This window comes from Neoarius graeffei, chromosome 4, assembly GCF_027579695.1.
Source record: "Neoarius graeffei isolate fNeoGra1 chromosome 4, fNeoGra1.pri, whole genome shotgun sequence".
NCBI classification, from domain to species: Eukaryota; Metazoa; Chordata; class Actinopteri; order Siluriformes; family Ariidae; genus Neoarius; species Neoarius graeffei.
The window spans coordinates 7,356,331-7,462,233 of record NC_083572.1 but is presented as its reverse complement, the minus strand read 5'-3'; the positions used below and the strand labels follow the sequence as shown (position 1 = coordinate 7,462,233).

At 41.4% G+C, this 105,903-nt stretch overlaps 2 protein-coding genes across 4 annotated transcripts; both read left to right on the top strand.

Annotated features, from left to right (window-relative positions):
- Window positions 1-1,436: 1,436 nt before the first annotated feature.
- Window positions 1,437-30,111, top strand: htr2ab (5-hydroxytryptamine (serotonin) receptor 2A, genome duplicate b). 3 transcript variants are annotated; one of them, XM_060918740.1, is made up of 4 exons: window positions 1,437-1,600; window positions 5,382-5,928; window positions 27,785-27,985; window positions 28,724-30,111. In XM_060918740.1, the coding sequence occupies exons 2-4, from the start codon at window positions 5,571-5,573 to the stop codon at window positions 29,527-29,529; spliced, it is 1,365 nt and encodes a 454-aa protein (XP_060774723.1). In that variant the 5' UTR covers window positions 1,437-1,600; window positions 5,382-5,570; the 3' UTR covers window positions 29,530-30,111. The 3 variants fall into 3 exon arrangements, with proteins under 3 accessions (XP_060774723.1, XP_060774724.1, XP_060774725.1); XM_060918741.1 differs by lacking the exon at window positions 1,437-1,600 and having other exon boundaries at window positions 5,880-5,928; window positions 27,467-27,985; XM_060918742.1 differs by lacking the exons at window positions 1,437-1,600; window positions 5,382-5,928 and adding an exon at window positions 27,532-27,580 and having other exon boundaries at window positions 27,753-27,985.
- Window positions 30,112-45,993: 15,882 nt separating this feature from the next.
- Window positions 45,994-105,437, top strand: atp7b (ATPase copper transporting beta). The gene is made up of 21 exons (XM_060918739.1): window positions 45,994-46,164; window positions 49,316-50,435; window positions 58,412-58,648; window positions 58,779-58,942; window positions 70,279-70,440; window positions 74,568-74,650; window positions 76,252-76,435; window positions 78,310-78,543; window positions 82,994-83,085; window positions 86,695-86,822; window positions 92,492-92,646; window positions 92,869-93,003; window positions 93,147-93,341; window positions 94,600-94,782; window positions 95,415-95,634; window positions 95,723-95,860; window positions 97,607-97,749; window positions 99,850-100,053; window positions 100,177-100,294; window positions 104,079-104,181; window positions 104,472-105,437. The coding sequence occupies exons 1-21, from the start codon at window positions 45,994-45,996 to the stop codon at window positions 104,719-104,721; spliced, it is 4,419 nt and encodes a 1,472-aa protein (XP_060774722.1). The 3' UTR covers window positions 104,722-105,437.
- Window positions 105,438-105,903: the final 466 nt, after the last annotated feature.

Genomic DNA, 105,903 nt, shown 5'->3' with positions numbered 1-105,903 from the left:
AAACAGATGTTATTTTAAACTTTGTCTTGTCAACATTTTGGAAATTGTTTGTGTTCATTGAGATTGTTTAAAATGTTACTTTTCAAAGGGGGTGGACTCATTTACGCTGAGCACTGTACAGATTGTTTTGAACAAAACAAAGACCGAATTTTTTAAATTTACCAAAAGTAATTCTTCATTTGGGGGGAATGGAGAAATTTCTAAACGTAAAAAGGAAAAATGGAGGGGGGGGGCATTCAGCAGGACTCTGTGTCGAAAGGAGAGGTCAAAAACCCTGTGGTATGCTCACTTCATTTCCACGAAGATAAAAATAAAAAAAAGTAACTATTTCACAACTGCAGTGTGGTGCTCATTCTTATACAGTGAAGTGAACATGAGCCTCAACACAGCAGCTCTGCAGAGCCTAACCATCACCGGGACTTAAATTGCATTTACATTCGGGAATCCTTCAGACCGTGTTGTACATGCGCTTGGGACCCGGTCATTATGGGAAACACTTGATGAGGAGGATGATTTGAGTGCAGTCAACACACAGAGATTTTGTCCCATGTTCTGTCAGGTATGTGGCGGTAGATGGGTCTAAGTGCAGGAAGAATGTTTATTCGCAGGCATGATATTTACAAAAAGCAAACTGAAAGCAGAGTCGTAAACATGGCTAGAAATAAATATGACCGTGATTATAATACTTCAAAGCTTCTGTGTCCTTATATGCATGTGCTGACTGTGCATACTGATTAATAACAACTAACTCAGCTGAATGAAGCACTACAAGCATGCCCCCTGTCATGGCACCCTAGTTACTGTTGCTATGGGGTCACGTGATGGTGCAAACCCTCTATAGATTAGTGTTTGGAACTATCCGTAAGTCCCTGGAGTGATGCTAGAACCCCAGTCCCAGCTGAAGAAAAGCAGTCTCATAGCATGATTCTACCACCACCATGCTTCACTGTGGCTATAGAATCCTTGGGCTGATATGCCGTCCTGTTTTTATACTCATGTTTAATTGCCACATGTTTTGGAAAAATTGAGACAGGCTTAGATTTAAAAAAAAAAACATTTTTTGCCGTATATCAGCGTTCCTCAAATGACCAAGACGCCCAGGCGGATTTGATGGCAAGGCTTCAGAGGAAGAGATCAGAGCTCTGACAAGGCTGAAGGAATAAAAAAATGATCTTGGATGAAGAGAGAAATGTGGGTGTAAGTGTGCACGTGTTTTGGATGTTTTTGTCTCGCATGAAGGAGCAACGAGAGAAGAGGTTTTCTGGAGAGAGCTCAAACAAGCTGCCTTCAGTCATGGACTGGACTGTAGAGACTGGAGAGAGAGAGAGAGAGAGAGAGAGGAAGGTAGGTGGGTGGGTGGGAGGGAGGGAGTGTGTTAGTGAGCGAGCGATGGTGAGAGAAGGAGGGTAATAAGGGACTGGGAGATGGAATAGAGGCGGTGAGAAGGAGGTGTGGAGCGTCTGAGAGTCGGAGAATGGATTCCGCGATGAGTTTATCTCACTTGGATGCTGACTGCTCTGGAACCCTGAGGGGATTCCTGGATGGAAAAGGAGCAGAAAGGATTGTATTGCTTCGGAAATGCTTCTGAAGTCAACAGAAGGTAAACTTGAACATTTTGCTTGATATTTATTACAAATGTGAGGTTATAAACTTTCAAGGAAGTCTTCAAGATGTAAACATATTACTAAGCAGATGTATAGCTGTGTGTGTATAATATATTACACACCCTTAAAGGCTGCATTCAGGATTTAAAAAAAATCATTTAATTAATTATTTTTTTCAAGTATTTGAAATCTATAATGCTCTCCTGGCTTCATATCACAAAGCGCCCCCCAAGAGTCTTAGGTACATGTAAAGAAATGCTGTGGACCAAAAATACCTTAAAAATAATGAAATGAAATGTTTCAACATAAAAAAAACCCATTATGAAAAACAGTAAGCCATAATAAATGAAGCAAAGTCAATATTTGGTGTGAGACGACCCTTTGCTTTAAAAAAAAAAAATAGTAGTCTAAGGTCCAATGAGTGCAGTTTGATAAGGAAATGAGCTGTAGGTTTTACTGAGCATCTTGCAGAACCAGCCACGGTTCTTCTGGACATGTTGACTGTCACACTCGCTTCTTCATTCTGCACCAAAACCCGGTAGCCTTCATTACATTTTCTTTTTTTAATCTGAACAGTGCTCTCTTATGTAATATGCTGCTCAGACATCCCATCTCATCTCATTATCTCCAGCCGTTTTATCCTGTTCTACAGGGTCGCAGGCAGGCTGGAGCCTATCCCGGCTGACTACGGGCGAAAGGCGGGGTACACCCTGGACAAGTCGCCAGGTCATTACAGGGCTGACACATAGACACACAACCAGTCACACTCACATTCACACCTACGCTCAATTTAGAGTCACCAGTTAACCTAACCTGCATGTCTTTGGACTGTGGGGGAAACCGGAGCACCCGGAGGAAACCCACACGGACACGGGGAGAACATGCAAACTCCACACAGAAAGGCCCTCGCCGGCCACGGGGCTCGAACCCGGACCTTCTTGCTGTGAGGCAACAGCGCTAAGCACTACACCACCGTGCCGACCGCTGCTCAGACATGATTTACAAAAAAAAATCTGTAACATTTAATTTTGTGCGAGAAAACGAATGTTAAAATGGAACTCGAAAATGTTTATGCAAAGTTTTGACTTGATAATGAAGTCGTTATAAAATAAAATCTATAAAGTTTGTATGAGGGGCGGCACGGTGGTGTAGTGGTTAGCGCTGTCGCCTCACAGCAAGAAGGTCCGGGTTCGAGCCCCGTGGCCGGCGAGGGCCTTTCTGTGTGGAGTTTGCATGTTCTCCCCGTGTCCGCGTGGGTTTCCTCCGGGTGCTCCGGTTTCCCCCACAGTCCAAAGACATGCAGGTTAGCTTAACTGGTGACTCTAAATTGACCGTAGGTGTGAATGTGAGTGTGAATGGTTGTCTGTGTCTATGTGTCAGCCCTGTGATGACCTGGCGACTTGTCCAGGGTGTACCCCGCCTTTCGCCCGTAGTCAGCTGGGATAGGCTCCAGCTTGCCTGCGACCCTGTAGAAGGATAAAGCGGCTAGAGATAATGAGAGAGAGAGAGAGAGAAAGTTTGTATGAAAAGAAAAATCGGGTGCTAAAGACTTTTGTACAGTATACTGTAAATGGAGATGAAATCTAGTGGGTGTGTCAGTCTGTGTAATCACCTGTCACCACCGTCACTGATTAGCTGCATGAATCTACAGTCTGGGCTAGAAGGAAATCGGCTTCACTTTTCATGTCTTGCTTCTTCGTATAATTTTTATGAGCAATTTTCTCCCCGATTTGCCGTCTTGCCGATTCAAACCCGAACACATGATATCTACTGACCAGAGAGGGTGAAGGCTAACGCGTGCTTCCTCCAAATTCAACCAATAGCATATTTTCTAGCTGCTGCGTAACGCACTTAAATGAAAGTGCCATTTGCCTTCTTCTACATACAGACACACGGATGTCCCTGATTTGGTTAGTGTTGCTAGGATTGACAAGGGAGAGAGAATATGCCGTTCCACCCACTGACTAGACATCATAGCCAACTTTGCTCCAGGATTTGAATTTGTGATCTCTGTTGCACCACCCAAGAATCAAATCCACATCTTTTAACAGCAAATTTCCAAAAAAAAAAAATCGAACCTTGTACTACTGATGTCTCTCTTTATTTTTGAATGACAGCCAGGATTAGCCCTGCTAGCACATATACCGTAAATAGCACCCACAAACTGCATGTACGTATATTAGGGTGCATCAGTTGCCCTCACTTTCATAAAATCTGATGCATTTTTGTTTGGGTGTTCCTTTTCACCAATAAAGACATCCTGTAAAAATTTTTGACCATATTCAAAAGTCTAATGGTGGCACCATGAGGTTCATTTTTTGCCAAAAAAAAGCTTATTTTATTTTATGTTTTCGCGTAAGGTTTGAATCACAATGTTGGACTCCATTTATTGATTTCTTGTGACCCAGAGATCATGTTAAGAACCTTTGCAAGGGATTGAGAAGCATTAGGGCCCGTTTACACGAGGACGCTGTCGGGTAAAAACGACTAAATATTTTATCGGAAGTGCCTTTCGTCTACACGGGGACGGCGTTTCCGAGGCTGAAAAACGGAAAAAATTGAAAACGCCTTCCAGAGTGGATAAGTTAAAAACAGCCCCCGTTGCATATCCGTCTAAACTACCCAATACGCCAAACTCTGCTCGGATCTCCTCACGTCGGGTACGCGTTTACGTCATACATATGTCATATACTGTACATGCCAGCCCGGGAAGTAAGAAAGTAAGTAAAAAAGTAAGAGCATGTCTGATTACATCGATCCAACGGACCTTCAAGCTGCTCTGGCAGCTTTAATAAACGTCCAGGAGTCCTTCGAACATCTATACCGAATCTGCACATATACCGTTAATGAACAGAGGCGGGTATAGTATGCTCTTACTTTTTTACTTACTTACCATAGCCAGAGTAGTCAAAGTTTTCGCGGCGCAGATGTGCAGATCAGACAAGACGGAAGACGTTGCGCATGCGTGCAGACATAGCGGAGGTCTTTCACAGCACCACCTAGCCGCCTGGCATGCACATCCAATTGAATTCCACACATTTATGCGTCACCGTATAGACGCAGATTTCCTCCTTGAAAACGGTCGTGTAGACGCGGAAAAAAAGTGAGAACGAAAACGGACTTTTGCGTTTTTGTTTCAGACCGTCCCCGTGTAAAGTGGGCCTTAATGTGATTCATAATACATTTGTATTGTTTAAAAGTAGTTGAACAATGATTCAATGAACAGCTAAAACTCAAACTGTGCTTGATAATATATTTAGAATATGGACTAAAAATGTGTAGCTAAGATATTTGGTATACTCTATAAGGTGCCATAATGTTTCATGAAAAGTGATCGAAATTTTGTCATAAAAGTCATAAAATAGCAGCTTTTTCCATAACTTTGAGCTCCTGGTGCCACCATTTAAACTTTTTGAATTTTGTCAAAATATTTCACCCAGTGTGTTTTCTTACCAAAAGGAACATAAAAACAAAAATGCATCATGATCGGAGGAACTTTTCATTTTTAGGGGGCAACTGATGCACCCTAACGTATATTGATGTGTGTGTGGGTGGTTATGTGGACATAATATCCAGGATTTAACCCCTTAAACTCTCACGAGCCAACAAGGCAACAAATCTTGGCCTCTCTCATAAATCATGCATTTCCTATTAGTGTCAATTCACTGGATAATATGCTTTAAGATGGATAACCACATTAATATTCAAAGACTTTATGGGGTAAAGCAAACGCACATGAATCATATTTGGATTTTCCCTTTTTTTTTCTTCTCCCAGTCATTTATCCATCATCACAGCTGGCTGCTGTCAGAACCTGCCTCACCGTGCATCCATTCTGTATGTGGTTTTGAAGAACATCTGGTCTAAACTCTGCAGTAAAAGATTTACAGCTCCTCGATGACTCGGTCTACATATCTGGACTTGATCTCCTGTCTACACTGACTGCCCTCCCGCCACGTCACAACCATGTCCGACGAGGAACAAAGAGCGAACAGGAGCGCAAATGGGTTCCGACCAGGAACTGACCTCTGGCTCCCGGGGCTTCTGGGTAATGTTTCACCCAATGATTCTGCAAACTCCAGCGAGGACGTAAACGTGCTGGGGGAGCCACGTGCCCTCGAGACTGTGCAGAAGAACTGGCTGTCTCTGTTGATCCTGCTGGCCATTGTCATCACGGTGACTGGCAACATCCTGGTCATCATGGCCGTGAGTCTGGAAAGGAAGCTGCAGAATGCCACAAACTACTTCCTGATGTCGCTGGCTATCACGGACATGCTGCTGGGCCTGCTGGTGATGCCCGTCGCCATGGTCACCATACTCTACAGTGAGTCAAGGAAATTCAGATGAAAGCATTTACGTTAATTAGACAGGACTATGAATATTGTGTGTGAGAGACCAGGAGAACACAAACACTCGTATATTAATATATTTTGAAGGAATAATTAAGATTAAGGAAATTTGGGTAACATTTTACTCATAACTCATGTATTTATAGGCTATCGGTAACATCGCTCAGTTATTGCAGATATTGCGCCATATTTCAAGATGTGTCTTCCTTTTGATGCCAAGCTGGCATAATCCCAGAGTCATTTGACAGATTCTGGTTGACGTATGCATGGACTTGCATCAGAAGGTTATTACAGCTTGTAGTATGTCAGAGTCACATAATGGTGATGTGATAAAGCTTGCCAAGTGATTTTATTCCTTCCAAAACACATCTCTCAGATAAACACATACCATATTTAGGGTCCGATTTAGGCTCAGACAAATGACATATCATTTATAATAACAGTTTTATAGTGGTACTAGGCCTGGTCATAAGTATTTTATTTTTAAAAAATTCATTAATTTATCTTCGGTAAGCATTTTATCTTAATCAGGGTCAGAGTGGATCTGAAGTGGAGGCATGAAGCAGCCAGGATAGTATTTATTGCTTTATAACATGTCACAAATAGTAATATAGTAAACAATAGTCAACATATTTTACTTAAAGGTCCCATGGCATGAAATTTTCACTTTCTGAGGTTTTTTAACGTTAAAATGAGTTCCTCTGACCTTCTTAAGTCACCCCAGTGGGTAGAAATTTCATAATGTGTAAACCAAACTATGCCCAACATTTGAGAATGGCGCGTCAAAACGGCGCGTTGATAAACTCTTCCCTTTACTACGTCAGCAAGGGAGATGATCCCCACGCCCCCCCTCTGGATTCCCACCCACTGTATGGATTGCCTGCCCAGCTCAAAAGTTGCCACCAAACATGGAAGTTGCGCTGTACATGGATGTGACAACACAGAAAGGAGTCTGTTTTTACTGCCGACGGGAGAGCCTCTGAAGACGCAGTGGCTTAATTTTATTTACTCCAATAATACGCCGTCGAGTCTACCTAAGACGGTGTATGTTTGTCAGAAGCATTTTCCTGATGAATGTTTCCACAACTTGGGACAGTACAGGGCAGGTTTTGCACATCAACTGTCACTGAAGCCTGGGTCCGTACCAAGCATCCCTGTCGCATCAGCCACAAACACCGAACAAGTAAGTGTAGAACTGTTAAGTTGTTTTGCCGTGTTTTAAAATCGGTGCCACGTTAGCCTTGCAATGGCTACATTAGCTGTGCAGCTAACCACTTCCTGCAGTTAGCCAGGTACTCTGCGCTACAAAACCAAAAAGCATGCAGCATGCTCTGTTATAATAGCCAATCAAAACAGTTTTTACAAAGACACCCACATTCTTTTTTTTTTTAAGTCACTCGTTCATTTTATTTGTTTGTTTGTTCAGTAAAAACCCAAACATTTGTTGAATTTATTTTATTTCCTCGTGTCGCACCTTAATGACGTCAGCGCGCGGTATTTTTCCCTTCGCGGTTTGTTCCTTCTCTCTCGCCATAGTAAGACACCCACATCCGCTTGTTCTGACCCACTGGAGGTAGCGTCACAGTGCTGTTAGCCAATCAGAGGTAACACATTTACATGTCATGAATATTAATGATAAGACCCGCCCCCACCCTCTACCCTTCCCCGCCTCCTGCTTCTCATTAGCAAAACGACGCACTGGGAAAAGCGCTGAAATGGGGCTTTCTCCCAGGAGGCTATATCTACGTGCCGAGGGTTCATTTCGAGAAAGGCTGTGGATATAACATCCGGAAACCTCCACGAGCCCGTTTAAAGCATCAACAAACCACCATGCCATGGGCCCTTTAAGAACGGTCATGAACTTGTCACAATGTCCTAGATATTTTATAAAAGGCCTTATTATCTATTATAAATGTGTTATCTCGCTAAATAACCTCACTTGGGCGCTTATGTCATGTTATAGCAGTTATAAGATAATGTGTCAACATGTTCTAACATAACCTAACATAAAGGGCAATTCAAAATTCACAGAAACTTTATAAATCTTGAGATTGGCTGTCACCTGCTGGAATAAAAACTGATAAATGTTTATATAAGGTTTATTATGACGGGCTTATGAAGGGGTCACGTCACCCTATTAACCTAACAACTGCATTTAAGTAAAATGTCACCAAAGACTACATATAATTTTAATATAGGTATTCTATACTACAGTGGTGCTTGAAAGTTTGCGAACCCTTTAGAATTTTCCATATTTCTGCATAAATATGACCGAAAACAACATCAGATTTTCACACAAGTCCTAAAAGTAGATAAAGAGAACCCAGTTAAACAAATGAGACAAAAATATTATACTTGGTCATTTATTTATTGAGGAAAATGATCCAGTATTACATACCTGTGAGTGGCAAAAGTATGTGAACCTTTGCTTTCAGTATCTGGTGTGACCCCCTTGTGCAGCAATAACTGCAACTAAACGTTTGCGGTAACTGTTGATCAGTCCTGCACACCGGCTTGGAGGAATTTTAGCCCGTTCCTCCGTACAGAACAGCTTCAACTCTGGGATGTTGGTGGGTTTCCTCACATGAACTGCTCGCTTCAGGTCCTTCCACAACATTTCCATTGGATTAAGGTCAGGACTTTGACTTGGCCGTTCCAAAACATTAACTTTATTCTTCTTTAACCATTCTTTGGTAGAACGACTTGTGTGCTTAGGGTCGTTGTCTTGCTGCATGACCCACCTTCTCTTGAGATTCAGTTCATGGACAGATGTCCTGACATTTTAATTTAGAATTCTCTGGTATAATTCAGAATTCATTGTTCCATCAACAATGGCAAGCCGTCCTGGCCCAGATGCAGCAAAACCAGGCCCAAACCATGATACTACCACCACCATGTTTCACAGATAGGATAAGGTTCTTATGCTGGAATGCAGTGTTTTCCTTTCTCCAAACATAACGCTTCTCATTTCAACCAAAAAGTTTTAATTTGGTCTCGTCTGTCCAATAGCCTTCTGGCTTGTCCACGTGATCTTTAGTAAACTGTAGACGAGTAGCAATGTTCTTTTTGGAGAGCAGTGGCTTTCTACTTGCAACCCTGTCATGCACACCATTGTTGTTCAGTGTTCTCCTGACGGTGGACTCATGAACATTTAACATTAGCCAATGTGAGAGAGGCCTTCAGTTGCTTAGAAATTACCCTGGGGTCTTTTGTGACCTCGCTGACTATTACATACCTTGCTCTTGGAGTGATCTTTGTTGGTCGACCACTCCTGGGAAGGGTAACAATGGTCTTGAATTTCCTCCATTTGTACACAATCCGTCTGACTGTGGCTTGGTGGAGTCCAAACTCTTTAGAGATGGTTTTGTAACCTTTTCCAGCCTGATGAGCATCAACAACGCCTTTTCGGAGGTCCTCAGAAATCTCCTTTGTTTGTGCCATGATGCACTTCCACAAACATGTGTTGTGAAGATCAGACTTTGATAGATCCCTGTTCTTTAAATAAAACAGGGTGCCCACTCACACCTGATTGTCATCCCACTGATTGAAAACACCTGACTCTAATTTCACATTCACGTTAACTGCTAATCTTAGAGGTTCACATACTTTTGCCACTCGCAGATATGTAATACTGGATCATTTTCCTCAATAAATAAATGACCAAGTATAATATTTTTGTCTCATTTGTTTAACTGGGTTCTCTTTATCTACTTTTAGGGCTTGTGTGAAAACCTGATGATGTTTTAGGTCATATTTATGCAGAAATATAGAAAATTCTAAAGGGTTCACAAACTTTCAAGCACCACTGTAGAACACTGCCGAGTTCTCTAATCTGATTGGTCAGAATGTGTTGATTGATTGATTATCATTTCTATAGTAACAACTCATTCATATGGACTTGTATTGTGGACACTCCACATAATCAAAGGTGAATAAATGGGTAAAGAAGAAGAAGCCTTTATTTTTGTCACATGCACACTTGAGCACAGTGAAATTCCTTCTCTGCATTTAACTGATCTGAAGCTGTGAACACACAAGTGAGCAATGAGCGTGTGCACACATCCAGAGCAGTGGGCAGTGATGCTACAGCACCCGGGGAGCAGTTGGGGGTTACGTGCCTTGCTCAAGGGCACTTCAGCCATGATACCTACATACAGAGAGAGGGGAAAATGCTGTTCATTCACTTGATGTCCCTCACGTTTTTCCTGCTGGTCCTGGAAATCGAACCGGTGACCCTTGGGCTCAAGGCTGCTTCTCTAACCCAGTGTTTTTCAACCTTTTTTTGAGCCACAGCCCTTTTTTTTAACATTAAAAAAAAAAAATCCTGCGGCACACCGTCAACCAAAAAAGTTACAAAATGGCACAGCCTCATCTCATCTCTCATTATCTCTAGCCGCTTTATCCTGTCCTACAGGGTCGCAGGCAAGCTGGAGCCTATCCCAGCTGACTACGGGCGAAAGGCGGGGTACACCCTGGACAAGTCGCCAGGTCATCACAGGGCTGACACATAGACACAGACAACCATTCACACTCACATTCACACCTACGGTCAATTTAGAGCCACCAGTTAACCTAACCTGCATGTCTTTGGACTGTGGGGGAAACCGGAGCACCCGGAGGAAACCCACGCGGACACGGGGAGAACATGCAAACTCCACACAGAAAGGCCCTCGCCGGCCACGGGGCTCGAACCCGGACCTTCTTGCTGTGAGGCGACAGCGCTAACCACTACACCACCGTGCCGCCCCATAATGACAATTTAGTCTCTCAATTTGTTTATACTCACTCAGCGTGAAACCTGGGCCTGTTTAGATGAACACAGAGCTGATGTTCCGGCAGGAACTGAAGAAAGGCACACATGGAGCTCTTCCTCAACAGCTCTCGGCCTCTCTCTCCGTTTTTAGTTTTTATAGCAGTCACGCTTGAAAAGCTCAGCTCACATGGATATGTTGTGGAAAATGGGAGCAATGTCGAAATAGCTCTGTTTGCCAGAATAGGGAACTCCTTGGCAGCAGTCAACCAAAATTAGGTAGATCAGCAAAGCTTGGCTTGAAACGACGGTCTTGTCTCTGTTCAGTTAGTTCCTCCTGCTCCTGCAAAGTCATGTCCCTTGCAAAAAAAATCCAAAAAAACTGCTGCTCAGCTTCATGGGTACCTAACCCCATCGAGGCATTCAGTGAAGGTTGAGGGGAAATAAAATGACAACAACTTCTCCTCAAGAGTTTTCAAATATTTACCTATTATCTCCCACAGTGCAGCAGTGTTGACATCTCCTTGCCATTTCTGGGTGAGGGGGAACACGTCATGGCTGGCACTTTCCAGATGTTGTTGCCAGAGGTGCACCTTTTGAATGAAATCTGTTTATTTTCTGTGCTCGTGAGCAGGTTTTCATTTCGGCCTTGCGTTTGTGTTCTGTCCATTCGGAAATATATCTGCCATGTACGCCAGCCTTGCACACCGCTCATCAGTTGCAGGCAGCTTTGTGGTCAAGAACACTTTTAGCTCCTCCCACAACTCACATACGCAGGCCAGCACTTTGCCGCGCGACAACCACTGGACCTCCGTATGGAACAATAAGGCTTTATAACAAGCTCACTGTTTTTGCTTTCTTTCGACCACCACACATACTCGGCTCTTCATCTGGGTTAGAATTTTGTCCAGGGCCCAGTTCAGAGTCTGCGTTTTTTTTTCCTTTTCAAATATTTATCCGTCGCTGTTGTACATCTAGTCACCGCCACCTCTCGCACGCATCACTTAATTCCAGAGGTGGACAGTAACGAAGTACGTTTACTTGAGTACTGTACTTAAGTACACTTTTTGAGTATCTGTACTTAAAGGGGAACAGAGGGCAATATATAGAGTAAATAGAACAATAAAACACACATTAACGAACCTTATTCAAGACTTACAAAAGTTTTTTTTTTTGTTCTAAGGTTGGAAAGTTATAGTGTTTTGAAAGTAGCTCGAGCAAACTATTTCCGCGGTTTGAACAGCCCGCCATGATATTAATTTTATCCAATCAGAATGCACGTTCATTTTCTCTGCGTAACACTCATGACGTATGTATGTGCCCAGTTGTGTTGGCTCATTGAGGTTGGGAATAGCACGTGTGAAATACCTGTTTCTGCCTCTTGCGACGATTTCGCAAGTCCACGGGTGGCGCCTATCTCATTGCAGCAAATAAATTCTGCTGGACTCGTGAGCAACTCCACGTTGCATTTTCCGCACGAGCACCACGCCATGTCACCTGTACGCAGACGCTCTGCCCCATGCTCGCCATGCCCATGGTCAGCATCAGTCATCCTCGCCGTCATCCGAGCTTTCTTCTCTTATTTCATCACCGGAGTCGAGAGTACCTCTCCTAGGTTCAAACTGGTACCCTTCTAAGCCATACCCTGCTTGCAGTGTGTCTTGCGGGATCTCTTCGTATGATTCGACAGAGCTGTCGCTTTCACTTGATGCGCCCGACGCCATGATTACACGCTTATCTCCTCTATTTCGGAGAGTTCCGCTAGTGCAGTTGGTAGCACTGACGTCACGGTCTTTTAAAAATGGCGACTCTTGTGCGGTTTAGCGTATAAAGTATTATATTTACAATTACCAAGATATTTCGTTGTTTTCTAGTATATAAATTTGATAGAATACTTAAGAATACGTTACTTTGTCACATCAGCAACTGTATATATTATATTTGGTACCCCTTTAACTTAGTATTTATTTATTTATTTTTGGAAACTTATGACTTTTTAACATTACATTTGAAAGACAAAAATTGTACCTTTTACTCCACTACATTTCTGTCAAGGTCGACGTTACTAGTTACCATGAAGCAGCTTTGAAAGTGATGCTTTTTTTCTTTTCTTTTCTAAAATGTGATTATTATTTTTTCCACAGGTGACACTGAGACAGTCTGTTTGTAATCACTAGGATCACGTCACGTCCATAGACTGTATAAAATCAAGTTCAATGATTTCTCCACAGCATTATTTGAACACGATCAGTTGATGGAAGGAGGCGGTTCTTCTGGAGAATGCACGCACAATTGGCAATACCTAGAACCCATGTTTCAGTTTTCTGTAAATTTCGTTTTAAATGTTTGCTTTGTTTGCCGAAAACGAACCACATCACGGCCTACAAAAACTCGCCGTCCGACGTGCGGAAGTATATTGAGGTGTGTAAACGTTTTATTCCAAGAGAAAGCTTGCAATGAAGTTGTCTGTGCTTTTAGAGCTAGCGATAACTTTGCAATAGCTATGCAGTCTGGTTAGTCAAATGACTTTCTATGGATTTGCCCGCCAAGTTGCCATCGCCTTGTCCACGGCTAACGTTTACACATAGCTAGTTAACTTGGACACTGTTAGTTAGCATGTGAAAATGGAGTTACGCTAACATGAATAACGTTAACTTATCTGAAGTCCTTTCAGAAACATGTTTTAGCATAATCTTGCCAAATAAACAGAATGCAGAAATCTTTCTTTTCTAGTAGCGTTAGCTACCCAATATGATTTCGAGTTTGAAAAGAGTTTGCTAGCATGTCAGGTGGAGTTTCACTGACTAGCTAGCTTAACGTTAAACCACCATGATGGCACAGCATGCGTTCATTTTGTGAATTCGCATTTCTGTCTTTGGTAACGGCATTAGGTTTTGTAAGCGTTGTGGCAATAATACAACGATGCGTTGACAGAAAATGTACTTTTAATACTTAAAGTAAAATTCTTAACTTAAGTAAAAATTTGACTGTACAACTTTCATTTGTATCAGAGTAACATTTGAGCAGTGGGATCTGTACTTTGACTTAAGTTGGGTACTTTGTCGACGTCTGCGTAATTCTATTGTCTTAAATTAACGAGGCCATTATCACGCTACCTACTGACACGGAGGAGTATTTAATTACTTAGCCAGCCACTACATTGCAGGCACAGACGCTCAACAATGGCAAATTATTTGCAGCAACTAAATACATGTTTTTGGACCTACCGGTATTAAGAGAAACTGGACAATTTCCCTTGGCACATTTCGTATCAACACCAAAAACGCAAACGTATCATCACTGTTGAATCGATCGTTTCAGGTTTTCAGTGAGGAGACGTTTAGTTAATATTTCTAGATTTTTCTATTATAGGACATCCCTGAGAGTTTTATTCTTGACTTCATATTCTTGTTTTCCTCACAGACCAAATTAAGAAATATATTGACTGACGGCAGCTGTCTTGCCAAAATGTCAACGAAAGAAAGAAAGCAGAAGAGACGTGTTTATTCAAAACAAAATCAACAGTTTAGGAAGAAAGCGAAGGCTATTTTACCACAGACCGCCCAAGAACTCTTGACTGTATTTGTGTGTGTTTGCGCACGTGTCTGAGTGAGACCTGGCAGCATTGGGTTGATTTAGAAACACAATCCAGCTGTGCGTCAAACTTCTCAGCTCTTTTCTGCGTTCTGGACAGATATGCCATTTCCAGTAACATTTCAGCAAAATGAATAATGATGTGATGAGCGTGTGGAATTAGCTTTGCTTTGATATTGGATTAATTAAAATGCACTGATGCTGCTCCAATGATGCTCTGTGATCAAAAATATATTACCCCCCCCCTCTTTGATGAGCTGAATAATTTGGCTTGTGTACGCAAAAATAAGATTACTCAGAATTGCGTTCCTGGTATTGTGAGCCTTGCTGACAAATTTGCCTTAATGCCATGATAAATGATGTCTTCGCTGCCATTAGAGATCAAGGCAACATAAGTTCAACACAAACATCTGGATCGCAAAATACGGTCACAGGCGAAAAAGTGCAACCGAGCAAAATAAAATTGTTCAGGCCATCTTGATCATCACTGTTCTCCTTCCTGATGTCGACGCACTTATCTGTTCCAGAACGATGTCCATACAGTGTGCTTGTAAACCAGAAGTGAGTTATCACAATAACAATGATGTAATGCTATTAGATAGCAGCGTCCGTGTAATTGAATTCATCTTTGAAGTCTGCTGTCCAAGCAACGAGAACCAATGTCAAGTTATTGTTGCGTACTATTGAAATGCTGCACCTCGTTATAAAGAGAAGAGCGTCTTGTTAAAATAAGAAAATCTTTTCACTCTGAGGAAAAACATCACATTATAATGAGAAAAGCATCACGTTATAACAAGAAAAACATCATTTATTCTGTAATTTCTGTCAGCTGTGCTATTTGTCATATTTCGTAATCACATGACACTTTTCTCTCTATAAGACGATGTTTTTTCATAATGTTTTTCTTGTTATAATGTGATGCTTTTCTTAACATTGCGTAAAGCTTCTCCAGTTTCAGTCAGGAAGTTTTTCGCTGCAGGAGATCATGCTTTCTGGTTTTTCAGTAATATAACAAGCTGTTGTTGGGTTTTTTTTTAATTAACATCAATAGAGGCTGGTGAAAGAACAACTGTTTATAGCTGCTGTAACGCAAGTTGCTATCTTTTTTAGTTCTATTACAGCATTGAAATGTCTCATCTCATCTCATTATCTCTAGCCGCTTTATCCTGTTCTACAGGGTCGCAGGCAAGCTGGATCCTATCCCAGCTGACTACGGGCGAAAGGCGGGGTACACCCTGGACAAGTCGCCAGGTCATCACAGGGCTGACACATAGACACAGACAACCATTCACACTCACATTCACACCTACGCTCAATTTAGAGTCACCAGTTAACCTAACCTGCATGTCTTTGGACTGTGGGGGAAACCGGAGCACCCGGAGGAAACCCACGCGGACACGGGGAGAACATGCAAACTCCGCACAGAAAGGCCCTCGCCGGCCACGGGGCTCGAACCCGGACCTTCTTGCTGTGAGGCGACAGCGCTAACCACTACACCACCGTACCGCCCTGCATTGAAATGTTGCCAATGAAATATTTTCAATTCAGTCTGTAAATCTTCACAGTATTCACTCACTAGCAAGATGAATTTTTAGTGACGATCTTTTGATTAATTATAAAACTTGCACTAGCAAGAATATACAGTTGCAGTCAAAAGCTTGCATAAAGGGACATGAATGTTACAGCGATATTGGGTTTTTAAGTCAAGTTTACTTGTATAGCGCTTTTAACAACGGACATTGTCGCAAAGCAGCTTTCCAGAAAATTAAAGACTTGAACTAATTTTATCCCTGATGAGCAAACCTGTGGCAAGGAAAAACTCCCTGAGACGACATGAGGAAAAACCTCGAGAGGAACCAGACTCAAAAGGGAACCCATCCTCATCTGGGTGATGATAGATAGATAGATAGATAGATAGATAGATAGATAGATAGATAGATAGATAGATAGATAGATAGATAGCATGATTATAAATAACTCGCTTCTATAACCGTGTCCTATATACAGTCGTCACAAAGTATAACTGTGAAACCAGGAAATTCATTATAGTTTTAACATGAAGTCAGTTTCGTTGATGTTATAACTCTTCATTGATGGACATTTGAGTGCAAAACTGTTCATGACAACTGCAGTCCTAAAGTTATCATGTCAACTGTAGTCCTCAGCCATACAGTAAATGTATTACTGTACTGTAATGCCGCTTTTCCACTACAAACGCGGCTGAGCCGTGCCGTGCCGAGTCGAGCTGAGTCGAGCTGAGCGGGGCTGTTGGAGTTGCATTTCGACTACAACCGCGCTGAACCGTGCTGGCTGGAAGTGGGTGGACACATTGGGTGGAGTTAGCGAAAGTGGGTGGACGTCATGTGATGTCGTTAAGCAGCGCAAACAGTGACATCAGTGACAGTGGCGGAACAAGTCAGAGCCGGGCCGGGGGCGGGGCAAATGACCGGGCCCTTTATTAAAGCTTATCATAACATCATTTTAGGCTACAAAATGTCCGCAACTGCGGTGTTTACCAATTTCAACACTACCGGGTGCAACTATGTTATTTAGTACATCAAGTCCTTCAAACGAACATGTAACTCAGAAACAAAAAACATTAGGATACTGTACATGGCTCATAATAAAACATCAATAGCCTATACTGCGCACATTATTTGAAGGGCATACGAATGAGCACTCAGAGGTTGCAGCAGTGACAGGAAGAGTCAGAAATAAAAGGAGGGCGGTGCAAACCTCACTGAATGCACTGTGTTTACCAATTTCAACACTACGGGGTGCAACTATGTTATTTTGTACATTAAGTCCTTCAAACGAACATGTAACTCAGAAACAAAAAAACATTCGGCGACATACTGTACATGGCTCATAATAAAACATCAATAGCCTACTGCGCGCATTATTTGAAGGGCATACGACGAGCCTTGCGCTCCGCGAACTCGTCCACGATGCTCTGTATGTCACTGATTCAGTGAGCTTTTCAGCGGTAGTCTCACGACCCGAATAGTAAACAATAAACATGGAGGACATGGAGTCGTTAGTGTTGCTGGTCTTGGTGCTGTGGCTTGACAACGCCAACAGATACTGGCAAGAGCGTATAGATGAGGCGAGGCGCATAAGGCTTCAGAAATTCTCGTAATTCATAATTATTCTTCTTCCGGGTTTGCGGTGTTTACAGATCCCAGCGCGCTCGCGGGGCGTGTGTGGGCATGTGAGGACACGCCTCCTCACCAATCAGTGCACAGGGGAGTGTCTGCTCACGCCCCCAACCTCAGTCAGCACGGTTTGGCTCGCTTCAGCCCCACTCCAAAACCGTGCGAGTTTTAGGGGCTAAGCAGGGCTGAAACGAGCTGAGTCGTGCTGGTTTTTGGTAGTCGAAACGCGAGCCGTGTCGGGCTGAAGTGAGCTGAAGCGAGCTGAAGTGAGCTGAAAAAGGGTAGTGGAAAAGGGCCATAAGTGTCCAGAGTTGTCTTCCAAGTGCGACTTTTGACTGTCCATATGGGGCCGTCCTACACAGGAGCGATGTGATGAGACTCCAGCTAGAAGTAGGGCATCAGGATGGATCAAGCAGATCTGGAGAGGCAGACGAGGTCCACATCACTGGTGTCTCAAGATTGACATGTACAGTAATATGAGCGAGCGAGCGAGAGAGAGAGGCTTTCAGTAATTTCTTTGAACTGTTCTTTTTCTGAGGTGGAATGATTATACAACATATATCTTTAATAGACAAAAACAAGAATGTGGTGCACAAGTTTTAATTAATTTGCGCTAGCCGTGCTGGCACAAATTATTACCCTCACTCAGGATCTTTCTACTTTCTTCTTCTTCTTGGTATTATTATTCTCATAATGTCTTTTAGGACGCTATTTCTCCCTCAGTTTTCAACCAATCATCACCAAACTTCACATACTGAATTACGTTGCAATGACATGACTTTTGGTGGTGATCTGGATCACCAAACTGGAATGATCCATGAAAATTCGGGCTTTTTTTGAATCACTTATAACCATCAATTTTCATGATTATTTTTTTTCCTACCAGTTTTTTAAAATTTTGTTCAGGGTAGCAGGGCGGAACTTCTCCTTGACCATGAATTGACAAAAGGTCAGCTAGCGCAAGTTACTGTGACTTTTAGTCAGTCTCTCTCTGGTTTATTTGGGGTTTTCTGAAGTCAACACAGGATCAAAATTATGCATACAGCACCCCTAATATTTGGTTAAATTTCCCTTAGCAAGTCTCGCTAACCAGATGCTTTTGGTAGCCATCAACAAGCTTCTGGCAGAATTCTGGGTTGGATATTTGACCACTCTTCTTGACAGAATTGATAATGTTCAATTAAATTTGTGTGCTTCCTGGCATGGACCTGACCTTTAAGCATCGTCCATACCGTATATTTTTGATAGGGTTGAGCTCAGGACTCTGATGGTCTTGGATCATGCTGAAGAATTCTGAGGTATTAGTTCCAAAAAAAATGATCGAAAGCCCAGTATTGCCATGATATTCATGTCCATGTTTGTAAACGTCTGATCGCAAATACATCTGCACCGTACGCTTTTTCCAACATAACCCTTATCTGTACTCCATTTATTGTGGCTCAGCCTGTATTTCCCACACGATTTCCCCACATGGCTTACTTTGTTAGAGAATTCGAATAGGTCCTGCGTACAGCATCAGCGCTGCTGATGATATTTTGAGCACTGATAACTATGACCTGGCTTTTCTTCTCTCCAGCCACTATTCCATCCTGCAGCAGCTGCAAGTCAGAGGTAGTGAGAGACAGATTTATTATCGCACTTCCTGGCTTGGGCTTCAATTTCATGCCTGTCCTGAGCTCTAATTCACACACTGTGTCGAAGGTCGTGTATTTCTTCTTTTAATAGTGGGTGCCAAAATGGTGCCCAGGAAAAGGTTAGCAAGTCTAACAACACAATATCTGTCAAATAACAGAGGAAAAATGCACTATTCACTCCAGCAATTCCAGTGGCACAAATCTGGGCTGGACATCAGATTTGAGAAGCTGGCAGATTGGGAGAGGACATCCTGTTGTAGCTAAAGCATCAAAACACTGCTGATGTTTCTGTCTGACATTTTATGAGAAAAGAAAAGATGCTGCTCAGTCTTTTGATGCGGAAGGAATTAATTCGTAACTTTTTGATAGCTTGGCGTGTGGTCTCAATCATACAGTTGATTTAGCAGTGATGTTGCTCTATGATCAAAGACTTGATTAGAACCAAGTGTATTCATCTCATCTCGTTATCTGTAGCCGCTTTATCCTGTCCTACAGGGTCGCAGGCAAGCTGGAGCCTATCCCAGCTGACTACGGGCGAAAGGCGGGGTACACCCTGGACAAGTCGCCAGGTCATCACAGGGCTGACACATAGACACAGACAACCATTCACACTCTCATTCACACCTACGCTCAATTTAGAGTCACCAGGTAACCTAACCTGCATGTCTTTGGACTGTGGGGGAAACCGGAGCACCCGGAGGAAACCCACGCGGAGAACATGCAAACTCCGCACAGAAAGGCCCTCGTCAGCCACTGGGCTCGAACCCGGACCTTCTTGCTGTGAGGCGACAGCGCTAACCACTACACCACCGTGCCGCCTGTTTAACATGTATCTCAGGAACATGGTTAACATTTATGTCAATGACATGCAATTATTATCTCAGGAAATAATACACGGTGGTGTAGTGGTTAGCACGGTCGCCTCACAGCAAGAAGGTTCCAGGTTCGAACCCAGCGGCCGGCAAGGGCCTTTCTGTGTGGAGTTTGCGTGTTCTCCCAGTGTCTGCATGGGTTTCCTCCGGGTGCTCCGGTTTCCTCCACAATCCAAAGACATGCAGTTAGGTTGATGTGGGGTGGCCTTGGGCTGAGGTGCCCTAGAGCAAGGTACCAAACCCCTGACTGCTCCCTGGGCGCTCTGGTGTGGCTGCCCGCTGCTCTGAGTGTGTACGTGTGTTCACTGCTTCAGATGGGTTAAATGCAGAGGATGAATTTCACTGTGCTTGAAGTGTGCATTTGATGAATAAAGGTTTCTTCTTCTATAACCTTTACCTCAGGAATATGGTTAACTTTTGCCTGAAGATCATGTGTAACTTTTACTTCAGGAAAATACGTATGTAACTTTTACCACCATCGCTTGTTTCTCAGGAACACGTTTAACGTTTACTTTAAAAGTTCTTCCTGGGCCAGCATCTGGTATTCCCAGGCAGTACTAACCAGGCCTTTAAGATGCATCAGGCAGTGCCGATCTCCGTTTCTATAGCCCTTGGCCTCTTGCCCATTACATAGCTAGGGTTACAGTGGGGGGCTGGATCTCTGGTAACTGGAAGAGTGAGGGCTGTCAAACTCTTCCAGTTACCAGAGATCCAGTCCCCCCCCTCCAACCACCACTGTAACCCTCGCTGGGTGGTTCTCCACTATAGTTGCAAATTGGTGTCACCTCACTTAACAAGTATTCTGAGACCAGGCCTTTAAATAAAATCAGGATGTCTGTGTTCATATGCCTTCCTATTGATTATAAAAATTAATTGATATTAAATTTTATCCACTCAAATATAATAGTGTTGGTAGCATTTTTCATTGGAAGTACCCAAGGGGGTCCAAAATGCGTGTCTCATACATCCCAGAAGGAAAATAAACCCTTGCTGAAAACTATTTATTGGTGTTATTATTTTGTGTCACCCAGAGGCGATTCTAGAGTCTGTTGTGGCCCCAAGCAAAAATTTCCAGGGGGCCCTTCTGACCAGTGTTCATCACCAATATGTTATAAATAATCTGACACCAACGAAAAATGTATGAAACCAAAGTTTTTTTAAATTCCAAATGTGAAAATACAATGGTAAATAACAATAAAAAAACAAAATAAGCCCTCAGGCCCCGACTCTTGGGGGGGCCCCTGGGCCAGGGGGCCCCAAGCAGTTGCCTGCCTTGCCTGTTCACAAGCTGCGCGTCTGGTGTCACCCATTTAAATATGATCAATATTGTTCATGCAGCATGAAGAAAAGCACATTTTGAAAATATTTCCAATACTAGTCAGAAATTTTCCTGCCAAGAAATAGATTTTTGGTGTCCCAAGTAATTAAGTCAGTACACTAACAGTACTAACTAGAGACACTTGGGGAAAATGGACAGAACTATTCTAATGAGATGACTGCAGTACATTGTGGGAATCCCACAAGTTCAAGGGAGGGAAATATTGAATTTCATATTGTGGTAGTTTTCCAGCATTGTTCAGGTTTGTATGGCAATTTTTAACAGAATTTATAATAGCAGTCAATACACTTAACACTTCTAGAATGATGTAGGCCCAGCTTTGTCATGAAAACATGTTTGTGCCATGAATGTGAGTTAGAAGACCTTTCAACTAGACTACAATGCACAGGCATCATATACGCATCTGCACCCTGGTGACCAGATGATGAACTATTTGTCCATACACTAACAGCCATAACACTAACACCGGGGTCTGTTTGTGTACTGACTATTATGTTAGTGTATTGACCAATTTGATAGGATGACAGTTTGATGTCTCTCGATCCCTTTTGTCAACCTACTAGTATATAGGCCTATACCTAGTACATTTATCCTACCAGGATATCTTTAAAGGTTTTCTGATTAGGCCTAGTCAATTTCTGAGAGTGTCCCCGTCACCAGAAATTCCAAGAACTCTAAGCACATGATGATTCCTACATCTACATGGACCCAACTAGTAAAAAAAAATCACCCAGATTTGGTGTAGTGATTGGGACATTTATCCAGCACCTGGTGTAGTCATGAATTTGGACATTGGATTGACTAAAATGTCAAAAGCACGGGCAAATTTAGAAAAGTGAGGAAATGTTAATTAGGCTACTTTATAATTGGTGTCATGAAATGTTGCCTTCGGTTCTTATGTTTTGTTCCTAATTTTGTTAACACATGGTTAATGTTGTTGCCATTTTTGAGGTTCAAAAATTAAATCTATTACTGTTCTGCTCAAATAATCAACTTCGTTGTCTTATTTTTGAATATGTCAGTACACAAACATGCTGTCAGTACACAAACGCTGCACCCTTTTAATACATATATTTATTGTTCTATTGTGATAAATATACATTTTCAAATAGAATTATTTATAATAAGGCCCAGATTTGTAATTGGGGTCAGTTACATTTTGAGTTTGGTCAGAGATTATGGATTTATTAGGCATTTCAGAGACCTGTTTGTGTACTGACAGAGACAAGGGCAACCTTGACCTTGAAATGACCTTGACCTTTGACCTTGAATTTTGCCATATCGAGCAATAAGAAGATGCTTTGATAAAACTCCAAAATTGGCTACCAGAATTCTGCCTTATGAACTTATCAGTTTGCTCAAGGGCCATATCCCAATTTGCAACTATAGTGGAGAACCACCCAGCTATGTAATGGGCAAGAGGCCGAGGGCTATAGAAACGGAGATCGGCACCGCCTGATGTACCTTAAGGGCCTGGTTAGTACTTGGATGGGAGACTGCCTGGGAATACCAGGCGTTGGCACAGGAAGAACTTTTTGAAGTAAACGTTAAACATGTTCCTGAGAAACAAGCGAGGGTGGTAAAGTACCGTTTCTATAACCCTCGGCCTCTTGCCCATTACATAGCTAGGGTTACAGTGGGGGGCTGGATCTCTGGTAACTGGAAGAGTTTGATATCCTATTCACCTCTGTCTTGCGGCGTGTCTCACCAGATGGCAGTAGGTACCATTTTTATGATGGTCTTTGGTATGACCCAACCACGAGTAGAACTCACAATCTCCCTGTCAAGAGGAGGACATGCTAACCACTAGGCCAACTTGCAGTATCCTGCTTTTACTTCAGGAATATATGTCAGTTTTACCTCAATTACATGTAATTTTGACCTCAGGAACATGTGTCAAATTTTCCCTCAAGAGCATGTTTAACTTTTACATTCGGAACATGAATAACCTTTACCTCAGGAATGTGTGTAACTTCTATCTCCAGAACGTGTATAAATTTTTACCTCAGGACCAAGTGTAAATTTCTACCTCAGAAATGTGTGTTATTTTTTTTTTTTTTAACCTCAGGACCATATGTAAATTTTATCTCAGGAGCATGTGTAATGTTTACCTCAGGAACATGTAATTCTTACTTTCGGAAAATGTGTAGCTTTTACCTCAGGAGCATGTTTAACCTTTACTGAATTAATAATGAAATAGTATACGTAAGGAATAAAGACAACAGGATGTGGTGATGTATGAAAAATATTCAACATGTTGGTGTAATGAAGCATAGGTACTGTTTCCACCTTGAAATTGATTGATTTGATTATTTTCTAATAACACCACGCCACTATATGCGTTGTATTCGTCTTATACCAACTGGCAATTTGCAGATGACTGCAATTTTTCATTTATTAACTAACAATGTCATGCATTTTATCCATAGTTACATTTAATCTTGTGGAAAATCCATTCAACAAGTTAGTTTCTGTTATGAATTATGCTATAGTAGCGATAAACAGGACAAATCGGTGAGGTCGTGTTAAAAAGCGTATCGAAACAAGCCGCTTAAATTATATCAACAACGTTAACCGAAGTTAAAGGGCAAGATGGTGGTTTTATTGAAGAGATGTTTCTGACTGTAAGGATGACCTTCCTCTCCACCCCTTCAAATTCAAGCTCTTGTTGTTCCCAGACAACAAAAATGAACAAATTCTGTGCTTTTCTGATGGGAGTTTTTTGGGTGCATTTTGGGAATCCTCCCATAGTATAATATCTCTCCAGAGTGTGATGGAAGAACTGTAATGAGTTTCTGGAGCTGTGCTTTAAATTTGCCCCTCGCTCCAGTGCATTCGCGGCCAAATTCTCTTCACACGTAATCTCCAGAGTTCCTTCATCCGTCCCAGACATTTCCCTTTTTTTCTTTCTGTTCAGCACAATTGTGCAGTAATAGTCATTAAGCTTTGCCACTGTAAGCAGAATGAACCTTGTGCCAGGCGAATTCACATGGAGAGTTAGCTCAGGGGATGATGCTTAGCCCCAAAGAGAATAACTCTGGTATGATGTGCTGTCAGAAAACGAAAAGCAAACATGATAACCATTTTAGGTTATTAGCATCTGCTTCCAGAAGGTTTTGATGATTTTTACACCATGAGTTGCTCTCTGTTACATGAACGGCTAAGAACATGATGCATCTTAACCCTTTTGGGTCATTCCATGTCAATTCACACACCCTCCCCAGTGACACCTCTTCAATTTGCCTGATATTTATTTTATTAGTGCCTTATGATGTCAAAAGAAAGAATCCAAAATTTTAGCTTCCTAGCTGGAACGGTTTTTTGAATTTTGGCCCTTCAAAGTTTGGGTGCCACACCCACTTTTGGGGTCCGGGAATTGTACACTTAATTTGCAAGCATTTTTGGAGGCCCATATCTTTTGTTCTAAGGGGAATATAGACCTGTAAATTGCTATATCTATGTATTCTGGCGGGCGGCACGGTGGTGTAGTGGTTAGCGCTGTCACCTCACAGCAAGAAGGTCCTGGGTTCGAGCCCCGTGGCCGGCGAGGGCCTTTCTGTGTGGAGTTTGCATGTTCTCCCCGTGTCCGCGTGGGTTTCCTCCGGGTGCTCCGGTTTCCCCCACAGTCCAAAGACATGCAGGTCAGGTTAACTGGTGACTCTAAATTGACCGTAGGTGTGAATGTGAGTGTGAATGGTTGTCTGTGTCTATGTGTCAGCCCTGTGATGACCTGGCGACTTGTCCAGGGTGTACCCCGCCTTTCGCCCGTAGTCAGCTGGGATAGGCTCCAGCTTGCCTGCGACCCTGTAGAAGGATAAAGCGGCTAGAGATGATGAGATGAGATGTATTCTGGCCCTGTCTATCTGATTCTGCTCCTAAAAATAGCACAAGTTTACTAACTTTAGAGATATTAACCCCTTAAAAGTGGATTTTTTTTAATGACAATTTTTTTTTTTTGGACATTTCAGGGTTCCATATCTTGGAAAGTTTTTGTGTTGATGGGGTTTAAACTGATTTATCATCATATTTGGGAACTCTACTGTGTACTTAGAGTTTCAGGGCACTCAGAGGTTTGGTGGGGGTACAGGAGGGCCCCAAATATGGCTTCGGGACAAAATTACCGTTTGGCACGTCCTACTTCAGGCCATTAGTTGGTCATGTGGGCACATGATGACTGGAATGAGCCTTTAACCCTATCAACAGACACCTTTTATCAAACTTTTAAGCCAATAAAAACTTTGATTATCTAACTCTTTCAATATAAACTAAGCATTTGTATATGGTACTATTTTTGCATATTTTCTGAAAAATCCTAAGTCCGGAAAGTAGGTCAGCTATTGTTTTGACTGCCTGTTCATGTTTAAGGTAGTAAAAGCACACCCATATAGTGATTTTAATCTATGGGAAGATTATTTATACCCAATACCCCATTAGTTATATTGACAATTACAAGGGATAAACCCTTTCCCGGCTGTTTCACGATGCTGGTTTTTTTTTTTTTACATTTGACACCTTTCCCTGTATCCAACCAAACTCTGACCACTATACACTTAATAGTTAAATGCATCTTTCAAACAGGAAAGGGAAAGATGCAAACAAGGGGATGATCCCAAGAAAAACATCCTGGTTGCTTTACTACATTTGTTCTGACCTCCGATCTGGAAGTTAAACCTAGACTCATCAGGTTTTTTTTTTTTTCAAGAAAAGGGGAAGGGGCCCCTAGCCACTCATGTGGGGAAAATTAGCATATCAATTAGTAAAAAGGGGAAATTATTTTTTTTACACTGGGGCCCTCCTGTATCCCCACCAAAGCTCTGAGTGCCCTGAAACTTTCCAAGTACACAGTAGAGTTCCCAAATATGATGATAAATCAGTTGAAACCCCATCAACATAAAAACTTTCCAAGATATGGACCCCCAAAATGTCAAAAAAATTGTCATTAAAAAATCCACTTTTAAGGGGTTAATATCTATAAAGTTAGTAAACCTGTGCTATTTCTAGGTGCAGAATCTGATAGACAGGGCCAGAATACATAGATATAGCAATTTACAGGTCTATATCCCCCTTAGAACAAAAAATATGGGCCTCCAAAAATGCTTGCAAATTAAGTACGCAATTCCCAGACCCCAAAAGTGGGCATGGCACCCAAACTTTGAAGGGCCATAACTCAAAAAACGTTCGAGCTAGGAAGCTAAAATTTTGGATTCTTTCATTTGATATCATAAGGCACTAAGAAAATAAAAATAAGGCAAATTGAAGAGGTGTCACTGGGGAGGTTTTGGGCATTTGTGTGAATTGACATGGAATGACCCTTTTCTGACTCATTTTCACAAGTGATTTTGAAGTGTTTTGGAAAACCTCATTACAATTACATTAGATGATTATTTTTAAATACGTAAAGCAGATAAACATGTTAGTTTAATTCTAATGCTGAATCTCTAGTGCTGTCATTCATAAATGAGCTGGCTCTGTGAATTGACACTTTTAGGCGAACACTTTTTGTTGTTGTGTCGATGTTGGCAATGCCAGTGCTCTTGCCAATTAATTGAATGAATTTACTTCCATGGAAACCTCTTTACAGCATCTGAGCCTTTTGTTTGTGTGAATGATGAACCGAGTGTTTGCCTCTCAAGCTGTGTGTATGAGGGTTGCTTGTTAAAGATGCAATCAGTTATCAGGATAAATAGAAATATATCTTCTTAATGAAGCACAGACACAGCAGGCACAATACAAGGGTACTTGCACATTTGTAGTGCCTTGCTGATATTTATTTTTAAATAAAATGTGACAAATGACCTTCAATACTTTTATGAAACGATTTCAGCCAAAAATAAAAATAGTCACGGGCTGATATTTCGGAAACTTTTGTCCACTATAGAGAAAAAATGGAAATGAATCTTTTGGGAGTCAACTGTTATTGAGTCAACTCTTCATTGAGTTGAATTATCTGACTCACTGAAATGAGACAGAATTCCCATCACTATAAATTTCCCATTTCACAAACTCCATGGCTTTCTTCATCCAAGCTTCATGGAATTCATAGTTCTTATTTATTTTTAAAGACAAAACACTTTGCCACCTTACAACTCCAGATTCAATCCTAAGCTCGGATAACTGTCTGTGGAATGTCTGTGTGTGCTCGTCTCATGTCCACATGTGTGTCCTCCAGGTTCTCTGGATTCCTTCCACATCCCAAAAACCTGCCAGTACTTGGATTGGGTATGCTAGGTGTGAACGTGTGTGTGTGCATTGTGTCCTACGATGAAACGACACCCGATCCATGGTGTGTTCCCACCTTGCACCCAGTTTTCCTGGGATTTTTTTTTCCTAAGAGAAAAATCTCCCCCCAATTGATCTGAATTACACCACCCTCTGCTGGCCAAGACGTTTTGAGTCACCTTAAGACTAAACCTATGAGCAAATCTGTCCTTATTACTTCATTGTTTCCTCTCCAGGCCTGTTGTCTTGCAGTGTTTCTCGTTTTCAGATTACACCTGGCCCTTCCCGTCTGCTCTGTGTCCTATCTGGATCTACCTGGACGTCCTGTTCTCCACGGCCTCCATCATGCACCTGTGTGCCATCTCTCTGGACCGCTACGTCGCCATCCGCAATCCCATCCAGCACAGCCGCACCAACTCCCGAGCCCGAGCCCGGGTCAAGATCACAGCTGCGTGGACCATCTCTGTGGGTAAGAGCTTAGATCGTAGTATACGAGTAAAGAAGAACATAAGAGCTTATCACACAAGTACAGATGCCTTGCTTTACTTGTATTCGGAATTTCAACTCCTCTGCAGGACGACAAACATCTATACGTGTGTTCTACTGAATGAGGGGGATTCCATGACATTCCCTATCCATTTAAATCTGTTACATCTCTTTTTGTCTGATTCACACCTATGATTGTCATGAAACTCGTTGGTAGTCTAAAGAAGTGAAGCTGTATCATGTATCTTATACTTGGGTTTGTAGCCGTTCATTCAAGTGCCAATTGCTTTGAATAACTAAAGCTAACCTCTGTACCCTGTATCCAAAATCTTCCAGACCTCCATTACCGATGTTATGACGATGGCTTTGGGGCTATTCCCACTCGTAGCTGACCTGCTTAATGAGTTGCTTTGGATCAAAGCATCAGCCAAATGAATTAACACAAATGTACTTGGATGCTTTCTGGCATGTTTGAGTCATATCCAGCAAATTAGTGGAAATTGGATTTTCCTGAAGAACTGTGAGACTGATTTTCAACAGCTTTCATTCTTATTTGCATCAGTGTCAGAGCAGACTCGGAATCTTTTCATGAGTGGACTGTAGATGTTCGTGAGAATATCTTACGGAGTCAGCAGGGTCTTGTGCTTTTCCTGTGGATATGAGGTACTTTCAGGGGCCATACCATATTTTTCATATTCATCTTAACCTCTGTCTTTCTTAGGAATCTCCATGCCTGTTCCAGTTCTTGGCCTCCATGATCGCTCCAAAGTCTTCAGAGATGGAAGCTGTCAGCTGACAGATGACAGTTTTGTCCTGATCGGTTCCTTCGTGGCGTTCTTCATCCCCCTCGTCATCATGGTGGTGACGTACTTCCTGACCATCAGCGCCCTGCAGAGCCAGGCCACACTGTGTCTGGACCAGCTCATAGCACGTCCCAAGTGGCTGTCCATGCTGGATCTTCTCCCTCGAGGCTCTCTTTCCTCTGAGCGCTTAGTCTCTCGGACCTCGCTCTGCCCTGAAACTATTGTTCCGTCTGCCAGGCCGTTCATCCGCCGTACTGCACAGTCCATCAGCAACGAGCAGAAGGCCTCCAAAGTCCTTGGTGTGGTCTTCTTCCTGTTCGTGGTCATGTGGTGTCCATTCTTCATTACCAACGTCATGGCGGTGGCGTGTGCCTCTTCAGCGTGTGACCCAGCACTCATGACCGGCCTGCTTAACGTATTTGTCTGGGTGGGATACCTGTCTTCTGCAGTCAACCCGCTCGTCTACACGCTCTTCAACAAGACGTACCGTACAGCGTTCGCCCGCTACATGCACTGCCGATACCGTGAACAGAGCAGGTCGCTCCAGGTCATCCTGGTCAACACAATCCCGCCTTTGGCTTTCCACTCCTCCAAACTTCCACTTCAGGGAGAAGATTCGTTAAGACATTCGAAGGACGAAAGCAGATTTGGGACATCTTCCTACATGAATCAGGTAGAATCTCTGAACAAGCATGGGAGAGATGAGATGGTGAGTCACGTCTGAAATCAAAATGGTTCCATTTATTTTGTGGACATAAAGATTGCTCAGGCTTCAGGAAAATAGTGCTACAGATTCTCAAGGACTAATACAAAGAACATGCCATCAATATATCACACGATTAATAATGCAATTTTACGGTGGTGGTGGTGTTTTTGTTTAAAGTTGCTCCCAGTGGTGGGCTGCTCACTGCAGTGATTTTCCCTTTTAATGAAAAAAAAAAAAGTCTGGCTGGGAAACACATTTGGAAAATGAGACTTTTCCAGCTTATTTGTTTATTTATTTAAACCTGTGCACCGAAATTGTCTTTTGTGCATTGCAAATTTGATAGCCAGCTTTCTGAGTTATCCATCCAAATGATTTCATAATCTGATTTCTCAAGGGTTCATGTTGATTTTTTTTTTTTCCAGGAAGAACAGAAAGCTAATTAGAATAGTCCTTGTGTTGTGTGCTTTTACAATCATGGATTCACAATCCCAACAGAAATTTAACATTGGAAGATTTCAAGGATTTTACTGTACGGATTGCATTTTCCGTACCCTTGGAAACAATACTTAATGGTTTATGAACTTTGTGTCATAATAAATACCTGTGTATAAATTTGAAATGTATGTTGAATTGAAATAAATCGAATAAACTCGACGAGAGCACTATATAATATGGAATAAATCACTGGGGGGGGGGGTGCTGTTTATAAGAAAACTATTAGCGACAGGGTGGTGTGGAGAAGCGGCGTTACTGTTACAACATCAAGATTATTAATTTCCAAATACAGCACTTTCTGGAATGTTTTATTCATGAGTAGTAGTTCTAGAAACGATAACGCTGTCTGGGTTGGAGGGGCGTACTCTCGGCCTTGTGAATCATAGCGAATCAAGGATCCTACTCTAAATTATACTGAGTTGTTGGTTCATTAGTGACTACCTATTAAACTGGCAAGTATGACTTCGTGGGAAAAAATTATAGACAAGTAACCTGAACATGCAGTGTATATACTGAAACAGGATGTGGTGGTAGTTGCACCATAGCCTTATCTTATTGACAGTTCAGACATATAGCAACTGAAGTCAGCATATCATCGTAACTCTGGTTGGAATCTAGCTCAGTGCAGTCAGGTTAAAGTATATAAAAGGTCCAGATGGAATCCGTCTTAATCGGACCGTGTTCGACGACGGAGAATTAAACCATCCGATATGTACGGCTCTACATGGTTCACACAGTGGGTAAGTTGGCGTTGCTTTATATTTTATTTTTATATATATATTATATTATACACACACTCCGCAGACACCTTTATTCATTCATAGACCTATCCAGTCAACCAATCGCACAGGTCAAGAGCTTGAATTTGTGTTTACGTCAAATATCAGAACGGGGGAAAATGTGATCTCAGTGACTTTGACCATGGCATGGTTGTTGGTGCGAGGCGTGCTGGTTTGAGAGTTTCAGAAAATCTGGGATTTTCACACACAGCAGTTGCTAGAGATTACACAGAATGGTGTGAAAACCAAACAAAAAACATCCAGTGAGCAGCAGTTCTGTAGCTGGAAATGCCTTGATGATGAGAGAATAGCCAAACTGGTTCAAGCTGACAGGAAATGCTAGGTTAACACAAATCACCACTCTTTATAACTGTGGTGCGCAGAAAAGCATCTCAGAATGCACAATACGTTGAGGCTATAACAACAGAAGACCACATCGGGTTCCGTATATACTAGTGCATCTCAAAAAGTTAGAATATTGTGAAAAAGTTCAATATTTTCCATCAGTTATTAAAGAAAGTGAAAATGTTATATATTATAGACTCGTTACACATAAACTAAAATGTTTCAAGCATTTCTCTATTTTAATTTTAATCAGTATGGCATACAGTACAAAAACATAAAAAAACCCATCTCAAAATATTAGAATATTTCATTTCAAGTTTGAGTGAAACAGTATGAACACAGTGTATCTCTCGGTCTAGTTCAGTACACACAACCACAATCATGGGGAAGACTGCTGACTTGACTGTTGTCCAGAAGATGATCACTGATGCCCTCCACAAGGAGGGTAAGCCACAAAAGGTCATTGCTGAAAAGGGTGGCTGGAAAAGGTGCACAAGCAACAGGGATGGCCGCAGTCTTGAGAGGATTGTCAAGAAAAGTTGATTCAAGAACTTGGGAGAGCTTCACAAGGAGTGGACTGAGGCTGGTGTCAGTGTATCAAGACCCATCACGAACAGACATCTTCAAGAAAGGGGATACAACTTTCGCATTCCTAATATCAAGCTACTCCTGAGCCAGAGACAATGTCAGAAGTGTCTTATCTGGGCTAAGGAGAGAAAGAAATGGACTGTTGCTCAGGTGGTCCAAAGTCCTCTTTTCAGATGAAAGTACATTTTGCATTTAATTTGGAAATCACGGTTCTGGAGGAAGAGTGGAGAGGCACAGAATCCAAGGTGTTTGAAGCCCAGTGTGAAGTTTCCACGGTCTGTGATGCTTTGGAGTGCCATGTCATCTGCTGGTGTTGGTCCACTGTATTTTATCAAGTCCAAAGTCAACACAGCCATCTACCAGGAGATTTTAGAGCACTTCATGCTTCCATCTGTTGACGAGCTTTTTGGAGATGCTGATTTCCTTTTCCAGCAGGACTTAGCACCTACCCACAGTGCCAAAACTACTACCAAATGGTTTGGTGACCATGATATTACTGTGTTTGATTGGCCAGCCAACTTGCCTGACCTGAACCCCATCGAGAATCTCTGGGGTATTGTCAAGAGGAAGATGAGAAACACCCGACCCAAAAATACAGATACGCTGAAGGCCACTATCAAAGCAACCTGGGCTTCAGTAACACCTCAGCAGTGCCACAGACTGATCACCTCCATGCCACACCGCATTGATACAGGAATTCATGGTAAAGGAGCCCCAACCAAGTACTGAGTGTATAAATGAATATACTTTTGAGAAGTTGGACATTTCTATATTGTAAGTCCTTTTTTTGATTGATCTTAGGGAATATTCTAATAATTTGAGATACTGGATTTCTGACTTTCATGAGCTATAAGCCATAATCATCAAAATTAAAACAAAAAAGGCTTTAAATATTTCACTTTACATGTAATGAATATAGAATATATGAACGTTTACCTTTTTGGATTAAATTATGAAAAAAAGGAACTTTTTCATGGTATCCTAATTTTTTGAGATGCACTAGTAATATAATCACTGCACCTTCATATTTTTAGTCATTACTTTAAACCGAATGCTTTGAGTATTGAATAGTAATTTAGTGAAGTTGTAACATTTCAGTACATTTGTCCAGAACAGTACATTTTGCTATATTACACTGAGTATTTGTCCCAGGTCACATGTTGACTTTTGGCTGAAAGGAGGAACTTGTCTGCCCTAAATATTTCCAAGCTTCAATACATCATCCAAAACATTATATAACAAAAGAAAAACAGAAACAGTGTGGGAAAACTCGGCCAGCAAAGTACCATTCAGTGCTCAGATAACGTTAGACCTATTCAGAGTGGATTCATCATCACTTTGCTCTCTGCGTATCTCGTCGCAACAGGAAGGAGATGTAATGTACAGCTTAAATGACTGTGCTTAGTCAGTGTCATTAATTTAGGTGTCCAATCTGTTTTTAATGGCTACACTTTCCCAATTTTGCAGCTACACTCGTTAATGAAAAAGGGCCCCTTTCAGAATAATGCACACAAGCAAAGCCAGTTTTCTTCTGTGTTCCCCCCGCCTCTATAAAAACATGCTAATGGAGTCCATTAGGCTTACGGGGTCCGTGCACATTACAGTAATAGACTGCAAGAGCCATTTTAAAATAACCATTAAATAGATCTGATGGATTATTATGAAAGAGGTTGGATTGTTAGTTTATTTTCATTGGGTAGAGCAGATTTTAAAACGTGGGGCGGCACGGTGGTGTAGTGGTTAGCGCTGTCGCCTCACAGCAAGAAGGTCCGGGTTCAAGCCCTGCGGCCGGCGAGGGCCTTTCTGTGCGGAGTTTGCATGTTCTCCCCGTGTCCGCGTGGGTTTCCTCCGGGTGCTCCGGTTTCCCCCACAGTCCAAAGACATGCAGGTTAGGTTAACTGGTGACTCTAAATTGACCGTAGGTGTGAATGTGAGTGTGAATGGTTGTCTGTGTCTATGTGTCAGCCCTGTGATGACCTGGCGACTTGTCCAGGGTGTACCCCGCCTTTCGCCCGTAGTCAGCTGGGATAGGCTCCAGCTTGCCTGCGACCCTGTAGAACAGAATAAAGCGGCTAGAGATAATGAGAGAGAGAGAGGTTTTAAAACGGGGAGCTGGTTTTCTGCTGTTTGTGTGTTGGTGCGCCCCCTAGTGACATGCTATAATGGTGAATGACAAATCGAATCAAATAATTGTAATTTCGTTCTTGTGGTAGTTTTAAACATTTCTCTTTGTGTGGAGTGAAAAGTTGCACATTTTGTGTTTTGGTGCTTTGACCTCTGCACTGTTTTTAAAGTCATACGTACATTAAATGCATTTAAAAGGAGTCAACGATTCACTAAGATTTAGTTTTGATGAGGAACAATGTGATTCAGTATTGATAGAATGTAATCAATAGAAATGAAGTTTCAGAAATGGGAGCGCTCACCCCCTCCACTGGGACGGACATGTCTTGAGGTCACGCCCCCTCCATTGGGAATAACAAGGCAGAGATGTCACACCTTTATTGAGCTGATAGGCAGAAAGGCCACACCCCCTCCACTAGGACTGATGTATAGAGGTCACACCCCTTCCATTGGGACTAACAGGCAGAGATGCCACACCCCTCCACTGGAACTGACAGGTATAGATGCCACACCTCCTTTTTGAGCTGACAGCTAGAGAGGTCATGCCCCCTCCATTGGGACCAACAAGCAGAGATGCCACACCCCTCCACTGAGACTGACCAGTACAGATGCCATGCCTTGTTTATTGAGCTGACGGGCAGAGAGGCCACGCTCCCTCCTCTGGGACTGGCATGTATAGAGGTCACATCCCCTCCACTGGGACTGACAGGCAGAGATGCCACACCCCTCCAATGGGACTTGTAAGGACAGATGCCATGCCTCGTTTATTGAGCTGACAGGCAGAGAGGCCATGCCCCCTCCTCTGGGACTAACAGGTACTGATGCCACACCTCCTTTTCTGACATGACAGGTAAGTGAGTTTGCATGTTCTCCCGGTGCCTGTGGGTTTCCTCTGGGTGCTCTGGGTTTCCTCCCACAGTCTAAAGACATGCGGTTTTGGTCAAATGGCTGCTCTAATTTGCCCATAAGTGCAAGAAGAAATACAGAAATAAAGAGCATTACATTCAAAAATTTAATTTAATAGCTTAATTAAAACATTTACAAACAGGTGAATTATTTAATGCCTGTATTTCTATATGGACACAAATGTGTGATTTGTTTTCCCTGTTATTGCCCTCTTGCTCTGCACTTGACATCAGAGATTCAGGCTTGTACTCAATTAGCTTCAAGGTTTAGAGGAAAGTTAGATCACTGCTGAGGCCAACAGGAGGCAAATAATCACTTGAAGAGCGACAGTGGTGCTTGAAAGTTTGTGAACCCTTTAGAATTTTCTGTGTTTCTGCATAAATATGACCTAAAACATCATCAGATTTTCACACAAGTCCTAAAAGTAGATAAAGAGAACCCCGTTAAACAAATGAGACAAAAATATTATACTTGGTCATTTATTTATTGAGGAAAATAATCCAAGATTACATATCTGTGAGTGGCAAAAGGATGTGAACCTTTGCTTTCAGTATCTGGTGTGACCCCCTTGTGCAGCAATAACTGCAACTAAACGTTTGCGGTAACTGTTGATCAGTCCTGCACACCGGCTTGGAGGAATTTTAGCCCGTTCCTCCGTACAGAACAGCTTCAACTCTGGGATGTTGGTGGGTTTCCTCACATGAACTGCTCGCTTCAGGTCCTTCCACAACATTTCAATTGGATTAAGGTCAGGACTTTGACTTGGCCGTTCCAAAACATTAACTTTATTCTTCTTTAACCATTCTTTGGTAGAACGACTTGTGTGCTTGGGGTCATTGTCTTGCTGCATGACCCACCTTCTCTTGAGAAACAGATCATGGAATGCAGTGTTTTCCTTTTTCCAAACATAACGCTTCTCATTTAAACCAAAAAGCTCTATTTTGGTCTCATCCATCCACAAAACATTTTTCCAATAGCCTTCTGGCTTGTCCACATGATCTTTAGCAAACTGCAGACGAGCAGCAATGTTCTTTTTGGAGAGCAGTGGCTTTCTGCCTTGCACCCTGCCATGCACACCATTGTTGTTCAGTGTTCTCCTGATGGTGGACTCATGAACATGAACATTAGCCAATGTGAGAGAGGCCTTCAGTTGCTTAGAAGTTACCCTGGGGTCTTTTGTGACCTCACCGACTATTACACGCCTTGCTCTTGGAGTGATCTTTGTTGGTCGACCACTCCTGGGGAGGGTAACAATGGTCTTGAATTTCCTCCATTTGTACACAATCTGTCTGACTGTGGCTTGGTGGAGTCCGAACTCTTTAGAGACTGTTTTGTAACCTTTTCCAGCCTGATGAGCATCAACAACGCTTTTTCTGAGGTCCTCAGAAATCTCCTTTGTTTGTCCCATGATACACTTCCACAAACATGTGTTGTGAAGCTCAGACTTTGATAGATCCCTGTTCTTTAAATAAAACACCTGATTGTCATCCCACTGATTGAAAACACCTGACTCTAATTTCACATTCAAGTTAACTGCTAATTGTAGAGATTCACATACTTTTGCCGCTCACAGATATGTAATATTGGATCATTTTCCTGAATAAATAAATGACCAAGTATAATATTTTTGTCTCATTTGTTTAACTGGGTTCTCTTTATCTACTTGTGTGAAAATCTGATGATGCTTCAGGTCATATTTATGCAGAAATATAGAAAATTCTAAAGGGTTCATAAACTTTCAAGCACCACTGTAGAACACTGCTGAGTTCTCTAATCTGATTGGTCAAAATGTGTTGATTGATCATCATTTCTCTTGTAACAACTCATTCATATGGACTTGTATTGTGGACACTCCACATAATCAAAGGTGAATAAATGGGTAAAGAGGAAGAAGCCTTTATTTTTGTCACATGCACACTTGAGCACAGTGAATTTCCTCTTCTGCATTTAACCGATCTGAAGCTGTGAACACACAAGTGAGCAATGAGCGTGTGCACACATCCAGAGCAGTGGGCAGCGATGCTACAGCACCCGGGGAGCAGTTGGGGCTTAGGTGCTTTGCTCAAGGGCACTTCAGCCATGATACCTACATACAGAGAGAGGGGAAAGTGCTGTTCATTCACTCGATGTCCCTCACGTTTTTCCTGCTGGTCCTGGAAATCGAACCGGTGACCCTTGGGCTCAAGTCTGCTTCTCTAACCCAGTGTTTTTCAACCTTTTTTTGAGCCACGGCACATTTTTTAACATTAAAAAAAAAAGAAATCCTGTGGCACACCGCCAACCAAAAAAGTTACAAAATGACACAGCCTAATGCAGCATATAATGACAGTTTAGTCTCTCAATTTGTTTATACTCACTCAGCGTGAAACCTGGGCCTGTTTAGATGAACACAGAGCTGATGTTCCGGCAGGAACTGAAGAAAGGCACACATGGAGCTCTTCCTCAACAGCTCTCGGCCTCTCTCTCCGTTTTTTAGTTTTTATAGCAGTCACGCTTGAAAAGCTGAGGTCGCATACATATGTTGTGGAAAATGGGAGCAATGTCGAAATAGCTCTGTTTGCCAGAATAAGGAACTCCTTGGCAGCAGTCAACCAAAATTAGGTAGATCAGCAAAGCTTGGCTTGAAACCACGGTCTTGTCTCTGTTCAGTTAGTTCCTCCTGCTCCTGCAAAGTCATGTCCCTTGCAAAAAAAAAAAAAAAAATTGCTGCTCAGCTTCATGGGTCCCTAACCCCGTCAAGGCATTCAGTGAAGGTTGAGGAGAAATAAAATGACGACAACTTCTCCTCAAGAGTTTTCAAATATTTACCTAATATTGGATAATTTTCCTCAATAAATAAATGACCAAGTATAATATTTTTGTCTCATTTGTTTAACTGGGTTCTCTTTATCTACTTGTGTGAAAATCTGATGATGTTTTCGGTCATATTTATGCAGAAATATAAAAAATTCTAAAGGGTTCACAAACTTTCAAGCACCACTGTATTGCTGCACTGTAAGACCTCAAAACCAGTAATGCAGTGGATTTGTTGCTCTGTGAACAGAAATTATTAGTAAACGGCCCATTATTTGCCTAGTTTAATTTTCACCATGGGCTATCGGGGGCAGAAAGTATTGAGCACAAGGCTGTAATATTCAGTTTGACTGACGTGACATGATTACATCTCTAACATTGTGCACTCGGTAACAGTGGTTCACGTTAATCATCTACAGGAAGTGTTGTGCTGAGGTTCCAGCTGTGCCGTGCGCAAACACAGGAGCCTTCCTTCAGATGCCGTGTTCAAGAGCGGCTGCTAAACGGTGTGCAACCGGTGGGGTGATGGTGATGGTATTAAAGAATGGGGTTGCTGCAGATTCTCAGAAAAGTCTCAAAGATACAGATGTCCCTCTGGGAGGCAAATTAAAGCTTCTCTAAAGAGTGTTTGAACATGTTAACAGAAGTGCTTGCAAGTACCGTACAACCCTTTTTAGGAAGCAGATTCATCATCATCATCACGTTTTCCCTATTGGCCAAGGGCACCGACTGTAGGTTGAGTCTTATATTTAGGAGTCGGTTCAACTCCGATTTGCTCATTAGTGTTCTCCGTGCCTGGGAGACATCTGTGCCTAATATCTTCTCCACATTAGTTCAGGTCTTCTTGGATGTATTGATATCAAACAGCACCCGTTTTTGTAGTGAACTGTTTTCCATCCTGCAAACATGTCCCATGTATTTGAGATATTGAGCAAGGTAAAAGTCCCTTATTGAGCAAGATTTGGTAATTTTCCATAGTTGCTCATTCGAGATTCGAAACGACCAGTCAAGTTCTCCATTGACTTGGGTTGCTGGATCTATCCCTTTTTTTCGCTTAGAGCGGGCAGGTGCGTTTTTTTCTGGAATATCCCCCTGTGACCATTTTCCTTAAGAAGCCATTCCAGATAGTGTTGATCTTTTGAAGTTCAGTTGAAGATAGTTCGTGGGTTTGGATACCATAGAGAAGCCGTGACCTAACACACGCCTGAAGAATTTTCATACGAGTACTTATGTAGATTTCTTTATCGGTCAGAAACCGTTTCAGCTCGTCCCATTTTTGAAACGCAGATGCTATTTGAGAATGTAGAGCAGCAGCTGACTTCTCGGTATTAGTAATTAGATGACCAAGGTACCTAAATTCCCTTACGTTTTTGATATCGATATTGTTAACAGACAGTAGGGATTTTCGGGATTTGATGGATTCATCCACATTGAATGCCATGGTCTGTTTTTTTTATACGACATTTGTAGTCCAAATCTGGAGAAGGCTGAATCATAGATAGTCAGGATTTGATTAAGTTCATCAATACTCTTCGAGAATATCACTATGTCATCTGCATATAGCAGTTCTGTTACTCTTACTTCTCCTGTTGTTGCAGCTCTCTGTCGGTATTCGCGTGGTGACACCTCAGTTGGAATTTGGAACTTTACCAGTACGCCCGTGTCTGGGAACTGTCTTAGTATTTCATACTTTGCGCATCGCATAACAAAGTCCATGTATATATTGAAAACTAGGGGACTCTCTAGAGCGCCTTGACGGCATCCTACTAACGTTTCGAAATACTCAGCAGCTCCTTTTATGCAGGCTTTCGTGCCAGTGTAGAGGGCCTTCAGGATTGACACCAGTTTAGGGCAGGAAAGTCGGATTTCTAGCACCCGAAAAAGTTTATTTATTATTTATAAAAGATTATTGATTGATTGATTGATTGACACTAACACATGGGATTCACCCTGGACAGGCCACCAGTGTATCACAGGGCTAGCACAGATACCCCTTTTCGACCAACAGGCAGCAGGTTCCATTCTGGTTTGCGTACCAAATTTTGAACTGTTCTGGGGTGGGTTTCCCAAAGGCATCGTAGCACAAAGATCATAGTTAAATGGTAGAGTGAGCATCACAATGAACACTCTCCTATTTAAGATGTTCTTGGCGTTAGGAGACTTTTGGGAAACCCACCCCTGAGCATTACGGCCAAAAATAAATTGGTTTAGAACCTGAAAAGTTGGTTCCCAGCTGGAACTGAAATATAGCTGTTATTTCCAGTGTGAACCGTGGTTACATCATCAGTGGGTGTGTCATTAGTTTGGAAAGGAAGCGGCATGCAGGAATGGAGAATGCAACGGAAAAGGATACATCTTCAGAAAAAAAAAATGGACCGAAAACAAATAACAGAAATAACAAAAGCTTGCAGGTAATCAATCCGCACCGCCATCTTGCGTTTACTCCCACTGTGAATTGTGCAGCACCCTCTGTTCATCCTTGATTACAACGGTTCTGATTAAAACTGGTGAAAATGTGGGCTGGTTCACTTTGCACCAAGGTTCAAAGAATCCCGAACGGAACCAGTTCAAGAACGTGTTCTCTGTTGGTCGTAAAGGGGAAACTGAGACAGGCAGCCATTCACATTCATATCTATGGTGGTGGCACGATGGTGTAGTGGTTAGCACTGTCGTCTCACAGCAAGAAGGTTCTGGGTTCAAGCCCAGTGGCCAACAGGGGCCTTTCTGTGTGGAGTTTGGATGTTCTCCCCATGTCTGTGTGGGTTTCCTCCGGGTGCTCCGGTTCCCCCCAAAGACATGCAGGTTAGGTTCATAACCCTAACCCATGACCACGTCATCACTTGTTTACCGCAATGCATTATGGGCAATACCCAGGATCAGCTCCACTGTATTATTTGCTTTCGCCTTTGTTAAACACTGCATTGTTCTGTCTAACCGGTTTTAACCATGCCTAAAGTGAATTGCTGTGTGCCTAACTGTATCTCCACAACAAAGAGAACATATAATTTGAGCTTTTATCAGCTGCCAGTTGAGGAGAAGAGAAGAAAGAAATGGATAAGTTTAATCCACAACGAAAACCTTCGAAGTGAATCGAAATGGACAAGTGTTTGTTGCTTACGTTTCTCTGGTGGGAAAAAGACGGACTTAAACTGTGACTCAGCAATATGTCCATGGTCTGCGGAATGGTGTTTGGTTATAGAAGATTATAACAATCGACTATTCATCATCTGAAACTAGCGATATTCCAAAGCCTGGAAAACACAGAAGCATTCTTCGGCCTTTGGCTCTCAACGTACCGAAGTGCTCGGCAGCCGAACGAGCCTGTCGGACTGATAAAACTCCCAAACCACCAAGGGTTCTCTTTGGGGTAATGTTCAGCGTACCTCACTAGCGGCATTTATTGAAGTAAACGCATTTATACTGAACATGACACGGCAGATTAGCGGGTTTCCAAAGATTTATTATTTTTTTTTGTAATGTTTCCTGATATCAAGTTTTATTTAAAGGTCCCATGGCATGGTGGTTTGTTGATGCTTTAAACGGGCTCGTGGAGGCTTCCGGATGTTATATCCGCAGCCTTTCTCGAAATGAACCCTCGGCACGTAAATATAGCCTCCTGGGAGAAAGCCCCATTTCAGCGCTTTTCCCAGTGCGTCGTTTTGCTAATGAGAAGCAGGAGGTGGGGAAGGGTAGAGGGTGGGGGCTGGCCATGGGGGGAGGGGCTTGACCAAGCTGCGCGCACACATACTCGCTGCTATCAGCGCCTGTAGCCACGCTGCTAAGACAAAACCCCGTTCTCCCTCGGACTCCTTTCGTAAACTCAACGTGACACAGAGAACAGAGAGTGAGAGTGTTCGGAGTGGTAGTTTACGAACGTATAATACCCTAGGCTTGAACACGCACTCCATAACCAAAGAGGATAGAAGCAGCAACTACAGCAACATAGCACTTATCCAACCGAAGACATGCATTGCGGAGCAATAGTCAAACATAAGCTCATAAGTTACAGTCAATTTCCAGACTAAACTCAGTTTAACAGAGCATGCTGCATGCTCTTTAGTTTTGTAGCGCAGATTACCTGGCTAACTGCAGGAAGTGGTTAGCTGCACAGCTAATGTAGCCATTGCTAGGCTAACGCACCGATTTTAAAACACGGCAAAACGACCAGTTACACACTTACTTGTTCGGTGTTTGTGGCTGATGTGGCAGGGATGCTTGGTATGGACCCAGGCTTCAGTGACAGTTGATGTGCAAAACCTGCCCTGTACTGTCCCAAGTTGTGGAAACATTCATCAGGAAAATGCTTCCGACAAACATACACCGTCTTAGGTAGACTCGACGGCGTATTATTGAAGTAAATAAAATTAAGCCACTGCATCTTCAGGAGCTCTCCCGTCGGCAGTAAAAACAGACTCTTTTCTGTGTTGTCACATCCATGTACAGCGCAATTTCCATGTTTCGCTCGCTTAGGTGATGCCATGTTGTTGTGTCCTCTATGGTCTCCTCACTACAACTGGGCGGGCAATCCATACAGTGGGTGGGAATCCAGAGGGGGGGCGTGGGGATCATCTCCCTTGCTGACGTAGTAAAGGGAAGAGTTTATCAACGCGCCGTTTTGACGCGCCATTCTCAAATGTTGGGCATAGTTTGGTTTACACATTATGAAATTTCTAGCCACTGGGGTGACTTAAGAAGGTCAGAGGAACTCATTTTAACGTTAAAAAACCTCAGAAAGTGAAAATTTCATGCCATGGGACCTTTAACTAATCACTCATTTATAAATGTTTTGATAAGACATTCTGAGATTTGATGATGATGATGTACAGTGTGGTAGACTCGGCCAGTCTCTAGGTTGTATGAATTCTTGTCGTTTACAGTATGTCTTCCCTTCTCACTAAGCTTGATTTGGATTCAGAGTTTTCTGCTGTAAACCCTCGACATGTTATCCACTTCTTTAAATCACCAATTTCATTGTCTTCCATGACCAAGCACAGCAAAATTGCTCCTCTCACATTGTTCTCAAATAAAATTAATCTAACAGCCACTATATTGCACAGCTACCAACCCCGGGTATCCCCCATAATGCATTCCGATAAACAAGTGATGACGTAGTTATGCTTGGGGGCTATTTGTGGCTCTAAATTGACCATGAATGTGAATGGTTGGTTGTCGCTATGTGTCAGCCCTGCGATGACCTGGCGACTTGTCCAGGGTGTGCCCTGCCTCTCGCCCATAGTCAGCTGGGATAGGCTCCAGCTTGCCCGTGACCCTGCACAGGATAAGCAGTTACAGATGATGGATGGATGGATGGATGGATGGATGGGTTCATACCTATGGGTGTTTTTAGAGTAGCCAGTTGACCTACAGTAATCTGTATGTCTTTGGAAGAAACCCACACAGGCACAAGAACATGGAAACTCAAAACACAAAGGCCCCAGTTGATTGGTAGTTTTGAAGCCAGAACCACATATGGCCCCAATAATAGTCTAATTAAATGTTCTTTATTTTTTTCGCAGTCCAGTTTCCATCAAATCGTGTGCTCTGATTGGCTCGTGAGCGGTCCGGAATCCTACGATCCGGACCCCGGTTACGGACCTTTGGCGACTCGCTTGTTCACGACAGCAACAAACAACATGGTAGCAATTTTTTGTCAACATTTATTTTCGCATTTCTCAGTATGATAGCATTCATTTTACAGCCTGGATTGCAATAACGACAGTGTTCACAGCGAAAGTGAGTTTTATGACCCTGATGAAGACGAAATAAAAAAACATTTCAGGAGAAAGCTGAAAACGAGCTTGTAGCAGGTTAATTTCTGTTAGAATTTGGTGAAGAAAAAAATGTATTTACCAGCTTAAGGTCGGGGGGCGGCACGGTGGTGTAGTGGTTAGCGCTGTCGCCTCACAGCAAGAAGGTCCGAGTTCGAGCCCCATGGCCGGCGAGGGCCTTTCTGTGCGGAGTTTGCATGTGTCCCTGTGTCCACGTGGGTTTCCTCCGGGTGCTCCGGTTTCCCCCACAGTCCAAAGACATGCAGGTTAGGTTAACTGGTGACTCTAAATTGACCGTAGGTGTGAACGTGAGTGTGAATGGTTGTCTGTGTCTGTGTCAGCCCTGTGATGACCTGGCGACTTGTCCAGGGTGTACCCTGCCTTTTGCCCGTAGTCAGCTGGGATAGGCTCCAGCTTGCCTGCGACCCTGTAGAACAGGATAAAGCGTCTACAGATAATGAGATGAGCTTAAGGTCGGTCCGTATTGTGAAATACCATGACCGAGGTCTTGGTCAGTATTTTCAAGACCTCAGTCATGGTATTTCATGATACGGACCTCCCAGCTGGCAAGCTGGAGCCTATCCCAGCTGACTATGGGTCAATTTAGAGTCACCAGTTAACCTAACCTGCATGTCTTTGGACTGTGGGGGAAACCGGAGCACCCGGAGGAAACCCATGCGGACACAGCGAGAACATGCAAACTCCACACAGAAAGGCCCTCGCCGGCCACGGGGCTCGAACCCGGACCTTCTTGCTGTGAGGCGACAGCGCTAACCACTACACCACTGTGCCGCCCCTATCTATATGGTATTGTATCATATTATATATGATCTGTTGACACTGTAATAGCTAAACATATGTTTATACTGTATACTGGGCTGCCAACTCTCACGCAATGAGCGTGAGACACACGCATTTAACTGTCTTCACAAGCTCACGCGCCATACCTCCAATTTCTCACGCTAGAAAAAAATCTAGTTTATCTATCTGATCTTGGCTACCCATTGCATCGCGCCAACCACTTGCGATCGATCAATTACGCCTTACGCACGGCTAAACAGGCAGAGAGGTGTTCCCTTCTGTACACACTCCCCTATGGTAGGTGGCGCATCTAATGATGCTGCACTCGCCGGAAGTTGGATAATTGCCTACCGTCAATTTAGAGGAAGAGGAGGGAGAAGAAGGTATCCGAGTTGAAGACGAGTGTCTCAGACAGGTTTGTACATATGCACGCCAATGTGTGGCGTTACTGGCGCAATTATGAACTTATATAAAGTTTCTGAATCGTTTTAGCCTATAAGTGTTGTGAGAATATTTAATGCCATATTGAGAGCTGTGTACTAGGCATGATAAATCATTATAGGCCTCCTGCCGTGCCACAGCCTCTATCTTCCCCAACAAGCAGCACGGGAGAGCACCTCCTTAGCACATGTTTATTCAAATATGACTTTATTTGAAGCCATACTGGAAATTTTGTAAAATAAAGCAAGTAAGAGATATTACAAACGCAAGAAGAGCCATTAGCCACCATACCTATTGTTTATTTACAGGGTATTTATTTGTAATTATTTATGATGTATGTAATTGCTCAGTTAAAGTAAATAAAGCATGGTCACCTGTAATATCAAAGAACTTGACTGTTTTGCTGTAGGCCTGCCTACCACTCAGAGCAGGTAAGATTCAGAATAAACACAAGAAACTTGTCCTCCAGGAAAAGGCATGTTGTTGTGACTGCGTAGATTTATTAAACCAACATGACTATTTGAATTCTTTCAAAGGCAAGATGTCCCGAAGGGTAAGACCACTGGCAGGACAAAAGTGGAATATTTTATTTTGACAGTCCAGCCAAGCCAGAAAAGGCAGACAGGACAGACAGAACAACAGACAGAAGAGCAGGTCTGTAGGGCTACAGGAACATTGGCAGTCATCTGTAGTTTTCTAGTGTGGGGGCTTTTAAGCCAAAACTTGGTGCTTTTGTTGGCCACAAGCTGAAGGCCTGGCAAGTCAGGGTGTGTAAGAATGTAGGTATGGCACAGCAGGCCACTCCAAAAATCCACCAGAATGCAGGAACATCTACTAAATCCAAAATCTCAAACCCCCCCCATAATTGTCCATCTCCAGCTGGATGACCCACAAACAAAACACCAGAATGCAGTGGGACAAGTGAATATCAAACTGAATACAAAATTCCCACTTACTGCATGGTGTGCGGAAAAATGTTGCCGTCCCCCCAAAAAAATCTCACTCCAAGGAATTTTGAAAAGTTGGCAGCCCTGCTGTACATGTTCAAGTGTGTGATGGTTTATTTGCTGCACTGATAATTGGATTTTGAAAAAATTATTGTAGCCTTGGGTTCAAGAAAGGCAGTATATATCCTAGCTTAAACTGTATTATTATTATTATTATTATTATTATTATTAGTGGCAGATTTAAACTGGAAAGGTAATTTTGAAAACTGTTTTGCACTTCATGTTCATTATATTGATTTTCTTTATTCCCGAAACCACGTGACTGTAGCACACGTTCAGGTGAAAGTGTTCTGACGTCAAACTGACGCCGAGTGCAAAAAAAAAAAAGCCCACGAAGTGCGGGTTCAATGGATCGAGCAGTCAGTTGAGGGTGCGGTGCGAGTCAGTGAGCCCGGGACTGGCGGGGTGTGTGTGTGTGTAACGGAAAACGCCAGTATGAATAAATTTGGTTCATTCAATAACTTCACGAAGCGCGTGAACCCTGCGCGTGCCGGCGCCGGTGAGAAGGTGTGCATGGTGGAGTGCGCGCCCCCGTGTCCGTGCTGCGCGTCCCCACGGTGCGTCTGTCCGTCCTCAGGAGCAACAGACGGACTGCAGGAACTGAAGGTCGGTGACATAACGCATCAACAGGCGCAAAAGTGCACGCGCTCAGCTATTATGAATTATTATCATCATCATCAGGTTTCATTCCAGTTGATTAAAGTTTTATATTATATTCAGGTTATTTTTACTCAGAATCCATCACACTAAAAATATGCAGTCACCAGAATGGTCTTAGTCATAGTTCTTTAACACGGTCACATATATATCTAGCCAGGATGAAAAGCCAAGGACCAAAAAAATATATATAATTTGAAAGAGAAGTTTGTTGCCAAGTACCTTCTCACATACAAGAGATGTGCTTTGGTGCTTGAACAGTTAAAACAGAAGAATTTTTCGAACACAAGAAGTAGCTATATACATAGAATAAGAAATATTCTAAATATTCCCGCTGTGGGGTGGCACGGTGGTGTAGTGGTTAGTACGGTCGCCGTACAGCAAGAAGGTTACGGGTTCGAACCCAGCGGTTGGTGAGGTTCTCTCCGTATCTGCGTGGATTTGCTCCGGTTTCTCCTACAGTACAAAGACATGCAGTTAGGTTAACGTGGGGTGGCCTTGGGCTGGAGTGCCCTTGAGCAGGGTACCTAACCCCTGACTGCTCCCCGGGCTGTGATTTCACTTCACTGTGCTTTCTTCTTCAAATAGAAGAATCTGAAATAGGGCAGCAAGAAGGTTCAAGCCCAGTGGTCGACAAGGGCCTTTCTGTGTGGAGTCTGCATGTTCTCCGGGTGCTCCAGAGACATGCAGGTTCAGCTAATTGGTGGCTCTAAATTGACCGTATGTGAGTGTGAATGGTCGTTTGTCTCTATGCGTCAGCCCTGCGATGATCTGGCGACTTGTCCAGGGTGTACCCCGCTGCTTGCCCGCGACCCTGTAGAACAGCATGAGCGGCTACAGATAATGGACGGATGGGCTAAGTCAGTAACCAAGCTGTACAGTGTGAGCTGGAATGTGCAATAAAGGTTCGCAGAGTGGAGATGTATAACATGACCTTGGAATGTGTGAGGCTAGAGTCAGTGGGGTCTCGGGCCTTATTGATGAGGCCAGCTGCAGTGGGGGGAAAAGTTGGCCTAATGGTGTGAGGTTTGGAATGTCTCATCTCATCTCATTATCTCTAGCTGCTTTATCCTTCTACAGGGTCGCAGGCAAGCTGGAGCCTATCCCAGCTGACTACGGGCGAAAGGCGGGGTACACCCTGGACAAGTCGCCAGGTCATCACAGGGCTGACACATAGACACAGACAACCATTCACACTCACATTCACACCTACGGTCAATTTAGAGTCACCAGTTAACCTAACCTGCATGTCTTTGGACTGTGGGGGAAACCGGAGCACCCGGAGGAAACCCACGCGGACACGGGGAGAACATGCAAACTCCACACAGAAAGGCCTTCGTCGGCCACGGGGCTCGAACCTGGACCTTCTTGCTGTGAGGCGACAGCGCTAACCACTACACCACCGTGCCGCCCCGGTTTGGAATGTACACTAGAAAAACATTAATAATAATTAAATAATATTGGCTGGCATTGAGTGGTATATCAGATATATTCCATTCAGCTAGCATGATATTGAACGAGTCAAAGACGATGCTAGCTGAATGGAATATATCTGATAGACCATGAAAAAAAGCCATTATTATTATTATTATTATTATAATACATATGGTACACATATCGGCATTCTCAAAGGCCAATGCTAGCTTATCTGCAACTCGGCGCTGTTAGTGCGGCAGTCCAGTTACCTTCTAGCTGGTGTAGTGTCAGTGCAGGCTAATGCTAGTGCCGTCAAGCCTATTTTATTATAATAATAATCCCTGTGTAATTTACTTAGTTACATTTAAAACGAACATCAACAACTACACACAACGGAGCAACCTGGCAGCCAAAATTCTCTCAAAATCGTCCGCTTTTAACGAAGCAAACCTTGCGGCCATTTTTGTTCACAAACTGTCAGTCACTTGCTAGCGTGGAAGTTTTACGTCTCCGACGTGTCTCTTTTCCAGTTTTCGATGTCCGTTGGTATGTTTTTCTCTTGTAAATATGCTTGAAGAATATCTAATGAAGTTTTAGTAGCCTTTCGGGTGCTCATCGCGTCTTTAGTTTCAGTTTATTTATTTACTGCTCAAATCTAGCACTGGATTAGCCTCGTCTTCCTTCTTTCCTGGCCGACAAAGAAATGGTTCTGTGCATGCGCAGCAGAAAAGTTTTGTCATTGGATCTTTGCATGAGCTCTGATGTGTGACATCGTGTTGTCTTGACAGTATTGCACGCTCATTCTCCATTGGGGAGAGTGGCGTAATGCATGGAGGATAAGCGATATGATGACAATATTGCATGCCATCGATAAACCTGCTAAAAGGGAATAGAATACATGTTTGGAAAAAGTGGCCTGTATGTATAATTAAGCATATTTCATTTATTTATATATATATATATATATATATATATATATATATATATATATATATATATATATTAGTGTATATGAGACCGTTTGACTTTTTTATAGACTTTATGGCCTGAGAAAGGTCACTGGCAGTGCTTTGGGGGGGGTGTATACTTTGTCCTTGTGCAGAGGTTATAAAAGTATTTGTGGGAAAAGAAAGTGCTTCTGTTACACCACCATTTCTTTTCACCAAGACTAACAACTCAAGCCATCAGAAAATTCTCTAAGGTCATGCCATGTTGAATGGACCCTTTACAGGTGAAAGGTTCTATGTCAGGAGAAATAATTATAAATCAGGTGCCTTGTTAGCCTTGAAAACAACAGGCTTAAAGTTCCAGATAAAATACTCAGGAGAAAGGACTAATGAAATGAGTGTAATACAATAGCACGTCTCTGAATGTATAGGCTATAAGCTCTTGCTAAGCTGAAGTGATACGATATGTCAGTCAGCCTTAACTTCCTGCTGTATAATGTGCTCTTTGATATACTTTGTCGTGGGGGGCCTTTAGTCCAAAACACCCCGTCATTTTGTGTGTGTGAGGTTAGTCTGCAGTGGGATTTCCATTCAGCTTCAGAGTTCACTTAGTTCAGTTCATTCAGGTTCATTTTTCTCCCACTGTGCAGGTCTTGCCACAAGAGAGGCATCTGTACTTTGGTTTTTTGTGTTGCAAAATATACCAATTGCTTTTAATCACGACTCCTTGTCTTTAGGAAAATGGAGGTTCGTGTGAGACGGATCTCTCCAACAAGCATGGCTTTGATAACCTTGCCTATATGGCAGGAAGTCTCAGTGAACTTCGACCAAATGTTGACTACATTTCTCGACTCCTTCTAACTCTAATTCGCGGCCCTTCCTGCCCAGATGGCACTCACGCCCTCCAGACACGTCTCTCTGCTCTCAACGGTGTAGCCGATATGTTTATTCCCCAGTCTGGTGGCCGAGCATGGGTAGGCTACCATCCATCTGCAGTCACGGCCAAAGAGATACTACAGGAAATTGAGGGGATGGGATATGAAGTGAGGGACGTGACAAATGCTCCTCAATCTGAAGAGCTAGCTCGGGAAGGGAGCTTGGTAAAGATCAGAGTTGAAGGGATGACCTGCCACTCGTGCGTACGCTCCATCGAGGACCGGATTGGAGCGCTGCAAGGGGTTAAGGGTTTGAATGTATCTTTAAGTGACAAAGAAGCCGTTGTGTGGTATAACCCCAAACGAGTGAAGCCAGAAGATCTGAAGGAACACATACAAGACATGGGCTTTGATGCCTGTATCAATCAGACAGACTTGAGCTATATTTTTCCAAAGATGGCACAATCCGAATGGGTGGAGGCAAGGTTTGGTGTGGAAGGGATGCATTGTGGGTCATGTGTAAAAAATATTACAGAGAGCTTATCTGGAATGCTGGGTGTCCAGGGTGTGTTGGTGTCTTTGGAAAGCAGAAGTGTGGATTTGAAATATGATCCGTCTCTGGTTACCTTGGTCACCATCAAAGCAGTAATAGAGGAACTTCCTTTTGGGAATTTTAGAGTAACTCCAGAATTCCAGGAACAGATTTCCAGGACTAATGAATTTGTGCACTCGGAAATACCTGGATTGCATTCCTTGGACAGCGCTTCACTCCAGAAAGTGATCATTCTAATAAAAGGCATGACGTGTGACTCTTGTGTGCAGTCCATAGAGGAAGTGATATCCCAAAGAACTGGTGTGCATGCTATCACAGTTTATCTAAAGGAACAGATGGGAATAATTACATTTGACCCCAGAGCCACCTGTCCTGCAGAACTCAGGGACGCCATTGAGGACATGGGCTTTGAGGCGGCCACTGCGCAAGGTAAAGTGTGTGTATACATATCCAACGTAGAGTTATGGTCTAGCACACTGAAGTTTGTGCATTCACAACTATATTTCGTTCATTCATTCATTCATTTTCAGTAACTACTTTGAGTTTCTGACAGGATTTTTAAACCACATCTACAAATGCACACAATCTATTAGCGAACATGAACTAACCTGACAGGATTTCTGACCGGATTTTATGCCATGCTTACCGTACAAATGAGTATACACAGTCGTCATTGCTAAACCTAGCCAGCTAGTTAAGATGAACTAACCTGGCTAACACAGTTTTTATATGATGTTAATTATTTTCACTGCTAACACTGAATAGCCCAAAAATTTCTGACAGAAATTTGATTACATGTTTTAGAAATATACACAATCTTCACTGTTAAAACTAGCCGACAAGCTAACATTTGCAATTCTTGCATAATTTTTGACAGGAATTTGAAGTCATATCTACACATTTTAATAATTATTCACTTCTGAACATTTGTTATCCAGCAAGCAATCATTATGTAACCTAACAATTTCTGACAGGACAAGTCGTATTTCCAAATGTACACAATCTTCACCATTAAAACTGACCAACAAGCTAACGTTTTCAGTTCTTACACAATTTTTGACAGGAATTTTAAGTCATATTTACAAATTTTAATAATGTTATCTTGGGTCCGTCTCAGAAACTGGTCTCTCATTTGGGACATTTATGGTCAAAAAATAAATTTTCTAATTTTACTATTTATTTATTTTTTTTTTTTGCATTTACCTAACACTCAATGTTTCTTTTGTCATGTTTAATAAGAATAAAGATAGCATCTTGCTTTATCTGGCCTCCACTGTGGAAAATATTTTTGATTGCAATTCAAATGCTTTTGTAAAATTGATTTCCATATAAAATAACTCCATCATGAAGAATTAAAGCCCCTCCTTCACAGATGAATGAAAATATTGAATAAATTTCCTCTTTTTGATTGCTTGGGTTTAAAAATGCCAAGTTATGGTGACTGAATTGATTATTCACTTAAATATGAATAATATGATACATTTTGGGTATTTGATATGGCGAAATAGGACACAATGGAAAAATCAAGAACACACCGGAAAGATGAGAATAACGGCGGTGGTAAAAGAACAGCGACTGTACCGGCTGAAGGTCACGTGGGTCTCTGCTGCGGCGCGCGAGCAACGGGACATCACTACCGCACCGGACGGAGTGGGGGCGGGGCAAAATGACTGGCTGTAGATTCTATTAAAAGTTCGATCTAAATTGACCATGGTTGCAAAATATTGGCCAAAAATACTTAAACACTACGAAATATGAAAGTAAGACAAAAAAGAAACATTCTATTGCCTTATACTGCAAGACTAAAACAAAATAAAACTGTCAAAACTCGCCTTTTCAGTGATAACGTCCGAACAGATCACCCACGTAACAGAGAGACCGCAAATGGAAGCACGATCAGCTTCTAACTGCTGGAGTGGAAAATTCCATTCTACACATGCAAATTGTTAACGTGTGTCCTTCCCCGCACACAAATAACACGCTACGGTAAAAAATAGACCACAACTCATTTTATAGCTCAGAAATTCATACAAGACCAGCTACCATCGTAACATATTCTGTAAGAAACATATTCTATACCTAACTTTCAGCTTTCATTTTAAAAAACAAAATCGCAGATTTATAACTAAATTTTTATACGGCATAGCGATTTTAAGTTACTGCTTTTGGTGAGGTAGTGACCTTGACCCTGAGGCTTTCCATTTCGATCAAAACACACGATCATATTGGTTTTGGGTATGCGGAAAATGGAGTTATGACGGCAATCAAATATTTTGCATGATGTTTTATTACGGTTATGATTATTCTGTGAGCGCACCAAGACTTTTCAGTGGACTACAACCTTTTTAAGGGAATGCGATGTAGTCGACCATTTATCATGTCCCAGATCAAGCTGCCATTTTTCCACAAATTTGCAGAATTTTTGCCAAATTCTGAAGAGTATTCACATCAAAGATTTAGTTTTGTCTGTATTATTTCTTTCATCATTTTATTTCAAATTAAAACCAACATCACCATTCAAAACCGTATAGTTTATTGACTGAGTATATTTAGTGGGGTTCCCCCACAGTACCCAGTTTCTGAGACAGACCCATTTCCAAATGTACACAATCTTCACCATTAAAACTAACCAACAAGCTAACATTTTACAATTCTTACACAACTTTTTACAGGAATTTTAAGTCATATTTACAAATGTTAATAATATTCACTTCTGAACATTGTTTTCTAGCAAGCAGTCATTAAATAACCTAACAATTTCTGACAGGACAAGTCATATTTCCAAATGTACACCATCTTCACTACTACAGCTAGCCAACAATCTAATGTAAACTAACCTGACATGATTTGTCAGGATTTTTAATATTCATATTTACAAATGTACACAATTTTCATTGCCAGATATAGCCAGCTAGTTCATGAGCTAACCTAACATGTCTGACGGTATTAAAAAATACATACACACTGCTAAAATATTCACTGCTAAAGCTAGACGGCTACCTGTCATGAACTTACCTGACAGTTAAAACTAGCCAGCTAGCTAACAAGAACTAGCCTGACATGATGTTTAATTCATATTTAGAAATGGATATAATCTTCACTGTTGCAGCTAGCTAGCAAGCTAACTTGACAGAATTTTCCAAGAGTCACATTTTAGATATGAATAATCATTACAAAAACTAGCAAGCTAGCTAACATGAATGTACCTGAAAGTTAAAATTCGCCAGCTAGCTAACAAGAACTAGCCTAACATGATCGATCCTTCACTCTTACAGCTAGCCAGTAAGCTAACCTGACAGAATTTTCCAAGAGTCACATTTTAGATACGAATAATCATGACAAAAACTAGCAAGCTAGCTAACATGAACGTACCTGACAGTTAAAACTAGCCAGCTAGCTAACAAGAACTAGCCTGACATGATGTTTAATTCATATTTAGAAATGGATATAATCTTCACTGTTACAGCTAGCTAGCAAGCTAACCTGACAGAATTTTCCAAGAGTCACATTTTAGATATGAATAATCATTACAAAAACTAGCAAGCTAGCTAACATGAACATACCTGAAAGTTAAAATTCGCCAGCTAGCTAACAAGAACTAGCCTGACATGATCGATCTTCACTCTTACAGCTAGCCAGTAAGCTAACCTGACAGAATTTTCCAAGAGTCACATTTTAGATATGAATCATCATTACAAAAACTAGCAAGCTAGCTAACATGAACGTACCTGACAGTTAAAACTAGCCAGCTAGCTAACAAGAACTAGCCTGACATGATGTTTAATTCATATTTAGAAATGGATATAATCTTCACTGTTACAGCTAGCCAGTAAGCTAACCTGACAGAATTTTCCAAGAGTCACATTTTAGATATGAATAATCATTACAAAAACTAGCAAGCTAGCTAACATGAACGTACCTGAAAGTTAAAATTCGCCAGCTAGCTAACAAGAACTAGCCTGACATGATCGATCTTCACTCTTACAGCTAGCCAGTAAGCTAACCTGACAGAATTTTCCAAGAGTCACATTTTAGATATGAATAATCATTACAAAAACTAGCAAGCTAGCTAACATGAACGTACCTGAAAGTTAAAATTCACCAGCTAGCTAACAAGAACTAGCCTGACATGATCGATCTTCACTCTTACAGCTAGCCAGTAAGCTAACCTGACAGAATTTTTCAAGAGTCACATTTTAGATACGAATAATCTTCATTACAAAAACTAGCAAGCTAGCTAACATGAACGTACCTGACAGTTAAAACTAGCCAGCTAGCTAACAAGAACTAGCCTGACATGATGTTTAATTCATATTTAGAAATGGATATAATCTTCACTGTTACAGCTAGCTAGCAAGCTAACCTGACAGAATTTTCCAAGAGTCACATTTTAGATATGAATAATCATTACAAAAACTAGCAAGCTAGCTAACATGAACGTACCTGAAAGTTAAAATTCACCAGCTAGCTAACAAGAACTAGCCTGACATGATCGATCTTCACTCTTACAGCTAGCCAGTAAGCTAACCTGACAGAATTTTTCAAGAGTCACATTTTAGATACGAATAATCTTCATTACAAAAACTAGCAAGCTAGCTAACATGAACGTACCTGACAGTTAAAACTAGCCAGCTAGCTAACAAGAACTAGCCTGACATGATGTTTAATTCATATTTAGAAATGGATATAATCTTCACTGTTACAGCTAGCTAGCAAGCTAACCTGACAGAATTTTCCAAGAGTCACATTTTAGATATGAATAATCATTACAAAAACTAGCAAGCTAGCTAACATGAACGTACCTGAAAGTTAAAATTAGCCAGCTAGCTAACAAGAACTAGCCTGACATGATCGATCCTTCACTCTTACAGCTAGCCAGTAAGCTAACCTGACAGAATTTTCCAAGAGTCACATTTTATAGATATTAATAATCTTCATTACAAAAACTAGCCAGCTAGCTAACATGGATGAACCTAAAGGTGTCTGACAGCAATTGAAGTCATATTCACAATCTTCACTGCGTAAGCTAGCTAGCTAGCTAATTAGGAAGTGCTAACCTGACTGAGTTTCTGACAGGATTTTTAACTTTTCATAATTTTCACTCCTAATCATTTCAGTTTTCCTTACTTGACTTTGTGTGTGTGTGTGTGTGTGTGTGTGTGTGTGTGTGTGTGTGTGTAAAAAGTCAAGGCAAGATAAAGGAGACAAAATGAACATTTCCTATGAGTAAACACTGTAAATGTTGGATTTTCGAGTCCATGATCAGGCACTCTAATGTCTCAAACCTTTTCTTGATTTATTTCTAACTATTATCCAGCAACTAAAACTCACATAACTTAGGAATCAGAAAATATTAAATGGCTAGAGTTCATTGTGCTGGAGCGGTCATAAAGGACTAAACCAGCCAGTTTGAAACTAAAGCACATCTGATGACGTTAACGATCAGGACTTGTGTTTCTCTGGTAACCATCAGAAAGTGGGCATTGAAATAATAAAAAGAAACTTCAGTCGTGGTGAGTCAGAAGCAGACTTGGAAACCTTTAAATGGTATGCAAGTTCCAGGGTTGACAATGGACAGCTAAGCGGATTATAGAGGGCTTGTATTACTTTTTCCCTCCTTCTCTCTAATCCATGCTTTACGTTTCTGCAGCTATTAGCATCATTACGACTGTAGCACTTTAGTTATGAGATACAGAACTGACTTTCTGCCTGGTTTAACACTTGCAAGTTGTTATTGAAGGAGAACTGAAGGCAAATTTTTTTAAAAATCAAAATTCTATTTCTCTCATTTTATTAAATATCGGAATGCATTTTTTGATCGCTATTTTGTCGCTGCTATAGCAAGTTCTGAGTGTTTGAAATATGCTCTGTAATATATCAGTCCGTATGTCAAAGCAATGGCCGTAAACGAGATTCGTCGAGACCTGTGCGAGACATCGTAGGACGGAAGTAAAACGTACACCGGAAATCAAAGTGACCGACATCTGCCAACGTTGTAAAAGACGCGCGCACCCGCTTTCGAATGCTGATGTAATCAAGCCGGAAGTTTTGTTTGTTTTGATAGCAATCAGAAAAGTTTGAAAAAAGTAGGCAGTAATCGTCATTTAAACTCGTTTTTGTGCAATACTTCGTTTGGAAAACAGTTTTCAAAATGGCGGCGCTGACGCTTCATGTTTCAAAGTCTCGCACAAGTCTCGTGAAGATCGCGCGGACAAGCGACGCCTGCCGTGGACCAAACGAACAAAATTCAACATGGGTAAAACCCGAATAGGCCGATAAGTATACTATTTAATTGCAATTAGTTGCCAATACGAGTCACGATATAAGGTTACTAAAACCGAAAACGTAATTGAATAACACGTTAATTAAGAAATAAAGCAAGTTTAAAAATGACTTCAGTTCCCCTTTAAGTACTGGCTGTGGCGTTTGCAGGTAGTAGTACATGCGTTTAACAGTTATTCTACGAAATCGAGTTGTCCATGAGCTGATGAGGTGCGTAGCACCGAGTTGTCTATAAGCCACGTACAACGAGATTGAGTGGAATAATGGTTTTATTATATCCCTATTCACTGGATTTTGAGAAATGGAGCATTTTTATTTTTTGCAAATTCGATAAATTAAAAACTTTTATACAAAATGTCAGACAAAATAATTTCCGCTTAGAATGTAACCAAACCAGTGAAATGGCGGTAGCAATTTGTGAAAAATGCTGTAATGATAATTCTTGGAAAATAAAAAAGATACGTTCTTACCATCAAATACTTTCATTCCATATTTTGTTGCTTTTTTTTGTGGTTTTGTTTTCAAATAGAGTTTTTATTTCATTCTCGGTTGGTTCAGCAACACACTCCGCCATTTTATCCTTCTTCTTTAGGTTTTTTTGGTGGTTGGCAAACCAACTTAAAGGTGCATTACTGCCACCGACTGGGCTGGAGTGTGGAACAGGAGCTGTTTGGGGTGGGGGAACTAATATTCTTTTAGCTATTTCTGTTTCTTTTAAGTACTTGATGATAAAGCTGCCATTTTGTTTTTCTCTACTCACGGTATATGAGCTGATATCCTAGTAGTAGAGTAGCCAATCAGAGCGCGTGATTGCTCATATCCAGTGAATGTGGATAGAATAATGGCAATTAAGTATTTATGATGTATACAACAGCATGGTTGAATTCTCGATCTTGATTCTGATTGGTCAGAAGGCGTTGAGTAATTTTTTACATGTTTGTATTAATTCTGTCATTCTAATATGTAGCTGTTTCTATATTGAGAGTTTAATCGCGAATGCTAATAAATAACGCAAGGTGTTTATTTCACGTTTTCGGAAGGAGTCTCCAGTGTAAGTCCTTGGTCTGACGAAACCGTTCGATTTAAAGCTGTGAGTTTTCCAATATGGGAGAGTCTTCAGGACAAGCGGCTTTGCTTTTTTTCAGTTTCTTGGTCACACGAAAAGCTGCATTCTCCTGTCTTATTAACTTCAAGGAAAAAAAAACAAACAAACAAAACAGAGGTTGGTACAGCTATAACGCAAGTGATAAAAGTTGTCATTTTATAGGAAAATAATCAACTTCAGAGTAGTAATGCTTCGTCCACTTCATCACATCACCCCTGTTGATTGCTTTCCTATAACAACACGTTCCTAAGGCTACGTTTACACTAGACCGTATCTGTCTCGTTTTCTTCGCGGATGCACTGTCCGTTTACATTAACCCCCCTGAAAAAGCGGGGAAACGGGAATCCGCCAGCGTCCACGTATTCAATCTAGATCGTATCAGCTCCGGTGCTGTGTAAACATTGAGAATACGCGAATACGCTGTGCTGAGCTCTAGCTGGCGTCTCATTGGACAACGTCACTGTGACATCCACCTTCCTGATTCGCTGGCGTTGGTCATGTGACGCGACTGCTGAAAAACGGCGCAGACTTCCGCCTTGTATCACCTTTCATTAAAGAGTATAAAAGTATGAAAATACTGCAAATACTGATGCAAATACTGCCCATTGTGTAGTTATGATTGTCTTTAGGCTTGCCATCCTTCCACTTGCAAGTAATAAGTGATATGCGCTGGGATCTCACACACAGCGGCTCAGTCCCGAATCGTGGCTTGTTCACTTCACTCGCGCGCTCTGTGAGCTGCGCAGGGCCGGAGTGCGCACCCTCCAGAGGGCACTCGCTGTTCAGGGCGGAGTGATTTGGAGCGCAGGATGCCTGCGGAGCCGAGCGTATCCGCGTATTGGTGTTGCTGTGTGCACGGCTAACGGTTTTATGTAAACGCGAATCGTTTTAAGAACGTTAATCTGATGATCCGCTGATTCGACGTAATGTAAACGTAGCCTAAGTGTTTTATTCTTTACATCGTTCACTGATGATATGCTTCTGTATACCATTTCACTGTTTTGTGTCACCATTTAAGATTCCGCCGTTAACGGCGTCTTGCATAGTAGACAAGCATCACAAAAAAGCACATCCTCACACCCCAAGAACACGTCTCCACCAACTACTGTACCCCCGACCCACAAGTCCGTAGTCAGTTCAACAAGAACTGAGGTTTCTGAAGAGGAAAGGACACAGAAATGTTTTGTCCGGGTCACAGGGATGACCTGCGCTTCATGTGTGGCCAACATCGAGAGAAACCTGCGCAAGCATACAGGTGTGTTTGCGTTCTTATAATAATACGTGTGTTTTTAATGTGTATGGAGTGGTTTTTTTTTTTTTTTTTTTTTTTTCTGGTGTGTTTTATGTGTTTTTTTTTTTTTTTAAAGTGCTGTTTATGTGTATAGGTATTAAATCTGTCCTCGTAGCCCTGATGGCAGGTAAAGCTGAAATCAGGTATGACCCAGACTACGTGGATTCAGCACAGATAGTTAAACTCATCGCTGGACTGGGATTTGGAGCTTCTCTAACGGACGAGGGTGCAGTCAGCAACGGCCTTCTTGACCTTTCTGTGAGCATCTGTTACGTTATTACAGTCAAAAGTTTGGACACACCTTCTAATTCTTTACTTTTATTAATTAAAAGTCACTTCTTCTTGTCAAAGTAATGATGGATGTCATTTCTGTTTACTTAATTGAGCGGTTCTTGATATAATATGGATGGATTACTACAGTTGTGGATGGAATCGGGCTATTTTATTATTTGTATGTTTATTATTGACTGTTTGATCTCAAACACATTAAGAAGGCAAGAAACTCGCCAACTAATTAACTTTTGGCGAGACACACCTGTTAATTGAAAAGCATTCCAGGTGACGACCTCATGAAGCTGGTTAAGATAACGCCAGTAGTGTGTAAAGCATCATCAAGGCAAACGCTGGCTACTTTGAAGAATCTAAAATATCAAACGTGTTTTGTTTTTTAGCACTTTTTTTAACTACATAATTCCAGATATGTTCCAGAGGTTGTTTCATAGTTTTCACGTCTTCAGTCTTGTTCTACAACGTAGGAAATACAAAATACAGAAAATCCAGGAATGAGTAGAGTAGGGGTGTACAAACTTTTGACTGCTAGTGTATGTGAATTATGTGTACAGAAAAATTAAACTAAAGTGAATTTAGTGTCTTCCTCAATATTCAGTCTTTCTCAAAAGCTATTCAATAGTGTAGGTAAAAAACGTGTAATCACACACTTAAATATACTAAAGTATTTAAAATGGAAATGATTAAGTGAAAGATGTCAAACTATTTACAGTTGTAGGTGCAATTGGTAATTAAGTGATCAATCTCATTAAATCATTGAATCAGTCTCATTAATTAATACCATTAATTTTGGTGCTTAATAATAAATTACCAAACAGCCAAATTATGGTATATTCCAAATTATTATGATCACTTACCGTATTATACAACTCATATGCACCTTGGAATTCTTTGAGGTTGGGTACTTCAAAATTGTCGGAACAACAAATAAACGCACAGTTTCAATAATAAATGAATTTATTATAACAAAGATAAAAATGAATAATAGCAGTTGAGATATATACAAATATGATATATATACTTGATGAGCGTGTGTGTGCGAGAGAGAGAGAACAAAGGATTAGCAGGTAGCTAACCCACGTGGTGGAGACAAAGGAATTAGCACTGTGTTGCTAATTTTTTTTTTTTTTTTGTGTTGCTAATTAAGATGTGTTGGCCACGTGTGGAGACACAGATTAGCCTTGTGTCGCTAGCTAAGACAAAGGAATGCTAGCTAAGGTGTGTTTGTGTGTGGCCAGTGACCTAAGCAAAAAAGGTTAGCCTAGCTTGCTAACGAGACAAAAGAATTAGCCGTGTGTTTAGCTAAGGTGTGTTTGTGAGGCCTGTGGCCACGTGTTTCTAAGTAACAAAGGACTAGCCGGTAGCTAACCCACTAGCTCATAACACTACTAAATCCACTGAAATCTTGATGAGGTCAAAATGTGTGTAATAATTAAATTAAAGTGTTAGAAAGGAAAAGAGGAAAGCATGCAACAGCCTATCTATTAAACAACTGAGAGGACAAAATTAGAACAATCATCAATTCAACACGCTGCGTGTCTACAGTGTAAACAATTAAACCGTTACTGAGTTTAAATTCACACTTCATAAAACTAATTCCTAAGACTAGGTTTTGCCCAAATGCCGGTCTTACTTCAGTATCTCATCTCTACGCGAGATTATGAGAAGATGTTCTGAGACTTTTGGAGTTTCACCGTTGTGAAGGCTTCCGTGAAGCACAGAGAATTTCTTGGTCCGACGCGTGGTCGCTCGTGATGAAAAGAAAGTCTCTGATCAGACAATGTGCACAGCTTTTTAATTAGAAGGATCCGGTCGCTTCTAAACTTTAAATGAACTGTTCTGGGCGGCAGTTCGTACGTACTTGATAATAGACAAACAAAACTGGCTGTAACTCTATCGGAGTGTAAAATCGCGTGATTCTGGATTTTTACCGTGGCCAAAGGTAAACAAAGAAATCGCGCTGAATCATGGATGCTCTGAGAGCAGATGTCTCCTTTGTCTGTTACCGCGTGGTTCACAGAGCCGAGGAGATAGTGTCTCTTTATGCCTACGGATCCAAGTCCTAGAACCAAAGAGACAGTATGGCGGATTTCCGGGTCTCTTATGGAGTCGTGGAGGAAGTGATGTAGATGATCCCGCCCAGGCGTGACATAGGTCCACGCGGAAGTTGGCTGATGGGAAATGTAGTTTCTTAAAGGGACTGTGTGTGTACCTACACAGTACTGTGCAAAAGTCTTAGGCACCCTGTTTTTTTTTTTTTTCTTTTCCCCTCATACAAACTTTTTGTTATTGATTTCTATTTTACGACTTCGAAATTATCGAGTCAAAACATTCGAAAAACATTTTAGAGTTCCAAACATTCGTTCATTTTCCAGCACAAAATTAAATATTACCAAAAAAAAGAGTTGGTATCTGAGATCTGAGCGGCATATTTCATTCCATAAGAGAGCACTTTTCAGATTAAAAAAGAAAATGTAATGAAGGCGACTGGGAGAATTTTTGGTGCAAAATTAAGAAGTAAGTATGTGGAAGAGGGTAAACAGCACATTCATCTAAGTGCGTTACGCAGCAGCTAGAAAAGATGCTATTGGTTGAATTTGGAGGAAACACGTGTTAGCCTTCACCCTCTCTGGTCAGTAGATACCATGTGATGGGGTTTGTGGGTTGGAATTGGCAGGACGCCAAATTGGGGAGAAAATTGGGCGGGGTGGATTAACTGCTCATAAAAATTATACGAAGAAGCAAGACATGGAAAGTGAGGCTGATTTCCTTCTAGCCCAGACTGTCGATGAGTGACGGTGGTAACAGGTGATTACCCAGACTGACACGCCCACTCGATTTCATCTCCATCTCCAGGACTGTGTAAAAGTCTCAGGCATCCAATTTTTTTTTTTTCATACAAACTTTGCTCTAGATTTCTGTTTTATGACTTCTACATTATCAAGTCAAAACATTACAGAAACATTTTAGAGTTCCAAACGTTCATTTTTTTCCCCAGCACAAGGGAAAAAAAAGTTTGTAATATGTCTGAGCGACATATTCTATAAGAGAGCACTTTTCAGATGAAAAAAGGAAACATAATGAAGGCTACTGGAAAATTTTTGGTGCAGAATGAAGAAGTGAGTGTGACAGTGTCCAGAAGAACTGTGGCTGGTTCTGGAAGATGCTCAGTAAAACCTACAGCTCATTTCCTTATCAAACTGCACTCATTGGACCTGAGATGACCAATCTTGATATATATATTTTTTAAAGTAAAGGGTCGTCTCACACCAACTATTGACTGTTTTTCATTTATTATGGCTTACTGATTACTGTTTATAGTAATTTTTTTAAAAATATTGAAACATTTCATTGGGGCGGCACGGTGGTGTAGTGGTTAGCGCTGTCGCCTCACAGCAAGAAGGTCTGGGTTCGAGCCCTGTGGCCGGCGAGGGCCTTTCTGTGTGGAGTTTGCATGTTCTCCCTGTGTCCGCGTGGGTTTCCTCCGGGTGCTCCGGTTTCCCCCACAGTCCAAAGACATGCAGGTTAGGTTAACTGGTGACTCTAAATTGACCGTAGGTGTGAGTGTGAATGGTTGTCTGTGTCAGCCCTGTGATGACCTGGCGACTTGTCCAGGGTGTACCCCACCTTTCGCCTGTAGTCAGCTGGGATAGGCTCCAGCTTGCCTGCGACCCTGTAGAACAGGATAAAGCGGCTAGAGATAATGAAATGAGATGAAATGAGAAACATTTAATTTCATTATTTTTAAAGGGGTACAAAATATAATATATACGGTTGCTGATGTGACAAAGTAACATATTCTTAAGTATTCTATCAAATTTATGTACTAGAAAACAACGAAATATCTTGGTAATTGTAAATATAATACTTTACGCTAAACCACACAAGAGTCGCCATTTTTAAAAGACCGTGACGTCAGCGCTACCCACTGCACTAGCGGAACTCTCCGAAATAGAGGAGATAAGCGTGTAATCATGGCGTCGGGCGCATCAAGTGAAAGCGACAGCTCTGTCGAATCATACGAAGAGATCCCGCAAGACACACTGCAAGCAGGCTATGGCTTAGAAGGGCACCAGTTTGAACCTAGGAGAGGTACTCTCGACTCCGGTGATGAAATAAGAGAAGAAAGCTCGGATGACGGCGAGGATGAGACTGATGCTGACCATGGGCGTGGCGAGCGTGGGGCAGAGCGTCTGCGTGCAGGTGACGCGGCGTGGTGCTCGTGCGGAAAATGTAACGTGGAGTTGCTCATGAGTCCAGCAGAATTTATTTGCTGCAATGAGCTAGGCGCCACCCGTGGACTTGCGAAATCGTCGCAAGAGGCAGAAACAGGTATTTCACACGTGCTATTCCCAACCTCAATGAGCCAACACAACTGGGCACATACATACGTCATGAGTGTTACGCAGAGAAAATGAACGTGCATTCTGATTGGATAAAATTAATATCATGGCGGGCTGTTCAAACTGCGGAAATAGTTTGCTCGAGCTACTTTCAAAACACTATAACTTTCCAACCTTAGAACAAAAAACTTTTGTAAGTCTTGAATATGGTTCATCAATGTGTGTTTTATTGTTATATTTACTCTATATATTGCCCTCTGTTCCCCTTTAAGCCATTTTTGTCGACAGCATTTCTTTACACGTGCCTAAGACTATTGCACAGGATATACGTATATGCAGGGTGTTTCAAAGCATTTGATATTATTTGAGATGTAATACATCGTCTAGGGAAATGAAACTGAACAGGCTTAATGTTGAGCAATATAAGATTAATTCCTCAAAATTTGAACGAGAAATTCAAAGGTGTGTGGATTCTATGAATGATTTTCACAAATTTTCAGTATGCACACCGCCTGAGACACAGACAGCCTTCCTCTTTGAACTTTTTGTGCCGTGTCCAAATCTGCATTGCAGTTGGTGCATTTTTAGAGAATTCTCTCATAAATGCACGCTGCACGGTCTTGTTCGACTGTGTTTGAGCGTACCCTAACACACAAAACGCTTTTTCTTTTCCAGTGAATGGTATTTCTATGCCTAAAAAGATTAAAAAAAAAAAAAAAACATAAAATTTTGACCCGTTTCCACACATGCTGTTAAAATTTGAGATCAATTGAACGAGAGTTAGCAAAGTTATTAGATTGCAAAACAATATCAAATTTATATGCACACACACTACCGTTCAAAAGTTTGGGGTCACCCAGACAATTTTGTGTTTTCCATGAAAAGTCACACTTTTATTTACCACCATAAGTTGTAAAATGAATAGAAAATATAGTCGAGACATTTTTCTGGCCATTTTGAGCATTTAATCGACCCCACAAATGTGATGCTCCAGAAACTCAATCTGCTCTAAGGAAGGTCAGTTTTATAGCTTCTCTAAGGCCCACTTTACACGGGGACGGTATAAAACAAAAACGCAAAAGTCCGTTTTCGTTCTCACTTTTTTCCGCGTCTACACGACCGTTTTCAAGGAGGAAATCTGCGTCTATACGGTGACGCATAAATGTCTCCGCTATGTCTGCACGCATGCGCAACATCTTCCGTCTTGTCTGATCTGCGCCGCTGTTCTGTCAAGTTATCCTACCAAGCCTACTACACATGCGCGAAATCCAGGAGGGTAGGAAAATTTAACAGTAGTTTTGTCCCACCGATCAGCTGGGCTGATAGAAAATCAGTGAGAATTTCACGCATTTGCCGATTTTTATGTTTTGTGCGTATTGGTTGAGTCTTTGGCCGAGTCAAATAATTTGTAATGACTTGTTTTAAATAATAAAACGGTCTGTATGAGAACTTGCTAGGATAACTTTACAGAACACCGGTCCGGCTGAGGTACTGTAGTGCTCGAGAGAGGAGCAGGAGCAAACCGAAACTTTTTTAATCTGCCTTTATTAAGTAACACTCACTCTTGTTTCGGTGAAGAAGAGAAAAGGCAGTGTACATCTCAGCAAAATAAACCCGTTCGGCTGCTAGTTTTGTTTTCAGTCTCGGGTTTATGGTTTCACGAGCGGCTTGAATAGGCGGCGCGCGCGTGTGTAACTTGGCGACACCAAACTGAGGAGCTCCAGCTGGGCGGGTGAGCAGGAAAACACATCTACTGCATTAAAACACAGAGCAGCTTGAAGGGCCGTTGGATCGATGTAATCAGACATGCTCTTACTTTTTTACTTACTTTCTTACTTCCCGGGTTGGCATGTGCAGTATATGACATATGTATGACGTAAACGCAGATCCGAGCAGAGTTTCGCGTATTGGGTAGTTTAGACGGATATGCAATGGGGGCCGTTTTTAACTTATCCACTTTGGAAGGCGTTTTCAATTTTATCCGTTTTTCAGCCTCGGAAACGCCGTCCCCGTGTAAACGAAAGGCACTTCTGATAAAATATTTAGTCGTTTTTACCCGACAGCGTCCTCGTGTAAACGGGCCCTAAAGAGCTCAACTGTTTTCAGCTGTGCTAACATGATTGTACAAGGGTTTTCTAATCATCCATTAGCCTTCTGAGGCAATGAGCAAACACATTGTACCATTAGAACACTGGAGTGAGAGTTGCTGGAAATGGGCCTCTATACACCTATGGAGATATTGCACCAAAAACCAGACATTTGCAGCTAGAATAGTCATTTACCACATTAGCAATGTATAGAGTGGATTTCTGATTAGTTTAAAGTGATCTTCATTGAAAAGAACAGTGCTTTTCTTTCAAAAGTAAGGACATTTCAAAGTGACCCCAAACTTTTGAACGGTAGTGTGTGTGTGTATGACGTGATTCTAGATGATGTGGTGTGCGGTAGGAATAAACAGTCCCTGTGTACAGGTGATCGATTGTGAGATGCAGACAGTTGAGTATGGATTTGTTTAGATGTTTGAAATATTATTCGTGGAGAGAATTCTGATCCATTTGGAACATTTATAGAAAGCACCTTAAAATCCGTCGTCATTCCAGATGAAAATGCTGATGAACTCTTACTTTAAACTGCACTTCACAATGCTCACTCCGAAAGGGACCGAATGATGGACGCTTTGCTCCTAAGATTCGCATTTGACTCGAAATTGAAATACGGTGGCGACAATAAATTCAACTTTAGCTTTGAATGTATTGTGAATTGTATGTCGTACTAAGAACAGCAAGGGAAAACCTCAATCTAATCGCCGCAAGATCTCCAGTAGAATATAAAGAAGGGTCATTTACCTGGAACAAAAGTTTATGACCAGCCCGTATACACTGCGTTCCAAATTATTATGCAAATGACATTTTTCACTGGTTTTCCTAAATAAATAACTAAATGACAAGTCATCATAATTTTCAAGTCATCAACCGTTAGAGTACAAAGCAAATATTTTTGAACGAACCTTCCAATGATAACGGTATTTTTTTAAAAATTGAAAAACTGAAAATGCACTGTTCCAAATTATGCAAAGCAGAGTTTCAAAAGATGTTGTTCTTGTAAAGAACTGAAAATGGCCATTTATGAAATTTGAAGCATTAGCAGGTGATAATTACTGGAATCAAAACCTAGTTCAATCAAAAAATCTTACAGTTCAAGTTGCATTACTGGATGTGTAGCTGATTCAGAGCACACACAGGTTTGTGCAGATAAAGGCACATTAAGAAAGGTTCTTCCAGATAAATACATCAGAACAAGAGAGTAAATGATAAAATACTATTACAAAGCAACAAACAAGTCACTTTTGAAGCTGCTGGTAGCTCTGGAGTCTAAGAAACACCAAGGTGTAGATATGCAGTTATGTATAAACCTTCTATTTGGTCATCCTTAACCAATGCTCACAAGCAGAAACGACTCCAGTAGGCCTGGAAATACATAAAGACTACTTTTCAAACAGTCTTGTTCACTGTTGAGTGTCCTTGCACTGTTGAGTGCCCTGGATGCTCCAGGTGGATGGTTGGTGAATGACCACCATGTCCTAATAAGGCTACTACATCAGCAAAGAGGAGACAGAGTCATGATTTGGGCTGGAATCATGGGGAGACACCTGGATGCCTCCTTTAGGGTACCCAAATGTGTGAAAATGATGTTTGGGAAGTATGTTGAGTTTAAGACTGACTACTGACCACTTTATATCGTCTTCATGTATGGGCATGGCAGTGCACCATCTCATGCTGTTAAGAATACCTATGCACTCATGCATGTGGTTTTCTTGTATTTCTAGGTTGTTTCTGCTTGTGAGCATTAGTTAAGGTGGGCCAAATAGAAGGTTTCTTCATAACATCATCTTGGTGTTTGTGGGACTCCAGAGCTACCAGCAGCTTCAAATTTGAACTGTTTCACCTTTTTCCTGCTTTGTAATATATTTTAGCATATATTCTCTTAATCGAATGTATTTATCGGACAGAAACCTTTCTTAATGCGCCTTAATCTGCACAATTGTGTGTGCTGTGAATCAGCTACAAATCCAGTAATGGAACTAGAACTGTAAGATGTTTTTGAGTAATTATCACCTGCTAATGCTTCCAATTTCACAAATGGCCATTTTTAGTTCTTTACAAGAACAAAATCTTTTAAAACTCTGCTTTGCATAATAATTTGGAACAGTGCATTTTCAATTTTTTCAGTTTTTCAATTTTAAAAAAAATACAGTTATCATTGGAAGGTTCGTTCAAAAACATTTGCTTTGTACTCTAACGGTTGATGACTTGAAAATTATGATGACTTGTCATTTAGTTATTTATTTTGGAAAACCAGTGAAAAATGTCACTTGCGTAATAAATTGGAACACAGTGTAGTTTACATAAAAAAAATTTATCGAGCAATTCTGATGCACCTCATCTTTTACAGGATTTCTGAATGAGTCTGTTGTTCATGTGGATAACATTGAGCATGAAATAGGATAAAGTAAAGAAGAGAAAGACCATCTTATTCCAACAGGATATTTTGTGTTTTACAGGGATCCCAGACGTCCGCTATTTAGCGGAATTCCGCTATTTTTCTAGCCAAAGTGGTGGTGGTTTTTTTTTTTTTTAAATCTCTTGTATATCCGTTAAAAATGTTTGTTTAAGTAAAATGATCAGCAGAATACGTTCTGATTTGGTTTGCTTGTTTAGCGATGTTTTTGTCAGCTTCGTTTGTTCTCGTTGACATTCGGGAACACTTGGAAGTTAAATTGATGTAAATACCGCGAGGCTGTACGCGATAGAACGAGAAAACAATACTGCGCCCATTTGCTAGAAAATGTGTTTTAACTCCGTTCGTGCTTTTGTTTCTAATGCGTTGAACTTAATTCAATATGCAGGGCTGTGAAATTTCCGCGGATTCTGTCGCGAAAAATATCATCTTCACAAAACGTCTATTTTTGCATTAAAAATCATTGGGGGGGGGGGTCTAGTTGGTTTTATGCCAGCTGAGCGTGGAACACGTCTTGACTGCGAATGACAGAGCTAAAAATAGCTATTGCGTGACCTGGCACCGCGTCCGTGAATTTTGTACTTACAGGGTGTAAGATCAGACATAGTTAAGATGCCATCAAAAAGGAAAGCTAAGGAGGTGTTTGAGAGAGATGCAAAGAGGGCTAGAAAAGAACACACAGACAGACTGAAGGAAAAGATGAAAAAGAACAAGTTTGCAAAACTGAAAGAGATGGTGTTAAAGAAAAGAAAATTAAAAGACTTTCATTAGATGCTGTTTGACAGACTATGAACATTTTGTAAATAGCTTTAATAGAGGAATGCAAATACTATAGAACTAATAACTAATAGCCTTACTGAAAGATGAACTGAAAGAAATAGCTGGGAGTGATGCAAAGAGGAATAGAAGGAGCCAGAAGTAAAAGAAAAGATGTAAATAATATATTAGATAAGAAACATTTAATTTTTTTTAAACTTTTGCTCTGTAGACAAGAGACATTGTGACAGATTCTTGGAAAAAGCCAGGACATAATACAAGAATTAAGTGTAATTTGGAAGACAACAGGTATCTCTCACTTAAATATTGAGCATGATTTTTCACAAAGTCATTTTGAAAGGCCTATCAAAGTTTTCTTTTATTAATATTTCTTTAAATTATTTACACATTTGGGCGGCACGGTGGTGTAGTGGTTAGCGCTGTCGCCTCACAGCAAGAAGGTCCTGGGTTCGAGCCCCGGGGCCGGCGAGGGCCTTTCTGTGTGGAGTTTGCATGTTCTCCCCGTGTCCGCGTGGGTTTCCTCCGGGTGCTCCGGTTTCCCCCACAGTCCAAAGACATGCAGGTTAGGTTAACTGGTGACTCTAAATTGAGCGTAGGTGTGAATGTGAGTGTGAATGGTTGTCTGTGTCTATGTGTCAGCCCTGTGATGACCTGGCGACTTGTCCAGGGTGTACCCCGCCTTTCGCCCGTAGTCAGCTGGGATAGGCTCCAGCTTGCCTGCGACCCTGTAGAAGGATAAAGCGGCTAGAGATAATGAGATGAGATTTACACATTTTTTTTACTTTTATGTTGATTAAGAGATAAAATACATAGGCACTTATTAGATATTTCAAGGTATTTTACATGGATCTTTCATTTTAAAAGAGAAAACTGTTGATGGGTATTTTATATGGCAAAATGAAGACCAAGACTAGTCAAATATTTACTTGTTGAGATAAATTTTTTACTTGCAGGAAATGCTCAGAATACGCCATATAACACCTAAAATGGCTTGGTGCCCCCCAGACCCCCCCCCCCCCCCCCCCCCCCCCCCCCCTTTCCTCGGATTTCTTATTTACAATTTCACAGCCCTGAATATGTCGTGGAAAAAAGTTATCGTCCATAAAAGAGATAGCGGAACAGTGTCCGGGTTAGAAGTATATTCTTCAAAGCTACATTTTCATCTAATTTTTATAAATAACAATTTTTTTTTTGCCACTTATGTCATTGATTACAAAATATGCCATCAAATAGATACACATTATTGTTAAATTCTGTTGCTTTTCTATGTTAAATCTATGTAAAATCTCAACAGCTTCAGGGGGCTTGCAGCCCCCTTGACCCCTGCTGATAGTTTCTTACATTCCTCTATTTTTTTCAATTACTGCTGGGATCCCTGGTTTTAGATTTCTACAAATGTTCTTTCGTTGTTCCGACGAAGAAAAATTGGTGTAAAGTGCCTCTTATGAGCGATAGTTAAAGTTTGCGTCTCTCTTTCTAAATGTGTTGTTGAGTTGAAGGATGCACCCACTTAACCTTTAACACCTTCAACGATTTTCATTCCGAACCTATTTTGCACTCAAAGTGACATTCGATGACCTTTCAGAGTTCACTTCAGAAAGGACCACAGTTATAATTTGATGTGTTCTTTGTCTTCCTGGTACTCATGTGCACTCGGTGGATCTCCAGGTGACTGGCATGACATGTGCTTCCTGTGTCCATAACATCGAAACCCAGCTCCACAGAACAAACGGCATTCTGGAGGCCACTGTTGCCTTGGCGACCAACAAAGCTCGCATTAAGTTCGATCCCGAAGTGGTCGGGGCACGTGACATCATCCGAGTCATCGAGGTAAACCGGAGTGCTTGAACTCGCACTCGTACCGTAATTACTGCCCTGATGAAAAATGCCTGTGCTGATTCAAGAGGTGCTTGAGTGTCTTTTTACAGATTAACGGTCTGGTGATGGGGTTTAGGGTTGTGGAGTTGAACCAGGGCGAACGACGGGCTCACAAAAAAAATAAATAAATAGATTTAGAAATGCTCTTGGGTGCAGCTTTATAAAAAACACATATATTTATGACACCGATTACGCATTGCTGCTCAGATATGAAGTTTATCTTTGAGTGGTGAACATATTCACAAATGAGTGAAAGGAACAAGTGAAAATATTATCAACACGAGAAGATAAACTTCATAGCCCTGTACCACTGTGTAATGTTCTTTATATTATACGGACATATCCACACACACAAAAAAAATCACAAGTTAATCAAAAGAATTTTCATTTCGAACCGGTTCGCCATTTTGACAACGTGTGTCTGTCTAGTCGGCAGGAAAACACTCGGAGTGAAATATCGGGAATTATTATACAGTACGTATAGGGCACTTTCTCCATGGAATTAAAACATGTATTCTCTTCCCTTCTCGTGGGTTTACTGATCGCATGCAATATTGTTAGCATATCGCTTATCCTCCGTGAGAATGAGCGTGCAATATTGTTATAATATTGCACGTTTTCAAGACAACACGACGTCACACACCCGAGATGTAAAACTTCAGCGTTAGCAAGCGACAGTGACAATTTATAAACAAACATGGCCACCAGGGTTGCTTTGTTAAAAACGGAAGATTTTGAGAGAATTTTGGCTGCCACGTCGCACCATTGTGTGTAGTTGTCGATGTTGATTTTTAAAAGTAAACAAGTCAATTACACAGAGGAAATAATAGTAATAATAATAATATTCGGCTTGACTGCGCGAGCATTGGACTTCGCTAACACTGCACCGGCTGGAAGGTAATTAGACTGCTGCGCTAACAGCACCAACTCACGAGTAAGCTAGCGTCGGCCTTCGAGAATGCTGATATGAAGAAAGTGTGAATGTTTTATTATAATAATAATAATAATAATAATGGCTTTTTTTTCATGGTCTATCAGATACAGTGCTCAGCGTAAATGAGTGCACCCCCTTTGAAAAGTAACATTTTAAACAATATCTCAATGAACACAAACAATTTCCAAAATGTTGACAAGTTTAATATAACATCTGTTTAACTTATAACGTGAAAGTAAGGTTAATAATATAAACTTAGATTACACATTTTTCAGTTTTACTCAGATTAGGGTGGTGCAAAAATGAGTACACCCCACAACAAAAACTACTACATCTAGTACTTTGTATGGCCTCCGTGATTTTTAATGACAGCACCAAGTCTTCTAGGCATGGAAGGAACAAGTTGGCGACGTTTTGCAACACCAATCTTTTTCCATTCTTCAACAACGACCTCTTTTAGTGACTGGATGCTGGATGGAGAGCGCCGCTCAACTTGTCTCTTCAGAATTCCCCAGAGAAAATAATTTCTTTCCACTGCAAAGGTGAAGGCTACAAGAAGATCAGCAAAGCTTTACTTATCAGCAGGGCTTTGAACCGGTTCAGGGAACGAAAACAAAAACCGGGAACTTTTTCTATTTCACATGGAACAGAAACGAAACCAGAAACTTTATTATTTTTTATGTTCCGGAACAGAAACGCTTATTAAAAATAATGGTAACCGGTTAATACCGGTTTTTATTTTGTTCCTCAAAGTTTCCGTAGCCTACAAATAAAAAAGTCATTCTTCTCCTGCGCAAGTTTCTATGACCCGCTGGGGTTCACTTCCTGTGTGACGTTCGCTGACTGAATGGAGAGAGCGGGAGGGTGGACTACTATCACGTCTCCACATCTTAAATAAGAGGTAAATATTGCAGTCTATCGTTATTCAAAAACGTCAATTTCAAACACGATATCAATATATTTGTCCACGTTAATGAGAGGCTCGCGAACATTAAATGACGTTAACCTCTGTTAGCCTATCAATGCATAGGGCCTGACTAGCCTTTGGTAACACACTAAACAAATTATCTTTCATTTTTGGCACTTTTTCTGTTTGTGTAGATGGGAAGACATGCTGAGAATCCAAATCGCCAACATTTGAAATAATAATTGTTTTGAATTATTTCTTGTCTTATTTAATGAAGGTTGTAATAGAATTAGCCTACATTTGGCTTAAGCTGGGTGAGACAGAGACATAATTTTGTAGCCATTTGTTAAACAGCTGACAGGGAACGTAATTAACCGTTCCGGGAACGAAATTTTTTTGTTCTAACCGGTTCGGGAACGTCTATTTAATGGTGGAACCCAAAACCGGAAACGTTAAAATTCCGTTTCTGTTCTGAACGAACCAGTAGGAAAAAAATTCTGGTTCAAAGCCCTGCTTATCAGTCAGAATACTGTAACAAAAGTGGTACAAAAATTTAAGAAAGATGGAACTGCAACCATCTCACAGAGACGTCCAGGTCGTCCACGGAAGTTAACACCTGGACAGGAGCGTCTTCTGACGAGAAGGGTTGAAGAAAATCGGCATGCGAGTTCACTGCAGTTATCTAAAGAAGTAGAAAGCCAAACTGGGGTGACTATTTCCCGTGACACAATACAGCGTACACTGCAGAGGAATGGCACGCATGGGTGCCGTCCATGAAAGAAGCCTCTCCTAAAGCCCAGGCACAAAAAAGCCCGCCTAGAGTTTGCCAGGGCCCATGCTGACAAAGATGAAGACTACTGGGACTCTATACTCTGGAGTGATGAGACCAAGATAAATGTTTTTGGAACTGACGGCTTCAAAACTGTATGGCGTCGCAAAGGTGAGGAATATAAAGAAAACTGCCTGGTGCCTACAGTGAAACATGGTGGTGGCAGCGTCCTTATGTGGGGCTGCATGAGTGCTGCTGGTGTCGGGGAGCTGCATTTCATTGACGGCATCATGAATTCACAGACGTATTGCTCTATACTGAAAGAGATGCTACCATCACTCCGTGCCCTTGGTCGTCATGCACTTTTCCAACATGACTAAACACACATCTAAGGCCACTGTTGGGTTTCTGAAGAAGAACAGGGTGAAAGTGATTCAGTGGCCAAGTACGTCTCCTGATCTGAACCCAATCGAACACCTATGGGGAATTCTGAAGAGACAAGTTGAGCATCGCTCTCCATCCAGCATCCAGTCACTAAAAGAGGTCGTTGTTGACGAATGGAAAAAGATTGACGTTGCAAAATGTCGCCAACTTGTTCATTCCATGCCTAGAAGACTTGGTGCCGTCATTAAAAATCATGGAGGCCATACAAAGTACTAGATGTAGGAGTTTTTGTTGTGGGGTGCACTCATTTTTGCACCACCCTAATTTGAGTAAAACTGAAAAATGTGTAATCTAAGTTATATTATTAACCTTACTTTCACGTTACAAGTTAAACAGATGTTATATTAAACTTTGTCTTTTCAACATTTTGGAAATTGTGTTCATTGAGATATTGTTTAAAATGTTACTTTTCAAAGAGGGTGTACTTATTTACGCTGAGCACTGTATATTCCATTCAGAACTCATCTTTGACTCGTTCACTCTCATGCTAGCTGAATGGAATATGTCTGATATACCACTCAGCGCAAGCGAATATTTAAATATGTTACTCAGATCCGTGATGTATTTCGTATGAAAAATACGAGTTTTCAACGCGAGAAGAGAAACTTCATCACGTTCTTCAAGCCAATGTGTTGTTTTTTTTTCTTTTCTTTTTATTATATCGACACATTTACAAACAAAAAGTCCTCAAATTTAAAAAACTCATCGATTTCAGTTCTTCCACAAAATCGAGTCGTACATGAGCTGATAGCTGATGAGGCGCGTAGCACTGAAAAATGCGATAATTATAATTCTTTGAAAAAAGAGAGGTTCTGACCATGAAATACTTTTTATTCTATGTTTTTTTTTTTTGGGGGGGGGGGTTGTTTTCGAGTAGAGTTTTTATTTCATCCTCGGTTGGTTCAGCAACACGCTCCACCATTTTTGTTCTTCTCTACTCACGGTATATGAGCTGATATCCTAGTCGTAGAGTAGCCAATCAGAGTGTCCTATTTTCATGTCACTGTTTTCTTTCTCTGGTTTAGGGTCTTGGCTTTGGTGTGTCCTTGATAAGGAATGATGCCTCAGGGAGAAATGAGGGCTTGGATCACCAGAAAGAGATACAACTGCAAGTATCTGTGTTAACCACACGATAAGTGTATATCTATTTTAAAAGGCAGTGATGATATTACAATAATGAGCCACATACAGAAAATATCCTAATGCACTGAGGGATACTGTACCTACGCTACCGTTCAAAAGTTTGGGGTCACTTTGAAATGTCCTTATTTTTGAAAGAAAAGCACTGTTCTTTTCAATGAAGATCACTTTAAACTAATCAGAAATCCACTCTATACATTGCTAATGTGGTAAATGACTATTCTAGCTGCAAATGTCTGGTTTTTGGTGCAATATCTCCATAGGTGTATAGAGGCCCATTTCCAGCAACTATCACTCCAGTGTTCTAATCAGGGCTTTGAACCAGAATTTTTTTCCTATTGGTTCGTTCTGAACAGAAAAGGAATTTTAACGTTTCCGGTTTTGGGTTCCACCATTAAATAGACGTTCCCGAACCGGTTAGAACAAAAAAATTTCGTTCCCGGAACGGTTAATTACGTTCCCTGTCAGCTGTTTAACAAATGGCTATAAAATTATGTCTCTGTCTCATCCAGCTTAAGCCAAATGTAGGCTAATTCTATTACAACCTTCATTAAATAAGACAAGAAATAATTCAAAACAATTATTATTTCAAATGTTGGCGATTTGGATTCTCAGTATGTCTTCCCATCTACACAAACAGAAAAAGTGCCAAAAATGAAAGAGAATTTGTTTAGTGTGTTACCAAAGGCGAGTCAGGCCCTATGCATTGATAGGCTAACAGAGGTTAACGTCATTTAATGTTCGCGAGCCTCTCATTAACGTGGACAAATATATTGATATCGTGTTTGAAATTGACGTTTTTGAATAACGATAGACTGCAATATTTACCTCTTATTTAAGATGTGGAGACGTGATAGTAGTCCACCCTCCCGCTCTCTCCATTCAGTCAGCGAACGTCACACAGGAAGTGAACCCCAGCGGGTCATAGAAACTTGCGCAGGAGAAGAATGACTTTTTTATTTGTAGGCTACGGAAACTTTGAGGAACGAAATAAAAACCGGTATTAACCGGTTACCGTTATTTTTAATAAGCGTTTCTGTTCCGGAACATAAAAAATAATAAAGTTTCTGGTTTCGTTTCTGTTCCATGTGAAATAGAAAAAGTTCCCGGTTTTCGTTTTCGTTCCTTGAACCGGTTCAGAGCCCTGGTTCTAATGGTACAATGTGTTTGCTCATTGCCTCAGAAGGCTAATGGATGATTAGAAAACCCTTGTACAATCATGTTAGCACAGCTGAAAACAGTTGAGCTCTTTAGAGAAGCTATAAAACTGACCTTCCTTTGAGCAGATTGAGTTTCTGGAGCATCACATTTGTGGGGTCGATTAAATGCTCAAAATGGCCAGAAAAATGTCTTGACTATATTTTCTATTCATTTGACAACTTATGGTGGGAAATAAAAGTGTGACTTTTCATGGAAAACACAAAATTGTCTGGGTGACCCCAAACTTTTGAACGGTAGTGTAATAGTAATAATGTGCTAAAATTAAGATCATCAGTACATTGAATACAAGTGTGTGCCAGATGTGTAGTGCGTGACACCTGAACGTCACTCTGTGTCCCGTGCCTGCAGTTGGCGTCAAGCTTTCCTGTTCAATCTGCTGTTCGGGATCCCCGTCATGGGTCTGATGATCTACATGATGGTGATGGACAAGCAGCATGAAGAACATGGAGGATCCATGTCAGAAATGCCAAACGTGCTGCCCGGACTCTCGCTCTTCAATCTGATCTTTTTCTTGCTCTGTACCCCAGTCCAGGTGTTTCGCTTCACTTCTGTCCTCGAAGAGTATAGTACATGCGCACTGCTGCTTGAATGATTTTTTTTAAATTTTTTTTATTTTTACCCTTTATTCTGACGGAATGATCAGGAAAAATATTTAAAGCTAGACTGCCTTTCAGATTTTACAAGTGTAGGTCATTAAAAAAAATTTTTCCCCAACACCCAATTATTTTTGTTTAGTGGACCGAAAGCTACTGAATTCAAATCACAGACTTCTAATTTTATTAGTTTTTTTTTTTAATAGAGCAATTAATGAATTTAGGGCCACATGGCCTTAAATTCTCCGCTGTTTTTTTTTCCTGCTTCACCATGATGCAATACAAGATACCACGTCATGCAACACATCACGTGGTGGGCTTTCCCCGTTTGCGCAAGGCATTGTGGGATGCAAATTTGAAACGGGAGAGAAAAATGGAGGACGTGAGTGTGCGAATGAAACATGAAAGACCGACTACAGTAACGGAAAGAAAGCGAGAAGAAAAGATGTTATGTTCTGTATGAAGGAAATAAAACGCAGGACCAAACTAATAAATATCGGCGCTCAGCGAGCACCTTGGTGTGATCAGCTGTTCGTTTAGCGACAGAATGATAGAACCGTCAGTGGTCGAAAGTAAACCTGCGCATGCGCACACGTGCGGACTTCCTCTGTCTGCTTGGCTGCATGAAGCGAGCAATTTCACGCACATTATTTGCTTTAATCCCCTCAAATTAAATAACTTCCCAGCCACAGAACAAAATAGCCTGATATTTTGTGAGATATTACAGAAATAAACATGTATCACAATCACCACATTTCAGACGGAACTAAATTTCACCGATTTTATGAAATCGAAAGGCCGGCTAGCTTTAAGCAAGCGTTCTGCTAAAGTTCTGCTTAAATGGCTGCATTTGAGACCTGAGACGCAGATTAGATTAGTGTTTTATTAAAAGTATGTTGACTTTTTTTGGGGGGTAAACCAATCAAACCCATAGAAAAGAGAATCGTTACCAATTGTGAAAAGTAATACTGTATGTGGATTTTTTTCAACCAAACATTCCAATTTTGCAATAATTGTATTTTTAATCCAAGCAAAAAAGTCACATATTTCCTATTTCATTTATGCCACGTCACTTAGACTTTCAGTTTTTTTTATTTTTTAATCGCTTGGCCGTGCACTTTTCTGTATTTTGCTGTGATATTAAAAAAAAAATTTAAATAAATAAGTTAAAGACACCAAATGTTAAAGATCTGTTGAATTTAATTGTAAATCCACATTATGCACATTTTGTGATGTGAGAACATATTGATGACAAATAGTCGCTTGAAATTGTTAGGAATACAATATAAACTAGATAGAGACTGTGGCTAAAGTCACAGTGATTTGCGCGCTAGCTGTTACAAACCGGGACATCTGGTCACCGTACCCTATAGATCCGGAACGGTAAGAGATATAGAATGACGCTTAGTGAGGAAAAGTTGCGTCCTGCCGCCCTGAACAAAATTAAAAAAAAAAAAAAGATTGGAAAAAGTAATGAAAATTGACAGTGATTGAAAAAAAAAATCCCGTTTTTCATGGCTCATTCCGGATCAGTGATCCAGATCAGCACCAAAAGTCATAGCAATATAATTCAGCCCAGAGGTGGTATTTATGTGAAATTTGATGATTGGTTGAAAACGGAGAGAGAAATAGCGTCCTAAAAAAACATTAGGAGAATAATAATAATAATAATAATAATAAAGTAGAAAGATCCTGGGTGAGAGAAACAATTTGCGCTAGCGCAACTTAATAACGAAAGTGCATTATGATAAGCATTCCAATCGAATTTTCCTCGTATTGACTCTGCCTGTCTTTCTGTCTCCGCCTCTGTCAGTTCTTCGGAGGTCGATACTTCTACGTCCAAGCATATCGTTCTCTGAGACACGGCGTGGCCAACATGGACGTGCTCATCATTCTGGCTACCACTATTTCATACATTTACTCCTGTGTGGTGCTGGTGGTAGCCATAATCGAGAAGGCCAAGCAAAGTCCGGTCACGTTTTTCGACACGCCTCCCATGCTGTTTGTCTTCATTGCCCTTGGACGCTGGCTGGAGCACATTGCCAAGGTAAAATAAAATGTCATGAAACTCCTGGAAGTCCTGTCACTGGGGTGAGTTTGAAGTGAAAGTAAGAAAAGAAATTATGTATATAAATTGCTCTGCAATACAAATGATAAATCTGCGGGTCAGAAACGAAGGTAGTCGAAATAGGAAAGAATATTTTTAAGTAGTAAAAGTGACACTTTGATTGATTGTAGACTCGGAGGATTACCTTATTTCACAGCCAAATCCAGCGCACAGGATAATCAGCTCCAGGTGAACTGCTGATGTTGGTATTATGTGTTTAATGGGTTGGAAGTTGTGCGTTTTGGCAGACGTTAGATTAACTCTGTCAGTCTTGAAGGAAGTAAGCTGAATTTAAAATGCAACTTTAATTAAAAACTTATAAAGTGTGGACACATGGGGTTCCTGCCAAAAACGTTGGATAAAATCCTCTTCAGAGGAAACTTTACTTCATCAACACTGGTGTGTGTGTGTGTGGCATCTGCCTGTGAATTGCTTATTGGTATAGAAAAGATAACGCATTAGAATGAGTCCATTAATATAAACCAGTGATTACACCAGTTAAACAGTATGAATAAGGTGTAGCATGGGCGTTGGTTTGAGTCAGATGAGTATTTTTGGTTTGAGTATTTCAGAAACTGCCGATCTCCTTCCTGGGGTTTTCGCACACAACAGTCTGTCGAGTTTACACCGACACAATGGTGCGAAAAACAGGCGGCACGGTGGTGTAGTGGTTAGCGCTGTCGCCTCACAGCAAGAAGGTCCTGGGTTCGAGCCCCGGGGCCGGCGAGGGCCTTTCTGTGCGGAGTTTGCATGTTCTCCCCGTGTCCGCGTGGGTTTCCTCCGGGTGCTCCGGTTTCCCCCACAGTCCAAAGACATGCAGGTTAGGTTAACTGGTGACTCTAAATTGAGCGTAGGTGTGAATGTGAGTGTGAATGGTTGTCTGTGTCTATGTGTCAGCCCTGTGATGACCTGGCAACTTGTCCAGGGTGTACCCCGCCTTTCGCCCGTAGTCAGCTGGGATAGGCTCCAGCTTGCCTGCGACCCTGTAGAAGGATAAAGCGGCTAGAGATAATGAGATGAATGAGATGAGACAATGGTGCGAAAAACAAAAAACATTGAGAGAGTGACAGTTCTGTGGGTGGAAACAAATGCCTTGTTGATTTTTAAGAGAGCTCAGAGGTCAGAAAATGGACAGACTGGGTCGAGCTTTTTTGCCAGGAAGGATATAGTAACTCATATAATCACTCTTGACAGCTGTGGTGAGAAGAAAAGCATCTCAGCATGCAACAGCAGAACAACACATTGGTTTCCAGTCCTGCCAGGCTTGGAGTACTCGAGTCCGACTTGTGCCCTAATTTTAAGGACTCGTGACTTGACTTGGACTTGAGCACTGATGACTCGGACCTGGATATTTTTTTTCTTAATTTTTTGTAACATGCCATAATAATTTGGCATAAGATATTGATATTTATACACTACATTAATTTTGGTACTAATTTTGTCCAAGAGAATGCACAATCACCTGTTCATACGTCATGTTGAGGAACAAACTAACGTTAACGGCGCTAAAACGCCTGGAGAGACGCCGCTTGGATTGTCGGCTTTGCTTATACAGACTTCTCGTGCAGTAGGAAAAAATGCCCTGCTATGTGTTCCATATGTAGAAGAACTATCGAGGAGACGACGGGGACGACCTCGAACTTCAATCGTCGTTTGGCGAGACTCCACCCAGAGAAGGAAGCGACACGCTATGTTCATTGCTCTGTTGATAATGGGCGGGGCTTGCTTGCTGAGCGATGAACTAGCTAGTGTTAACCCTCTGTCATGTTATTTGCGCTGTTGATAGTGGGCGGGGCTTGCTGAGCGATGAACAAGCTTTTTATCTGTAGCCTGTTAACTAAAACGGTGCAGTCGAGCAGGAACGTTAGTCCAACACAGCAGCAGAGACGCTTTCACATAAAGGCAGCAACAGCCACCGTCAAATGGTGCAGATGGAGTCTTGTTCTCGGGCTTGACTCGAAATTTTCTTTTTAATGACTCGGACTTGCAGCCAAAAACAGGAATCTTAGAATCATGAATAAGTTCCTATTAAAGTGGCCGCTGAGTGTCAAAAGTAATTAAGTTACATTATCGTAAATTAATATTATGGTGTACTTATTTTAACTCGTTTGAGTGTATGATGTGCTTCTTTATTTACGAAAGCAGCTTGTTACTTTGTAAATATAACGCTTTATTTTTTTCGCAGTCCGGTTTCCATCAAATCCTGCGATCTGGACTTCTGGCGACTCGCTCGTTCACAACAACAAACAGAGTAGCAATTTTTGTCAACATTTATTTTCGCATTTCTCAGGAGAATAGCATTAATTTTACATCATGGATAGCGATACCGACAGTGTTCACAGCGAAAGCGAGTTTTACTACCCTGAGGAAGAAGAAATAAAAGAAAACATTTCAGGAGAAAGCTAAAAACCTCTAACTGTTGCTAACGCCGAGCAAAAACATGGCTGAATCCTGAATGACTCAATTTTGTATAAATAGGGGACTACATAGGCGGCAAAATGTAGTTTTTTTCCTGCCATGGAAGTAGCCTGGGCCCGCCCATCCTAAGTATGACGCAACACGAGGGCCTGTTGTGAGCTTAGTCTGGCCAGGCAAGCTATCTACAGCTCTTCCAAGCTCCCGAAAAATCGGGAACCAATCAACTTTGAGCATCTCCAACGGCCCTGGGTAGAGGCGTGTTCAAGGCAGTGACGTAGTAGAACTGTGACCGGAAGCCATAGATTGTTTACAGAACCTATGCCGGAAGCGCTTCATTCACTCACTAGAAACATTACGAACATGGAGCAAGTTCTCATTGAAAACGGAGCAAAGAGCAGCCCTGGAGGTATTTCTTGAAAGGAAGGACGTTTTCGCCTTGCTCCCGACCGGCTTCAGTAAGAGTTTAATCTACCAGTTAGCCCCGTCGCGTCACATACGTCAGAGGAAAGAGTGATGTGATTGGTTTAAGCTTCGTCACAGCCTTTTCTGGCTTCGACCAGTAGCAAACTGAGGCATTTCAGGGAGGCGGGTCAACCACGGGCTCTGGGAAACGGTTGGGCTTAATATCTTGGCCAGACCAATGCTCGTAAAGCTTTGCAGTCGCGTTAGCCAGACTACCATGGAAGTGCACTTGTATACCGAGGAGGATGCAAGTTGCATTACAGCCGTGAATGAGGATTCAAAATGGCCTCAGCTTGGTTTTCCCTTTCGGGCGCTCTCGTTTTCTGTTAGAATTTGGTAAAGAAAAAAATAAATACATTATTTACCAGCTTAAGGTCGGTCCGTATGGTGAAATACCGTGAACTCGGCCTTGAATACTGAGCGAGGCCCTCTGGGCCGAGGTCAGTATTCAAGGCCGAGGTCACGGTATTTCACCATACGGACCTCCCAGCTGGGAAATAACATATACACTACCGTTCAAAAGTTTGGGGTCACCCAGACAATTTTGTGTTTTCCATGAAAAGTCACACTTTTATTTCACACCATAAGTTGTAAAACGAATAGAAAATGTATAGTCGACATTTTTCTGGCCATTTTGAGCATTTAATCGACCCCACAAATGTGATGCTCCAGAAACTCAATCTGCTCAAAGGAAGGTCAGTTTTATAGCTTCTCTAAAGAGCTCAACTGTTTTCAGCTGTGCTAACATGATTGTACAAGGGTTTTCTAATCATCCATTAGCCTTCTGAGGCAATGAGCAAACACATTGTACCATTAGAACACTGGAGTGATAGCTGCTGGAAATGGGCCTCTATACACCTATGGAGATATTGCACCAAAAACCAGACATTTGCAGCTAGAATAGTCATTTACCACATTAGCAATGTATAGAGTGGATTTCTGATTAGTTTAAAGTGATCTTCATTGAAAAGAACAGTGCTTTTCTTTCAAAAATAAGGACATTTCAAAGTGACCCCAAACTTTTGAACGGTAGTGTGTATTTTCTTAATGTTATGTTATCATGTATAGACTTTGGGATAATAGATTTTGTGTTTTGATGTTCTTTTATTCAACTAACCCTTGTGCTTTGTCACAGCAAAACACTGCCGCTTAGTCAATGCTGTGAAAACCGTATGACTCACACATTGTACGTTGCGTAATGTAAAGAAACCTTGATATTCAGTTGAGTCATCCTGGATTTCTGTGGGTTGTTGCTCCAAGCTGCTCTCTGTTTGGTGTCTGTCTGAGGTTAAAGTCATGCCCTCTTATCTCTGCGTCGTCATGCTACTCGCTCACTTCCTTCACGTGCTCCAGATATGACACTGTCATAAACTCGGGTGCATGTTTTGGTGATTAAAAAAAAAGTTGAACTTGATCTTGCATAAGTGTCTTTGTAGTTGCTGCTCAGCAGTTTGGAATATTAAATATTAAATTGTTCAACACGTTTGGTATTTATTTTCTGTATTTGTAGAGTAAGACGTCAAAGGCTCTGGCCAAACTCATGTCTCTGCAGGCCACAGATGCCACTGTAGTGACACTGGGCCATGACAACGCCATCATCAGGTATGAATTATTCATGTGAAATCACATCACTGATGCATTGTCAAAAATGAAATGCCGCAGTTGCAGCAGATCTGCAACTTAAGTGCATGAATTTTAAAATATAATCAGCTACTGTAAGTGGACAGCGGTTTATAGTGTGATTTTCGCCCTGCACTGTCACACGCAGTGGATTTGAAACACAATATCAAGTGTGTTTACATGAATTTCAAATACATTTCATATTCAAACGTACACACACACACAAAAAAAAAAATTTGAATTATTCGTTCAGGAAAGTCACCGTGCTGTTCTTGGCTAAATTGCGAACTTGAATGGATCCTAATTAAATATTTAAAGCTAGACTGCCTTTCAGATTTTTCAAGTGTAGGTCATAAAAATAATTTTCCCCGACATCCAGTTATTTTTGTTCAGTGGACTGAAAGCTACTGAATTCAAATCACAGACTTCCAATTTTATTAGTTTTTTAAAAATAGAACAATTAATGAATTTATCTCCACGTGGCCCTAAATTCTCCCCTATTTTTTCCTGCTTCACCATGACCCGATTCAAGATACGACGTCATGCGTCATACCACGTGGTGGGCTTTCCCCGTTCGCGCAAGGCATTGTGGGATGCAAATTTGAAACAGGAGACAAAAATGGAGGGCGCGAGTGTGCGAATGAAACGTGAAAGACCGACTACAGTAACGGAAAGAAAGCGAGAAGAAAAGACGTTATGTTATATACGAAGGAAAGGAAACGCAGGACCAAACTAATAAATATCGGCGCTCAGCGAGCACCTCGGTGTGATCAGCTGTTCGTTTAGCGACAGAATGATGGAACTGTCAGTGCACGCTCAAAGGGAAACCTGTGCGCGCGCACACGGACTTCCTCTGACTGCGCGAAGCGAGCGATTTCATGCACATTATTTGCTCCTCAAATTCAATAACTTCCCAGCCACAGAATGGCCTGATATTTTGAGATATTACAGAAATAAACATCACAATGACCACATTTCAGTGAAAAACTAAATTTCACTCATTTTATGAAATCAAAAGGGCGTCTAGCTTTAATTACAGTAATCTGTTTTTTAAAAAAAGGTCATCTCGAAAACCTTTTCTTAACGATTGGTCTGTTCTGAAAATAATTCCGTCTCACAACACAGCGTATTTTATAAAAAGTCACCAAACAGATCCATGGCTTTGATTAAGCACCTTGTAAAAAGGTACAATACAATATATAAACATTATACGTGATGTCAGATATAAAACATTTAGAGGCATGCTGTTCTAGGAAAATAATCAATGACAAAGCCGCAAAGTGGTTTTTTTTTTACATTTTTGCATTAACGGGAACCTGCCAAAATGCATCTTGTTCCATAGCAATTTGAAAATGATTTTTATTCACAAGAGTGTCACATTTTCTTTTTATCTATTTATAGTCAATATTGTGAAACAGGTTAGTCCAAATATTTATGGTCATTTTTCAATATAAATGTTGTTTTTCTTTAGACGTTGAAGAGTTGCAGCAACACTGAGAAAGTGCAATCTCTGTCTTGAATAGTTTCTTCCGTTCAGCAGAAACAAAGATTTTTCATATTTTACAAGCTGTTCGAAATCACTTTTTTTTTTTTTTTAAAATAACTCATTAGAATTGGCTTATAGTGAGAATTAACAAACAGTAGCGCGCACACACACACACACACACACACACACACACACACACACACAGTACGTCTCAGCCCTCATACTATTACTCTAAATAGCAGACTACTCTGATAAACCAAGTGACACTTGGACGTACGTACAGCGGGGCAAAAAAGTATTTAGTCAGCCACCAATTGTGCAAGTTCTCCCACTTAAAAAGATGAGAGAGGCCTGTAATTTTCATCATAGGTACACTTCAACTATGAGAGACAGAATGGGGGGAAAGAATCCAGGAAATCACATTGTAGGATTTTCAATGAATTAATTGGTAAATTCCTCAGTAAAATAAGTATTTGGTCGCCTACAAACAAGCAAGATTTCTGGCTCTCACAGACCTGTAACTTCTTCTTTAAGAGGCTCCTCTGTCCTCCACTCGTTACCTGTATTAATGGCACCTGTTTGAACTCGTTATCAGTATAAAAGACACCTGTCCACAACCTCAAACAGTCACACTCCAAACTCCACTATGGCCAAGACCAAAGAGCTGTCAAAGGACACCAGAAACAAAATTGTAGACCTGCACCAGGCTGGGAAGACTGAATCTGCAATAGGTAAGCAGCTTGGTGTGAAGAAATCAACTGTGGGAGCAATTATTAGAAAATGGAAGACATACAAGACCACTGATAATCTCCCTCGATCTGGGGCTCCACGCAAGATCTCACCCCGTGGGGTCAAAATGATCACAAGAACGGTGAGCAAAAATCCCAGAACCACACGGGGGGACCTAGTGAATGACCTGCAGAGAGCTGGGACCAAAGTAACAAAGGCTACCATCAGTAACACACTACGCCGCCAGGGACTCAAATCCTGCAGTGCCAGACGTGTCCCCCTGCTTAAGCCAGTACATGTCCAGGCCCGTCTGAAGTTTGCTAGAGAGCATTTGGATGATCCAGAAGAGGATTGGGAGAATGTCATATGGTCAGATGAAACCAAAACAGAACTTTTTGGTAAAAACTCAACTTGTCGTGTTTGGAGGAGAAAGAATGCCGAGTTGCATCCAAAAGAACACCGTACCTACTGTGAAGCGTGGGGGTGGAAACATCATGCTTTGGGGCTGTTTTTCTGCAAAGGGACCAGGACGACTGATCCATGTAAAGGAAAGAATGAATGGGGCCATGTATCATGAGATTTTGAGTGAAAACCTCCTTCCATCAGCAATGGCATTGAAGATGAAACATGGCTGGGTCTTTCAGCATGACAATGATCCCAAACACACCGCCTGGGCAATGAAGGAGTGGCTTCGTAAGAAGCATTTCAAGGTCCTGGAGTGGCCTAGCCAGTCTCCAGATCTCAACCCCATAGAAAATCTTTGGAGGGAGTTGAAAGTCCGTGTTGCCCAGCGACAGCCCCAAAACATCACTGCTCTAGAGGAGATCTGCATGGAGGAATGGGCCAAAATACCAGCAACAGTGTGTGAAAACCTTGTGAAGACTTACAGAAAACGTTTGACCTCTGTCATTGCCAACAAAGGGTATATAACAAAGTATTGAGATGAACTTTTGTTATTGACCAAATACTTATTTTCCACCATAATTTGCAAATAAATTCTTTAAAAATCAGACAATGTGATTTTCTGGATTTTTTTTTCCTCATTTTGTCTCTCATAGTTGAAGTGTACCTATGATGAAAATTACAGGCCTCTCTCATCTTTTTAAGTGGGAGAACTTACACAATTGGTGGCTGATTAATACTTTTTTGCCCCACTGTAGCATGCAATTTCGGATAAATACACACAATACACGATACAACTAACAGATACTCATAAGCATATTGGATCTGTTTCATGATTATTAATGACTCAATGGTGGTCTCTGGGAAAACTGACTGTCCGAGGCAGAAAAAAATGTCATGTAGAATCGTTCAACATAAACATACACACACAGGCAGCTGCACTTTTCCCTAATCTTCCTTTCCGTCCCCTAAAGTGAGGAGCATATCTGCGTGGAGCTGGTGCAGAGAGGAGACGTGGTTAAAGTGGCACCTGGTGGAAAGTTTCCTGTCGATGGGAAAGTGATCGAGGGAAACTCCATGGCTGACGAGTCTCTGATCACAGGTACCAGGGAATTTCACTTCAAGCTTGTGACACTTCTTACTGGACTGCTTTCAAAAGATTTGAATATAATTGTAGAGCCTTGTTCTTAGTGAGACCTTGAGAAAAGTGCTATAGCTTACACTGACGAAGTCTCTGACCCAAAGTAACTGTTTCCACTCTCAATGCCCATGTGCCTGGCAATAAATCCACTTGAAACGTCTTGAAAGTTGAACTTTAATCCTCGGTTTAACAATTACAAAGGTTCTAAGATGCAGAGAGTCAGTTAAGAAAAACTGTTCGCTTCCACGGCTCCTCGAGATCTGCCCTGAGAAAGCGCGAGATCGTTCTTATAATAGCTGAGACCGTTCTAGTTCTAATTCTTCACATATGAATTCTAATTCTTGAGAAGCGTGAGATTCTTCTAACCTTGCCACATATTATTCATCATCTTAATCATGAAATAAACTACTTATATGAAATTACACACTCAAATGAAATTATTTATACCTTTTTGTAATTCACATCTATATGAATTCTACTTTGGCCGCTACAATAATTATGGATTTAATAGAATAGATATAATTGACGATAGTAATTACACTCAGTGGCCACTTTTTAATAGGAGCTTGTTCTTGATTCAAAGATTCCTGTTCTTGGCTGCAGGAGTGGAACCCAGTGTGGTCTTCTGTTTTCTGTTGCATGCTTTTCTGCTCACCACGGTTGTAAAGAGTGATTATATGAGTTACTATGTCCTTCCTGGCAAAAAAGCTCGAACCGATCTGGCCATTTTCTGATCTCTGACCTTTCTTATCAACAAGGTGTTTGTTTCCACCCACAGAACTGTCACTCACTCACTCACTCACTCACTCACTCACTCACTCAGTGTTTGTTTTTTGTTTTTCGCACCATTCTGTCTGTGTAAACTCTACAGACTGTTGCGTGTGAAAACCCCAGGAAGGAGATCAGCAGTTTCTGAAAGACTCAAACCAAAAATACTCATCTGGCTCAAACCAACACCCATGCCACAGTGAAAGAAAGAAAGTCACACTTCACTGTGAGATCGCAATTTTTCCCGTTCTGATGTTTGAACATTGTGAACGTTAACTGAAGCTTTTGATTTGTATCTGCATGATTTTATGCACCGTGCTGCCGGCAAGGGATCGGCTGATTAGAGAACTGCAGAAAATAGCAGGTGTATGGGTATTCCTAATAAAGTGGCCAGTGAGTGTATGTTGCATTTATGTTTCTTGAAGAGGTATGTTTTTTCTAAAAAAAAAAAAAAAAAATGTATTTTTATTAATTTTAAGTCTCATAGGGACATATAAAATCGGATATTATTTTATTATCCCTGATTTCCAGACCTTCTATAAAATCTCAAGTTAATTTCACTATCAAACTTGCACCTAATATTAATGCTGTCTCTTTAACATCTTATCATGCTAGCTCTAACTACAAGTTGTTGTTTTAGCTAACCATACGCGCTAACTAATATTACTCAGTAACTAACTTGTTGGCTAACTACACAGTGACTAACTACAGGTTTATGTTTTGGCTCATGTCGGCTAGCTCGCTAACATTACCTGCTTGCTAAATTTTGCTGTTTGCTAGCTTGCTAACTACGATTACTCACTAGCTAGCATCTAGTTAAGGTGAACGAAAACAATGTCTAACTGATAATTTACGAAATACGTTTATTATAATAAAAGGGACTTTAATAAAAGATTTGTAATAAAAATTACTTTTTATGAAATGCCAATTTATATTCGTGAGCAAACTTGCACTTAATGTTATTGCTATCTTTTTAACATCTTACCATGCTAGCTCTAACTCCAAACTGTTGTTTTTAGCTAATACCTGCTAACTAATTACTCAATAACTAACTTGTTCGCTAACTACACAGTAGCTAACTCCAAGTTGATGTTTTGGCTCAGGTCACCTCCCTAGCTAGCTCGCTAAAATCACCTGCTGGCTAAATTTTGCTGTTTGTTAGCTTGCTATTACTCATTAGCCAACATCTAATCTATACCTAGCTAGCTAAGGTGAATTAAAACCGTGTATAACTAATAATTTACTAAATACATTTATTGTCATTATAAAAAAAAAAAACAATGTGACTTTGATTTTGTAACAAAAGTTACTTTTTATGAAATGCCAATTTATATTCATGAGCAAACTTACACCTAGTGTTAATGTTATCTCTTTAACATCTCATCATGCTAGCGTTAATTACAAGTTGGTGTTTTAGCAAACACCTGCTAACTAATATTACTCAGTAACTAACTTGTGAGTCAAGTATACAAGTTGATGTTTTGGCTCATGTCACCTCCCTAGCTAGCTCGCTAACATCACTTGCTTGTTAAATTTTGCTGTTTGCTAGCTTGCTAACTATGATTACTCACTAGCCAGCATCTAGTTAAGGTGAACTAAAACGATGTCTGATAATTTACTAAATACATTTATTCTAACAAATGACTTTAATAAAATATTTGTAATAAAAATTACTTTTGATGAAATGCCAATTTATATTCATGAGCAAACTTGCACCTGATGTTATTGCTATCTTTTTAGCATCTTATCATGTTAGCTCTAACTACAAATTGTTGTTTTTAGCTAACAGTACCTGCTAACTAATAGTAACTAACTTGTTCGCTAACTACACAGTAGCTAACTCCAAGTTGATGTTTTGGCTCCGGTCACCTCCCTAGCTAGCTTGCTAACTAAGATTACTCATTAGCCAAAATCTAATCTGTACCTAGCTAGCTAAGGTGAATTAAAACAGTGTATAACTAATAATTTACTAAATACATTTATTGTCATTAAAAAAAAACCCAACCCAAAGTGACTTTAATGAATGATTTTGTAACAAAAGCTACTTTTTATGAAATGCCGATTTATATTCATGAGCAAACTTGCACCTAATGTTAATGCTATCTCTTATCATGCTAGCTGTAACTACAAGTTGGTGTTTTAGCTAACGTCACCTGCTAACTAATATTACTCAGTAACTAACTTGTGAGCTAAGAACACAAGTTGATGTTTTGGCTCATGTCACCTCCTTAGCTAGCTCGCTAACATTACCTGCTTGCTAAATTTTGCTGTTTGCTAGCTTGCTAACTAAGATTACTCACTAGCCAGCATCTAGTTAAGGTGAACTAAAACAATGTCTAACTGATAATTTACTAAATACATTTATTATAATAAATTACTTTAATAAAAGATTTGTAATAAAAATTACTTTTGATGAAATGCCAATTTATATTCATGAGCAAACTTGCACCTAATGTTATTGCTATCTTTTTAGCATCTTATCATGTTAGCTCTAACTACATATTGTTGTTTTTAGCTAACAGTACCTGCTAACTAATAGTAACTAACTTGTTCGCTAACTACACAGTAGCTAACTCCAAGTTGATGTTTTGGCTCAGGTCACCTCCCTAGCTAGCTCGCTAAAATCACCTGCTTGTTAAAATTTGCTGTTTGTTAGCTTGCTAACTAAGATTACTCATTAGCCAAAATCTAATCTATACCTAGCTAGCTAAGGTGAATTAAAACCGTGTATAACTAATAATTTACTAAATACATTTATTGTCATTAAAAAAAACCCAACCCAAAGTGACTTTAATGAATGATTTTGTAACAAAAGCTACTTTTTATGAAATGCCGATTTATATTCATGAGCAAACTTGCACCTAATGTTAATGCTATCTCTTATCATGCTAGCTCTAACTACAAGTTGGTGTTTTAGCGAACATCACCTGCTAACTAATATTACTCAGTAACTAACTTGTGAGCTAAGAACACAAGTTGATGTTTTGGCTCATGTCACCTCCTTAGCTAGCTCGCTAACATTACCTGCTTGCTAAATTTTGCTGTTTGCTAGCTTGCTAACTAAGACTACCCACTAGCCAGCATTTAATCTATAGCTAGCTAAGGTGAATTAAAACCATGAATAACTAATAATAATTTACTAAATCCATTTATTGTAAAAAAAAAAAAAGTGACTTTAATTAATGATTTTGTAACAAAAGCTACTTTTGATGAAATGCCAATTTATATTCATGAGCAAACTTGCACTTAATGTTATTGCTATCTTTTTAACATTTTATCATGCTAGCTCTAACTCCAAATTGTTGTTTTTAGCTAACAATACCTGCTAACTAATAGTAACTAACTTGTTCGCTAACTACACAGTAGCTAACTCCAAGTTGATGTTTTGGCTCAGGTCACCTCCCTAGCTAGCTTGCTAAAATCACCTGCTTGCTAAATTTTGCTGTTTGTTAGCTTGCTAACTAAGATTACTCATTAGCCAACATCTAATCTATACCTAGCTAGCTAAGGTGAATTAAAACCGTGTATAACTAATAATTTACTAAATACATTTATTGTCATTATAAAAAAAAAAAACAATGTGACTTTGATTTTGTAACAAAAGCTACTTTTTATGAAATGCCAATTTGTATTCGTGAGCAAACTTGCACTTAGTGTTAATGTTATCTCTTTACCATCTTATCATGCTAGCGTTAATTACAAGTTGGTGTTTTAGCAAACACCTGCTAACTAATATTACTCAGTAACTAACTAGTGAGCTAAGTACTGTACACAAGTTGATGTTTTGGCTCATGTCATCTCCCTAGCTAGCTCGCTAACATCAACTGCTTGCTACATTTTGCTGTTTGCTAGCTTGCTAACTACGATTACTCACTAGCCAGCATTTAATCTATACCTAGCTAGCGAAGGTGAACTAAAACAATGTCGAATTAATAATTTACTAAATACATTTATTGTCATTATAAAAAAAACAATGTGACTTTGATTTTGTAACAAAAGTTACTTTTTATGAAATGCCAATTTATATTCGTGAGCAAACTTGCACTTAGTGTTAATGTTATCTCTTTACCATCTTATCATGCTAGCGTTAACTACAAGTTGGTGTTTTAGCAAACACCTGCTAACTAATATTACTCAGTAACTAACTAGTGAGCTAAGTACTGTACACAAGTTGATGTTTTGGCTCATGTCATCTCCCTAGCTAGCTCGCTAACATCAACTGCTTGCTACATTTTGCTGTTTGCTAGCTTGCTAACTACGATTACTCACTAGCCAGCATTTAATCTATACCTAGCTAGCGAAGGTGAACTAAAACAATGTCGAATTAATAATTTACTAAATACATTTATTGTAGAAAAAGGTGACTAATGAATGATTTGTAACACAATTTACTTTATGAAATTCCAATTTATTTTCACTAGCAAACTTGCACCTAATGTTAATGCTAGCACCTGGTCATGTTAGTTGACTACAAGTTTTTTTGGTTAAGGTTAGTTAGTTAGTTAGCTAGCTAGCTAGCTAGCTATAAATGTAAATGGATATTAATGTTAAAAATGAGCTAGACTGCTAATTAACAGATAACTTGGTTATCTAACGTATCTGTCTAGCTAACTAATATGAGCCGCAATAACTTGGTGTGTGATTTACACAATGACGTGAAAGAATTTTAATTTAATTCTAAAGTATAACCGGCTCTCGGTCATCGCTTTTCTGTTTGACTCTGTTTAAATATTCACTGAAACGTCTGTCCACTCTGAGGCTCAGTGTGTGGGTGGCAGCGACGTGTCACTCAGTGAACCAATTAGCCCCGTGTGTGAACACGATGAACAGCAGGGTTCATTTGCGGCTTTGTGTTTCGTCAGGAGAGCCCATGCCCGTCAGGAAGAAGCCTGGCAGCTGTGTGATCGCTGGCTCGATTAACGCTCATGGAGCGCTGCTCGTCGAGGCCACGCATGTAGGAGCAGATACAACACTCAGCCAGATCGTCCGTCTGGTGGAGGAGGCACAGACGTCCAAAGTAACTCGCGCAACATGGAGTCATACATACATACATACACATTTACAAAGCCAGGTTCTGAGATGACGCCATAATTATTGGCACCCTACAAGACAATGAGTTAAAATGATTGTATGAAATGCTTATTTTATACAAATGGTCCTTATTCATCAACCACACACCTTTAATTACCCAGAAGTTAATTTGTTTTATTTATGAATGTATCCTGGTTGTGTCACTCAGGCACCAATCCAGCAATTTGCAGACAAGCTGAGCGGATACTTCGTCCCTTTCATTGTGTTTGTCTCCATGGCAACACTGGCAGCATGGCTCATTATTGGGATTTTTGACTTTGATATTGTGGCGAAGCATTTTTCTGTGAGTGGTGACAGCAATTTAAAAACACGCCTTCTTCGATTGCTTTTCCTCCTGCTATTAGCCTGTTTATCAGTTCGTTCATCATCCCTTATGTCTCTGTGTGTCCAGATCTCTTGTATCTCTAACGGGTGTTTTCTGTTTAGGACTACGATAAGAATATTTCCCGGACGTCCGTGGTGGTGCGTTTTGCCTTCCAGGCCTCCATCACCGTTTTGTCTATTGCCTGTCCCTGCTCTCTCGGTCTGGCAACCCCGACGGCGGTGATGGTGGGCACTGGGGTCGGCGCGCAGAACGGCATTCTTATTAAGGGTGGAGAACCTCTGGAGATGGCCCACAAGGCATGGATCTTCTTTATTGTTTCCAGTCCTATAAATGGTTCTAAATATTGTTATAAATATTTCACCAATCCTTAAGGTGAAGGTATTATTATTTTTCAAGGTCGAGCTGTACAGTTTTATATGTTATACATAATTTAATATCATATCATGATGTATTGAACAGTTATTCCATGAAATCGAGTCATACATGAGCTGATAGCCGACGAGGCGCGTAGCACCGAGTCGAGTTGTCTACAATCCATGTATGACAAGATTGAGTGGAATATCTGTTTTATTATATCCACATTGATTGATTGGATTTTGAGAAACAGAGCATTTTTATTTATTTATTTTTGCAAATTTGATAAATAAAAACTTTGTACAAAACATCCAACAAAATCATTTTCGCTTGGAAATGACAGGAGCAATTTATGTAAAATGAAAAATGCAATAATAATAATTCTTGAAAAATAAAAAAAGATATATGTTCTTCCCATGAAGTACTTTCATTCCATATTTATTTATTTTTTTTGTATTTTTTTGGGGTTTTGTTTTCGAGTAGTTTTTATTTCGTCCTCGGTTGGTTCAGCAACACGTTCCGCCATTTTCATCTTCTTTTAATGTTTTTTGGTGGTTGGCAAACCAATTTAAAGGTGCATTACCGCCACCGCCTGGGCTGGAGTGTGGAACAGGAGCTATTGTGGGGGGAAAAAACAAAAACTATACTATTTTAGCTATTTCTGTTTCTTTTAAATACTTGATAACAAAGTGATGTATCTGACTTGATGTGTCCCACCATTTTGTTTTTTATCTACTCAGAGTATGTGAGCTGATATCCTAGTAGTAGAGTAGCCAATCAGAGCATACGATTGCTCATATCCAGTGAATGTGGATAGAATAAATTCTCATCTCATCTCATTATCTGTAGCCGCTTTATCCTTCTACAGGGTCGCAGGCAAGCTGGAGCCTATCCCAGCTGACTGCGGGCGAAAGGCGGGGTACACCCTGGACAAGTCGCCAGGTCATCACAGGGCGATAGAATAAATTGAGATACCAAAAGCTGTGATATTACCTCATAACAAAAAAACGTTCATGTTCATTTCCTTCCCTAGTTTGCTATAGTATGATAAAGTTTATGCTATGTATTTTTTTCGCATGACTTCTTGCTGCTCTTTCAAATTACTCGGAGGTTTAATATGATGTTCCTCTAAGCTCTTGAACTGTGCATGTTTATAATGTGGCATAAAGGCAGTAAACTCCTGCGTGTTGCCTGCTGCAGATCAGAGCGGTGATGTTCGACAAAACAGGCACCATCACGAACGGGGTTCCTCGGGTCACCCGGGTTCTGGTTCTGTGGGATTGGGCACGCTTGCCTCTACGGAAAGTTCTAGCTGTAGTGGGCACTGCAGAGGCCAGCAGTGAACACCCACTGGGCATGGCAGTCACCAAACACTGCAAAGAGGTACACACACACACACGTACAGACAAATAAAGCTATTAAGGTAAACGTTAGGTTTTCTGACGCAGGACAGTCAGAAGGCTTCCGGTTTCTCAGTAACAATCTGCATTTGTTGCCTTAGAACATGGTGGAAGCCATGGCCTCAAGGTTAGACGAGCAGTTTTGAGACCAAAAGGTCGCAGGTTTGATTCCCTGGACCAACAGAAATGGCTTCCCATTCCTGTGGGTATGTCAGGGTCCTGTTGCACATCGCTCTGGACAAGAGCGTCTGCTAAAATGCCTGTAATGTAATGTAACTTCGAGGATGGACCGTGTATAGCTGTGAGAACATTAAGTTCTTGTCTTGCGGATATTCCACAAGATTAAATGTAACTAAAAGTGGATATAAACCTCAATTGTTCATTAATAGGTATATAAAAATAGTGTTGGGGAATTGCTGTGATAAAACAGGACGTAGTGGTGTCGGTTCAGGATGGTAACGATAGCCCCGCCCACTTCACTCAGCCTGCATCACGCCACTGTTTCATTGATTACTTTCCTCCAACAGCATGCCCCATTTCATTTTATTTTACTCTTTGCATAACATAACTCTTACTCTCAACAGAGCGTGTGTGTGTGTGTGTGTGTGTGTCCAGGAGCTTGGTACAGAGACACTGGGCTTCTGCCATGACTTCCAGGCAGTCCCAGGGTGTGGGATCAGCTGTAGAGTTTCCAACATCGAGGAGCTCCTGCAGACCAGCGCAGAGACAGACAGCACACAAACGCAGACGCACACACGCACTCCGAACTCTCTCACCCTGCAGGGAGCCACGACGGATGAGAGTAGCTTAGTCACAGATGGAGACGTGGGTTCAGGTTTGTGTTGTGTTCATACTGCCCTCTAGTGTGTGGACTGACTGTTACAGCAACTCTGTGAGTGTGTCATGTGTGTGTGTTGGTACAGGATCTCCTTCGTACGCCGTCCTGATCGGGAACAGGCAGTGGATGCAGAGGAACGGATTACAGGTCACAGCCGACGTGGATGAAGCCATGAGCAGCCATGAGACGAAAGGACAAACAGCCATTTTAGTGGCTATAGATGGTACAGTCCAACCTCTGAGAGATGGATTTAATAACACGTGCATGAATTTGCTTGATTGCCAATTTTGTTGCTGCGAGCTCTAGAAATATTGGCACCCTTTGCGACAGTAGGTAGAAATGATCTAAAGTCAAAGTCCCTCTCACGCCAGAATCTGGTCTTCCAGGCAGTCTCCTGTCCCAGGACTAACCAGCTCTTTGAGGCGCATGGGTGTGGCACCAATGTCCGTTTCGATAGCTCTCGCTTATACAGCTAGGGTTACAGTGAGGGGTGGGTCGTCTGGTAACCGCCAGAGTTTGACTTCCCTACTCGCATCTCCAACAAACAATTGAATAAGCTACTCACCTTTCCGCTATAATAATCTAACTTGCCGAAAAACTTCGAAAGATTACGGCAGAGCAGTAGGGCCAGGGTTTTATATTTTATTTGGAAACTTCTGAGAAAAAAAAGTCGAAATTTTCGAGGGAAAAAAAGTCAAAATTTTCGAGGGGAAAAAAAGTCGAAAATTTTCGAGGGGAAAAAAAGTCGAAAATTTTCGAGGGGAAAAAAAGTCGAAAATTTTCGAGGGGAAAAAAAGTCGGAAATTTTCGAGGGGAAAAAAAGTCGGAAATTTTCGAGGGGAAAAAAAGTCGGAAATTTTCGAGGGGAAAAAAAGTCGGAAATTTTCGAGGGGAAAAAAAGTCGGAATTTTTCGAGGGGAAAAAAAGTCGGAATTTTTCGAGGGGAAAAAAGTCGGAAATCTGTAGAAGGCAGACTTCCATACGGAAGTGACACTCACTCGCGGCCGGTAGGCATGAATGGCTGAGACCAGAGCCATGGAATTCAGAGTTGTGACAACCGGGGTACAGGAAGTCGATTGGTGATGTGATTCACGTAGATTCAAATACTTCAAGGCAGCGGCTTTGTTTGCTAGAGACTAACACAGAACCACTACATAACAAGCAAAACCCAATCCCGAAATAACATTTGATTAAGTCGTCCATTTCAGCAGCACTAAACACAGTAGTAGCAGACCAAGTCTCCATCAGCTCTGAATGACCTGGTACTTCCTGGTAGCCTAAATTTGTGACTTTTTTCTCGAAAATTTCGAGTTCATTTTCTCAAAACTTTTGACTTCTCGAAAATTTTGACTTTTTTCTCGAAATTTTTGACTTTTTTTTTCTCAGAAGTTTTGAGATTGTTTCTCGAAATTTCTGACTTTAATCTCGAAAATTCTGAGTTTCTTTCTCAGAAATTTAAAAAATATATGTATTTCTTAGTGGCACTATCGCTCTTCCGTAAAAGATGATTGACTAGTAGCATTTTATCTCAAAAACCACGAATAAAAGTAATTACACCCCTGAAGAATAAAACCGAATAGGCTATAAATGCCGCCATCCTGTCCAGAAATAGATGTTTGACCGTTTCTCAGTGGTATTGATATGATGTTGCGCACACGTAAAATCCTTTTCTGATCCATCAGTGTGTGGAACAGCACACTGGAGGCATGTGGAGACCCAAAATCTTTTAACACAAACAAGATTTGTTTTTGCATAGATTTTTTTTTTAAACAGGGTGCCAATAATTCCAGACTGGAGTCGACGAGGCTGGGTGATTTTTGTCTCTAAACACTATAAAAAAAAAACCCAAACAAGCAAACAAAAAACCCTAGCTAAGGATGTTACTCGCGTGTGATGACTGATAGCCATGAACACGCTGTGTGTAAGTCGTTATCTGTATGAGCTGAGAGAGGTTGTGTGTGTATGTTAGGCGTGCTGTGTGCTATGTTGGCTATAGCGGACACCGTGAAAGAGGAGTCGGCTCTGGCGGTACACACGCTGAGCCGGATGGGAATAGATGTCGTGATGATCACCGGAGACAACCGTCACACTGCTAGAGCCATCGCCACACAGGTGCAGGTCACGACCACTGACACACAAACATTTCATTGCTGGTGTTAATACAGACCAGATGTTTGGACAAGAAAGGTGAAGCACTGGTTCCTGATTAACTTTCTGACCTAGAAGGGCCTGAAACATCCATCGTCTTTATCTAGAGGTTGTGCTTTCTAGGTGGGAACAATGGCATCCACTCTCTCTCTCTCTCTCTCTCTCTCTCTCTCTCTCTCTCTCTCTCTCTCTCTCACCATTTCTGAGCTCATGTATGTGGAAGAGGGCAGATAGTACTTTCATCCGTGTGTGTGATATACCCTGTCCACACTCGGGATTTTGTACCGATACGAAACTACTTTCGTACCGCAACACCTGTCCACACTAGCAACTATACCGGTACTGTAGCGGTATAACTGTATCGGTACGAAACCCACAAATGTATGGGTTTCATACCGGTACAGTATCGGTACTGTAGCGCTTCGCTGTAGTGTGGACAGATGAAGCGGCTCTGTATCGATACAAATATAATGCACATGCGCAATGAACCATTCCTACGTCTTCCGGATTATTCATACAATACAATACGCCCGTGCTTTCCAGCTGTAAATAAAACGTCAAAATGGCTCAAAACAACCGTGGAGCTACATGGAGCAAAAAAAGGGGGAAGAAAGGTAGTCTGGCTAACGCAACTTCAAAGCTCTGCGAGCATTTGGTCTGGCAAAGATATTAAGCCCAACCGTTTCCCAAAGGCGTGGTTGACCCGCCTCCCTGAAATGCCTCAGTTTGCTACTGGTCGAAGCCAGAAAAGGCTGTGACGAAGCTTAAACCAATCACATCACTCTTTCCTCTGACGTATGTGACGCGACGGGGCTAACTGTTAGATTAAACTCTTACCGAAGCCGGTCGGGAGCAAGGCGAAAACGTCCTTCCTTTCAATAAATACCTCCAGGGCTGCTCTTTGCTCCGTTTTCAATGAGAACTTCCCGTTGAATGCTTTCAATACAGCATCTACCGCTGTGTCAAAGGCTTGCCGCTGCTCCATGTTCGTAATGTTTCTAGTGAATGAAGCGCTTCCGGCATAGATTCTGTAAACAATCTATGGCTTCCGGTCGCAGTTCTACTACGTCACTGCCTTGAACACGCCTCTACCCAGGGCCGTTGGAGATGCTCAAAGTTGATTGGCTCCCGATTTTTCGGGAGCTTGGAAGAGCTGGAGATAGCTTGCCTGGCCAGACTAAGCTCGCAACAGGCCCTCGTGTTGCGTCACACTTAGGATGGGCGGGCTCAGGCTAGGAGAAAGGGGGAGGGGGGGAGGAAAGGGGGAGGGAGGGAGAAAAGGGGGGGGGAGGGAGGGAGGGAGAAAAGGGGGAGGGAGGAAGAAAGGAGAGGGAGGGAGGGAGGGAGGAAGAAAGGAGAGGGAGGGAGGGAGGGAGGAAGAAAGGAGAGGGAGGGAGGGAGGGAGGGAGGAAGAAAGGAGGGGAGGGAGGGAGGAAGAAAGGAGAGGGAGGGAGGGAGGGAGGAAGAAAGGAGGGGAGAAAGGGAGATTCGTTTGTTTCTTTCTCAGCTGCCTCGCGCGCTTTATACGATTCGACTGAATAAATGACCACCAGAAATACAGACTGTACATTGACAACAAAAAGCACACACACGTTGTTTCATCCGCCATATATTCTCGGAAGGAAGTTACTCGGTAACCATGGAAACATTTCGCGCACGCGCATTTCAACTTCCGTGAAAGAAAACCGCAAACATTTCTCGCTAGTGTGGACAGATGCACTAAACTGTACCGGTATACTTTGTATCGATACAGTTATACCACTATCGTACCGGTATAAGTGTGAACACAGCAATACAGTGACGTGTTTGGAAACAGCGTCGTCATTCGCTTCATAAGTCTCAGAGGAAGTGCGTGTTCGCCTTCACCCTCACTGTTCATACTGTAGCGGTCACCTGACAGGAAAGAGTTAGCTTGCGTAAAGAGCAAGAAATAACAGCAGCTGTGACTGATTTAACCCTCAGCTCGATTTGAAAAGGGACACTTAGTAATTTCCCCCCACAGTCTTTGTCTGGATAAAGGATTTTGTACCATGTGCGCGCTTACATTTCCACTTGGTCACACAGGTTGGCATCAGGAAAGTGTTTGCGGAGGTCTTGCCCTCTCACAAGGTGGCTAAAGTGCAGGCGCTGCAGGAGAAAGGGCTGAAGGTGGCCATGGTGGGCGATGGGGTCAACGACTCGCCCGCTCTCGCCCGCGCTGACCTGGGCATCGCCATCGGCACGGGCACCGACGTGGCCATCGAGGCAGCAGATATAGTCCTCATCCGGGTGGGTCTGAGTGCGTTAGATGTGTTCTCTGTGTGTTCTGTCGAAATGTGTCACTTTGGGTTTTATAGGATTGGAGCTGCGTGGGGAATTTTGCTTTTATACCTTTTTAAATTTTTCTGACAGAATGACCTGCTGGACGTCGTGGCCAGCATCGAGCTTTCTAAAAAAACAGTGCGGAGAATCAGAATCAACTTTCTCTTCGCTCTCATTTACAACCTGCTCGGGATACCGATCGCAGCCGGTGAGCAGCATACAAACACAAGACATTATACACACACACACACACACACACACACACACACACACACACACACACACACACATTATACATTACTTACACACACTACATTTTACACAAACACACGATACATGAACACGCACATTACACATAAATACACACAAACACACATTACATGGTTAAAATCTTCACAGTTTTCACAATCTTACAAAACCAGACCGTTTTCGTTCCCAACTTGGCCTTTTTTTTTTTTTGCTGAAAAAAAATAAACTATTGCAGTTCTTTCATTTTTTTTTTAAATTGTTATTCAGAGAAAGAAAATTTAAATTATTTATTTTACAATATATCCCAAATAAAAATAATTCCCAGGCGGCTGAGGGTTTTTTAAAAAAAATTACTTTTTATTTATTTACAACCCCGATTCCAAAAAAAGTTGGGACAAAGTACAAATTGTAAATAAAAACGGAATGCAATAATTTACAAATCTCAAAAACTGATATTGTATTCACAATAGAACATAGACAACATATCAAATGTCGAAAGTGAGACATTTTGAAATTTCATGCCAAATATTGGCTCATTTGAAATTTCATGACAGCAACACATCTCAAAAAAGTTGGGACAGGGGCAATAAGAGGCTGGAAAAGTTAAAGGTACAAAAAAGGAACAGCTGGACGACCAAATTGCAACTCATTAGGTCAATTGGCAATAGGTCATTAACATGACTGGGTATAAAAAGAGCATCTTGGAGTGGCAGCGGCTCTCAGAAGTAAAGATGGGAAGAGGATCACCAATCCCCCTAATTCTGCGCCGACAAATAGTGGAGCAATATCAGAAAGGAGTTCGACAGTGTAAAATTGCAAAGAGTTTGAACATATCATCATCTACAGTGCATAATATCATCAAAAGATTCAGAGAATCTGGAAGAATCTCTGTGCGTAAGGGTCAAGGCCGGAAAACCATACTGGGTGCCCGTGATCTTTGGGCCCTTAGACGGCACTGCATCACATACAGGCATGCTTCTGTATTGGAAATCACAAAATGGGCTCAGGAATATTTCCAGAGAACATTATCTGTGAACACAATTCATCGTGCCAGCACAATTCACCGTTGCTAGCTAAAACTCTATAGTTCAAAGAAGAAGCCGTATCTAAACACGATCCAGAAGCGCAGACGTCTTCTCTGGGCCAAGGCTCATTTAAAATGGACTGTGGCAAAGTGGAAAACTGTTCTGTGGTCAGACGAATCAAAATTTGAAGTTCTTTATGGAAATCAGGGACGCCGTGTCATTCGGACTAAAGAGGAGAAGGACGACCCGAGTTGTTATCGGCGCTCAGTTCAGAAGCCTGCATCTCTGATGGTACGGGGTTGCATTAGTGCGTGTGGCATGGGCAGCTTACACATCTGGAAAGACACCATCAATGCTGAAAGGTATATCCAGGTTCTAGAGCAACATATGCTCCCATCCAGACGACGTCTCTTTCAGGGAAGACCTTGCATTTTCCAACACGACAATGCCAAACCACATACTGCATCAATTACAGCATCATGGCTGCGTAGAAGAAGGGTCCGGGTACTGAACTGGCCAGCCTGCAGTCCAGATCTTTCACCCATAGAAAACATTTGGCGCATCATAAAACGGAAGATACGACAAAAAAGACCTAAGACAGTTGAGCAACTAGAATCCTACATTAGACAAGAATGGGTTAACATTCCTATCCCTAAACTTGAGCAACTTGTCTCCTCAGTCCCCAGACGTTTACAGACTGTTGTAAAGAGAAAAGGGGATGTCTCACAGTGGGAAACATGGCCTTGTCCCAACTTTTTTGAGATGTGTTGTTGTCATGAAATTTAAAATCACCTAATTTTTCTCTTTAAATGATACATTTTCTCAGTTTAAACATTTGATATGTCATCTGTGTTCTATTCTGAATAAAATATGGAATTTTGAAACTTCCACATCATTGCATTCCGTTTTTATTTACAATTTGTACTTTGTCCCAACTTTTTTGGAATCGGGGTTGTATTTATTTATTTAATTTCAGTATTAATATATTAACGGGGGTGGCACGGTGGTGTAGTGGTTAGCGCTGTCGCCTCACAATAAGAAGGTCCGGGTTCGAGCCCCTTGGCCGGCGAGGGCCTTTCTGTGTGGAGTTTGCATGTTCTCCCCGTGTCCGCGTGGGTTTCCTCCGGGTGCTCCGGTTTCCCCCACAGTCCAAAGACATGCAGGTTAGGTTAACTGGTGGCTCTAAATTGACCGTAGGTGTGAATGTGAGTGTGAATGGTTGTCTGTGTCTATGTGTCAGCCCTGTGATGACCTGGCGACTTGTCCAGGGTGTACCCTGCCTTTCGCCCGTAGTCAGCTGGGATAGGCTCCAGCTTGCCTGCGACCCTGTAGAAGGATAAAGCGGCTAGAGATAATGAGATGAGATATATTAACGGATGCTATTTGACGATTTTAATAAAGAACTCTCATTGTTTCTGGGAACTGCATTTTTTGGTCCTCATTTATCCCTGTTTTTATTTATATATATGTTCGTGTGTATGTGTGTGTAATATGTAGTGTGTTATGCTAAAGCTTATTCATTTAAGATTAATTTTCTATTTTGAGTTTCCTCTTTTCTCCGAATGGCCAGGGAATAGAGATCTTGCAGTCACGTGACCGGAAAGTACACAGCCGCCATCTTGTTGGCAAAAAACACCGCTGAATACTGCTGCACTCGTGTACAGAATGGATCAATTTCAACCGACGGACTACACGGCTCATTTTTCTAATGAACAGATAACTAGATATATGTCTAAAATAAACGATCTACAGATTAGTGACCCTTATGGCTTACCGGATGGAGTTTTCACGACCGTGTCAGTGGATTTTGAACTGCCAGCGGAATACCCAGACGTGTATAATTACCTCATTAACTTTCCCTCGCTGTTCAGTGGTGAAGCACTGCGTGCTTATAAATCTCTGGACAGTTATCTTTACAGAAATTCAGGATTTGTCAGCGACTCAGATGTGGCATCTTGTAAACAAGAAAATAACAATCCTCATTGGACGGGTAAGTCACTTAAGTATTGAGTACTAACACTATATCAGTATCTATTATAGCACTGACCAGCCGATTATAGAATAGAATAAGGTAATTCCAGCTGTAATTCCAAATCGTCCGTTTTGTTTAACATGGATCTGGCGTTGGAGAGATGGAGGCTTAGCAGTGGAGGTTTGAGTGGCTGTTTTCTGAGCTTAGTCAACAGGCCGGCTCTGCCTGCAGCCTCGCTTTTGCTTCCGCTCCCGACGCCGCCTCCTTCGCTTTGCTTCCGATAACAATTCACGGAGACCCCGCTGGTCTCGCTATCTCGTCTGGAATGTTGTGCATGCGATGGAAATCACTACAAACCGTCATTTTCTGCTGGAAACCAATGTCCAGTAAGTCCATACGGTTGTAGTGGATACTGAAGTCCGGTACAGACGAACAACACGCAAAAATACACACAAAAAACGTGCACAGGTAGGGAGAGCTTGTAGCCGCAGCCGTTGTAGTAGAATTGTATATAGTAGGGTTTTCCAGAAGAAAAGGTAGAAGTAGAACAAGAAGTAGAAGGCGGAAATATGGTGTTTGACCAACAAGATGGCGTCTGTCACAATCTGGATCGGCTGTGACGTCACATGCAAGTGCTCCATTGAACATTTTTTCCCAGCTCATAAATATGTTTTAAAAGTTTGTGGTGATTTTATTTTATTTTTTTAAATTTCTCACCGCTGTAAGATCTCTGTGTATGTTTTCAGGTGTGTTTATGCCTGTGGGTTTGGTGCTCCAGCCGTGGATGGGTTCAGCTGCCATGGCTGCCTCCTCCGTCTCTGTGCTGCTCTCCTCTTTACTGCTGCGCTGGTGAGAGGGTGTCGGCTTTAATGAATCATTTAACGACCTTTCAGTCGTGACCTTCACACTCCTTCATACCAAAAGCGTTTGAGTCACTGCAGCATGTTTCATTTCTATATGATGTACTCTTAAAGTACAGGCATTAAATACTTTAGATAAATATAAAGCATTCTACGTTGGGGATGGAGTACCAAAGAAAGAGTTCTGTTTAAAAAAAAAAGTGCAACTGTTTATGTAAATTGCTTTTTGTTGATCCCAACACAACCTTTGACTTCATTTTTGTCTCTGCTTCCTCTCAGCTATAAGAAGACGTCGGTGGATCAATACGAATCGAGAGCTCAGGGGCGCATGTGCAGTCTGAGGTCGTCTCAGGTCAGCACTCACGTGGCGTTGGAGGAGGGGCGATGCAGTCCTCGAACCCTGCGCCGCACTCGCTCCAGACTCAGCCAGATCTCTCGATCTTCATCCCAAACCTCCAGAACTGATCGAGCGCACACAGGGCCTGATCGCCACTCGCTACTCGAGCACGACCAGGAATTTACAGTGTAGAGTTTACAAACTGTTGTTAGAGGTCTACAGCTTAGACACATCTCTGTTTAACGTGAAACAGAAACAGATCTCAGATCAGTGCATCTATTCAGAGATACAGCGGGGAAACGAACCCTGTGCTTTTTTTTTTTTTTTTATGCAGTAAAATGTATATGGGCTTCGGAGAGTGTATTTATTTAAACCCCATCAATTTGGCCGTCCTGCTGGTGCGATAACACCTGTTGTTTTTAAAGCTAAACTGCTTTTCGAGTTCATAAAATCGGTGAAATTTAGTTCCGTCTGCAATGTGGTGATTGTGATGCATGTTTATTTCTGTAATATCTCAAAAAATATCATGCTGTTCTGTGGCTGGGAAGTTATTTAATTTGAGGGGATTAAAGCAAATAATGTGCATGAAATCGCTCGCGTCGCGCAGTCAAGCAGACAGAAGAAGTCCGTGTGTGTGTGCACGCGCATGCGCAGGTTTCCTTTTGACCGTGCACTGACAGTTCCATCATTCTGTCGCTAAACAAACAGCTGATCACACCGAGGTGCTCGCTGAGCGCCGATATTTATTTATTAGTTCGGTCCTGCGTTTCCTTTCTTTCGTATATAACATAACGTATTTTCTTCTCGCTTTCTTTCCGTTACTGTAGTCAGTCTTTCACGTTTCATTCGCACAATCACGCCCTCTATTTTTCTCTCCTGTTTCAAATTTGTATCCCACAATGCATTGCGCGAACAAGGAAAGCCCACCGCATGATGTAGTGTCTTGTATTGCGTCATGGTGAAGCAGGAAAAAATAGTGGAGAATTCTGGGCCGTGTGGAGATTAAACTCGTTAATTGTTCTATTTAAAAAAAAAAACTAATAAAATTGGAAGTCTGTTATTCGAATTCAGTAGCTTTTGGTCCACGAAACAAAATTTACTAGGTGTTGGGGAAAATTCTTTTTATGACCTAGAGTTGAAAATCTGAAAGGCAGTCTGGCTTTAATTTAAAGAGCATCACTGTGAGAAACTGAAATTTTTAAGCTTACTCGCAAGATACGCCTATGGGCTCCTTTTCCGCTAGTTGTCGTGTAAATGTGTCCAAAAACAAGCAGGATGTTGTCTTGCTGCTTGGCTCGTTACCCTCTCATCTGCTAATTATTAGAGGTTTATGTGTAAAAACGTACAGACTTGATCACACTTAGTAAAATGTGC

Excerpts from the sequence above, each read along its gene's own strand:
- atp7b (XM_060918739.1), top strand. The coding sequence starts at position 45,994 with ATGAATAAATTTGGTTCATTCAATAACTTCACGAAGCGCGTGAACCCT. Across the intron at positions 76,436-78,309 it reads TGCTCTGTACCCCAGTCCAG|TTCTTCGGAGGTCGATACTT; the intron begins GTGTTTCGCTTC and ends CGCCTCTGTCAG. Across the intron at positions 93,004-93,146 it reads TTGTGGCGAAGCATTTTTCT|GACTACGATAAGAATATTTC; the intron begins GTGAGTGGTGAC and ends TTTTCTGTTTAG.
- htr2ab (XM_060918740.1), top strand. The coding sequence starts at position 5,571 with ATGTCCGACGAGGAACAAAGAGCGAACAGGAGCGCAAATGGGTTCCGA. Across the intron at positions 5,929-27,784 it reads CATGGTCACCATACTCTACA|ATTACACCTGGCCCTTCCCG; the intron begins GTGAGTCAAGGA and ends TCTCGTTTTCAG. Across the intron at positions 27,986-28,723 it reads TGCGTGGACCATCTCTGTGG|GAATCTCCATGCCTGTTCCA; the intron begins GTAAGAGCTTAG and ends TGTCTTTCTTAG.